The 144,179-nt window shown below is 33.9% G+C and overlaps 1 protein-coding gene and 2 pseudogenes across 1 annotated transcript; all 3 read left to right on the forward strand.

Annotated features, from left to right (window-relative positions):
• Nucleotides 1-44,567: 44,567 nt before the first annotated feature.
• Nucleotides 44,568-73,018, forward strand: LOC120165565 (annotated as a pseudogene).
• Nucleotides 73,019-75,012: 1,994 nt separating this feature from the next.
• On the forward strand, nt 75,013-99,115 carry LOC120165567 (annotated as a pseudogene).
• A 34,359-nt stretch (nt 99,116-133,474) lies between these two features.
• On the forward strand, nt 133,475-137,756 carry LOC120165615 (exocyst complex component EXO70A1-like). The gene is made up of 11 exons (XM_039175093.1): nt 133,475-133,633; nt 133,711-133,806; nt 134,124-134,329; nt 134,429-134,662; nt 135,279-135,417; nt 135,503-135,715; nt 136,154-136,359; nt 136,743-136,940; nt 137,024-137,123; nt 137,200-137,453; nt 137,537-137,756. The coding sequence occupies exons 1-11, from the start codon at nt 133,475-133,477 to the stop codon at nt 137,652-137,654; spliced, it is 1,923 nt and encodes a 640-aa protein (XP_039031024.1). The 3' UTR covers nt 137,655-137,756.
• The last annotated feature ends 6,423 nt before the right edge of the window (nt 137,757-144,179 follow it).

Consider the following 144,179-nt stretch of genomic DNA (forward strand, 5'->3'; position numbering starts at 1 on the left):
GAAAAAAAATTGATGAAAGGGAAAAAATGAGGACTGAAATAAAAGATATGAAGAGTTATGTGGAGAAAAAATATGATGAATTTAAAAAAGATGAAGAAGAAAAGTTGGATGCAGTGAGGAGGAAAGATGTTAATGTTATGCGGACACCGGATAATGTAATCGATACTGACCTGGATTCAGAATGCCATGCACCTAAGAAGAAGAAGCATAAGATAAGATGAATAAAAGAAAATTGAATTTGATTTTTATTATTGTGTTGTGACTAATAATTGTAATCAAAATTGTAGGTTAAAAGAGAGAAAATACCAAAAGAAATTGATACATTTGAAAGTGGAATGTGTGAATATGTATGAAATAGTGGGTTACCATTGAGGCCACTAATATATATAGCTTTGTGAGTGATATTTAAATATTTCATGACAAAACATTAATCCAAATTTATTATACAGTGAAATTATAATCAAATTGCGAAACCAATTCGCCACAGTATCCGACATTGCAACGTTAAAACATATAGCATGGGTTAGCGTTAGCGGTTTGGTAAGTAGAAAAGATAAATTATTAAAACCTAGTGAATATATTGTAATTGTGTAATTAATTTTGTTAGGTTATTGATTTGGTCGGCTGGGAGTTGGTTAACGATTCGAAGAACATACCAGGGAAGCGGAGGATTGCCTACCTTCCATACAATTTTGTGCTGAATTAAATTAATAAATGTTGAAAAGTAGTGTTATGGATGGTCAATTAATAATGATTGTCGAGGAAATGCAGACAATGGTGTTAGAACACAAGCCAAGTATTGATGATGTTGCTGGCTTTTGGGAGTGTATATTGAAAGACTATTCGAAATTAATCAATTGTGAAACGGTAAGATACCATATGATTTGCAAATGGTTTTTTGTATTTAAATATTTATAAAGAAATATTGTATTTTGTTAAATTGGGTGTGACATTTATTATATATCTTTATTACAATAAACAACAATTTATAATTGTATGCATGAAAGGAAACAATAATTTACAATGCATAATTTGTTTGTAATATAACTGATATTTTTTCACGTAGATGACCGTATTAGATAAATATAATAAGGAAGCAATATTTGTAAATTTATATGGGCACCTGAAGGTCCCATTAAAAGGCTTCAACTTTGTGGAGCATAAAATGAATGCACAATTGAATGGATATGAAATTTGAGCATATATTGAATGCGTAATTTATAAGGGTTTCATATTTGACATTTGTGGTATTCAATGTTTTTAACAAGCATTATTGCGGCATTTATGTGATGATGCGGATCGAAGGGATCCTTGCTAGAGGGTCAACGGATGATTTGGTAAGTGGAATAACAAATTACTTTGTAGTTAAACTGTTAAAAGTATTAGATTGAATGATGTGGTTAACATACTGACAATTTAAATATATGTTGTTGGAGATTGGGATCGTATGAGAATATTAAACGATCTCATAAGCCACGATCAAAATAAAAGGAGAGATATATTGGCAATTGCTTGCATGAGACACATGGAAAAACATATGTAATGATGTAAGCCAAATTTTGTATATGAATGAAATTATGTATATGATGATCAAAGTTAGCAATAGGTTGTTGTACATGTTTGTTATACATCCCAGGTGTTATGATATTTACGATATATGTAAATTGGTACTTGTAGTTTTCCTAATGTCATCGTTGTCCTGAGAAGTAATAGACATGTTGAAATTATAAATAAGCATTGAAAATTTAAGACATCATAGTAAAATAGACATAGTAACTCACATTATTGTCATCATTTTTGGGACCGTATGACCATTCCATTCCGTCTTCAAAAAACTATGTTGATGTAGGATGTGTGCTTGTTTCCAAACTGAGCTTTACTTGAGGACATGCTAGTTTGTTATGTCCCTCACCATTGCAGAACCCACATCGTCTAATTTTCTTGTCGACCTTATTCTTTTGTACTTCTTTTCGCTTTCCTTATTTTCGTTTAGGTTCGCGAACATTATTTACGACATTGCTTCGGTTAACTGAATCTTTCAATCCAAATGAGTGTTCAAATTCAGTCGTTAGTCTTTTCATCTTATCTCTTGTGGTTATGAAAGATGCATCTATCTTTGATGCAATGTAGCATAAACGACTTGAAGTTGCACGTAGACAAGCGAATTGTGCCATTTGTATAACTTTTGGGGTACATTGAAGTCAACACAACTTGGTGCACAAGCCTTCACATCCTTAGTCCACCTACTTAGAATCAAAGACTTAGGCATATATGTGTAATCCAAGTGCTTCAAAACATGAAGTTGATGGCGACATGGAATTCCTACGGTCTCGAATTTTCTACACGAGTATGTTAGGATTTTTGTACCGACATCAAAACTAATTTCAAATCTCTTGTTTTTTCTTTGTATTTTGGCAAAATAAAATTTTGACATTCATCTGATAAGGACTGAATTTGTTTCAGAAGCCGGTACAAGGTCTCCCGTTGAAGTTTTTCTTGGAACAAGCGAAATGATTCGCGCGTATAAATTTCAGCAGCATGGCTTTCTATGTCAATCAATTTTTTGATCTGGAAGGGCTTTGTCTGGGAACTTAAGTAATCCATTTTTAACTCGTTGATACACATTTTACTAATTCCTTCTTCAATTACACGAACAACATCTAAATATGTCTTCATGTTTTTCAAGGCAATCACGAGTGAAACATTTATAGACTCGCACCTTTGTGTAGAAAGAATATTGACAAAGAAATGGTCGGTTAGATATGTTTGTGCCCATAACTGCAGTATTTCCCTTCTCAATCACCCATGGATGCTTTTCGACATTGAATTATAAAACAATTGAATATCAAATTCTTCTGTTGTCCACCAGGAAGCTATGTATGTAGAAAATGTTGCCAATGTTAGCTTGTGCATTGCAAGAAAGATGCCAAGAACATAATTTGTGCATAGAAAAATGGATAATAGATTTGATAGCCCTCTGCATTGCCCTATCCCCATCGGTGACAAATGAAAGAGGTGATTTATTCATCATGGCTTGTAAAATATTTTGCATTACCCACTTGAATGATTGGGAAGTTTCGTCAGCGATGATGGCAGTAGCAAATACTATTGTGTTATGGTGATGATTGACACCGACAATAGGCATAATTGGCGACCATACAAATTGTCTTTGTACGTTGTGTCGAATGTAATTACATCACCGAAGCATGTGTAATCCGATCTTGATGTTGAATCAGGACAAATAAGATTATACAATGCCCTTGATTCATCTACTAAGTATGTCATAAAAACTCGGGATCATCTTGTTTCTTAAAATCAAAGTAAGCAATTAGTGCATTGAAATCCTCATTGATGTTTTCCTTTGCTTTACCTCTTTGAAGTGCATTGTAGAGGTCTTTATGTGTAAATCTAACATTATGATAACCCCCAACTGATGCGTGAAATAATTTATTACTTTGAGTCCCAACACAACCATTTTTCAATGTTTTTGCCTCATCCACATCATCCTCACTCACAGCTCTATTTTAACGTATAAATGGTGTTATAACAGTTGTGTACAATGCATGATTATGTTCTTGAAAGGACTTAGGGGATGTTTATTTGCCTCTTAATGGAACCATTCAGCGCTGAATGTTGAACCATTCAGCATTCAACGCGTTTGTTTCGCACCTCTGAGTGATTCAATGTTGACTGATTCAGCAAAACAGTGCTAAATGATTCAGCACAGAAGTACATTCTAAATGATTCAGAGCCATTATTAAACAACATTTCACATTCAGAGCTAAATCATATAGATCTTCTGAATCATTCAAAATTAGAATCATTCAACGCTTAATCATTCTGAAGTAAACAAACAACCCCTTACTTAGAACACATTGATCGTTTGTATTTGTTGATGTCACCAAGACTTTTGACTTACATCTGGTTCTTGTGACTGGCGTATGAGCACGTTGAGGATCAATATATTGACTTTGTATGACTGGAACCCTTCTTTTGAACAACAAAATTATTGCGTCTTCACATTCTTTTCCCTATCAAGGCTTGTTGTTCCCCGACGTGCACTAAAACCATGTTTTGTGTGTATTCCTTGTAAAAATCTCAGCTTCCTCACATAAGGAAAAGTGTTGACCAACCAATCTTTCAGATTCATCAACAGCAAGTACTTCATGGCATTCCTCGCTCGGCTTAGCATCGTCTGATGCAGTATGGTCCATAAATAATGGTTCATTAGTACGAAAAAAATATGTTTGTTTTAGGAAAGTTCAGTGGTCCCAACAAGAGTAGATGTTGAATTTTGATGTTAGAAGTTGAAGTAGAGGTTCATAAAACAACATGCTTCAGTGGTGCTTTCAATTATATTAGGAGGTGGTAGTTGAAGGGTAGGTACAAACATTTATTTCTTAGGACATATTTAGGTGTGTACAATTAATAAGTACCAAATTTAATAAATTAAATTGGACATATCAATAACACTAATGTAAATATCAATACTTTGATTATAAGTTTATACATGTTTTCTGTAAGTATGGATACTTGTTGTGCCGATGTCGATACTTTTATTCCAGTATGCTTGTAAAACAATTTGCACGCCAAATGTATCGATACAAATTATTAAAGTATCGATTTTTATAGTTTCGAAACAATGTATGTAAAGTATGAAAATGTCCAAGTTTCGATACTTTTTATATCCGTATTGATACTTTTATTCTAGTATGGTTCTCAAACAACTTTCCCGCTACAAAGTATCGATACCCATATATAAAGTATCGATACTTGGAATTTCAAAACCTATTACTTTAAAGTAACATGTAAATTTACAATGAGAACAATAAAATCTATGGTTTAATGATAATAGGCGTAAACATAAAGTATCGATACTTATTATATAAGTATCGATACTTATTATATAAGTATCGATACTTTTATTCCAGTATGCATCTCAAACAATTTGCATGCAAAAAAATATCGATACATATATAACAAGTATCGATACTTAGAATTTCGAAACCTTTTACTTTAAAGTAATAGGTAAATTTACAATGTAAATGGTAAAAATCTATCAATTTAATGATAATAGGCGTAAACATAAAGTATCGATACGTTTAATATAGGTATCAATACTATTATTCCAGTATGCTTCTTAAACAATTTGCTCGTCAAAAGCATCGATACACATGTACAAAGTATTGATACTTGGACTTTCGAAACCTATTACTTTAAAGTAATAGGTAAATTTACAATGTAAACGGTAAAAAATCTACCGTTTAATGATAATGAGCGTAAATATAAAGTATCGATACTTATTATATAGGCATCGCTACTGTTATTCCAGTATGTATCTCAAATAATTTGTTCGCAAAAAGTATCGATACATGGACTTTCGAAACCTATTACTTTAAAGTAATAGGTAAATTTACAATGTAAATGGTAAAAATCTATCGGGTTAATGATAATAGGCGTAAATATAAAGTATCGATACTTATTATATATGTATCGATATTGTTATTCCAGTATAAATCTCAAACAATTTGCAGAAAAAGTATCGATACACATATAACAAGTATCGATACTTGGACTTTCGAAACCTATTACTTTAAAGTAATAGGTAAATTTACACTATAAATAATAAAAATCTACCTTTTTAATGATAATGGGCGTAAACATAAAGTATTGATACTTATTATATACGTATCGATAATGTTATTCTAGTATGCATCTCAAACAATTTGCTCGCAAAAAGTATCACTACACATATAACAAGTATCAATACTTGGAATTTCAAAACCTATTACTTTAAAGTAATAGGTAAATTTACAATGTAAACAGTAAAAATCTACCGGTGTAATGATAATATGCATAAACATAAAATATGGATACTTATTATATAGGTATCGATATTGTTATAATCGGTATGCATCTCAAACAATTTGCACGCAAAAAGTCTCGATACACATATAACAAGTATCAATACTTGGACTTTTGAAACCTATTACTTTAAAGTAATAGGTAAATTAACAATGTAAACGCTAAAAATTACCGATTTAATGATAATAGGCATAAACATAAAGTATCAATACATTTAATATAGGTATCGATACTTTTATTCCAGTATGCTTCTCAAACAATTTGCACGTCAAAAGCATTGTTACATATGTACAAAGTATCGATGCTTGGAATTTTGAAAACTATTACTATAAAGTAATAGGTAAATTAACAATGTAAAGGGTAAAAGTTTTACCGGTATAATGATAATAGGTGTATATACCTAGTATCGATACTTTATATATAGGTATCGATATTGTTAGTCCAGTATGCTTCTCAACAATTTGCGCGCTAAAGGTATCGATACCGTAATTTCGAAACTGATTACTTTAAAGTAATAGGTAAATTTACAATGTAAACGGTAAAAGTCTACCAGTATATTGATAATAGGCGTAAATACCAAGTATCGATACTGTCTATATAGGTATCGATACTTTCATTACAGTATGCTTCTCAAGCAATTTACACGCAAAAGGTATCGATACACATATATAAAGTATCGATACTTATAATTTCGAAACCTATTACTTTAAAGTAATAAGTTAATTTACAATGAAAATGGTAAAAGTATAAAGTTATAATGATAATAGGCGTAAACATCAAGTATCGATTCGTGGAATTTTGAAACATATTATTTTAAAGTAATAGGTAAATTAACAATGTACACGGTAAACGTTTCTACTGGTATAATGAAAATAGACGTAAATGTACAAGTATCAATACTATCACATAAGTATTGATTCCTATAATTTTGATACATATTACTTTAAAGTAATAGATAAATTAACAATGTACACGGTAATATATTGATAATATTGAAAACAAATTAAGTAATTAATCTATTTTGTTATCGTCGAATTTCTAAGGCCCCACCAGCTTTAAACAAGTGCTACCTATTACATTAAATAAGTGCTGTAGACACTCCTTTTTGTCTGGGTCTACAAAAATATTATTAATATATTATTATTAATACATTATTTAAAATTACATATTATGCATGCACGATTGAAGCCCAATTCACAAGATTACAAAGCCCCAAGGCAGCATCAAATTCAACTTGGTTCGGGCCTAACAAATTCCGATCCGACCCAGTTGGCCACCAACTACCCTGCCATGCCCACGTGAAGCACCAGCAGCCCCATGCCCCTACACTTGCATCACTCATTTCCCTATTCCTAGATTTCATTATGCCATCAACCAAAACAAAAAATAATCCATTAAATCATATAGAAGGGGATTCGGTGAAAAAAAGATGAGGGGACAGGATATTAGGGAGGCTGTCGAGGTTTCTTTATAAAAGGGGAGGAATGTAAGAAAAAAAGGGTCTTGGACCCTTCTATTATTTTCAAAGAGAAAAAGTAATAAAAAACAAGTTTTTGTTCGTATATTTTTTCTTTAATTCGAAATATCATACATATATATCAAGGTTTTCTTCTATTTTTTCTCTCTAATTCGAAATATCATACTTTACAAATATATATTTTTCCTTTTCTTTCGAAGAGAACCAAAGGAATTTGAAAATAAACAGAGAAAAAAGAGAGAATGGTTCTTACCTATTCGGTCGGTGACACCCACAGTGTTGGAGGCCTCTGTTCACAAACCAGAACATTGAATTGGAAGAGAAGGTGACGTAGAACAACATACTCAAATTTGGGGTCGATATGACGATGGACGACGGCGATTGGAGCTTTGGAAGGCCGAGTGATTTTTGGCCTTTTTGCAATAAACGACGATGAATATCATGAAACGAAGGTCATATCATCGGCCACTGGCGGCAGACAACGGCGGCCGGCGGGTGGTAAGCTACCGACGATCGCTAGTTTTCTAGAGCTAAAATCAAATTTAAATGAACAAAATAAAAATAAAAAGAAAAATGTTGATATTTATAGAAAATCTTAGGGGAAATTACAATTTAGTCCCCCTAAGTTAAGCGTGTTTTGCAAAATGGTCACCTTCAATGATTGTTTTTGTAGTTTACCCATTTTTAATGCAAGTTAGATATTTTTGGTTTAATTTCTGTTTATTCCCTTATATCATGTCGTGTTTTACATTTTATTCCCTGAGTCCCTACGTTTTTATTTATTTTAGTTTTAGCACTTTAGTTTTATTAATTTCAATATAGCCACTGATATTTCATATTTCCTGTTTTATTTATTTTCTGTTATGTTATTTTAGTCACTATTTATTTCTAAGTTGGTATTGTTTTTCTTATTTGTTACATTTTGGTCCTTGTATTTTAACATATGTGTATGTTTCATATTCTTATGTATTTTATGTGTATGCACCATATGTATGTATTTATTTAAAGATCTTTATACTTAATAGTAATTTACAATATCTACTCGTATATTTTCAAGTTTCTTATTTTGAGCTTGGTATTTTATATCTTTTGATTTTGGCCCTAGTTAGCACATTATTGAATTTGTTAATATTTATGATTCATGCTTCAATTTTTGGTTGACTTATATTTTGGTCCTTTGTTAGTTGTAGATATTTATTTATCTTCTTCAAATTGAACATGTTTTTTCCTATCAATTTAGTCCTAAGATAAATCTTTATTTGATGTTCGATTACGCATTTATATTTGTATTCGATTTAATCCATGTTTGATAATTTTATTTCTTTTAATTTTGAATTGATATTTTTGCATTTGTTTATTTAATATATTTTGTCCCTTATTCATTTGCACATTAGTATTATTGCTTCGACCTTATTTTTTATATATATTTAATTTTTGTTTTCTAAATATGTAAATGAGAAATTTTATTGTGAGGGAAATCTACGAAGACATCTCCCAACCCTCGAACTCTTAAAAACAAATCTTTGGTAAAACACATACCATTTTTTATGTTTAAGGTTTCCAACCTACCTAACTTAATGGTTGGTGGAGCCTCAAAAATTAAATTGTTTTCCAAATCCTATTTCATCACTTTCCCCGAAAACTAATTTTTTAAGTCTAACGGATCCCCGAGGGAGACGTTATGACAGCTTGGTGACTCTGCTGGGGACTTCGAGAGTCAGCCCGTGAACGTTTATACATTGTTTTGTATTTGGGAATTAAAAGTTTAAATTGTATTTAATTTTATGATCCTTTTATTTATTTTAAGTTTCAACATATTATTTTTTTAAACCAATTGATTTTTTTATTTTAGTGGTTTTCAATTTGAACAGTTTTGGAAATTATGAGAGTGTTATTTTTGTCGTGTTTTTAAAGGTTTGTGAGTTTCTCCTATCACACAACACGTACATTTACATATCATAAGTTCACTTACAAGCTTTGTCCTTTTTAAGTTGAGGTGAAAGCTTAGCCTACGTGAGATAAATTGTTTCTCCGCATGGGTTTTAGCAAGTAACCTTTGGGGTTCACATACCATCTGTTTACGTGAGAAAAACTATTTCTCCACGTGGACATAAGGAATGTATCCTCTCGAATTGAACTCGGTCAGCACGAGCCTGTAATAGGCCAAGATTGAGGGTTTGGCATCCTATAGAGGAACAAACAAGGACAATTTGGATACTTTTTTCCTGTTAGAGTCGAAACCATGCATATAGTGAACCATAGAATGGTCACCCTAGGCATAGTCATACCGAACCTCTGTCCGTCAGTAGGTGCTCAAATTAAGTGTACACAAAGGAGGAGCGTCTATGAACCTTTCTTTTGCTTTAAATTTTTTTGAACAAGCATGCGAACTAGATACCATGCGATTAGGATCAGTTCATTGAAAATAATTATTTTCGGCAGAAAGCATGTTTGGGTAGTATTGTTATCTAATAAAGCATGCTCGGGTAGATATCATGATTGGGTAGGTGTTATATTTATTTTTAGATAGCATATTTTAACTCTATTGATTATCTTTCTGGTACTAACTCGTTTTTCTCTTTTGTTTGTGTTACTAACTTATTTCTTTTCTTTTGTTTGTGTCATTTTTCATCATTCTTTGCATTGCATTTCAAAGGATCACCACTTTTGCATCTGCATTTGCATCTTCGTATTCTGCATGATCATCATAAATAAAAGAAATATGTTTGTTAACCAAGTAATCATCAGAATAGAAGAGCGACCATTAAAATGTAAAAGAGTTTTCATAACAAGGAAGAACACAATCTGGCAGTCCGAGCTTGATTTGAAGAAACATAAAGGGCAAAAATGAGATAATTTTCCTGGGGATTACATATCACAAATCGTATTCGTAGATTGATCTCTCTTGTAAAGATGAAAACTCTTTTGGATGAATGGAAATCTTTCTAAGAATGGTTACTTTTGGAAATCAATACCTTTTGCATTTGCATTCTACATGGAATTCATTTAAGCATTTTCACATGCATAATTCATGAAAGTACGATATTAATCTGTGGAGGATTTGATGAAGTAGTCCTAATCACGTGACATCACATTGAGAATATAAGTAAGATTCAAACAATTAAAAGAAGAAGCTGAAATCTGTACGGTGGGAGCTTGTTCAGCTTGTTGTAGGGTTGAGCTTTCCAGGATGATCTGAGAAAAGAGTCACTGAATCCTGAGGGATACGATGTTGATCTCGTGTACAGTTACCACATAGGAAGCTCCATACATTCCACTGAGAACTATAAGGCACTGAAGAGCAAAATTTAGAACCTGATGGATTCAGGGCATGGACAATCGAAAAAGGATGGGGGCATTGCATCTACCATTTGCATCCATAGATATTATTTTGTTTGAACTCGTTTTTGTTATCTCTTTAATATGTGCTTAAATATTTTTAATCTTAATTATTGAACTTATGTTGGCTTCTAAAGTGAATAATTGAACAAGTTTTAATCTTGTAGTTCTTTGAATATCGAATAAATTACAAATTCTTTTAATTCTTCAAGAATTATAGTTTTTTGACATATTTCAAGATTAGATCTTTCTTATCCCATCCAAAAACAAAATAAATTCTCTCGATTCTTTACCCGAAATAATTCATGGTCACTACAAAAGACCAAATTTGGACATTACTTTTCTTTGAGACTTTGAAACATTGTCTTTATATTTTCGATAACAAAAGTTATATATATATCTTTCCTTGAGCCAATAAAATCACACCATTGTCTTCTTAGATGCAAAACTGATATTTTCTTCTACCAATAAAACCTGAATACATTGAGTACAAGATGTTCACTTGAACATGAACTTTTTTCCAAGAGGACACAATGTGGGGCATCTCGAAGCAATTTTCTGAGGATGAGCATGAGCAAGAAGAAGAAAAAGGAAATTAATTCAAAATAAGTCTATCATACATTAATTACATTGTTTTCAAGTAAATAAAAATTAATCTTGAAAATCTATCCCCCTGGGGATACCTCTTCTGTAAGGACTTCCATGTATGAAATGATGAATGAAATTCTTTCATTAACCCTTCACAACAGAAGAAAATATATCTCTTGTGTCCCCATTTGAGCCTGAGTGATATTTTCTTCTGATTCAACCCTAACCAAGGATTACCCTCCACACTGGGTGGCAAGGTGAAGGAAATATGCTCGCATGAGTAAAGACATTGATCCAGATAAGAAACCGAAAGTTGAACCAAATGCAAAGTGCAATGATCAAATCAAAACAAAGAGAAAAAAAGAAAAAACAAAGAAAAAGAAAAAGAAACAAATAAAAAAGCAAAGAGAAAAAACAAAAGAAAAAAGAAGACAAGAAGCACATGGAAAAAGTCCCTCGACTCATATGACGTATTGATCTTTAAACCATGAGATCGATCAAGCACAATCATTCCAGAATTAGTTCACCAGAGGATCAGATCACTCAAAAATCATAGAACATCAAGAGAAAGACACATGCAAGCAGATTCAAGTCGAGAAAGATAAGATTAAGGCATCAAAATAAATCAATCCTTGGTTCAATTACCCTTAAAACACTTGTTTGGTCCTTTTATGTTTTTCTTTCATAGCCATGAACCATGACCTACATTACTTGCCTTAAAAGTCTCTTCTAATCATACATTAATTTCTAAACAAAAAAGACTATATTCAGATTTCATCCCGCTCAACAGGATTAATCTTTTATTTACAAAAGATTTTATAAAATATTTAATGCATGATAGAGAAAAAATAACAAAGGGGGGTTTAAGACGTAGATTCTGAATAACGTCTTGAAACCAAAGGAGGATTCGAGTTGAAAACCTGAAAAGGCGGCTCGAATATGAAGACTGTATAACTATTACATAAGAGAGGACCACACAAATCCCTTGATAAGGCATCGCTCAACCCGAGTGTGACCATGAGAGCTGGGAGGCGGAGAACACTTCCAATAAATGAGTACAGAAGCCACTTCATCAGATCAGTGAACAACAAATAAATGAGAACACCATACCTTTGACCAAACACAATAACTTGAGACTTTTTTATCCTTTCCTTACTTAACCATTTCTTAAAGATAACATTGATCTTGACACTTGTCAAATAACTATAATTTATTGAAGGATTAACAATGTAATTAATTCTTTTATATCCAATGAACTCTTGTTTTATGATTGTCAATTGTGAAACCTCGAAAGGGGTAATATTTTCAAACTTTTGATTAGACATTTTTCAAAACTATTTTAATTGATATTTTCAGACTTTTTGATAACAAAAGAAGAAGAAAAACGTTTTTCAAACAAGACAATCTTTCTGGAGTGGATCTTGGTAGCTGACATGTGGCTCTCACACACAAAGCTCATATTTAGAATCGGTGTTGAAGCAAGAAACATCGAATGTTGGGGCATCTTTGGAGATTCAACATCGAATATTGGAGCATCTTTGGGGATTCAACATCCTGATGCGAACGATAAGATCTTCTAAATGCCTTTCCTCCACCAGTAGGAACAAACAGATTATCAGTATTCTTTGAGTTGTTTCTCTAGAAAAAAAATTTGTCTCTTGAGACAATTTCTTTTAAAAAAAATATGAGTCTGTTTCTCTGGAAACAAATTTTGTCTCTTCAGACAATTTCTTTTGAGAAAAAATATTTGAGATTGTTTCCTTTGAAACAAAATTTTGTCTCTCGAGACAGCTTTTCTTGAAGCATCATCATTGAGTCTGTTTCTCTTGAAACCATAATCCCTAAAGATGGCCAGTCGTCCTCATCGCGTAGGAACTATGTCATCCCCGACCAGACCTCCTCATAATGTAGGAGCCGTGTCATCCCTAGATAATTAGCCGTCCTCATCACGTAGGAATCGTGCTATCATCCCTAAAGATGGTCTGTCATCCTCATCACATAAGAACCGTCTTATTCCCCGACCATACCTCCTCATCACGTAGGAGCCGTGTCACCCTTAGATAACCAGCCGTCCTCATCGGGTAGGAATCGTGTTATCACATTCCCTAAAGATGGCCAAAACTCTTCATCACGTATGAGATGTGTCATCCACTGACCAGATCTCCTCATCACGTAGGAGCCATGCCACCCTTAGACAAGCAGAACTCTTCATCACGTAGGAGTCGTGTCGTCTCCACCAAAAAACACATCAAATTTTAAACCAAAATAATGAGAACCGGACAAAAACTTGTTGTCATTCTTGTATTTGCCCTATTCTTGTTAACACAAGAATGTACAAAGAGGGGATGATGTTGACACCCATTTTTTTTTGGGTCTACAAAAATATTATTAATATATTATTATTATTATTATTATTAATACATTATTTAAAATTACATATTATGCAGGCCCGATTGAAGCCCAATTCACAAGATTACAAAGCCCCATGGCAACATCAAATTCCACTGGGTTCAGGCCTAACAAATTTTGATCCGACCCGGTTGGCCACCAACTGCCCTTCCATGCCCACGTGAAGCACCAGCAGCTCCATGCCCCTACACCTGTAGCACTCATTCCCCTATTCCTATATTTCATCATGCCATCAACCAAAGCAAAAAACGATCCATTAAATCACATAGAAGGGAATTCGATGAAAAAAATATGAGGGACAGGAAATTAGGGAGGCTCTCAGGTTTTCTTTGTAAAAGGGGAGGAATATAAGAAAAAATGGGTCATGGACCCTTCTGTTTTTTTCAAAGAGAAAAAGTAATAAAAAGCAAGTGTTTTTCCTATATTTTTTTCTTTAATTCGAAATATCGTACATATATATCAAGGTTGTTTTCTATTTTTTTCTCTCTAATTCGAAATATCATACTTTACAAATATATTTTTCCTTTTCTTTCAAAGAGAACCAAAGGAATCTGAAAAATAAACCAAAAAAAAAAGAAAAGAGATCATGGTTCTTAGCCATTCGACCGGCAACACCCACAGTGTTGGAGACCTCCGTTCACAAATCTGAATGTTGAAAAGGAAGAGAATGCGACTTAGAAAAACATACTCAAATTTGAGGTCAATCAGACGGCGGACGGCGGCGATCGGAGCTCGGGAAGGTCGAGCTATTTTTGACCTTTTTGTGACAAACTTCGATGAGTCTCGCGAAACGGATGTCAGATAAGCGACAAGGAGGCCAAGAAGGGCCTCCTAGTAAAATTTGGTGGTCATCGGCCACCGACGACGACGACGTGATGGCGGACGCCGGCGACCGATGAGCTGTAAGCTACCGACGATCGTCGGTTTTCTCTCCCCTCTCTCTCTCTAAAATCAAATTTAAATGAAAAAAAGAAAAATGTTGATATTTATAGAAAATCTTAGGGGGAAATTGCAATTAAGTCCCCCTAAGTTAAGTGTGTTTTGCAAAATGGTCACCTTCAGGGATAGTTTTTATAGTTTACCCATTTTTGATGCAAGTTAGATATTTTTTGTTTAATTTCTATTTAGTCCATTATATCATGTCGCGTTTTAAATTTTAGTCTCTAAGTCCCTACATTTTTATTTATTTTATTTTCAGCACTTTAGTTTTATTAATTTCAATTTAGCCACTGATAGTTCATATTTCCTATTTTATTTATTTTTATTATGTTATTTTAGTCACTATTTATTTATGAGTTGGTATTTCTTTTCTTATTTGTTATATTTTGGTCCTTATATTTTAATATGTGTATGTTTCATATTCTTATGTATTTTATGTGTATGCACCATATGTATGTATTTATTTGAATGTCTTTATACTTAATAGTAATTTACAACATTTACTTGTATATTTTCAAGTTTCTTATTTTAAGATTAGTATTTTATATCTTTTGATTTTGGCCCTAGTTAGCACATTATTGTATTTGTTAATATCTATGATTCGTGCTTCAATTTTTGGTTGACTTATATTTTGTTCATTTGTTAGTTGTAGATATTTATTTATCTTCTTCAAATTGAACATGTTTTTCCCTATCAATTTAGTCCTCAGATAATTTTTATTTGATGTTCGATTACGCATTTATATTTGTGTTCGATTTAATCCATGTTTGACAATTTTATTTCTTTTAATTTTGAATTGCTATTTTTGCATATGTTTATTTAATATATTTTGTCCCTTATTCATTTGCACATGGGTATTATTGCTTCGACCTTATTTTTTTATATATATTTCATTTTTGTTTTCTAAATATGTAAATGGGAAATTTTAGTGTGAGGGAAATCTACGAAGACATCTCCCGATTATAAGGGAATGTGTCTTTTCGAGGATTTTTCGCATAAATGTGTGTTTTGTATTCGATAATTCTCTTTGTTCCATGTTTATTTATTTTGATAATTTTTCAACTCTTTTCACTTTTATTTTCTTTTATTTTATTTTATCTTATCTTTGTGAAATATTGTCTTTTGTGAGGGGAATCTATGGGAAAGTCTCCTAACTGCAAAGGAAGTGTTTTCCCGAAGATTGTTCACACAAAAGAACATTAGTTATCCGAAAATTGACATTTTTATAATAAATTCGAATGAATAATAGGATCGCTATTTAAATATATTTTTGAGTTCGTAATTCTCAATATTTAAGCAATATATAATCGTTTAGGTACCAAAATTTGAGTGTTGTGGGGGTGCTAACCCTTCCCCACACGTAACCGACTCCCGAACTCTTAAAAAGAATCTTTGGTAAAATGCAGACCATTTTTTGTTGTTTAAGGTTTCAACCTACCTAACTTAATGGTTGGTGGCGACTCAAAAATCAAATTGTTTTTCAAATCCTATTTCATCACTTTCCCCGAAAACTAATTTTTTTTAAGTCTAACAGATCCCTGAGGGAGACGTTATGACAAACTCTACTTGTTTTGTTATTATGGTTGATAATGTTTCCAATAATTAACCTATTTTGTTATCGTCAGATTTCTAAGGCTTCATCAGCTTAAACTTTGGTAACATTTTAGGCGCTACCTAATATGTTTATAATATTGGTAACAAATCAAGTAATTAACCTATTTTATTATCGTCGGATTTCTAAGGCTACATAAACTTTAAACAGTCACTACCTATTACATTAAATAAGCGCTACTTGTTATATTATTATGGTTGATAATGTTTCCAGTAATTAACTTATTTTGTTATCGTGGGATTTCTGAGGCTCTATCAGTTCAAACTTTGTTAACATTTAGGCGCTACCTAATATGTTGATAATATTGATAACAAATCAAGTAGTTAACTATTTTGTTATCGTCAGATTTCTAAGGTTCAATCAACTTTAAAAAGGCACTACCTATTATGTTACATAAGCACTACTTGTTGTGTTATTATGGTTGATAATATTTCCAGTAATTAACCGGTTATGTTAAAGTCAATATTCTTTTGCGCATTTTATATACGACGATAATATTCCCGGTTATTACCATTATTATTACCAACACAAATAACATTTCCGGTGAAAACATATAACATTTCCGGTAGTGTTTTTAACCGGTCACTTATCTAATCAATCACGCCGTTTTTTAGCTGTATATTAGTCCACCTCACAACACTTCCAGATAAAGGGAGGTGGGAAAATGATGCAGACAAGGATAATGGCTTCCAACTTTCCTGTCAATTCGAACTCTCTCTGTCCGATCTGCGGATATCATGAAGAGACCATTATCCATGCTCTCCGAGGCTGCTCGGACTCCAGAAATGTTTGGACTCAAGTCATGTCAAGACAAAGAACAAGAAGTTTTTTTTAATCTTCCCCTATTTAACTGGCTAAATGATAATTTAAATGATAATGCGGTCACTGACGGAATGTTTTATAGGTGGAGGCATATGTTCGATATCTTGCTGTGGAGAATCTGGAAGCAGAGATGCAACTTCATTTTTAATGGCGAGAGCTGGTCCTTGGAAGCGATTATTCGAAATGCTTGTGCTTGCCCATTCTATCTTGACCAGATCGAAGGTGCTTCCAGCGCACCACTCGGACAAACAGAAATCAAGCATGAAGACCTCCCAACGTTGGAGCCTTTAAACTAAATACTCATGGTACAGTGAACCAGAGGACCAGGGAAGCCGCCGGTGGTGGCATCATGCGAAATCACGAGGGAAGATGGATCGTTGGTTAAAGTCGTCATGTTGCTTACTGCTCTGTGCTCCACACCGAGCTTTGGGGGTCTGTTGGACGGTCTCTATGTGGCCTGGAATAATGGAGCTAGACGGCTCATGGTGGAGATGGACAATGCGGAAGCCGTTAGTTTGATTACCACTCCTAGTCATGATCATAAGCCTACTTTAGTCAGAAGGATTCGTGAGATGTTGCAGAAAAGATGGACGGTTGTTGTCGATTTCATTCCACAAGAAGCGAATAGGGTTGCCGACGCTCTTGCTCGTTATGGTTTCTCGGGGCACATAGGCCTCACTCTCACTGAATGGTAAAATCCGCATGCGACCATTAATTGTTTGCTTAACGACGATATGCAAACCAGGGGAGATACCTCCAACAATAGCTAAGCCTTTTATCTTCTTGTAACCAAAAAAAAAATGATAAATAATAGGGTAAATTATATGTTTAATACCTAAACCATTATTTTTGTTTCGTTTTGGCACCTAAATTTTATTTTGTTTCAAAATTATGCTTAAAGTTTATTTTATGTTTCATTTTGGTACTCCACCATTAAAAAATTAACAAAACTTTTGACGTTTTCATTTTTTCAATGTTAACGTAGCATTATCTTATAGTGACACATCAACATCACCTTTAAGTTTTTAACGGTGAGATACCAAAATGAAACCTACACTAAATGTTATGTATGATTTTGAAATAAAATAAAGTTTAGATACTAAAATGGAACAAAAATAATAAATTAGGTACTTTATCTAATTTCTAAAATATATACTATTTTGACATTTTGAGGAGCGACTGCCCCCACCTTACTACCTTTCGATCCATCCATGGATACCAGAATATCCTGCATGCCATTATGAAGTCAAACTGGAGAGCTATTCAATTGGTTAAACTTCAATATTTTTTTCCCATCAGAAGCTTCGACCTAGAGAGAAGGGATCTGGAAACAAACACCTTTGGAATCAACATATTCAATTAGCACAGATAAGGCATACGGATGCATCTAACTCTCATGTGGTATAGAACATTTTAAACAGAGGGTTGAAGACGTTGACCAAAAGTGAGATGGTCATGGAAGGAAAGGGCAACTATATAAATCAACTTCCAGTTGAGCAGGAAACTGCATGATGCTTCCAGTTACAAATTATTGGAAATCCTAATAACTTAATCATTTTTGTTCAAGAAGCCTGGTTCTGAGCCTCCTTTGCTACTGTAGTAAAGGACGAGATATTGAATCTCCTAGCTTGGTTCAAGTATAAATGTAAGTTTTGATGCAATGTAATTTATATGCTAGGTTACAGGGACATTTTACTATAGGTTTATATTAATATCAATCTACCTTTGTATGCGTGATTCCTGTTGAAGCATATACTTGGGGAGGGACAGTGTAGGGCAAACGATTTTAAAGCGGACTTTCTATTTCATTAGATCGAAAAGATCATCACAATCTCATGATCCTAAGAATTTATTCCAATTCAATGAGCATTCTTAATATTATGCCTCGAAGAAGACTCGAGTTTTCACACTCACTAGCACGATGTTTTGAGTCTTGCATGTCTATCATTTCACCACTAAGGTATCTTCAGAGCCGTCTATTAGGGGTGCATTCGGAGCGACCGTTCAGGGTTTTCATTTTTTATTGGGTCCCTAATTTTGACATTATATTTTCTATTATTATAATTGAGTCTTTTAATTTTCTTCAATTTTATTTTTATAGTTGAGAATCCTAATTTTTGTAATCTCATTTTATCTTTAAATTGAGGTCTTTAATATTTTTCAATCCCACTTTTTTATATTTATAATTGATAATCCTAATTTTTTTCCAATCTCACTTTTTATCATTATAATTGAGGCCCCTAATTTTTTTCAATCCCACATTTTACTTATATAATTTAAGCCCCTAATTTTTTTTCAATCTCACTTTTTACCTTTAAAATTGAGGCCTCTAATTTTTTTATTCTAACCTTTTACATTTATAATTGAGATCCCTAATTTTTTTCAGGCATATTTTTTATTTTTATAATTTAAATTCTTAATTTAATTATTTTTTATGATTTATTAATGTAATATTAAATTAATTGTTCAAAATAATAAAATATATTTTTGTTTTATAAGGGCTTTTTTAGTTTTGCTCATGGTTTTAAAAATGTCCGAGACGACTCCAGGTGTTGTGTATTATATTCATGTCGCAGTCACCGGGCTTCATTGATCAAAACAATCCTTACCACGTGTGTAGGCTTCGGAAGGCTATTTATAGGCTTACACAGGCTCCAAGTGCTTGGTATCATGAATTACCATTTTTTTTTTTTGCTTTCCTCTAGATTCAACAAATCTGTTGCTAATGCATCTATATTCACTTTCAACTGTCAAGGTATCATTATTTATCTCTTTGTTTACGTCGATGATATCATTGTTACTGGAAACTTTATTTTCGTTACAACTAGGTTTATTCAGCAACTGTATACTCGTTTTTCATTAAAAGATCGTGGTTCATTACATTAATTCCTCTGTGTTGAAGTTGTTCCCCATGCCGATGGCTTGTTCTTAAGCCAACACAAGTATATTATTGACCTTCGCCATAAAACGCGGATGACTACAGCAAAATCGGTCTCTACATTTATGTCTACATCAACTATTCTTTACATTATGGAATGCCCTTACCCGGAGCAACTGCTTATCGCAATGTCATTGGAAGACTCCAATATCTTTCCTTAACTCACCTGCTATCAGTTATGATGTTAACAAGCTCTCCCAATTCATGCATCAACCCAAAAATAAGCAATGGATTGTTGTCAAAAGGGTGTTACATTATCTTTGTGAAACCTTAGATCATGGTTTCACTATTTGTCGCAATTCTTCTCTTAATTTGCATGTATTTTCTAATGCTTACTAGGCTTGTGACAAAGATGATTTTCCTTCTACAACTACCTATATTGTCTATGTTGACTACAATCCCGTGTATTGGAGCTCTAAGAAATAGAAAATTGTTGCTTAGTCTTCAACTGAAGCTGAGTATAGCTCAGTGTCGGCTACAACTGCTGAATTGCGTTGGTTGTACTCCCTCGTGTATGAACTTGGCGTCATCATATCAACACAACTGGTGATTTATTGTGATAATTTTGGAGCAACGAACCTATGTGCCAACCTAGTTGTAACACCCCAACCCGTATCCGACCCAGATACGAATCCGATGTGTCACATTGACTTTTCAAAACGTTTACTTTTAAAAGATTGTTGAAAATTTAAACATTTATTTATATATATAAAATGGTGGAACCTTTAGGTAAAAGTAATTAAAAAGATTCAAACTTAAACTGAAAATAATAACTTAACAATTTACATAAACATCATAGAGTTTGTTTACAAAACCGATCAGAGCATATGCAATTTAAAATCTTTAATTACATGTCAACATTTAATACAACAAAGGAACATACTATTTAGATTTGATGTGATCCAATTCAGCATCATGTTTACATCGGCTAATCCAACCTTTCAAGGGAAGAAACTTTCTAACTTTATATATAAAGATGCTTATTTCATATGTTATAATATAATTATTTTCATATATATATATATATATATTATATCTATAGTTATTATGATAATAACTTATTCTTTAATATGTGAGATATAAGTTATTATTATATACTATAGTATACATTTCTATCTTATACACATTATATAAGTTCATATCTTAACTTATTTTCTTATGATATGTATGTAGGCATATTCGTCCAACACTTGGGAGCTATATTGGAGGTAAATGGAGAAGGTAACAACAAGGAAACTTACATGGGGACGATTAGGAGAGCATAAGGAACATATGGTGAAAAGTTGACCGGAGGCCGTGAGCTCATAGCTGAATTAAGATGAAGATTTGAGCTACAAGATGACCTCATTTCAACTGGGGACATGCACCATCATCACCACCACTTAGGACACTTCAAATATGTCCTAAGTCAAAATTTGTGAAATCTTACTTTTCGCGAATAGTTGTCACCTCAAGATGTACCTTTTCACAAGGAGCTACCATAACATTCACTATGATACAAGTCACCTATGGCCAGCTCATTCACCTTCAAACTAGCTCAAACATGAAAGGTTACCTTTCCAAACATTGTGACCTTTCATGAATGATGTTGTCCATGAAGATGCCCTTTCATTTATGAGCACGTAGGTGAAGAGAGCACAACCATTGGAGGCCTAAATCATCAAGGGACATGAGATAGAGCTCTATACCTATTCGGCCACAACACATGCCTTGCACATGAGAGCATTTGGCGCCAAACATGAGGAGGCACATCACCATTCGGCCAAGGAGAGGAAATAGACGCCAATATGAACCAACATGCACATTCAGCCATGGGAGATGACTTCCCATCCTTAGCCAAAACATTAAGTCTCTTCATGAAAGGTTAGCCGAACCATCACCAAGCCAAGGGATTTCTCCTTTCATCTTGAATCATCATGTATTTCCATAGAGACATGTACCTAGCCGAATCCATATGGGGCCAAGCCCTCTCATTCCCTATAAATAGAGAGGCTTGCCTTCATTTGTACTCATCTCATATATAAAACATACTCTTGTAAGTTAATTTCTCTTCAAAGTTCTTTGTGAACTTTATCGATTAAGCAAGTATAATTCATATACTTGTGGCGTCATTCCTTCCATTTTGATTCCTAAATTCCTAGATTGATAACTAGTGGTTTGAAAACACTTCTACTACCCCTCAAGCAAGTTTGTGAAGATCGGGATTGTGCTTCCTAGCATTGTTTCCTCTTTGGTGTGTTTGAGATACAACAACACCACCATCTCCATTTCATCATCAACACCATCAACTTCATCCATCAAAACCATCAATTCTATAGCCATCTCTATCCCTATTATTTTATTTCATCATTTATCTTATTATTCCATTTATTATTCCAATATTAATTGTATTTCTTTCTTATCTTTATTGCAGCCCAAGCTTATAATTCAAGGACATTAGTACTTTTCAGCCCTAGATCGGGACACAATAAGGCTATCTACTCTCTTCCACCAAAGCGTGTAGATCAACCTACATCAAGTGGTATCAAAGAATAGATGGATTGACAACAAAAGTGTCATTGGCGTGCAAAGTAAAAAAAAAACTCCTACATCAAAATTGGAGTACAAAAAAAGAAAAAAAGAAGAAAAATTCAGAAAAGAATAAAAAAAAAAGAAGAAATTCCAAAAGAAATAAAAGCCAAGGAATGTGCTCTACCAATGCAAGTACATCAAAGAGGCCTATCTACACTAAGAGAATATAATCTTATTGTTTCTTGGGAAATGTTGCAGTAAGTGTTGTTTCTTGAATTTAAGTCACCTCTTCCTTTTCCATCCTTTCATTTTCCTTGTCTTCAACCATTTCCTTCTTTTTAATACCTTAAATATTTTATTCTACCTTTCCATTTATTCTATTCCTTTCTACGCTAACCTTATTTGCAGCCGACGCACACAAGGAAAGAATTAACTTGTTCTAATCTTGAGTAAGTTCATCAAAGGACTTAGCAAGAGAAATTGAGTGGAAAAAGGCTATTTGAGAGAGTGAGCTAAGAAGAGGAATTGTTAAAAGCCAAGATATATTCCCGAGAGTAAACACGAGGGTCAAGTGGAGTGATCTTATCATTTCTTTGGAGTGAACTTGAGAGGCTTTGTGAGTGTGCTGGTAAGGTTTAATTTTATTTTTTTTTTTGTTTACTAACCATGTCTCAAAGTCCTAGAGATAGTGCAGGTAAACCAAACTTGCAAATGAAAGCTTTTATTGGAGAAATTATGAGAATATTTCGTGCAAAGTTTGATGCTCTTCATGATAAACTAGACCAACGATAAGATCCACCACAAGCTTGGAACAATAATACTCCTCGGAGGTAACAACCTCTTCCAAAAGATGATGTCCTAGATAATTATGATGAAGAAGAACCAACAATGTTACAAGGACCTAGGCGTGCCAATGTTGATGATAATATGAGCAACATAAAAATCACGATTCCTCGAATCTAAGGGAAAATTGATCCTAAAGCATATCTTGAATGGAAAAGAATGGTGCAATATGTTTTTAGTTGCCACAACTATTCCAAACTCAAGAAAGTGAGATTGGCAGCCATGGAGTTTGTCGATTATGCTTTGATCTGGTGGGATCAATTTACTATTACCAAGAAGAGGAATGGAGAAAGACCAATCTCAACATGGCTTGAAATGAAAGGTACCATGCGTAAACGTTTCATTCCTACTCATTATTATCGGGACTTGTTTCATAAATTGCAGAACCTTAAATAAGGCCAACGAAGTGTGGAGGATTATTATAAGGAGATGGAAGTGGCAATGATCCGAGTCAATATTGAGGAGGATCGTGAGTCAATATTTAGGAGGATTGTGAAGCAACCATGGCTAGATTTCTTGCAGGACTCAATCCAGAAATTGCCAATACCTTGGATTTGTACCATTACATAGAGATCGATGAAATGGTGCAAATGGCTATGAAGATAGAAATACAATTACGGAGAAGATCTATCTCTCGCACTACCATGCCTACACCTTCAAGATGGAGTCCAAACAATTTAAAGAAGTCTACTCCTACTCCTACCAAAGAGAAGGCCGAATCATCTAGTGCTCCACAACTCAACAAGGAAAGCCGAGGAAAAGAGACCCCTGAACGATCCAAAGATATTCAGTGCTTTAAATGTCTTGGGAGAGGTCATGTTTCTACCCAATTTCCTAACCGAAACACCATGTTACTACTTGGAAATGGTGACATTGAGTCTGAACATGAAGAGGACGAAGCAACACTAACCGAAGTCGAGGAAGAGGCAGAAATTGGTGCTCCCGTGAAAGGAGAAGCCCTCGTGGTTAAAAGAAGTCTGAATGCTCAAGTGGTAGAAGACAATGCACAACGTGAAAACATCTTTCATACTCGATGCCATGTAAATGAAAAGGTGTGTTTCATGATCATAGACGGTGGAAGTTGTCCAATGTGGCAAGTACCATCATGGTGGAGAAATTGGGATTGAAAACATTGAAGCATCCAAATCCCTATAAATTACAATGGTTCAATGAACGAGGAGAACATAACGTCAACAAACAGGTGATGGTTCCTTTTTCAATTGGGAAGTACAAGGACAAGGTTATGTGTGATGTTGTTCCTATGCATGTTATCTATTTACTCCTTGGAAGACCATGGCAATATGATAGAAGGACCATCCATGATTGTTTTACCAATCAATATTCGTTCAACCATGGAGGGAAGAAGATTATTCTCACACCTTTGACGCCTAAACAAGTCCAAATTGATCAAATCAAGATGAAACAAAGTGTTGAGGCCATAAGGAAAGGAAAATCGAAGCCAAGCAAGGAGGAAACTAGTACCAAAACAAGTGCTTATACATCTAAGTGCTTGTTACATAAATGCTTACTGTCAAGACGCAAGATTGATGACAATTTTTCTAACCTTTACAATGTAGAAATTTCCTTTGACTTGCAAGATTATCCAAGCGACACAATTCATCAATTTGGGGAACTAAAGGACGTGACCTTTCAAGGTCCAAGAGATGAGAATAATGACAAGAAAAGGGAGGCGATTCTTTATCCAAGTGACGTGACTTATGAAGACTATAAGGACATCACCATTCCAAGAGTCATTATCTTTCATGAATCCATGCATACATCTATTGAAGAACAAAGGGACATGATTTTTCGAATGCAAAAGGGCACAAACTCTCAAAGCAAAATGTCTTCAATAGACATGAGCTTTGAACATACATTTAAAATGAAATATTTCTTAACTTTAACTAAGTTTGATCACAATTTTTATGAAAGATTTCTTTCTTTTCAGGTCAAGAACTTTCAAAGCATTCTTTAAAAGGATATGAACATTTTCATAAAGGTACTTATTGAATGGAAAGACATTAGGAACAGAAGATATTTCGATTTGAGGACAAATCGATTAAAAGAAGGGGACGATGATGTGATCCAAATCAGCATCATGTATACATTGGCTAATCCAACCTTTCAAGGGAATAAACTTTCTAACTTTATATATATATGCTTATTTCATATGTTATAATATAGTTATTTTCATATATATATTTATAGTACACATTTTTATCTTATACATATTATACAAGTTCATACACTTAACTTATTTTCTTATGATATGTATGTAGGCATATTCGGCCAACACTTGGGAGCTATATTGGAGCTAAACGGAGCATGTAACAGCAAGGAAAATTACATGGGGACGATTAGGAGAGCATAAGGAACATATGGTGAAAAGTTGACCAGAGGCCGTGAGCTCATAACTGGATTGAGCTGAAGATTTGAGCTACAAGATGACCTCATTTCAGCTGGGGAGCTACACCATCATCATCACCACTTAGGACACTTCAAATATGTCCTAAGTCAAAATTTGTGAAATCGTACCTTTTCACGAATAGTTGTCACCTCAAGATGTACCTTTTCACAAGGAGCTACCATAACATTCACTATGCTACAAGTCACCTATGGCCAGCTCACCTCCAACTCATTCACCTTCAAATTAGCTCAAACATGAAAGGTTACCTTTCCAAACATTGTGACCTTTTATGATTGATGTTGTCCATGAAGATGCCCTTTCATTTATGAGCACGTAGGTGAAGAGAACACAACCATTGGAGGCCAAAATCATCAAGGGATATGAGATAGAGCTCTATACCTATTCGGTCACAACACATGCCTTGCACATGAGAGCATTTGGTGCCAAACATGAGGAGGCACATCACCATTCGGCCAAAGAGAGGAAATAGGCGCCAATATGAACCAATATGCACATTCGGCCATGGGAGATGACTTCTCATCCTTAGCCAAAACATTAAGTCTCTTCATGAAGGGTTAGCTGAACCAGCACCAAGCCAAGGGATTTCTCCTTTCATCTTGAATCATCATGTATTTCTATAGAGACATATACCTAGCCGAATCCATATGTAACCATTCGGCCAAGCCCTCTCAGTCCCTATAAATAGAGATGCTTGCCTTCATTTGTACTCATCTCATATATAAAACATACTCTTGTAAGTTAATTTCTCTTCAAAGTTCTTTGTGAACTTTATCGATTAAGCAAGTATAATTCATATACTTGGGGCGTCATTCCTTCCATTTTGATTCATAAATTCCTAGATTGATATCTAGTGGGTTGAAGACACTTCTACCACCCCTCAAGCAAGTTTGCGAAGATCGGGATTGTGCTTCCTAGCATTGTTTCCTCTTTGGTGTGCTTGAGATACAACAACACCACCATCTCCATTTCATCATCAACACCATCAACTTCATCCATCAAGACCATCAATTCTATAGCCATCTCTATCCCTATTATTTCATTTCATCATTTATCTTATTATTCCATTTATTATTCCAATATTAATTGTATTTCTTTCATATCTTTATTGCAGCCCAAGCTTATAATTCAAGGACATCAGTACTTGTCAGCCCTAGATCGGGACACAATAAGGCTATCTACTCTCTTCCACCAAAGCGTGTAGATCAGCCTAAATCAAGTGGTATCAGAGCATAGATGGATTGAATACAAAAGTGTCATTGGCGTGCAAAACAAAAAAAACTCCTACATCAAAATTGGAGTACAAAAAAAAGACAAAAATAAGAAAAATTCAGAAAAGAATAAAAGAAAAAGAAGAAATTCCAAAAGATAGAAAAGCCAAGGAATGTGCTCTACCAATGCAAGTACATCAAAGAGGCCTATCTACACTAAGAGAAGATAATCTTATTGTTTCTTGAGAAATATTGCAGTAAGTGTTGTTTCTTGAATTGTAAGTCACCTCTTCCTTTTCCATCCTATCATTTTCCTTGTCTTCAACCATTTCCTTATTTTTAATACCTTAAATACTTTATTCTACCTTTCCATTTATTCTATTCCTTTCTACGCTAACCTTATTTGCAGCCGACGCACACAAGGAGAGAATTAACTTGTTCTAATCTTGAGTAAGTTCATCAAAGGACTTAGCAAGAGAAATTGAGTGGAAAAAGGCTATTTGAGATAGTGAGATAAGAAGGGGAATTGTTAAAAGCCAAGATATTTTCTCGAGAGTAAACACGAGGGTCAACTGGAGTGATCTTATCATTTCTTTGGAGTGAACTTGAGAGGCTTTGTGAGTGTGCTGGTAAGGTTTAATTTTATTTTGTTTTGTTTACTAACCATGTCTCAAAGTCCTAGAGAAAGTGCAGGTCAACCAAACTTGCAAATGCAAGCTTTTATTGGAGAAATTATGAGAATGTTTCGTGCAAAGTTTGATGCTCTTCATGATAAACTAGACCAACGATAAGATCCACTACAAGCTCGGAACAATAATACTCCTCGGAGGTAACAACCTCTTCCAGAAGATGATGTCCTAGATAATTATGATGAAGAAGGACCAACAATGTTACAAGGACCTAGGCGTGCCAATGTTGATGATAATATGAGCAACATAAAAATCAAGATTCCTCAATTCCAAGGGAAAACTGATCCTAAAGCATATCTTGAATGGAAAAGCAAGGTGGAACATGTTTTTAGTTGCCACAACTATTCCGAACTCAAGAAAGTGAGATTGGCAGCCATGGAGTTTGTCGATTATGCTTTGATCTGGTGGGATCAATTTACTATTACCAAGAGAAGGAATGGAGAAAGACCAATATCAACATGGCTTGAAATAAAAGGTATCATGCGTAAACGTTTCATTCATACTCATTATTATCGGGACTTGTTTCAGAAATTGCAGAACCTTAAATAAGGCCAACGAAGTGTGGAGGATTATTATAAGGAGATGGAAGTGGCAATGATCCGAGTCAATATTGAGGAGGATCGTGAGTCAATATTTAGGAGGATTGTGAAGCAACCATGGCTAGATTTCTTTCCGGACTCAATCCAAAAATTTCCAATACCTTGGATTTGTACCATTACATAGAGATCGATGAAATGGTGCAAATGGCTATGAAGATAGAGGGACAATTACGGAGAAGATCTATCTCTCGTACTACCATGCCTACACCTTCAAGATGGAGTCCAAACAATTTAAAGAAGTCTACTCCTACTCCTACCAAAGAGAAGGTCGAATCATCTAGTGCTCCACAACTCAACAAGGAAAGCGAAGGAAAAGAGACCCCTGAACGATCCAGAGATATTTGGTGCTTTAAATGTCTTGGGAGAGGTCATGTTTCTACCCAATGTCCTAACCGAAACACCATGTTACTACTTGGAAATGGTGACATTGAGTCTGACCATGAAGAGGACGAAGCAACACTAACCGAAGTTGAGGAAGAGGTAGAAATTGGTTTTCTCGTGAAAGGCGAAGCCCTCGTGGTTAAAAGAAGTCTGAGTGCTCAAGTGGTAGAAGACAATGCACAACATTAAAACAACTTTCATACTCGATGCAATATAAATGGAAAGGCGTGTTTCATGATCATAGATGGTGGAAGTTGTCCAATGTGGCAAGTACCATCATGGTGGAGAAATTGGGATTGAAAACATTGAAGCATCCAAATCCCTATAAATTACAATGGTTCAATGAACGAGGAGAATATAACGTCAACAAACAGGTGATGGTTCCTTTTTCAATTGGGAAGTACAAGGACAAGGTTATGTGTGATGTTGTTCCTATGCATGTTATCTATTTACTCCTTGGAAGACCATGGTAATATGATAGAAGGACCATCCATGATTGTTTTACCAATCAATATTCGTTCAACCATGGAGGGAAGAAGATTATTCTCACACCTTTGACGCCTAAACAAGTCCAAATTGATCAAATCAAGATGAAACAAAGTGTTGAGGCCATGAGGAAAGGAAAATCGAAGCCAAGCAAGGAGGAAACTAGTACCAAAACAAGTGCTTATACATCTAAGTGCTTGTTACATAAATGCTTATTGTCAAGACGCAAGATTGATGACAATTTTTCTAACCTTTACAATGCAGAAATTTCCTTTGACTTGCAAGATGATCCAAGCGACACAATTCATCAATTTGAGGAACTAAAGGACGTGACCTTTCAAGGGCCAAGAGGTGAGAATAATGACAAGAAAAGGGAGGCGATTCTTTATCCAAGAGACGTGACTTATGAAGACTATAAGGACATCACCATTCCAAGAGTCATTATCTTTCATGAATCCATGCATACATCTATTGAAGAACAAAGGGACATGATTTTTCGAATGCAAAAGGGCACAAACTCTCAAAGCAAAAATGTCTTCAATAGACATGAGCTTTGAACATACATTTAAAATGAAATATTTCTTAACTTTAACTAAGTTTGATCACAATTTTTATGAAAGTTTTCTTTCTTTTCAGGTCAAGAACTTCCAAAGCATTCTTTAAAAGGATATGAACATTTTAATAAAGGTACTTATTGAATGGAAGGACACTAGGAAAATAATATATTTCGATTTGAGGACAAATCGATTAAAACAAGGGGAGGATGATGTGATCCAATTCAGCATCATGTTTAGATTGGCTAATCCAACCTTTAAAGGGAATAAACTTTCTAACTTTATACATATAGATGCTTATTTCATATGTTATAATATAGTTATTTTCATATATATATTTATAGTACACATTTCTATCTTATACACATTATATAAGTTCATACGCTTAACTTATTTTCTTATGATATGTATGTAGGCATATTCGGCCAACACTTGGGAGCTATATTGGAGCTAAATGGAGCATGTAACAGCAAGGAAAATTACATGGGGACGATTAGGAGAGCATAAGGAACATATGGTGAAAAGTTGACCAGAGGCCGTGAGCTCATAACTGGATTGAGCTGAAGATTTGAGCTACAAGATGACCTCATTTCAGCTGGGGAGCTACACCATCATCATCACCACTTAGGACACTTCAAATATGTCCTAAGTCAAAATTTGGGAAATCGTACCTTTTCGCGAATAGTTGTCACCTTAAGATGTACCTTTTCACAAGGAGCTACCATAACATTCACTATGCTACAAGTCACATATGGCCAGCTCACCTCCAGCTCATTCACCTTCAAACTAGCTCAAACATGAAAGGTTCCCTTTCCAAACATTGTGACCTTTCATGAATGATGTTGTCCATGAAGATTCCCTTTCATTTATGAGCACGTAGGTGAAGAGAACACAACCATTGGAGGCCTAAATCATCAAGGGACATGAGATAGAGCTCCATACCTATTCGGCCACAACACATGCCTTGCACATGAGAGTATTTGGCGCCAAACATGAGGAGGCATATCACCATTTGGCCAAGAAGAGGAAATAGGCGCCAATATGAACAACATGCACATTCAGCCATGGGAGATGACTTCCCATCCTTAGACGAAACATTAAGTCCCTTTATGATGGGTTAGTCGATCCATCGCCAAGCCAAGGGATTTCTCCTTTCATCTTGAATCATCATGTATTTCCATATAGACATGTACTTAGCCGAATCGATATGTAACCATTCGACCAAGTCATCTCATTCCCTATAAATAGAGAGGCTTGCCTTCATTTGTACTCATCTCATCTCATTAAACATACTATTGTGAGTTAATTTCTCTTTAAAGTTCTTTGTGAACTTTATTGATTAAGAAAGTACAATTCATATACTTGTGGCGTCATTCCTTCTATTTTGATTCCTGAATTCTTATATTGATATCTAGTGGGTTGAAGACACTTCTACCACCCCTCAAGCAAGTTTGTGAAGATCGAGATTATGCTTCCTAGCATTGTTTCCTCTTTGGCGTGCTTAAGATACAACAACACCACCATTTCCATTTCATCATCAACACCATCAACTTCATCCATCAAGACCATCAATTTCGCAGCCATCTCTATCACTATTATTTCATTTCATCATTTATCTTATTATTCCATTTATTATTCCAATATTAATTGTATTTCTTTCTTATCTTTATTGCAACCCAAGCTTATAATTCAAGGACATCACTACTTGTCAATCCTAGACCGGGACACAATAAGGTTATCTACTCTCTTCCACCAAAGCGTGTAGATCAGCTTACATCAAGATTGCTTCTGATCTGAGCCTTAATAGAAATATGTTGTCTTGACTTCTTATCCTTGCTCTTATGTCTTCTTCAATCCTACGTGTGAAACACTCACACGCTAAGTCATTGACTTAGTGAGGCATATAATGTAAAAATGAACATTAATACATGCAATCATATAATTAACTTTTATAAACATCATAAGTACAGAAACTATCATACACTTAAGCAAGCAAAACATGTAAAATCATGCACTATTCTTTCAAGATATTTCTTTTAATAACCCATGGTACATTCTTGAGAACTTAAGGTATGTGAGTGCATTGAGGTTATGGACAAATACTGTCATCACAGCTCGTATAAATTGCACCAAGTGCCGCGTAGAAATTGCATCGAAGTGCCACATAGAAATGTCCCGAAGGACCACATAGTATTGTCTTGAAGGACCGCAAAGAAATACCCCGAAGGCCACGTAGAATTATCCCGAAGGACTCCATAGAACCCTCGATTCTTGGCATGCCAATTATACCTTTAGCTCTCATATCACATACTTATGGGCTTTATCATTTATACCAGTTCACATAGGTTATCACATAGACATGTATTCACATAGATCATTGTCACATAGCTTATATCTTATTCTCATATATCCACATAGATCATGTAACACATAGGATGACATATAACACATAGCTCATGTACAACAGTGCATGTAACATATAGGCATATGCTTGTACTCATTTACACATAGAAATCATATCAATAATATACTCATATTCATGAAGTTATGCAATCAAACATTGGAAATGGAATCACCACAAGTCTCATTTCCATAAAACACTATATACATATTAGTATACACTCACCGTAACCTCACTTAGCCAAACAAATCACTTAACACTCTTGATTCATCTTATGTCTTTGAATCGTCCTGAACTTGCTTTCGATCGATATCTACACAATAATATGATTGGTATAAATATCATAATTCATATCACTATAATAAATCCTTAATAACTTATGCTAAACGAATCACTTAATTCACCATTTCACTTTGAATGGTATCAGTACCCAAGGTACAGTACCGATAATTCCTTATTGTGGTATTGATACTATACTTCAGTATTGATACCCTTTCTACATTTTGGAATTCATTTATAAAAATGGTATTGATACTTAAACATTGGTATCGATACCCCTGGTACTAATACTACTATTTCGGTATCGATACTCTTTGAAGAATTCATCAACTTTTAACTTATGGTATCGATATTGTTCATCCAATATCGATACACAGACCCAAATATCACATATTTTCACTTTGACCCCTTGCCCAAAACTTACTCATTTAACCCGAAAATTTTCCAAAACTCTGCTAACTTCCTCACTTTACTATTTTTTTAAGCCTTTAAACTCAACTACACTTATTCAAATCAACTTATATCAATGTAATACATTTTAACATCCAATATCTAACTAGAACACTTGAAACTAAAAATCTTACCAAATATTTAACTTTGTTATTAATCCTCTCTAACCTCTTAAATCTCTTATTCTGACTGATGACAAGTCAAATATGACTTCAAAATCCATTTACAGACTCTTTCTCAATAATTCACTTAAAACCCCCTTATATTCAATCTCCCATAACTTGTAAATCTTTTAGTTTTTACTTCTCTTAAAACTTCCTTAATCTTTCCTAACACTTCAAGAATCAAAATCAACTTAAAAAATGAAAGGAAACATTAACTTAAGACCAACTCACCTTACCAAAGGAGTCACGGGAAGATAAGTAGAAGATAGTTGTACCAAAGTATCCAGATTTTTCTTTACCCTTTATTTTCTTTTTCCACGTGGATATATATAACACCAAACAATGAATTTTTAATTATTTCCTTATCTAATGACCATTATGCCCTTTCATCTTTTAATCTTTGTTATTCAACCTACACCAATAATTTCAAATTAACTCCTTGTACTTTTCAATTTTTTAAAATTGACCATAAAGTTTCAAAAACTTACATTTTAACCACTAGCCCGGTTTTTGGGATGTTACAAATATCCCCTTAAGAAAACTCGTCCTTGAATTTTCACTGTACAAAGAGATGGGGAAATTGTCTACGCATATCTTACTCATGTTCCCATGTTCCTTCCTCTACTTTGTGATTCCTCCAGAAAACTTTGACCAACAGAATCATTTTATTCCTTAGCTACTTAACTTCATATGCCAAAATCTACACCGGTTCTTCCTTATAAGTTAATTCAAGTTAAACTTCTATCTCTTCTGGTGCAATGACATGAGAATGATCAGATCGATATTTTCGAAGATTGAAACATGGAAAACATTATGAATCTTTCCATTTTCGCTGGCAAAGATAACTGATATGCCACTGGTCCAATTTTTTTAACAATCTCATATGGCCCAATAAATTTGGGGCTAAGTTTTCCTTTTCGACCAAAACACAAGACTTTCTTCCACATAGATACTTTCAGGAATACCCTATCTCCAACTTCGAACTTAGGCTATTTTCTTTTTAAATTTGCATACGACTTCTGTCTATCGGATGCTACTTTGAGATTGTGTTGAATCTCCTGAACTTTCTCTTCTACATCCTTAATCAAATCAGGACCAAGAATATTCCAATCCTTGAGCTCATACCAGTTCAATGGTGTACAACATTTTCTCCTATATAAAGCCTCATAGGGAGCCATCTTAATGCTTGACTGGTAGCTATTGTTGTAAGCAAATTCAGCAAGTGGTAAATACTTTTCCCAAGATCCCTTTAAATCGATAACGCATGCCCTTAACATATCTTCCAGAATTTGAATGGTTCTCTCAGACTGTCCATTTGTCTAAGGATGAAAGGATGTACTGAAGTTCAATCGAGTTCCTAAGGCTACATGCAAAACTTTCAAAAATTTGAATATGAATCGAGGATCTCGGTCAGAAACTATCGAAACAGGTACAACAAGCAATCGAAAAATCTCTCTAATGTACAACTCAGCATACTTATCCAAGGAGAAATCAGTTCGAATGGGAATGAAATGTGTTGACTTAGTCAAACGATCTACTATCACCCAAATTGAATCATTCTTATTCGGAGTCAAAGGTAATCCCGTTACAAAATCCATCATCACATTCTCCCATTTCCACTGAGGAATGGAGATTGGTTGCAACAATCCTGAAGAAACTTGATGCTCCGCTTTAACTTGTTGACATGTCAAACATTTGGACACAAATTATGTGATCTTTTTTTCATTACTGACCACCAATAGCGACTCTTAAGATCCATATACATCTTATTTCCACCAGGGTGCATAGTCAAAGGACTATAATGGGCTTCTGATAGCAAGTAATTCATCAATTCCTCATTATCCAGAATAACAAGACTCCCTCGATAATATAGATTTCCATCTAACTTAACCTCAAAATCCTTATTTCCTTCATTCTTCACTTGTTCCATTCCTTTTAAACACTTTTTATCTTTACTTTTCAAATATTTAATTCGATCCAGTAACGTTGGCTTAAGCTTTAATTCTGCACATAATGCCCCATCTCCATTTAATGGCAATCTTGCATCTAAAGCCCGTAAAGCGGAGAACGTTTTCCGACTCAAAGCATCATCTCTACATTTACTTTCCCGGGATGAAAGTCAATTACTACATCATAATATTTGAGGAACTCAACCCATCTTCCCTGCCTCAAATTTAACTCTTTATAAGTCATCAAATACTTCAAACTCTTGTGATCCGTATATAGGTAGCAACGTTCACCATATAAGTAGTGACGCCATATCTTGAGAGCGAACACTACTGCAGCCAACTCCAAATCATGTGTCAGATAATTCTTCTCATGCAGCTTTGATTGCCTCGATGCATATGCCACTACTTTACCTTCTTGCATCAGTACACATCCCAAACCATTATGGGACGCGTCACTGTAAACCACATAATTCTTGCTAGATTCGGGTTGGACCAATATTGGAGCTTCTGTCAAAATTCTCTTTAATGTTTCCAAACTCTCTTGACATTCAGAGGTCCAAACAAATGATACATTTTTCCTCAGTAACTTAGTCAAAGGCAAAGCTATCATCGAAAAGTTCTTAACAAACCTTCGATAATAACCTACAAGACCTAGGAAACTCTGAACTTCTAACACATTCTTAGGAATTTCCCAGTCTAATATGGCTTTTATCTCGTAGATATTGTAGCACTACTCTAAGATGTGCATCATGTTCTTCGTTAGACTTTGAATACACCAGAATATCATCAATAAAGATAACCACGAACTTATTAAGATAGGGTTAAAATACTCTATTCATTAGATCCATAAACGCAGCAAGTGCATTAGCCAACCCAAACGGCATAACAATAAATTCGTAATAACCATATCTCATCTTAAAAGTTATATTTGGAATATCTCTTTCCTGAATCTTCAATTAATGATATCCAGATTGCAAATCAATCTTAAAGAATATTGATACTTCTTTTAACTGATCAAACAAATCATCGATTCTGGGGAGAGGATACTTGTACTTAATTGTCACCTTGTTGAGCTATCTATAATCAATGCAGAGACGCATTGAACCATCTTTGTTCTTTACAAACAACACTGGAGATCCCCAAAGTGCATACTAGGTCTGATGAATCCCTTATCCAAAAATTCTTACAACTGAATTTTTAACTCGCCCAATTCTTTAGGAGCCATTCAGTAAGGATCCATGGCAATCGGTACTATTCTAGGCATTACCTCAATTTGAAACTCAACTTCCCTATCTAGAGGTAATCTTGACAACTCACCAGGAAAAACGTCGGGAAATTCTCTGACCGTCGGAATATTCTCTAGTCTTTTTTCCTTAACTCTAGTATCAATCACATTAGAAATGAAACCTTGACATCCTTGTAACAATAACTTATTTGTCGACATCACTAATAAAATATTTGCTAACAGATTAAATCTTTCACTGATCACAATCACTTTTGATCCATCTGTACTTATCAACGTTACTTTCTTCAGTATATAGTCAACATTGGCATGATAGTGATATAATCAATCCATGCCCAGAATTACTTCATATTCATCAAAGGGTAATTCCATTAGATTAGCAAGGAATTCAATTCCTTGAATCCTTATGGGACACCCTTGACAAACTCAATTTACCTGAGCACTATGCCTTAATGGGATAGTCACTATCACATCATTACTTGTTGCTTCTAGTTGTATTCTTAACTCACTCACCAACTTACTACTAATATATGAATAAGTGGAACCCGGATCAATCAATACTAGAACAAATTTATTAAGTAATTGGAAAGTACCTACAATAATCTCTGGATCATCACGATCTTCATTTGTCTTAATGTTGTAAACTCAGGAAGTTGAACGCATCTCCTGTGGAGTGGATGACTCATAATGATTCCTTTCTCTACCTCTTCCTCTACCTCTCTATACAGAAGTAGATCATTCAGACTAGGCAGTCTTTTCTGTCATCATGGGATAATACCGGATAAAATATCCAGTGTCCCCACATTGGAAGTAGGCTCCGAAGACCACTCGACATACTCCGATATAGTTCTTTCCACATTGCTGACACAGTCTCAATTGACCTTGATTAGATCTCCCACAACCAGACCCTACTGATTGCATCTGTCTGGCTCCCATCAGTTTTGATCCTCTAGCAGAGGATGCAGCTGACTAAGACCTCATGTGAAATCGAAAACCAGAGTCTCTTCCCCTCTTTGATGGTGCTGAACTCGACGAAGCACCAGCTCTCTTGGACATTTGAGCTTTTTGTTATCCAAACCTCTCATTATGGGCTCTCTCTAGAGCTTTAGCATGATTAACCACTTCTTGGAATGAGGACATATTCAATACGACTAACATCTCTTTCAATCTAGGATGCAACCCTTCAACAAACAAATCGTAAGCATCATTCTCAGTCGGGACTAGCTCAGCAGTAAATCGACTCAACTTATTGAACTAGCACTCGTATTCATACATGGTGCGATTCCCCTACTTCAGACTCATAAACTCTTGCTTCATTTGCCTTATAAATTGATCTACAATGTACTTGTGTTTGAACTCTTCTAAGAATAAAGACCGTGTCACTTAGTCACTTGTCATTCTCATGGTGACATTTGTCCACCATACTCTAGATTTCCCTCGAAATAATGAAACCACTCCATCTAATTCTTCACTTCAGAGCAGTGGAGACATTCTAACATAATCTTGACATCGTTTAACCAAAGGTCCGTAGCAATAGGACATTCCCCAGCTTCAACCTTGAACTCAAGAGCTCCTAATCCTTTCAACTCTTTCGTGATATTAATTCTAGGAGTTGATGGAGCAAGAGGTTGGAAACGAGTTAGGATAATGTCCAACGTCCTGAAATCGCTCCCTGATCTTGTACAGGAACTCCCTAAGGTGTATGTTCTTCACCTTGCCTAGCTAGGGCAGCTCAATTGTTACTACCTTCATGTCTATCATCTCTCGCTTCACTTCTGGAGCTCTCGTGGTCAGACATCTAATAAAACAATAACATTTATCTCTATTAGCTAAGACAACATATTCATTACACTATCATATCATAAATTTTCACTATTTTGTTGGCATGTATAGTTTTTAAAACACATTTGACTTTAGTTTATGCCTAGAATTGACTAAACCATGGCTATGATACCATTAAATATAACACCCCAACCCGTATCCGACCCAGATACGAATTTGAGGTGTCACATTGACTTTTCAAAACGTTTAATTTTAAAAGATTGTTAAAAATTTAAACATTTATTATATATATATAAAATGGTGGAACCTTTAGGTAAAGTAATTAAAAAAATCAAACTTAAACTGAAAATAATAACTTAACAATTTACCTAAACATAATAGAGTTTGTTTACAAAACTGATCAGAACATATGCAATTTAAAATCTTTAATTACATGCCAACATTTAATACAACAAAGGAACCTACTATTTAGATTGCTTCTGATCTGAGCCTTGATAGAAATATGTTGTCTTGACTTCATATCTTTGCTCTTCTGTCTTCTTTGATCTTACGTGTGAAACATTCACACGCTAAGTTATTGACTTAGTGAGGCATATAATGTAAAAATGAACATTAATACATGCAATCACATAATTAACTTTTATAAACATCATAAGTACAGAAACTATCATACACTTAAGCAAGCAAAACATGTAAAATCATGCACTATTCTTTCAAATTATTTCTTTTAATAGCCCATGGTACATTCTTGAGAACTTAAGGTATGAGAGTGCATTGAGGTTGTGCACAAATTTTTTCATCACAACTCGTATGAATTGCACTAAAGTGCCGCATAAAAATTGCACTGAAGTGCCACATAGAAATGTCCCGAAGGACCATATAGTATTGTCCCGAAGTACCGCGTAGAACCCTCGACTCTTGGCATGCCAATTATATCTTTAGCTCTCATAACACATACTTATGGGCTTTATCATTTATACCAGTTCACATAGGTTATCACATAGATATGTATTCACATAGATCATTATCACATAGCTTATATCTTATTCTCATATATCCACATAGATCATGTAACACATAGGATGACATATAACACATAGCTCATGTACAACAGTGCATGTAACATATAGACATATACTTGTACTCATTTACACATAGAAATCATATCAATTATATACTTATATTCATGAAGTTATGCAATCAAACATTGGAAATAGACTCATCGCAAGTCTAATTTCCATAAAACACTATATACATATTAGTATGCACTTACCTTATCCTCACATAGTCAAACAAAACAATTGAGACTCTTGATTGATCGTATGTCTTTGAATCGTCCTGAACTTGCTTTCGATCAATATCTACACGATAATACGATTGATAGAAATATCATAATTCATATATCTATAATAAATCTTTAATAACATATGCTAAACGAATCACTTATTTCACCATTTCTTTTTTAATAGTGTATGTACCCAAGGTACAGTACCGATACTTCCTTATTTTGGTATCAATACTATACTACAGTACCAATACACTTTCTACATTCTGGAATTCGTTTCTAAAAATGGTACCGATACTTAAACATTGGTATCGATGCCCCTGGTACTAATACTACTACTTTGGTATCGATACTCTTTGAAGAATTGATGAGTGTTCTAAATCAATAATATTTGCTTGTTAATTATTTGATCTTATGGATTTATTGTTGCTAATTTTGTTGTGTTAGGCTTATTTTCATGTAGGATCTTATTTTCCAGAATTAGCAGTAAAACAGGCGTATTATGTAATTTTTTTATTATTTTGTCACAGCTAGAGACATGGGCACGACTCTACGCATGAAATGGTCTGATGTGGAAGTTTCTAGAAAGTCCAGTCAGCAGTAGTCTTCTAGAAGATCTAGTCAGCGCCTTCTAGAAGGTGGACGGGCAGAGATATCTTAGGAGATTTATTTTTAAATTTGAAAGTTTGAATTTAGAAAGCATTTGGAATTATCTTTAGGATTATTTTTATTTTTATTTCTATGTTTATCTCTAGGGTTTTAGAGGCTATAAATACCCTCATGTGGTAAGCCTAAACTCACAACTCAGATTTCAATCTTCTTCTTACTTCTAGTTTTATAAATTTCTTTCTTTTCTTCTATTTTCAAGTTTTCATTTTTATTTTATTTTAAGTTTTATTTTTCAAAATGCTAAGTATGATTTCTATCATACTTAGCTAAGTTTTCCATAGACAAAGGCTAAAGCGATGACTCGATTATAAATTGTGAGAATCGAAAAACACCTCATACTCTATCGGGTTAAATTCTCAATTTTTTGAAAACTAGATTGGTGGATAGTCTTTCTTAAAATAAAAATGCTTTCACTTCATAAATAGATTTTGGCTTGGATGATGTTATGGTTTACCGTTGGGATTATAGAATCAATTGATTTGAATTCCCTTGAACACAGTTAACGAATGCTATGTAAAGGGATATAGGGATCGAGTTCGACTTTCATAGAGAAAGCATAATTCGAGTAGGGTTTTTTCCAAGCGCTTTTAAACTGTTTTGAGTTAACAACGATAGCCGAACTTAATCCGAACAAGGATTACGATTCCTAAAATAGATTTGAGAAAGTCAATCACCAAAGAGGAAAATGAGCTACAAGGATTGAACCTTGCAGACTCAAACCGGCATTCAACTAGAGGAAAAATCTTATTCAATGATCGATTAGAATTTGAGGCACGCAAAAACCTGAGGCTAATTTCATCGTATTGGTTTTTAATTTTACTTTCTTTGATTCTTTATCTTCCTTTAAATCATTTTGCTTATTCAATTTCTAAACAAACCCACTTTTTACTTTACTTGCATTTTTTCTCCTAGATCAAAGATCAAGAACAATCGTTTCAGCATCTTCCTTAGTCCATGTGGATCGACCCTTACTCTCTCTATACTATTATATTTATTTTTAATAAGATTAAGGATAAATTTATTTGACAGTGAAAACAACGCGTTGTCAAATTGGCGTTGTTGTCGGGACTTCAGTGAAAGTTACTGATTTAGTTTGTTTTTGATTTATGACCAGACAAAATCCCAAAGAGCTAGTAGATTTTAAACCTCATATCAAAGCTCTAGCCTAAAGACTACGTGGACTAGCAATTCGGGAAAAGAGGAAACACCACGAAGTACAACGCCAAGAATAATCAGATCCAGATCCTGAAACATTATCTAACACCAATACCTGCAAAGAAGCAACACCCGACGTAACTACAAACTTTGAATCACATTTCACGCTAACATCACCTGAACCGATTGACAATCACACGATCCGAGAATTAGTCGTATCTCCCGTGGTCCAACAACCCCTTTGCATCACCTTTCCTCAAGGAGAAACTCTGTTTCAACTTAAGACGGGGCTCATTCATCTTCTTCCTACCTTCAACGGTCTTCCAAGTGAAATTTCGCATAAACATTTTGCATAATCCCACTTAGTATGTTCAAGCATGAAACCACAGGGAGTTTCCGACTACCAAATTAAATTGAGAACTTTTTCATTTTCTTTATCTAGTTTAGCTAAAGAATGATTATTCTACTTACCTCAAATTCAATAAATACATGGGCTGAAATAAATCGAATATTTATTGACAGGTTTTTCCCAATAGTGAAGGCAAACGAGTTGAGGAGAAGCATTATGGGAATTAAACAAAAAGACGGAGAGTTATTTTATGACTATTGGGAAAGATATAAGAAACTTTGTGCAAGTTGTCCGCAACACGAATTAACTGAGCAAACACTCCTTCAATATTTCTGTGAATGGCTTTCTCCCTTAGAGATGAAAATGGTTGATGTTGTCAATGGAGGAGCTATGGTCAACATGACTCTAAACTCAGCAAGAGAGTTAATTTTGACGATGGCGGTGAATTCACAATAATTTTCAAGTGAACTCAGACGACGAGTTCACGAGATAAGTTCTAATTCGCTTGAAACTGAAATTGACAAATTAACTAACGTAGTAAATTCTCTTATTGTAGGAAAAATTGGAGCAACGAGACTATGCGAAATATGCACGATGCCAGATCATTGGATGGACTGTTGCCCCATGCTACAAGGTGATGCTGACACACAAGTACATACAATGGACAATTTTCTGAGACCTCTCCAAAGACCTTACAACCCATACGACAATTTTTCAATCCAGGATGGAGAGATCATCTATACTTGAGCTATGGACCAAATCCTGAGCCAAATCAAGCTTATTAATCGAGGCCACCCCTATAACAACCTTATCAGTCGCAAAAATCTTTGTTTGAATCAATCGTCGAGCGCCTGGCCCTTTCTCAGGAAAAATTTCAAAATAGAACTGAAGCTCGCTTTCAAGTGCTCGAGAAGCAAATAAGCCAACTTACTCAAACCATGGGGAGATTAGAGTCACAAGGGAGGCTATCATCATAAACTGAGTCAAATCCAAGAGATAATATTAGTGCCATCATGCTCCGAAGAGGTACAATTGATGAACAACCACTCCCAAAGGAAGTAAGCGCAAGATCCCCGAAGAAAAAAGAAAAACCCGAACTCCTAGAGGGAAGAAGAATTAGTTGACGTAGAATCCCAAGAAAAGAATAAAGATGAATCGCAAACTAATTATGCGCTATCTCCCTATGCCGTTTCGCCTCCCTTTCCTGAAAGATTCATAAAAAGATACAAACAATCTGAGGAAAAAGAAATCTTGGATGTATTACAGAAAGTAGAAATAAATATTCCTCTTCTTGAGGTGATCCGGAAAGTACCAAGGTATGCCAGATACATTAAAGATCTTTGTACTAATAAAAGATGACTTACCGAAAACGAGAAGGTGAATTTAGATAAGAAGGTCTTAGCAGTTTTCCAACGACCTCTTCCACCGAAGTATAAGGACCAATGTATAGTTGCAATACCTTGTAAATTTGGTGAGGTTAAAATCAAGAGAGCTATGTGTGATCTAGGTGCCTTTATCAATGTAATGCCGCTCTCCGTCTATAATTTAATTTTCGCTGAGCCTTTGAAGGAGACGAGAGTTACACTTCAGCTCACCGACAAATCAATTATTTATCCTAAAGGACTCATAGAAAATGTTCTAGTAGAGGTAAACAACTTAATTTTCCCTGTTGATTTTTATGTGATTGATATGGAAAATGATCGTAGCAACATTGGTTCTGAAATCATCCTCGGTCATCCTTTTCCGAGCACGACAAATGCAAAAATTAACGTTCGAAGTGGTATTCTTACTATGGAGTTTGACGGTGAGATTGTAAAATTTGATGTTTATAAAGCAATGAGATACTCGGATAACGTGCATAGTATTAATTTTGTTGGCGTTATTGAAATTGTTGATGATGAATCTAACTTTGTTGATGATTTATATAGGAAATCGGATGATAAAAAAGATGACATAAAGGGGTTGAAAAATATTTCAGTTGTTGATTCAGATTTTATCTTAACTCCTTTAAAAACAAAAGATTTAGGCACCAAAAATTAAGTCGAAACCATCAAGGAATCGTTTGAAGAAATCAATATTTGGTAAAAAAAGATGTTTTGACGACCATTCTTTTCGACAAGATTTTTAAATTGGGAAATATCCGAAGAAATCTTTATGAGAATTTTGAATTTTCGAATCTCATAAGGATTTCTTAGTTGGAAAAAGCGAATGAAGTGGAAGTGTTTCTCATGGAACCTATAGTCTGAATTAGTTCATCGAGCTAACGACGTTAAACAAAGCGCTTTATGGGAGGCAATCCATTTTTAATTCCATTGCATTTTTATTCTTATTTTATTTTAATTCGTCTAAGCAAACTTCATTTAATTTTTATTTTTATTTTTCAGGAACCAAATGTTTTTAATCAAGCTTAAACGATGACAATTAGCAAAATTATATTCGAACAGTGCAAAATTCGGTCCCTAAGTGGTAGCACCTATCGTGCATAATGATGGAACAATTTTCCCAACACTATGCGCACCATTTCATTAAACGCGCAAGTTAGAATCTCCTCTTAAAGGTGCTCACGTTAGCTAACCCTTAAAAAATTGTCACCCATTTTGTAACATGTCTGCCGTCGCTCATCACACATCTCCCATTCTTTCTCTCCTTTCACGTCGGGCTCTCATCTCTTCCTTATCTTCACTTCTTGAATTTAAAACCATTTTTCTTCTCTACACCACTTATCCCTTATTTTACTTACCCAACCAATTTCGCTCATGTTAAAAACCCCACCCCTCACATGCCCTTCAATTTAAACTCAATTCCTTCATATTCCGAAATCAGTTATCTTTCCCCCAGAAAACCCATACATAGTTCTTTACTCTCCGTCGTGCTCACTGTCACCGACCTTACTACGACGTTTGTTCCTGCTACTGCCCTTCTACCGCTCATAATGGTTCACACAAGAAACCAACAACACCATGATGACATGCTACCAACCGTTCCTGGTGGGCGTTGCCAGCTCAATGCGCTGACTTTCGATTAAGTGCCTAGCAATTCCAAGCTACAACAGCTATAACTTACTCCACGCCTGGCGCGAGGCCGAGATCACACACCAAATATGCCACTCGTTTCTTACCATTCGGCGTTCGTACCCACTAGATGAAGCACTGTTCGTTGTCCATCTCTGCCGCACTCACTGTCTTCTAGTCCATGTCAAACGTGGCCTCCTTTTTCTCTTGCCATGCCCATCGGATTCCCCGTTGTATTCAATGCATTCAGCGGCATCAGACAATACTCCGGAGGTAAATTCTAATCCTATTTCCATTTAACCATTAATAATATACCATCCAATTTATGGTTTTATAGAAGATTTCGATGTTAGTTTTCCACCTACCGCACCGCCTGATGATGTTTCCAGTTCACGGCATCAACCCGAGCAATCTACTTCATCGTCCCTATCCACCTCAATCATGGCCATGACTGTGGTCGATAATAAATTCAGGGAGTTATATATTCCTTCTCTCGTACTTTAATTTTACGTTTCAAGAAAAAACACTTTAAGTGAGGGGAGTAGAGTCTAGGTTGAATTTCCATTTGCTTATCTTTATATTTTGATGCTAGTATGTGTCGATTAGATTTACTAAATATTTATTGAATTCATTTGTCTTGTTGAATATTTTTTGTATGCCATGCTTATTTGGGAACATATAATTTTTTATGTTAAGATATTCTTGATAGCGGATAACATGAATTGTGATCAAGTTAGATTTCTTGTGATATTCCATGATTTTTTTGGTTAAAATATACTTAGCTCAACGCATGAAAACAATTTGGTGAGATTTGAGCCTTTACGAGTATATCATTTTGCTCTCATTTTGTAGGATTGAGTGTGTCGAATTTGATATTGGTATTCTAGAACCTGCATTTTAAATACTATCAAGATTACACATGAACATGATGCTTAGAAATAATTTGGGCACCTTAGGATTAACCACTTCGTTTTCCCCACTAAAATTGCCTACCCATGCATTTTCCCCTAGTTAACCACTCTTGAGCCTATTTCCATTATTTGTTTTCACCATATTTATAAACCCAAGTCTTTTTATTTTATCCCTCTTTTCAACCATTTTCAAGACAAGTGAACACTTTATCAGTGATTTGTAACACCTCAATCTTTAGTTAATTAACATTCACATGGTTTGTTCATAATTAGGTAGAATATGGACAAATAGTGGGGTGAGATGGGAATAAAATAAGGATTTTTCATCCACTTGCATTGAACATTTTCCTCAAGTGTTTGCCCCAACACTCCATCCTTATCCATATCTCTCTGATGTAGGATTCGACTTGTTGAATAAACTTCTTACTTATGATCCTGAAGAGCGTATAACAGCTAAAGCTGCTTTTAACCATGAGTGGTTTCGTGAAGTTCCTTTTCCCATGAAAAAAGCTTTCATGTCCACTTTCCCTATCCAGCATGCTCAAGATAGGTGTATGAGAAGAATGCTGGAGAGTCCAGATCCTTTGGAAGAGCAACATAGAAAGGAGTTGCAGCAAGGGGAAGTGGGGACTGGGTGTGGCGAATAGGGTTTTTTTTATAGAAATCAGTTTCAGCTGAAATCCATAGACGTTGGAGAGAAGAGGACAGGGCATTATTTGTTTTCCATTGATGAAGAAAGTAACAGTAACCTTATACATCAAAGCTTATTGCAAGTGAAGAAAGAATGTGGTGATCCGAGACAATTTTTGGGTCACGAGGAAGTGCTGAGGTTTCTCGAGGATTTTGCATGGGACTTTGGGTTGATGGAGCTGATTCGAATTGAACATGAAGTGGTTCGGGTGGAGCGAATTGATGAGACTAGTCACGATTGGTTTGTTGAGTTTAAGACTCGAGGGGGTGAGTCAAGCTGGGAATCTAAAGAGGATATGTGTAATGAGGCTCCCATTTTGGTAATGTATCCTCACCTTTATAGATTTGGCTAAGAAAATGTGAAGTAATAACCTCAATTGGCATTCCATGAGAGGACCGAGAGGAAGCAATCCTTGAAGAGTTGAAGCTTCTAATAGAGAAAGAAAAGATTTGTACATTCACGTGATCTTTGACGCATTTGCCGCTGAGGTTTCTTTGTCCGAAGCCGATAGAGCAGTCGGCTAAGCGTTTGATAGACCATCGTGATCTTTCATGGATGTAGTAGCAAGCTATTGAACGGCTGAAGAAAGAGCAGAGGTGAGAGATGTTTGAATTTTTGTAGCATAATTCGTAGATCAAAATCAATGGAGATTTTGAAACCAAATAAATTAATAAATGTAAATTGGTTCAGAGTGCACATGACTTTGGAAAGTAAAAAGGGATTAGTGAAAGAATTCACGTGGTTGTGGGGAATTGTAGATAACATGCAAAAAGGGGTAAACCACAAGGTATGTCATCCAAATTTGGTGAGATCTTTACCTTGTCTCTTAGTTTCCAAGTGGTTATAGTTATGCCATAATAGTTTTTACAAGATCAATTTAGTCCATGATGTTAGTAATTAAATATTACCAGCTCTTCAAGTTTTTAGTTATGAAAATTGGGTTTCCAAATTATTAATTAGATTCTAATAAGTCATTTTTTTTATATGGCGAGGAAAATTATTAGAAGTCGTATTTGTACGATAAATTATTCGTGTTCGTTAGAAAAAAATATTGGAAGCTGGAAATCAAGTGCTGAGCTGGAATTTAAGACTAATATTTTGGGTTTTGTTGATGTTCTGATTTTGAGGTATGTTTCGCCAAACTCGAACCTGGTAAGTTGTTTTGAAGATTAATCACCCAATTCGATCCGTTTTTCAGAATTAAACTCCGTTTCTGATGTAATTTCTGTTGATATGCATCTAAGGAATTATTGGAAGTTGAATTAAAGATTGAGGGCGTTCAAATGGAATTTAAATGGTCGATCGATATGAATAGAAATCGAGGTAATACATTACTACCTCTTTATGCTTTATAGAACAAGTTGGTATTGGTAAATGCATGAATGGAAATGTTTGGTCTCATATGTGTAATTAATGAAGTTATACACTCGATATGAATGCGGTAGAAAGTAGGTAACTGAATATGGCTCAGATGACTATTATAAGAATTGGAGGACAGCTGGAATTAAATTTCAAGTTCTGGAATTAAGTGACAAAGGAATCAACCATGGATATGTAAATTATAATTTATCTCATTAAAGGTAATTGTATGATAAATTATGAGAATATTTCGATTAGGTAAAATTACAAAAATACCCTTATATTGTAAAATGATAAGAATTATCCCTGGAAGTTGATTAATAACTCTTAAAAGACTTATTGATCTCATAAAACTACAGATGTGTATAAGAAATGCTACTTTGTTTAGAAAATTTGGATAATCAATTTTTAACCCCAATAGGGTTTGTGCAAGTACTAGAAGTCTGTTAAGGGAATCAATTCAAGATCAGTGAATGTTCAAGAAAGCAATTAATCATAGGATCTCTAAATTATATTATATTTTTTTAAGAGTTAATACCGAAATTATCTAGTTAAGAAATTACGAAAATGCCCTTAAGAGGTAAAATAGTCCGAATTGACCCTGAATGAGAAAGTACTTTGAGGATTCGTACTTAACTCAATAAATTACGGATTTAATTGTTAAGATCCTGTACTTATACAAAAAATTCCTGATAACCTGTTGGTAACTTTTGAGAAGACAATTGACCTGAAAATCTCTGAGTTAAGAATAAATTATCGAGGGTGTTCTTCTGTCAAAATTGTTCGAAAGGTCTGGAAAAGATGATACGTTTGAATTAAATAATAAGATCATATGGAAGGAAAGGATTGGAATACACCATATCTATAAAATGACCAAAATACCCCTAAAATGGAAATAACCCAAGAATATCACCAAGCTCAGGAATGATTGAATACCTTTGAGCTCCGAAATGAATGGAATAAAACGAATTACCAAAATACCATTATGGCCTAGACTAAGTAGATGTTTTGAATTAATTAAGGAATCCAAGTAAATATGGGTGTAGTACTACCTTTAAAAGTTATGGAACACAACTTAAGTGAGCCGATCAACCTTAATGATATGTTAGTACCTGAATGAAAATAGATATTATTTGAACGCGTGTTCATCTTCTCAAGTTTGGTTCGATGATAATTTTGGAAATATTCAGCTCAGCAACTCTAGATCGCATTCAATACTAAGAATTTTATATTTGTTCGACAAATCAACCACGAAGACCGAACTGATCTGAAAGGAAGTACAATATGTATCTCGAAATTCAAAAACGTCCGGAATTAATCTGGAAAATTCTGAAGTAGTTGGAATAGACTTGACTGCTAAATGAACTGGGTAACCTCAAGGATTGAGGATTAAGTAAGAGATTGAAATAAGCCTGAAAACTCTGATGAACTTACGTGATGTATCATCCCTATAGATTATGAACCATAAATCAAGTACGCCGGTATTTCCTGATATAGTTGAAACATGGAAATGAAATAAAGACCATTAGAATATCAGTTCGTCTCCTTAAGTTATGTTCAGTGATGACTTAAAAGTGATCTATGGATAAGAATATTTGGTATTAAAGAGTAAATACCTATGAAGGTTAATGAATTTGATAAGTTGACAAGTATTAGTTCTGGGAGTTATTCATCTGGAGTTGTTCGATAATCTGATCAATCGACATAGATTGTAAAGGTCCTGAATCTTCGTTATTCCTTATCAGCTCAAATCATTCTGGTCATATATGAAAACATAAGTAACTCATATGTATAGGATTTTGAATACACTTCTGATTACGTAGAGTTTCCGATAAATGTCCGAATAAGATGATCATGATAAGCATATTATTAATAACTGATGATTTTGTCAGTTAACAAACTCTTCTAATAGTGATTCTAATTTCCGACATTCTATCGGTAAACTGAAGATTTGTGTTTCTCTGCCCAATAAGATTATCTTGTATCTCTAAATAATATTTGGAAACTCTAGTGTGTTCCCTACTTATATGAATATTTTATCTGATTTCTGATTTGAATTCTGTTTTGACATCTGATCTGAAATCTGTTCTGATTCCTAACATGGTTTATGTTCTGATATCACCACGCTCAGGAATGATTGGATACCTTCGAGCTCTGAAATGAATGGAATAAAACAAAGCACCAGAATTACCAAAATACCCTTATGGCCTAGACTAAGTATATATTTTGAATTAATTAAGGAATCCAAGTAAATATAGGTGTAGTGCTACCCTTAAAAGTTATAGAACACAACTTAAGTGAGCTGATCAACCTTAATGATATGTCAGTACCTGAACGACATAGATATTATTTGAACGCGTGTTCGTCTTCTTCTCAAGTTTGGTTCGATGATAATTTTGGAAATATTCAGCTCAGCAACTCTAGATCGTATTCAGTACTATGAATTTTATATTTGTTCGACAAATCAACCACGAAGACCGAACTAAACTGAAAGGAAGTACAATATGTATCGAAATTCAGAAACGTCCGAAATTACTCTGGAAAATTTGGAAGTAATTGGAATAGACTTGACTGCTAAATGAATTGGGTAACCTCAAAGACTGAGGATTAAGTAAGAGATTGAAATAAGCCTGAAAACTCGGATGAACTTACGTGATGTATCATCCCTATGGATTATGAACCATAAATCAAGTACGTCGGTATTTCCTGATATAGTTAAAACATGAAGATGAAATAAAGACCATTAGAATATATGTTCGTCTCCTTAAGTTCTGTTCAGTGATGACTCAGAAGGTGATCTATGGATAATAATATTTGGTATTAAAGAGTAAATACCCTGGAAGGTTAATGAATTTGATAAGTTGACAAGTATTAGTTCTGGGAGATATTCATCTGGAGTTGTTCGATAATCTGATCAATCGACATAGATTGTAAAGGTCATGAATCTTCGTTATTCCTTATCAGCTCAAATCACTCTGGTCATATATGAAAACATAAGTAACTCATATGTAAAGGATTTTGAATACCCTTCTGATTACGTAGAGCTTCCGATAAATGTCTGAATAAGATGATCATGATAAGCATATTATGAAATAACTAATGATTTTATCAGTTAACAAACTCTTCTAATAGTGATTCTAATTTCTGGCATTCTATCGGTAAACTGAAGATTTGTGTTTCTATGCCCGATAAGATTATCTTGTATCTCTAAATAATATCTGGAAACTCTAGTGTGTTCCCTACTTATATGAATATTTTATCTAATTTCTGATTTGAATTCTGTTTTGACATCTTATCTGAAATCTGTTCTGATTCCTAACCTGGATTCTGTTCTAATATCTTATCTGAATTATGTTTTGATTTCTGATATCTCCATTTATCGGTAGAGAAATGTTTTATCTGGGGGTTTATTGTTGGAGGAAGATTATCTGTAGACTCCTCGGCTTTGTGCTCAGGGTCTAAATGGCATGTGCAGTTAGGTGTATGGTTCTGGGGAACCTACACATTTATGATGTGAACGGATGGGAGTATATATATATATATATATATATATATTTGGTTTAAAAGATCTGTATCTTTTTACTACTTTTACGGGAACACACTAGAAAACCTATTTTGATCTCTTGAACCTAGACATCCGAAATATTTCCATCTGAAATGAATATTATCTGTTACTACCTGCGATATCAATGGACCTCAGCTGAACCTAAAAATCTGTAGATATCTGAACCAATAAGGAAATATATGTTTATTTGTATCTGCAAGTTCTTCAGCATCATCTGGTAGTTCTGTATTACTGAGCTTTTGGAAGCTCACTCTAATACTCACCATTTCAGGTTAAAAAATTGCACCAGTACAACTATCAAAATCAGTAAGGGAGTTCTTCTGGCGTTGCTTGCAGAGAATGGTACATGTGATTAGGGGGCATGTAATTGTATTTTGTTTTATATACGAGTCTGAAAATCTATTTTATTTTTAAATAGTGACAAATGATGTTAAAGTTTACATGTTCTGATAAAAAAAGTTTTAAATTTTTTGCTATTTTTACAGTGGGTCGCTTCAGTGGCCCTAATGTGACACTCCAGATCAGATCGGGTTAACCACATCGGTCTGAGGGGGTTACATATATGATCATGCTCCATAAATAGGAGAATTTTTTATATGTTAGAAAGGAAGTCATGTGACAAAAAAAATCTTCTTTGTTTTGAAAAAATATAGCATCAGTTTGGAAAAAAAATTGAGAGAAGAGGAAAAAGCTTTTTGAAGACAAAAATAGAAAAAAAATGAGAAAACTGGAAAAACAAAACAACAACAAAAGTACGAAACAATCAAATTCAATTCGAAAGGAAAATGTGTTGTTTGATGGTTATTGTCTTCTTATCTTGTTGTACTTAGTCGATTGAGGAGTATTACTTATTATTTGTAGTTCCTTGTCTTGAATTTTAGCCATATTATTTACCTTTTCCCCCACCTTTACCTAAGCCACGTTACAACCAATAAAAGACCCTTTGATTTATGCATCTTGTTCTTATTAGTAGTGGATATTTGATTTACTTGCAGGCTTATGGTAATATCTCGTCGGTTCTGACATTAAGTGTTTCTATACCCCAAACACATGAGTGATTTGAGTGAATCCCGGTAAGGTGTTGAGTTATGAGCATTGAGATTGATGAATGAATGGATGTTGCAATAGTTGTAATTGGTGATGTTCAATTGATTGGTGTCTTCATTTGGATGATTATTGTGGTTTCTACCTTGCTTTCTCGAATGTGAGACTTGACAAAGAAATGTAAATGTAATTTTTGGCAGATTTGATTATATCATACTTGAGGACAAACATGAGATAAGTGAGGGGAATTTGATGAGTGTTATAAATCGATAATATTTTCTCATTAATTCTTTGATCTTATGGATTTGTTGTTGCTAATTTTGTTGTGTTATGCTTATTTTCGTGTAGAATCTTACTTCCCATAATCAGCAGTAAAACAGGCGCATTTTGTATTTTTTTATTATTTGGTCACGGCTGGAGACATGGGCACGACTCTACGCATGACACAGTCTGATATGTCAGTTTCTGGAAGGTCCAGTCAGCAGCAGTCTTCTAGAAGATCTAGTCAGCACCTTCTAGAAGATGGACAGGCAGAGATATCTTAGGAGATTTATTTTTAAATTTTAAAGTTTGAATTTAGAAAACATTTGGAATTATCTTTAGGATTATTTTTTATTTTTATTTATATGTTTATCTCTAGGGTTTTATTGGCTATTAATACCCTCTTGGAGTAAGCCTAAACTCACAACTCAGATTTCAATCTTCTTCTTACTTCTAGTTTTATAAATTTATTTCTTTTCTTCTCTTTTCAAGTTTTCATTTTTATTTTATTTTAAGTTTTATTTTTTAAAATGCTAAGTATGATTTCTATCATACTTAACTAAGTTTTCCATAGCCAAAGGCTAAAGCGATGACTCAATTCTGAATCATGAGAATCAAAAAACACCTCATACCCTATAGGGTTAAATTCTCAATTTTCTTAAAACTATATTGGTGGATAGTCTTTCTTAAAATCAAAACGCTTTCACTTCAAAAATTAATTTTGGCTTAAATGATGTTATGGTTTACCGTTAGGATTATATAATCAATTGATTTGAATTTCCTTGAACACACTTAGCAAATGGTACGCTAAGGGAAATTGGGATCGAGTTCGACTTTCCTAGAGAAAGCATAATTCGAGTAGGGTTTTTTCAAAGCGCTTTTAAACTGTTTTGAGTTAACAATTATAGTCGAAGTTAATCCGAACAAGGATTGCAATTCCTAAAATAGATTTGGGAAAGTCAATCACCAAAGAGGAAAATGAGCTACAAGGATTAAACCTTGCAGACTCAAACTGGCATTTAACTGGAGGAAAAATCATATTCAGTGATCGATTGGAATTTGAGGCACGTGAAAGCCTGCGGCTAATTTCATCGTATTGGTTTTTAATTTTACTTTCTTCGATTCTTTATCTTCCTTTGAATCATTTTTTTCTTATTCAATTTCTTAACAAACCCCATTTACACTTTACTTGCATTTTTTTACCTAGATCAAAGATCAAGAACAATCATTTCAGTATCTTCCTTAGTCCCTGTGGATCGACCCTTACTCTCTCTATACTATTATATTTATTTTTAATGAGATTAAGGATAAATTTATTTGATAGTGAAAACGACACGTTGTCAAGAATTCATCAACTTTTAACTTATGATATCGATATTGTTCATCCAGTATCGATACCCAGACCCAAATATCACCTATTTTCACTTTGAAGTATCTGTATTGTTCATTCAATACCGATACCCCTTGCCCAAAACTTGCTCATTTAACCCGAAAATTTTTAAAAACTTTTTAACTTCCTCACTTTACTCTCTTTTTAATCCTTTAAACTCAACTACACTTATTCAAATCAACTTATATCACTTTAATACATCATAACATCCAATATCTAACTAGAACACTTGAAACTAAAAATCTTACCAAATATTCAACTTTGTTGTTAATCCTCTCTAACCTCTTAAATCTCTTATTCTGGCCGATGATAAGTCAAATATGACTTCAAAATCCATTTGCAAACTCTTTCTCAACAACTCACTTAAAAACCCCTTATATCAATCTCCCATAACTTGTAATCTTTTAGTTTACTTCTCTTAAAACTTCCTTAAGCTTTCCTAACACTTCAAGAATCAAAACCAACTTAAAAAATGAAAGGAAACATTAACTTGAGACCAACTCATGTTACCAATTGAGCCACGGGAAGAGAAGAAGAATATAAATTAACCAAAGTCTCCATATTTTTCTTTACCCTTTCTTTTCTTTTTCCACGTGGATATATATAACACCAAACAATGAATTTTTAATTATTTCCTTATCTAATGACCATTATGCCCTTTCAGCTTTCAATCTTTGTTATTCAACTTACACCTATAATTTCAAACTAACTCCTTGTACTTTTCAATTTTTTGAAATTGACCATAAAATTTCAAAAACTTACATTTTAACCACTAGCCCGATTTTTGGGATGTTACACTAGTCTTTCATTCTTGCATGAAACATGTTGTGTTAGATTGCAACTTCATCCTTGAGCAAGTACAAAGTGGATGTCTTTGAGTCTCTCATATCTCTAATCGTGACCAACTTGCCGATGTTCTTAATAAATTGTTATCGCGCTAACAATTTTTCATTGTCCTCAATAAAATTGGATTCACTTCACCGTTGTCCATCTTATGGGGGTATGATAGGATACTGCCGCAACAAACTTAATTTCGATTTTTGTTGTTGTGATTCTCTTCAATTTTAGCAAAACCTTTCTTTATCTTATCGTTGTATTTAAATTTGATTACTCCAATGTTAGTTATAATCATTGCTTAATAAATATTACTCATGGTTGAGATGAAATAATGAAAAACTATAATTCTCTTGTAGCGTATTAGAGTTCCCTTCTCTACACAGATTTTTAACCCTTTGTAGTGACGGTTCATACCCTTGCATATACGGTGCTCGAATTCAGGACCTCAATAAATAATAAAAAGTCCCTTAATCATTTAGATCACTTGGTTTATACCTATTTTATATTAGTTAATAGGTTATATAAGCCCACATATCTCAATTGAGTTTATAGTTAGTTTTATAATTTCATATCCATTTAATAAAATAAATTTTATGTCCTTTGTAAGTCGATTAAATACTTGAATATTTAATTTATTTTTATATTTTTAATACATCCGCTTTAATAACAATTGGTTTTTAATCGAGTATTAGGATTTACTTGTCGATCAAGCAAATTTATGTATATATATGCCTTTATTTCATAAGAGTGATTTACTTTTCAATTAAATAAACTTAAGGTTCGTAATTTTTGTAATTAAACAAGTCAGAAGCTCTGATACCAATTGTTGGGAGAAAACACAATAAAAAATAATAATGGAGATAACACACTAAATTACGAGGTTCAATAAAATATCGTCTACTCCTCAGGCACCACCAACGGATGATAACTTTACTATCAATAAAATATTACAACAAATGAAATTCCTTAAAATTCTCAAAATACTATAAAGTAAGAGAATGAAGAAAAAAATGAGAGAGAATTTTTGGGATGATTTCAAATGAAAATGCTTAGACTATTTATAATTCATTTCTAAGGATCAATTTACAAATAACATAATAGTTTATGGATCAAATATGAATTTTCCCATGTACAAAAGTTGGCTACTTGCTAATTCGCCAACTTTTTAACTCGAATCAACTTATCAATACTTGGCATCCATTAAAGCCACTTGTCAACTTGAATTTATTTTTATGGTAGAAAATTTGAACTTAATTTTTTTACTTGTAACAAAATCAAACTTGAATTCTTACCAATTTTGACCAATGACTTACCAAATTATAGGCTTATAAAATTACAAGCCACACACATAACAGACTGCAAGAGCTAGAAGGAATGCCATTAGCATCATTTTGAAAATACATAAAGCTTTTCCAACCATATATATAGGAAATTATTTTTGACCAATTGATATTCTTTTTAGTTAACTTGAAATAATTATTAGATTAAACAAATTCAATAACACATTTGTATTAAAATGCAAGGATTTATATGTTGTCCAATTTAAAATACAATTCATAAGGCATTGCCAAAACCTCAAGATTGGACATTGTTATGCTTATTTAGGATCTTTTCTATAAAAAGACATTTTCTATAAGTCATATTAGGTTGTACATCTGCTTTTATTTCTCCGAAATTCTTGGAAGTTTTCGGAGTTTCATATCTTTAGATTAGTTATATCTTTTAACATGATTTCTGACATGGACAGATGAATGTGACTTTCTAGGGGAACAATTGCACACCTATTATTTTAGGAAAAATGTTAAATTTAGTTTAATTTGTTATGGAAATGAAAAAAAATAAGTCCTAGAATAAAGTATTAAAATATTAGACCTCATTTTTTAATTTCTAAACCCATCACTTACTACTGATAAGCTCATGTGCTCTGTCAGAGTCAAATATACTATATGATAGTCATATATATTTACCCTGCTAGCCCATAGATAGGTAGCCATTATAACTCTAGAACTAACATCAACACCAAGTGTAATGCCCCGAATTTTGGGTTAATAGTTTCAGTCAACTTGAGACTCGTCAGTAGAGCCCATTAGATTTTCCAAGCCAATTTTCGAATAATTCTTTAGAGTATTGGGCTTAGGTTGGCCTAATAGTTATAGGAAAGTTGTGTTTTTTAAAGTAAGTAAATAATAGAGTGACCTAAAGTGTAATTTACCCTTTTTGTTAAAGCTGAAAACTTTCCCCCTCTTTTTATATCATTTCACGTAACCAAACTCCCATAATATCTCACCCACTCTTCTTCTTCTTCATTCCTTCCATTAGTTTTCATTTCTTATTCCTTTCAAGAGCCAAGTTTCAAGTATTCTAAGCTTTGTTGTATCCAAGGTAAGAATGTTTTCCTCCGTCCTTCAAGCTTTGTTTTGAGCTTCATTTTATAAGTTTTAGAATTTGTTTTCAAAAAATAGGTTTTATAGAAGATAAGGGGATCCATTAATCCAAGCTTGGTTATAGTGTATTCAAGTTACCTAGAGTATCTTAAGCTTTAATCTAAGAGCTTAGTTAGTTTAGTAAACCCTTTTTGTCTTTGTTTAGTAAGAGAGGTGGGAGAAAACTCTAAACAAATAGGGAAATAGAAGTTTCCCTTTGGTTAACTTGAAAGAGTTTCTAGCAAGCAAGAAGCAAGGTAACACATTATCAACTCTTCCATATTCCTATTGATCATTAAAAAAGAGTTCTAGCTTGAGAGTAAGTTATGAAGCTTAGAGTTAAATGTTAATGGTAGATTACATTATTTGTGTTATAAACATGATATAAAGCCTTATTTATGCTCCTTGTAATCACATAAGACTTTAAAGAATGTTTGGAGACCTCACTATGGTCTTTGGGATTGAAATATAGTATTTTCGTATTTGTTTTATGACTTCTACAGGTAGAGTATCGATGCTATAGGGATAGTATCGATGCTTTTTCTTTGTTTTGGGCAAATTCGTGAGTTTCTGGGAAAGAGTATTGAAACTTTGGGTCATAGTTTCGAAACTCCCATAAAGTTTTGAAACTGGGTAGAACAGAATGTTTAAAAGTATTGGTATTTATATAAAATATCAAAACTTTTGCAGGAGTATCAATACTCTTGGGCTAGTATCGATACTTTCAGTCTGTTTTAGGTAAAAAGTTCAGTTTCTAAGGGAATTAGACTCAAGGTACCCAAACACTTTAGTATTTCCTCACATAAGACTTCAAGTGAGAACATTAATGATGTTTAATTCAAATGTAGAAATGAGAATAACGTAGGGTGAAATAAGACTTGCCTTGTTTGGATGCTCGAGAAAATGACCAGAACACCCGAGTTCCTTTAAGAAAGATAGTAGAGTTGAAAGTATAGATTCGGTCCGGATATCCTTAGGAGTGCGCAAGGCACTTTAAGCTGACTAGTTTGGGCGCAAGGTCCGACATCAAGGAGTGGGATAGTCGAGAGTGGTGTCCAATGCAGAGATTGCGGGGGCCACATTCTTGATAGACTAGAGGGGTGTGTGAGCTCCGAGATGCAGAACCCTCAGTTGCACCATGATGTCTACCATAGAATAGAGAGTGAGTATACGAGTATACTCACTAAAGCATAACAGAACATACCAGTAGACCAGATAACAGTAAAGTTGATAGCTTGAGCATTTCAATGATAAACTTTTAGTATGTTTTAGTTGTTAGTGTGGCACTGATCTAGTTAGCTCAGCCTTCAGATTGTTTTTCGTGGGCATGTCAGTAGATCGAGAGTTTGAGGAGCAGTAGATAGATCAAGGTCCAGACCCAATGCAGATTTCAGAGTACGTCTCAGTAGTTTTTTAAGGACGAGTATATTTTATAAACCCTGTTGTATCAGTTGAGTCGTAAATTTTATTAAGAGTCGGTTTGTAATATTTTGATTGTAAATATTTATTTTGGGAGCTCCTTAGTATAAAGTTTTAAATTATATTATTTCATGGATGTTTTATTTGTGGAAATGGTCATTTTATAGTACAAAAAAAGTAAGGTGTTGGTCAGCTACTCTGGTGGTTCCATGTGATATCATACATCGGTCGACTTTTTGTCGTACTGGTCTAGGTTGTTACACCAAGAATTGGTATATAATTTACCATGCAAGGCTAAAGATGGAAACTCTCTAGGTCCTTCTACATTGTTCATCATCTTCTTCAGTACAGTAGAACAATCAGTCATGACTTTATCATCAACAAACATGCTACCAATCTCCTTAGCAAATGTTTCATTGAACAGATTTTGGACCGTAATTAATATACTCAACAACAATTGTCTTCCGATACTAGGTGGAATATTACAGGAAAAGTTGTTGGCAGTGACATCCAAGTAAACTACAATCGACAACCAATCCATTTCATTAGGGATCAGACTGAAAAATAGTTCAGAGAAAGGTCTAGAATTTACAGCTTTGAACAATTTTAAATGTTGGGAACTCTCCAGGAATAAAATTATAGTAAATGACAAGGTAGAGGAGGTTTTTAAGGTCCAAGTCTTTACATGCATGTAAAAGTATTTATGCCCGATCCTATCATTAATCATTAATGGAGTTTGAAAATGATATTTAACCACTTTTTAAAATCAAATCTTTAAAAAGATTTATCAAGTGATCTCAATAATCAAATAGAGTGTCGTTCTCTCTAAAAATTTTGGATTTAAATTATTACGTCTACAAAAGTATATGTATTATCAATTAAATATAACGAAATGGGATGAATGTTAAAAAATTAAATATTAAATCAATTGGAATAACAATCGAAACCCGATAATTTACTAAAATTTGGGTGAGTTTCATATTAGTTAATAGGCTATATAATCCCGCATATTATAATTGGACTAATACTTAGTTTTGTAATTTCATATTAATCTAGTAATTTGTTTTCCGATCAAACAAACTTAGGCATATGATCCGTCATGTATATATATTTGTGTTTTCAGAAGAGTGGTTTGCTTTTCAATCAAGCAAACTTAGGGTTCATAAATATTTTTGTTTTCAATCAAGCAAGCAAGTGTTGATAATGGCAAGCAGTCAACCTTGGTTTCAAATGACGGTAGATTACTCTCTAACTCCAGTCAAGGCTCCTCGTATTTCCCATATCGAATTTCTAATTCATATTCGTACGTTTCTTAAGCAACAATGTCGGTCGTTGTTTACACAAAATCAGATGATTCGAACAACGAGTCTTAAAAGGATATTGGATCAAGCTTTCTCCAAATCAAACTCAATTATAGAGAAAGAGAAGAAAAAGAACCGCAATAGTAAGGGATTTGACAATGTGAAAAGGATAATATTTCGAGTTAAAAAGTTTGTGAGGAGGGAACACAATGATGAGTTAGCGGCAGCAATGGCTATGGAGTTGCCGATGTGAAATGCTCTGAGGTTAGTTCCAGCGACGAAAGAATCGATCAAATCTTTGAAGAAAGTGAAGCTTGTTGAAGGTTATGGAGATGGTATTGAGTGCATAATTTGCATGGAGAAGTTACTCCAGTCTAAATCGGAGGTTGTCACTTCCATGCCATGTTCTCATCTCTTTCATGGAGATTGTATCGTGGCTGAGTACTGACCATCTCTGCCCATTGAGTGCATGATGTCCGAAAACATTAGGATATCTATTTTCGATTAGATTAATTTGGTGAAGTTTACAATAAACTTTGAGATTTGAGTCTATAAGATGAATGCTATCATTTTTTTATAATTGTTATTGTTTTCTTGTTTGATTCGAATTAAACTTGATTTTTCTAAATGATTTTATATGATGTTTATAAATTTTTTAACGAACACGAGCAACAAAAACTTTTAATGAGCACAAATAAAATATTATTCAACTCGTGATCGACTCGCTCAATAAACATCTGATAATAACATGTGTTATCTTATCCAAATAAAAGTGAAGAACATAGATATTTTATATTAGAAGATAATAAACTTAGAAGCTGATTAGAAAAGTCGTTGGTTGATAATATATATATATATATATATCTTCATGATACGGTTCAGAAAAGAAAAGAAAAACTTGACGTCTTTACTTTTGTTAATGAAAGCGCTTATGATCATATCCTATGTTTTTTATTTTTTTGATTCAATCCGAAAAAATTATATGTTCGTGTATGTTATAACAAGACTTTGGCTCTTGAACCTGGGAAAAAAATTAAAGATTGAATGTTATTTTACGTCAATTTCTTTTTTCAAAAATTGGGATAGTGGAAGTAAAGTTTTGAGAATATGGTTTGTCGTATGAGGTAATTTCAGGCTGATAATTATTGAACTCTGAATATTTGGAGGAATGGAATTTTGAACGATGTGTGCAAACAATATGACGTGTTAAGATTTAGGTTCATTTGTGAGGTTGTTTTGCTTACGAGGGTGTTCAGAATTTTGTATTGTGTTTTGGTATGATCAGATATTGTCAAAGTTGGCTATTAGGGAGTGCATACCAAGTGACCGCTCAGGGGCCCATATCTTATTGGATCCTTAATTTTTATTATATTTTTTATTGTTATAATTGAAGTCGTTATCTTTATAATCGACGCATTTAATTCTTTTAATCTTATTTTTTTACATTTATAATTGATAACTCTATTTTTTGATCTTATTTTTAACCTTTATAATTGAGCTCTTAATTTTTTTCAATTTTACTTTTTACCTTTATAATTAAAGCCTCTAATTCTTTCAATCCCATTTTTACTTATATAATTTAGGCACCTAATTTTTTTTTCAATCACACTTTTTACCTTTAAAATTGAGGCGTCTAATTTTTGTAATCTCACATTTTATCTTTGTAATTGAGGTCTCTAATTTTTTTTCAATCATACTTTTATTTTTATAATTTAAGCCATTAATTTAATCATTTCCATCATTTATTAGTGTAATATTAAATTAATTATTTAAAATAATAGAATAACTTTTGTTTTATAAGGCTTATTTTTTTAGTTTCGCTTAGGACCCGAAAACGTCGGAAACACATTTTGAAAGTGAATCGATAGACTTTCGACGTAGCTCAATGATTTACGAAGACATTTGATTCATATTTCTTCTAAATTTTCACTTCTTTTCTTTAATAAGGAGGCTATATGTCACATCTTATTGGTCTAAATAAATAAAAAATAATAATATTGATAAGGAGAGAGAAAATGATGTGTCATATCTTATTCGTTAAATTTTAGTGATGCTTTTGTTAAAGACATAATATAAAAATATCTCGAACGTTTGAGTAAATAGTCATTTTGATTTTAATTTTTTGGATTGTTTTGAATTTAATATTTTATTTTAGAGTAAAAAATTATTAATACTTGTTTAAATATTCACTTTAATCCCATATTTTTTTAGTATTTTGACTTCAAATGTTTCGTTTTAGAATAAAAAGATTCTTATTTTAGAGTGTTTATCGTTTGTTGACTAACTATTTCCATCAACGTTTTTGTCCAAAATAAAATATTAAGGTCAAAATGCTAAAAAAAAAGTCAAGCTGAGTATTTAGTCAAATGTCCATAGATTTGTTTTTATAATTATGTCTTTGCTTAAAACAAAATTTTGGTGAGTAAAATAGAAAAGTGATAATGATTTGGTGACTAAAAGGAAAAATGATAATAATTGGGTGACTAATTATATAGTTTATCGAAATAGTTTTCATAAAGTAAATATGAAAAATATTTTCCCTAAATCAAACACAGCCTTGTTGTTCACATGCCCCGCGCCGCGCAGCCTACGTCTTTCTCCAAAACCCTCGCTTGCCTTCAAGTTTAGGGAGACCATGAAATTCAAAAAGATAACTTGAATATTGATTTTTACTCGACTCAGAGAGACTTTGAGTTACATCCCCTCTGCTTCTGCATCTCTCTTCTATATTCCATTTTCTGTATCGGTTCAGCAAAAATAAATATCAAGAGAAGCTGCAAAATGGCGCGTTCCAAGGTCCCTTCAAAGAAGCAGCAAAAGAAAGGCATAGATTTCAAAGTACTTCCATTGCTAACTCTCCTTTGTCTGTTTTCTTTTATTATTTCGTTACTTTTCAACAATATATATTTATTTGAGTTTATGTACAGAAAATTAAGAGAAAGCTTGGCCGTAAATTGCCTCCACCGAAGAATGCCACTAATACTGAAATCAAATCCAAAGGTGTGAATCGAGAATTTAATATGTATATCGAATTTTACTTTTGAACCAGGGAGACTATTTGTTTGATCGGAAAAATAAAGAAATAGATGAATTCGAAACATTTCTTTTGCTTGCAAATAGAAAACATTCTTGTTAGCTTTCTTAGTGACCTGATTGATTGATATCCGCTTTTTATGTGCATTGTGGAGCAGCAATTGTGCTTCCTGAGCAGAGTGTGGCAACAAACAAGGAAGGCTTAGCTGTGAGCAAGAAAGGATTGACTTTGAAAGAACTTCTTCAGCAAACATCTCATCATAATGTCAAAGTTCGAAGAGGTTACTTTTTTATGTTTTTAAATAAGTATAGGCTTTTATTTTTCAATTGCTTTATTTTAATATTGAATAAGCTTCTTCATTTTTTATTCTTTGATCTGTTTGTTGAGTATACTTTTATGAGTCAATGTTTGTACTCGAGTTCCATAAATCAATCTTGATGTAAGTTTTGTTCTCTTTGAAGATGCATTAATTGGCATCAAGGATTTAGTCATTAATCATCCAACAGAGCTGAGGCTGCACAGATATGCAGTTATAGAGAAACTGCGGGAGCGCATAAGTGATTATGATAAAGTAGTTAGAGAAGCATTATATCAACTGTTTAAGTCTGAAATTTTCCCTGGCTGTGCTGAGGTGATTTTTCCTTCCTTCTTGATTGTTTTACTCTTATTTTCAAGCCAGTGTCTGTTTCTAGGGATTTAGTATAATAAATGTATAGCTGCATGATTATATTATTGGATAGAGACTAGTGATGCAAATATCTTAATGCGTTAGCCTTTAGTGTTAGGTATTAGATATTCAAAGGGTGTGTTTGTACTAGTTTATTTTGTTTTATTGCGTATCTGCAAACAAGCCGGAGAAATGCTAAGTGGGTTTGTTGTTTTTGTTTAGCTATGAGTTTGGTATTGTTGTTGTATGTTGATGTTTCTCATAAGATGTTAAATTGCTCTTGTGCTTCATATGAAATCTGGATGGATTATGGAAGCATGCTTAAGCTCGAAGGAATCGGTGTCATTTTTAGGTGTATGTGAACAACATATTAATGTTCTTATGAACAATAATTGAAATTGCATGTGTGGATGTGTTTTAGAATTTTAACCTTGCCTTAGAATTTAGTTTGGTTACCATCTTTTCTAACTGTGCTTTATTTGTTATCCTATGAGTTCAGATATGGCTGTATCTATTTTCTTTCATTTATTATTTTTATTGTGATTGATCTTTGGCCATTTAACTGACAATAGGTTCTGGCTTTTTCTGTCCAGGATAATGAAGGACTTTTCATCTCCCTGTTGATGACTTATATTTTCAATGCAATGACAAATTTAGCTATTGACATCCGCTTGATGGCTTTCAAATTTTTTAATCTTGTTTTGCAATATTATCCTCCTTGCTTTTCCTTATACGCTGATAAGGTACATGAATTTAGTCATTTTATCGATAATTGCAATTATTATGTTTTTAGCAGCATTGTGAAAATAAGAAGCTTGTTAAGGAATTAATATATATAGTGCAGAAAAAGAAAAGTTGCATTAATACTTAATAATATTAGATGTTTAAGCTTTTGAGGTTTCATCGGAAGAGGGCATTATGATCTTTTTAAACTGTGAGCCTTTTGTTAGGATGGTGATACTCCCATTTTGAATTAATTTAAGTAATTGTTTCTCTTTTTTTCCCCTTTTTCTCATACGTGTGTTTCTTCATTTATTTTTTTCATAAGTAGATTCTTCAGAGCTATGAAGATATCTTAAGGAAAAACCAGTTTTATTTGGAAGACAAGGGAAAGCTCAAAACTACTCTTTCGGGGTTAGTCTGTTGCTTGTCACTGCTGCCAAGCAAAAAGCCAGAATCTGATAAGGTATGTTCTTGTTGTCAATCATGTGTATACAACCATTCTTGGCTCTATTAATTTGGAAAAAAAGTTGTTCTTTTGTAATAATATAATAAATTAAGTTGAAAGTTTTAGTCACCATTCATGATACCAGATTCTTAATGTCTGTATTTATTTCCATTAAATTTATTAGAGTATTTCAGGAGACAGGATAATACATGCTTTTGAGCCTGATGCGCCCACAGCAAATGCCAGTATGTAAAGCTTAATGCACCTTTTCTTTATTGCATTTTGTTTCTCCTTTTTGTTGGCATTCTATTCCACTACATGAATGATGGTAACACTTAAATGGAAAGTGCATTGTCTTGTTCTATATTTTTATGCCCTGCGTAAACTTTTCTCAAAAAATCTTTAATTATTAGGTTTTCTGCAACATTTTCTGTTTGTTGTTCTTTAAAAGTATTAAATGGTCTTTAAACTGACTGATTCAGTTGAAGACTTTCTTTCTTGGTCTGCAAGCGGGATGGACTGTTTTCAGTGAAATCTTGTAGAAAGGAACTCGGCAAGGTGTCTGGGGAGTCCGATTTATGGGTAAAAGGGGTTGTAGGGTTTATCTCCTCCTCGTGTTGAAGTCTTCCTGTGGCAGCTAGCTCATCAGAAAGTGGCAGTGAGAGGAGTTGGTGAAAAGAGGTTTGCAGCTAGGGGATGAAATTCTATGTCCGTTTTGTAAAAACAGGTGGAATCAGTTCAGCATTTATTTATTTCATGTAATGTTGTTTGGGAACTTTGGAACAAGATAGCAAGCTATTGGGATATAGCCTTAGTCCTTCCAAAGGATCCACCTTCTTTGCTATGTTCTTGGGGTGAGCTGAGGGGAAATCGTTGATTTGGAAATTTATCCCGGAGTAGTATTTTGGTCATATGGAAAGCTAGGAATGCAATGGTGTTCGAAGGTTCCCCTTGGATAGGATGTCTCTGTTTTTTATTGCTAGATTCAGGTTATCTAAATGGTTTCTAGCCAAGTATCCTAAGTGTCCTATTCAGGAGGATGTGCTGATTGGTCCATCTCTTGTAGATGTATTAAAGCTCTCAACATTTACATTTTTCAGGTTTCTCGCTGGATTCCACCCCCTATGGATTTTTTGAAGATGAATGTTGATGGAGCTGTTAGACTTGATGGCTCAAATGGAGGTATAGGAGGTATTTGAGAGATTGGAATAGCAACTCCCTTCTGACTTTTTCAGAAAATGTAGGTCAGGGTCCCCCGCCGTTGCTGAGTTAAAGGCTATTAAGAGAGGCATTGAAATCTATATGTCTTCTTGTTGGGTTAAGTTGGAAGGTTGATTGGAAAGTGACTGTAAGTCGGCTGTGGAATGGGTCCATACCCCAGCTTTGGCCCCTGTTTTTATCCTCCCATTAGTTAAAGAGATTTCATCTTTTATCTCGGACAGGGTGCACTCATTAGACTGATTCCAAGGTGTGTAATGGGGAGGCTGATAGTTTAGCAAAGATGGGAATTGGTTGATGTTTAGTCGTTTCCAGTGCGTTTTATCGTTTGAGTTTAGGTTTTTGGTTCTGTTGAGTAGCTTAGTCTGTTGTGTTTTTTCAGTATGGTGTTTATGTTAAATCTTATGTAATTTCGGAGGAGTAATAAAGTTTCTAAGGCACTCTTTTCCTCCTCCTTTGATCAAGAAGGAGGTTTTTAAGAGGCCTGTCATTCTTATCAAAAAAAAAAAGTATTAAATGGTATATTTGCTTCCATCCCTTCTCAACGAGTTAGGATTTCCATATCTAACAATCAGCATTGAGTAGGCTGTTTTCTTCATTATTGTAAATAGGCAATCTAAATTGCAAGTTTCTTACCATTACCCCATCTCCCTCTTTTATCCTTGCTAATTACTTTGCACCAGAGATTCTCAACTTTGCTCTTTCTTTCTTTCTTTTAAGTTATTATTATTTTGCCAGGTAAAAAAACTGTACTGGCCTGCTCTGGTTGTATTAACCACTGTATTTTTGTTCCTGTAGGTTCTCTACCATTATCAAGAAACTGAAGGAGCTTGTGCTAGTTCTAATAAACTGTTTGCAAGATTTTATTCCTTTGCTAAATTCTATGCCACAACTGGATGTGCTATCATTTGATTGTATATTATCTATGCTTCAAAGCATAGATATTGCTGTAAGATTTTCATTTATGGAACTCATGAAGAAACACCTGAATCAATATGTGATCAACTCTCTCATCAGCCTTGTCAAAGAAGTTATTGGGGGTGTTTCCCTCTATCCAAAACATCATCTTTCTTTAAAGGTATTCCTTTCCAGAATTTCAATAGCTTTGTTTTGCCTTCCAATTAACTTTCTTATCTTTTGCGTCTTACGAATTGTCTTAGTTCTTTCCATTCACTTGCGTAAAGAAAACATTGACTCAACCCATTTCATAGTCTAGCAGTAACAAAATGAGTTTTGAGTGCCGTTGGATGCTGAGCTATGTTGCAATCTATTGAATAATGCTTCGATTGGTACCTTAGATTATTTTGTGAGCTCACTTATCCTTCATACAAAATGTTTGATGGCTTGATTAAGTGTTTAGAAATTGGACCATTTCCTGTTGTTTGTCTTTTACTCTGTACATCAGATACTGTAAGTGCTATGTTGAATGCTATTTAGCAGCATTTTGAAAAGGAAAAAACAATTTCCTTTGTGGAAAATATATATTTGTTGAATATATGGCTTTTGATCGACCCCAATTGTTGACCAGTAGAATCAATAACTAATAGTCTTTCCCCTTCCCTCCCCCAACCTTTGATATGTGTTTGTGTGTCAGCAACCCAACCTTTGATATGTGTTTGTGTGTCAGCAACCCTATTTAGATGATGTCTTTATTAACTGTTCTTGTATTTTCCTTAATTTTGTCGCAACTGATCCTTTTATACTTTGATTTTAGGAGCATGATAGATATTTTATCCTGAACGTTGTCATAACAGAGATATTTTTGCGCCTCCGGGAATGGGTTTGCCCTTCTGCAAATATGTTTGAGAAATTTCTGGAGTTCATTGAGAATGCACTGCTTGGCACGGTTGGCTTCTTGAAATCATCTTGCACTTCTTTCTCTGTTTTCTTTCTGAACTTGGTCATTGAAGTAAAGACCTAACACTTTGGATTAAAGATCATGTAATGGTTTTTCTAAAAAAATGGTTTGGTCAAGCTTATGAATTGTTAGGATTCAAAGGTTAGGTTCAATACCCACTGTAGTTTTCTACTGGAAAGTTGAGAAAAATTAGGTTGGCGAGAGGGGTGTCTGCTTTTTTAAGGCCATATCATATGATGACGGTTACCTTGAAACTTGGCTGATAGTCATTGCAATTTCTTGAAGAAGATGTGTGTCTGCATGTTCATGATCTTTCAAAATTTAGAAGTTGATTGTAGATTGTAGCAGGAATAGTTCCAAATAGATCTTGGAAAGGTTGAGAATCACGGAAAACTCAAATAGGATTTATCTTTTTCCCGGAAAAAAGGGGAAAATTAGTGCATTTCTCTATAACTTATTCTCTTTCCTTTTCCAGGTTTGGTTGAGAAACCAATGGTCCATATGAGAGCAGTTTTCCTCTGATATTTTTGCATTTTAAATAACACAAGATTTCAATTTTTTTGTAATTATACTTCTTTCAGTTAGTTTACAGGTTCTTAAAGTATTTTTCTGGTAAAGCAACATGGGAAAAGCATATACCTTCGTTGCTACCTTTCATTCCCAAACTTGCATCAGAAGTGGAAACTGGTTGGCAGTCACGAATTCTTGAGGTTGGTTTGATTTTGATAGCATTATTCAAGTTGATTATATTGCTTAGTTTTTCTCGTTTTAACAGATGTCACTGCTTGACTTGGAAACTGGTTGGCAGTCACGAATTCTTGAGGTTGGTTTGATTTTGATAGCATTATTCAAGTTGATTATATTGCTTAGTTTTTCTCGTTTTAACAGATGTCACTGCTTGACTTTTCTTTCTTCTTGTTGGCCATGTGGTACTAGATTTTTGTTTCATAGGCCTTAAGAAATTCTGTATAACCATTAAAAACTAAATTGCAGTCATTTACACGGACGTTCAAGGATTGCAATCCAGAGTCTTCACTTAAACTGGCTTGCCTGTCCATGGTTGAAGAAATGCTAATTCCTGTAAGCTCAATTCAATACATTTTAAATGTCCCTAAAACGTGATCATATGCATGTGGACATGCTTATATAAACCTCTTTTCTGTCTCTCTTTTGCACCACCTGGAAATTAAATCTAGTATTTTTTTTCAAATTTCAGAGAGGAGATATGCTCTATACTGAAGCAAGTGAAACTGTGTTATTAGACTATCAGACTCTCTGGATAAGAGAGCCCCTGTTGCTAAACCTTCTTGGTGATAAACAACCATCCTCTTCCCAGGTAATAGCCTGTTTTACCTTATAGACTTCACTAACGTGTTTTGAAATTGAACTTTGTTTAAGTTGAAAAGGCTAGAGCATCATGTATAATCATCTTACCAATGGTCCAATTTGTTGTAAATCTTCAAAACAAAGTAACTATTTCCCTTGCACCTTAGGTCGTCTTGTGCCTCCTCCTTCGTCTGGGGCAATTTTCTGGTTCAAACTTTTTCTGGGAATATGAAAATACACAATTTGCACTCATTGAGTTTTACAGCACATGCCAAGAAGGTATAAGTTAATTCATACTGAAATTCTAGCCCGTGAAACAAACATATGCTTTTGAATTGATTTGTTATTCCATTCCCTTTGTTGCAGGAAACGTATACTATGGTCCTTTCATGAGACTTCCAAGGGATTGCCAGGAGTTGTCTATCTGTTGCCTTTATTATTTCTCCAACGTGAATGTACTTTGCTGAAATCAATAGCTTTTTGTTGCCTGTGTAAGTTCTACTTGCCATTTGTTGGTTTAGGTCCTTCATGTTGAGTTTGTATATTTTTATAATGCCAAAACATTTAAATAAGCTAAAACTTTATTTCGGAATCCAAAATGAAAAAGGGATTTTCTCTGTAAGTGCTCAAAAAAGAAAGAACTGAGTTTTGTACATCTCAAAATAGCAAGTTTGACATGTAATTAAGGAGACGGTACTATTTTTATTTAGTGAAAGACATATGGACTTATATTTCCCAATTTCTTTCCCCATAAAAGAAGTAAATTGTATATTTGGACATTTGTGGTTCTGGATGATACTAGCATCTTCCGTTTTCTTTGATGGGTCATCATAACTTAGGACAGTATTTTGTTTGGTGAAAGACATATGTACTTATATTTCCAAATTTCTTTCCCCATAATAGAAGTAATTGTGCATTTGGACATTTGTGGTTCCAGATGTTACTAGCATCTTCTGTTTCTCTTTGATGGGGTCATCGTAACTTAAATTTGGTGAGAAGATGCTTAAAATAGAAAAGTTACATTTACTCTGATCTAACATAGAATATTTCTTATATAATCATCACTCTACTCTGTAGTTTCAGGTTCTGAATTAGAGCCCTTTTTAACTTTCCGCATTATAGAGGTTCTGCATGCTGCCTACAAAGCTGGACACATCCAAATTGCTGACTACATCAGCTTCTTCATGACTTTACTATCTCGTTTCAAAATTTTCCCTGGTATTTCAGAAATATATTTACTTTCCAGTTTTTAGTATAGCACTTGCCACTTCCTTTTTGTCTTTTAACATTTTTATATATTTTGGGTATATTTAACTAAACTATTTATGGTGCATTTGCTTGTAGATCCATAACTCACAAGCACATAATAGCATGCTCTACTATAATCTGATGGTTTTGTAAAAGTTGACTTCCTAATTACAGAGAATTGTCCTTGTAGATTATATTAGTTTGGTAGCTCCTAAAAGTCCTTTTATAAGTGGGAAATAAGGGGCTTGTACAAGCGTTTATGCTAGAATAGATGACTGCGTCCCTCTGTTCTGTTTTACTTCTATATGTCTACTTGTGTTTTAATGATCATTTGATATATATCGCAATGGGGATTTTCTTTTTGCAGAAAACATATATCCTGTTAGAGAAAGTGATGGGAAGGTTTCAAATCATGGACCTTTTAAGTCTCTCACCAGCATGCTTTGCTCGTACTTGTCACAGATGGGTGATAGTTCTATTGTTTTCCAAATAGTAGAGAAAGCAATCCTTGACTTGATAGTAAGTCGACTGAACTGCTTGCGTCTTCATTTCAGTTTTTTCCTTGCATCCATAGCCTAGTTTTTATGCAAGATTTGGATTTGTTGGATTAGTTATTTCTCATTCATTTTGGTCTCTTGAAAATTTATTTGCATGTTGTAACTTTTGCAGTTGTTACAACCTCTTGAAAATGCTTGTGCAATGTTAAGGGTGCTCGTCGTCCTCGACTCTAAACCTACTCGACTTTCTGAACAAAGTATAAATGCTCTAAGCAATTTCCTTCCAGGATATCTTATGGATGTTGTGCATGTAAGTTGTCAGCATTTTCCCTCAACTTAAATGCTTCACCTTTTTCTTATCATTTATCCTGTCATCTTTCTCATTTTTTTTGTTTCTAGTGGTTATCTCTTGGCTCCCTCGACGTTGATTCTAATAAACTATAATATAAATTGCTCTTACTTCATAGTTCTTACTTCTTACTATTAGTGCATATATTTTGGATGTGATAGCTTTTCCAGGAGTGAAAGAGAAACTAGCAAATAGAACTTTCTGTGTCATCGTGTTGGCTCTATAAGACTGCTTTGTGTTTCTTGATTCTAGTTGTCAAATGTCTTTGGTTTATGCAGTGTATTCCAGAAGATGATGTTCAAGCATGGCGATTACGTTCTACCATGCTTTTTCATGTTTGATAGGAGTAACAAACTTCTGAAACTTGTCTTGGATGGGATTGGTTCAATTTTAGTTGACAGTAATTGGTCGCTTCCATCTGATACTTCTATGAGACATGCCACTGACGGTTGCAGTCAGATAAATGCAACTATTTCTTTACTTCTATTAATGTACAAGGACATTAAAGTTCAGAAAATTATTTCTTCATTCAGAACAGAGATCGGCTCAATTTTGCAAAGCATAGCTTCTTTACAGGTATGATTTTGCAGTATGCATTATTCTTCTAAAAAGATTTATCTTTATAAGCAGAGAGGCAGCAGTATGGATAAATCTTATTGTGTGCTAGTCATGATTGAAATTTAACAAGGATCCTAGGCCCCAGGATGCTTTAAGCATTAATACCTACTTGCATTCGAGGATCATGTATCCTTGTGCTCCGTAACATTGATTGTTGATATGTCAATCCCATTGATAAGTTTGACTGTATATGCACATATCATTCCTACCAAAAGTAATTTTTATTTTAGAAGGTTTTGGTTCGCATTTTTCGGTCCTGCAGGCTCATTTAATCCTGTGGACTTCCAAATTTCATTAAATGGCAAAAGAATAGCACCTTAACATTGGACATGGTCCTCTTCACCCGCTTTTGGCAATTTAAGACATTACAAATTCTTTTCCCTGCTGGATCTGATTCCTATTGGATCCATCTGGCTGGTGCTTGCTATGTATGCGTTGAGTAGCTTTTGACAGCATATGGTTTTGAAATTTATGAATGTTTCTGAATTAATTCTTTGCACAAGGCAACGGCAAATTAGCTTACATTATAAAACTCCATGGTCTTGGGGTGGTGTGATTAATTCATAGTTCTTAGCCTCTTTCATATTGTTCCTGCAGTCTTCGGAAGATAAGATGACCCTCGAAGAAAGGCACAAATTTCAATGTTTATTTGAACAATTAAAGGTGGTCACAAGTGCATCACCAGCTGGCTGATGATCCAATGGTCTTTGCGCACTGTGAGTTTATTTTCTTTATTTATTATTATTTTGATACAACTCAAATTTTATCCAAGTTTTTCCAAATATTTCAAAGATCATAGCTTAAACCCTTACTTCAAAAATGTGGTAAGACATGGGTGTCGGATGCTGGACTTCAGACGAAAAATGAAGTCGGATAACATAAAGAAAAAGTAGTTGGATGATCCATTTCAAATTGAATGTGTTTGGTGTTCATCCATGTTTGACATGGAGGAATTTACATTGCATATGATGGGAAGCATAGAGAAGACAGAGTATTAAGAAAGCTAACATTACTGCTAAAAATTGTTGTCTGAACTGTAGTTATTTGAAGTTCATATTAAAGGCGGTTTCTTTGGCTTCACGGAATTGTTGTTTTTATACTGTCAACGTACTTTTCTGAGAGTACCTATGCACCTATTGTGACGTTGAAATGCTATGGGATCTTTGACTTTCCTTTTTTTTTTTTTTTGCAGCGAATAAACATTGTCCCCTGGAGGATGGATGGCAAATGAATCAGGTCAATTTTTGGAGGGGATATTGAGAAAAGAATGCTGGTTTAGCTAATCCCACTTTCTCTAATTTTGCTTATCGTTGGGTTGTTTGTAAATTGTATTGGTGTTTAAGAAGGAAGAGGGGATGGGAGAATTTGTTCATTACATCACATGATTGGAATATCAGGTCAAGTTAACTTTTTTTATAATGCATGTCCAGGTGCATTAAACCGTGTGCATAATTTATATTGATTATTTTAAAAAAAACATAACATCGTCAACAACTTCCTAAAGCGGAACATGGCCGACAACAATTAAACTGTGTGCATCCTGAGCGGCCACACGTATAGCGACTACATCCGAAGAGGCTGGACAGGCTCCATCGACGTGTCCCCAACAATCGGTGATGTAGGACAACATAAAATCAGCCATGGAGAAAGCTTGACGAATATGGGACGCATTCCACAAGTTGGGGTCCGGGCACATGAATTCACTGCATCGTACAGGACTGTTAACATATCGGTATAGGGCCTCCCCAACGGTCTACATGCATGCGGACGACACTGTTAGTAACAACCTGCCAATGATATCCGTCACTGACAGCGAGTGCACCATGTACACTTCCCTAAGCATAAGAATGACTCAAACCGAGTCAGGCATCCAAAACACTTAAGCTTGAAAATATTTGGCGCGCGACACATGATAAACCAAACTGTGAAGGGAATGAATAATGCACCAAACTTGCTTAACGAGAAGGGCAATGTTAAAAGCATAGAGATCTCAGAAACCAAGGTTGTTAACACGCTTCGGTTGGCAAAGGGTCGACCATGCAAGGGTGTCTATCCTCTTATCAATTGGTCAACCGATCCAACAATGATCTCGAAGGGCGCGAGTAATATCGAAAATTATTCGATACGACAAAAGAAACATCATAAGATAAATAGGCGCAACTTGACCAATCATTTAATAAAGGCTTTGACCACGAAAGCAATTTTTTATCCACCTTAGACATAATCAACTCAATCCCAAATTTAAAGGGTGTTTAAATTTATTTATTTAAATTTTAAAATGGAGATTTGAATTTTGGATAAACTATATCAAATACCATCAAACTCTAAGCATTGATTCGTTTATACTACCAAACTTTTAATTACGTTAATTTAGCTAATGTTTACTTTTAAGTGCAATTATACACTCAACCGTTAATAACTTAATAAGACGATGACATGACAACACGTTGTGACGTTGCTAAAGTGGTTGTCACCCAAACAACATCGTTTTTGCGTGATTGTTTGATGTTCAAAAAGCTCAAAATGATATTTTTAATTTATGAAAGAAAATAATTTTCATGATTCGAATTAAAAACCATTAAGAACCAAAATTAAACACCAACCACTAAACTAAATAATTATTTAATTTTAACAAAATCAATATATCTGTTCAATGGCACCAATTAAGTTATATAACAAGAATATAACCAGCCCTCTGTCATCAAAGATTCAACACCCGACCCGACCCCAACTACTGTCCGGCACGATTCAGCTGATATTCCCTCCTAGTGTCCTCCCAAACCCTCTTCAACGTTTGGCTCTCTTCATTCAACAGCGCAAACATGCACTCAATACCCTCGCCATAACCTTCAACAAGCTTTACTTTCTTCAAAGCTTTGATCAATTCTTTCTCCGGAACTAGTTTCGGAGCTTCTCGCATTGACAACTCCATAGCCATTGCCGCTGACTAATCATATTGTTCCCGCCTCACAATCTTTTTAACTCGAAATATTATCTTTATCATGTCTAATCCGTTACTATTGCATTCTTCTTATTTTTTAAGAATCGAGTTCGCATCGATGAAAGCTTGATCCAATATCGCAACTTTCAAGGTCGCGTTGTTCGAGCCATCCGGCTTCGAGTAAACGACGAGCGTCGTTGTTGTGGAGTCGATGGGACCCGAATACAAATTCTGGCCAAAAGATAAATCCTCCTGCAAATCATCTTCTTGAAAACGGCCATTATAACCCTCGAAACGTATGAATATGAAGTAGAAATTTGATCTGGGAAATGTGAGGAGCCTTGGCTGGAGTCAGAGAGTAATCTACAGTCATTTGAAATCGAGGCCTGCTTGCCATTATCAAACTGGCAACTCTCTTGAGAAAAAACCATTATCAACACTGTCCGGTAAGATTTCACTTTGATGACGGTGGTGCTGGATATATTCTTGTTATATGACTTAATTACTGCTATATATGTAATTTCGCTAAAAATATAATAAATTCCTAAGAATTTGACGGTTGGGTGTTTAGTATTAGTTTAGAAAGTTCTTTAGTTTGAATCTAACATAAATAAAACTAAGTTGATTTTGACATTTTGAGCAAAATGATTCTACAAAAACAACGTCGTTTTGATGAAGTAATACGTCGGCAATGTCACAATGCGTAACGTGGCATAATTTGATAGCATAAACGATAGAGTGACATAACTACATTAAAAATTAGTATTAATGTTAAAATTAAAAAATTAAAAGTTGATAATAAACGTCGTGTTTAAAATTCAATGGTAATTAGTCCTTGAATTTTTAATCACTTAAAAAGAATATTTTTTCAAAATTATAATAAAGCTAAACTAGGCCGCAACCGTGGGAAGGGAAATATAAAAATATGTAACTCCGGAAAGGCGAGGAAGTTTTGAAGTGGAAAAGCGAACTAAAATTTTAAAAATTTATAGCGCCAATTCCTAAGCAACAAAAACCCCCTTCAATCAATCATAAGCCTAAACGAACAAGATGCAATCCAAAATAGATTCCTTCTTCAAGCCTTCTTCTTCTTCTATGTCAAATGAGTGCTCGAATTCACCTCCACAGTTCTTCGATGACGAGAACCATGAATTAGCCTAGCCACCTGGGAGAAGAGTCGGCACATCTTCGTCAACACCTACACGCGCAGAGCTTAATTTTGAAGGGTATTTTCTTCTATCCAAAGAAGTAATGCCTTTTTAGGGTTTTGGATTTTTTTTAAAGATTTCTCTTTTGAAGGATTGACAAGAAAAAAGAATCAAGCGACGAGAAATCGAAAAATCCCATTTCAGAGAAAAGGTTTTCAAGGGAAGAATGCGGTTCAAGCGGGAGAATCTAAATAAGAAGAGGAATTATGCACAGTTCCATTTGGAGTTAGGTCAATCTAATTTTCTTCTCCATGGTTGTTCAACTTGTGGGCTCAAGTATTCTTCTGGGGATGAAGCTGATGAAAAGAACCATACCGTTTTTCATAAGAATTTTACTCTAGGAATCCAATTCAAGGTACATACATGTGTATTTTTCTTAAACCTATATACACTCTCTTTCGGTAATTAAGGAATATATCCAGCTGTTGCTCTGCAATTTAGTTCGACAGTGAAAGAAAAGGTTCGTTTTGATCCATAAGCTATATTTGTATAATTAAAATTTGAAATTTTATTGGGCTTCATTTTGGAGGGGTGGAGAAATGAGAGGGTTGTTCTTATGCCCATGGTGAACGTGGCCGAGTCATTTTGTTTTTTTTTTAGATTATCTCATGGTTTAGCATATATAATTATCTGGACTTGATGATTATGGGGTTTTTTTTTTGCAATACTGTTGCTATAGCAGGTGCAAGAGGTTGTGAAGATGATGGAGACTGAGCTTGTTGAGGGCTGGATATTTCACAAGCATTGCAAGGTGATGTGATTGGCACATTATGTACATTATCTAAGAAACTCTGTTTCATTTATCAGTAAATGATTCCTACATTTGATCTATTTCTCTGTCTCTGTATCACAGTCCAAACAGTTGCAAAGTTCAACAATTTCTATGTCTCTATTATACTTTTTACAGGTATACCTATTCGTTTCCTCCCAACGAATTGCTGGATGTCTAGTTGCAGAACAAATCAAGGAAGCTTTCGAAGTCCTCTCATGTTCAGTCGGCGAAAGACACGATTGTGCGACGGCAAGGAAAGCTAGGTTAAGCTCAGGCAAACTTCAGTTTGGGGACTTTTTTTGCAGAGGGAAATCATTAAAAGAACACCTAAGAGGTGTCAAACGAAAGCCAGACCGGAGCAACTCTGTGTAGGGTACGAGCTGTTTGCGGCATAAGAGCAATTTGGATCACTCCTTCCAACGGAAGAAAAGGCATTGCAAACTCAATTGTTGGAAGCTGTAAGGTAAACCCTTGAGCTTTGATATTATTGACTCAGTTTTGTTCTTTCAATAAAGGGATGAGTATAGAGTACAATCCGTTAATATAAGATTTGTAGCATCCGTTTTTGTCCGGGTCTAAAAAAAATTATTATTATATTAACATATATTTACAATTTGTGTAGGCCTAAAATACAAGCCCAACTGAGACTAACCCACTCAAGCTCGATTCAAACCCAATTACAAAGCATGGAGCCCATATCCGATCCAACCAGTACTCAGCAGCCCAACATCCGACTCGGATCCAGACCCGACCTAAGATCTGACCCGATCCCTAGGGTTTCTAAAACCTAACCCTAGGAATATGATGTCGCCGCGCCATTCTCTGATGTTCTCCTATCCGCCGCTTCACCTATAATGACACCTACAGTGATCGAAAGCTACTCCCATCAGTCTAAAATCCAATAACAATACAATGAAATCAAGAGCAAATCCAAAAAAAATCAGTAGTTATTAATCATCAGTCCATCAAGCATCGGAGGCATTAGGTGTTTACAAAAAGAATAAAAATAACCATTCGAAAAAGGGGAGGAAAAGAGAGAGAAAAAAGATAGAGAGAAACCGAACACAAACAAGAGGAAAATACAGAAGAAAAAAAGAGAACAAGGAGAGGAGAATCTTATTGGGGCTCGAAGCTAGTCGGGAACACCATAGGTCGTCGGTTGCTTGTTATTTGAAAGGTAAACTTGTAGATCTGGGGTCTAGAGGGGTTTTTTAGGCTGAAAAGAGTTGAGAATCAGGTCGAGGAGGTTGAAAGGAACCTTTAGGGGTGGTTGCCTCTCTCCGACCGCTGTGGGTTGTTGTGGGCGCAACGGCGACGGTGACATTCTCTCTTCCAATGAGAGAGTTGAGAGAGTTCACTCTCTTTCCTCTTCTCGTTTTGAAGGCAATCAAAGGGTTTGGCCATTTTTGGCCTTGGGTATTATATATTATATATATATATTATGAGCGAAACTACATTGTTCTTGGGGGTTCTCCTGCGTATTTTCAAGCGTGGGGTAATTATGGTCTAAGTTCTCCTATCTGTAATTTGTTATTTTGGGTCATTAATAAAATGTATATTACTTTGGGCATTTATTTTTGATATTTATGATTTAGTCACTAATTTCATGAATTATGATATTTTCTTTGATGTTCACATTTGGCCATGACATTTGTAAATCTTGTATTTTGGTCACTTGTTATTACTATATATATTTTGTAAATGTTAGACATGTTCTTGTTGTTTATGAAAATTCCATTTTGGTCACTCTTTTGTGTTTGGGTTAAATATTGAATTAGCATGTATGTTTTACTTTATTATATTTTAGTCCTAATGTTATTTATGGATTATTTTCACTTCTAGCATCTTATCTGTTTGATATATGCAATTATGACTTTAATTTGTTTGTAATTTTCATTTCGGTCCTTTATATTTGCTTTTGGTTCGATTAGGTTAATGTATAATTTGGGCTTAAATTTTATCTTAAGTTCATTTTAGTCCATGCTCTTTGCATAATGTTTGGTAGTATTATACTTTCAACCCCTGTAGTTTAGTTATTTTAATTTAATATTTTGTTATCTAGTTTCATATTAGTTTTATTATTCATTTTTCAAACCATATTTTTATTTTTATTATTGTCGTATGTATTAAATATTTGTTATTGTGATTTATATATGTAGCTAGTTAATATTAATATTGTACGATTATAAGATGTTCACCTTTATTTGTTTTATTTTATTACTTGTTTTAATTGGATTTATGGAATTTTTTTTACGATACATGTGTCTTGTAAACGATATTGATTTTATATTATTTAAATAATTTCAAGAACAGTATTTGTAGAACGGGCATTGAAGTATCACTTGATTAAAGTGGTACAATCCGATAAGACGTTCGAACGAAATGAAAACTTGAAATAAATTAGTTTGTTTTACTAATTAAATTTTATTATTCAAATGATCCAATACATTTTTTATGTGTAATTTATTTATGCAAATATAGATTTTCATTTCAAGTTCGATACCATATTATCGATGAGGGAATATTCTTTATGGATAAGAAATAGACGAGATAGGTTTCCCGATGGAGGATTGCTCATCTTGAGATTTCTTTTCAAGTTAAAGAATTTTCTCTAATTAATCAATTTGGAGAAATTAATTAAATTTTAATAAATTGATCATATTTTAATTTATATTTGGTTCATAATTTCAACCATTACGAACGTGTAAGCGATCAAGTACCAATTTTCAGGCGCTGTGGGGATGCTTATCCTTCCCACGTGTAACAAACTCCCGAACCCGTTAAAATGAATCTTTGATAACGCATAACAAATTTTGTCTTAAAAACGATTTTCTTAAAATTGTTTTTAAAAGACGTTTTTAGGTATTCGACCTACCTAACCCAAAGATCGATGGCTAATCATTTTCAATTTAATCCAAATTAATTCCAAATCACCAATTTTTCAAACTAAAAGTCATAAGTGTTTTTAAATAAATTTAATTTATAAAAATGGTTATGACAGCTTGGCGACTGTTTTTTTCTTGTTTCATTTTACTTTGAGTCAAAGGTTTGTACGTTTCTCCTCACACACATCACGTGCATTTGTATAACATAAGCTCTAGACCCGAGCTTCGATCCAAATAAGTCGAGGTGAATGCTTTACTCTTGTAAAAATTTATTCTTGTATGAGTTTTAGCAAATAACCCCGGATACATACCTTATACCTTCGTAGGGATTTATTCATCGTATGAGTATAAGGCAGTGAACCCCCTTGAATTGAACTCGTTCCGTTCTTAACCTATAATGGGTGAGGATCGAGGGTTTGGCAGCCCAATAGGGCTCCGACATCAAGGAAAATTTGATTACCCTTTTTCTGTTAGAGCCGAAACCATGCATATAGTGAACCGTAGAACGGTTACCCTATGTATAACTATATCGAACCTTCATCCGTCAGTAGGTACCCAAAATAGGTGTACCAAAAGGAGAGCGTTTCTGAACCTTTCCTTTTTTTTTTTAAATTTTGTTGAATAACATACACACTAGATACCATGTAATACCCAAAAATTGAGATAATTACCAAAATGCAAATTTTGAAAGTTTGATGGTCAAAGTAGAAAATTGGGAAAAGTTTAAGGAATTAAGTGGTAATTTCCAAAAAGAATTTTATTCCATAAATGGATTTTGTGAGTGACCAAATTATAAATTTTAAAGTTTAGTGATCAAAGTATAAATTTTGGAAAAGTTTAGGGACCAATTGTAATTTTAAAAAATTACAAATTGGTCTCAAAAATAATATATAATATTTATATATTATTTTTACATTTTTAAATGTTGGAAATATATAAATCTTTGGATTTTAGGATTTAATTTCATGTTTAATTTGGACAGTTGAATTAAAGTGGCAAGATTGTGATTTTTGGAAAAATGCAAGTGAAATAGGTAAACTAAGATCTTATTTGTTCATCTTTGACTAATGAGATGATAAGGTTGAGGTGTCTTATTTTGGAAGATGATAGGTTAGGTGTCTTTGTTTAATGGTGATTATGAAGTTTCATTAAGGGTAAATTGGTATTTTCCCAATTTAATAAATTTAAAATTCATTAAAGTTAAATTAAAGGTAGATAAGCATGATATTAATAAAAAATATCATGCTAAGTTGTTCAAGCTCCTCCATTTTCCGTGAGTTAGCTTGGAGGTGAGGAAAAATATTTGTTTTCCATTTTTGAGCATTTTTCTTTGGATTTCGGGTTACCGTGAAATAGAAAATTGTTTTACGCGAAAACGCTATCATTTGGTACCAATATTGCTTGCTAATCTTGTTGGAATTCAAATATCCCAAATCTAAGGGTTTATGTTCATGATAGGTTCATAAAATTGATGATGAATCTTGATGTTTTTGAGGTTGTATATTCATTTTCAAGCTTGATTTATGGTTAAAACATGTTCAATCTTCCTAGAAATTTTCTTTAAATTGGCCAAATTATAAGTTGGAGAAACTTTGTATTCTGATGAGAGTTGATTAGGGATTTGATTGTAGAGATGTTATAAGGTTGATTGAAAGTTGATTTCATGCTTGAATCGAATCAAAATCATGAAAAAAAGTTTTAAAGGATAAAGAATTCGACTATGATGTATTTGAGTGAAAAAATTATGGAAAAATTAGATAAGGTCTGGAAATGATGTAGGAAGTATTATACAAGCCTTAGAAAAATTTAGGGACCATTTTGTAATTTTGAAAAGTTGGGGGACCAATTTGATAATTTTGGAAAAGTTGGATGGTTGTATAATTGCCTAATAGTTGATGTACTATGTTGGAAATTATTGTTTTGGAATTGAAATGAATGTTTACATATGAAATATGACTATTTTAGAAGTCTGAAAAGATTGGGAAATTAAGTGCAACATTCGCATAGTTAGGGTGCTTAAATGTAATTGTACCTTTGTAAAAGCATTTGAATGGTAATACTTTCAATGCTGGAATTTTGGTATTAAGAATCTAAGTGATAAAATGGTGAAGGACCATTTTGAGTAAATTGAAAAAGTTGGTGCCAATATTAAAAGTAATTATTAAGTGTTAAGTATTTTGGTAGAAAATGATTTCAAGTATATTGAATTTTTTTGAGGATGTGTTTTTATTAGTACAATACTAACATATGTATCGTTATGAATTTGTGATTTATACAGATCTTGATTGATTTGTGATCGAAGCAAGTTAAGTATAAAAGGGTTTATGTGGATCATATGAGGCATATATTTTGGAATATATAAGTGTCAAGGTGAGTGCAATACATGCATGACATTGTACATAGATGTTTTATACATCATCAGGAAGACTTGCGATAAGTCGACCTTGTTTATATCAACATGATATTATGTCATTTTTATAACTTCGATATGACATTGATATGTCACATTGTGAAATTATAATGCATTGATCATGAATAATGTGATATTTTACCATGAATATTATTTCGGGTATAAACTGGCCAATGTTAAATATTGATAATATACTTTGCCATGGATGAATCAAATAAAACAGACTATATGCCCAAGTAATCATTGAGGGACAGGGTATAGTTGGGATGCCATAAAATAGCAACTGTAGGTTTATTATAGCACTATAGTGTGTAAGGGCACTAAGTGCGGGAAGGTGGATACGACCTTATGTATTATGTCCGGATTAGCACTTGAGTGTAAACCTAGTGTAGGTGGTGGGCATGACCTTATGTGTCATATCCGATTAGCACTATGGCGTAAGCTTAATGTATGTTTAGCACTACGGTGAGGTATTTTACTCGAATACCAGGATCCTCATGGTTTAAATTGGCTAGTATTATTGGTTAATAAATGGTAAACATGCAAATAAGCTTACGAGTTTATGGAATAAATGACAAGTATAGTGGTAAAAAAATTTATATTCGGGTATATCATGTTGATTATGGTAGTATATTGGACATGCAGGTAACATGATCTTATGGCATTTGAATATGACCTTAAATTTCATGAATGAGTTGTATTGCACTGTTTATTGTTTTAAATTGTCTCACTAAGTATACTTAGCGTGTGATGATTTTCACGCGTAGGCAAAAAGGCAAGAGTAGAGTAAAGAGTACAGAACACTCCAGACATCAAGGAATATACTACAGTATCATTAAGACATCCTATGATATGATTTTGACTTAGTTAATGGCATGTACTTATCAATGTCCTAGTTGCTCTATTAAATTATTTTGCAACTGGTTTATAATGACTAAACTAAATTGTTTTACTCTGTTTCAATATGGATAGCATAAATCCATATTAATATATGTTTTAAATAGTATGTGATAGTTTGATGTGATGATATTTTTATATTATCAGTACCATTTAAGAAAATAAATTTGCAATCACTTTTGAATTGGAAAATGGTTTTAGAAATTCAGGCGACATCTATAATCTGTATAGGTATAATTATACGGGTTATGGGTGTTACATTTATTGGCATCAGAGCTACAGTTTAGCCGTTCTGGATATGAAATGAGTCTTAATTTAAGTCAAGAATGTGTACATATCACTAGGATGTCAAAAGTTTATTGATAGTTGTATATATAATGTGATGATGCTTATTGGGAGTAAAGTTACTCTTTACTAATGTAAGATGATGCTGATTGTGTTCACATGTCATAAACTAAAGGAAAAGGTAAGAAATTTAAATATGTTGAAAAAAGGTCAAGATTGAAATTTACCCAAAAGGACCTAACATGACTTCTGCAAAACGGCTTAGAAGGGTGGAAGATGTTAGGGATTTTCCTTCATTATGTGGAAGAAATGCCCCCAACATTAACGAAGTTTCTAAATTGGAAGAATCCATTAAAAGTTTGAACGGCTTACAAGAGAAGTCGAATCGGATGAGGACCCAGAGGATTTCTGAATCTAGTGATGATTCTGAGGTTCCTCCATGTAAGCTTAAATAATTGAGAAATATTATGTTAAGCATTAAATTGTTTAAAGCATTGTTGATTGAGTAAGATAAATATGATTTCTGCCAAAAGTTTACAAAAAGCTGAGTTTAGTGAATCAAATGATTATGAGTTGGATTGAGAATATATATCGTCCATAAAACTTGATAGAGTTACCTTGCGAAGGTAAATTTGTGAAATGGATTGTTTAACCATTCCATGCTGCAATGAATTATTATTTAGATTGAGATTGATTCTCAAGAACTTGAAAAGTTTCAAGTTCTAGTGAGAGGAAAATAGTAAATTTTCTTGATATTGTGATTTTAGCATTAACTGCTATGAAGTTATTGCTACAAATTTATCAAGTTTTCTTATTGAACATGTGGACATTTATAGTTTCAATTGATATGGAAAATGTTTCAACTGCTCGAGAATAAATTTTGTGGATATGGAAAATATTTACATTTTCTTAAGATGAATTAAGGAATTCTAAAGTAGAGATATTCAATTCAACTTGATAAAAATGTGTTATTATGGCGGAAGACATATGGGTATGATACTAGTGTTAGACGGACAAATAATAAACGTCCGATAAAGATTCAAGAGCTTATGTTACCGGTGAATCTTATGGGATTATCATTAACAAGTTTTAAATCATTTGATCATAAGTTGGTTCTCTGCATTAAGGTTAGGTTAATGGTCGCAAGAAGCAATTAATTTAGAAAAATGCGGAGAAATTAAAATTTTAATGATTGATGAAAAGTGAAACATCACTAACGTGATATCAACAATGGTTATGATTAAGATGATGTAAAAAGGATGCATAGCTTTTCTAGCTAAGGTGATAGATACTCATATCTGAAGTAAGATCATATGATATTTTCATAACTCTGGAATTTCCATATGTCTTTTAGATTTATTATTTGGGTTACCTCCAGATTGAGAGGTGGAATTCAATACTTGTGGTTATCAAGGCATTGATCGTGTATCTATGGGTTCATATCGAATGGTTGCGATTTAGTTAAGAGAATAAAGAACCAATTGCAAGAGCTGCTAGATCGAGGATTCTTTAGATCGAGTATTTTACCTTGGGGTGCACCGGTGTTGTTTGTGAAAAAGAAAAGATGGATCTATACGATTATGCATAGATTATCGACAGTTAAACAAAGTAACTATCAAGAACAAATATCCTATTTTGAGGATGATGACTTGTTAGATCAGCTTAAGGGAGCAACAATTTTCTCTAAAAATTGATATTCGAAGGGATTACCAGTTACAGATTAAAGAATAATATGTTCCAAAGATAGTTTTCAGAACACGGTATGGACACTATGATTTCATAGTTATGTTTGGTTGAAAAATGCTCCGGCAGCATTCATGTTTGACGAATCGAGTATTTTAATTTTACAGGATTAATTTGAGTCTCTATGATGACATTCTGGTATACTCGAAGACAAAGATAGAGCACGATGCTTATCTTTGTACTGTGCTCGATATACTTAAGGATAAAAAATTATGCCAAATTGTCAAAGTGAGTTTGGCTGTCAAGTTCTTTCTTGTTGTTGTCTCGGCAAAAGGCATAAGAGCTAAAAAAGTTAAATAAGAAAAAATAAGAAAAATAAAAAAAAAGAAAAGAATAAGAATAAGAAAAAAAACAGAAAAAAAAGAAAAAAAAACAAGAGAAAAAAGATGAGAGATGCTTAGAAAATATTTCACTTGTGAAAAAAGTGAGATTACAGACTTTGAAGTTAAGTCTGGGGGTGTGTATTTTATCGAGGAAGAATTTGTATTCATCATGATAATGAGTTGAAGAAAGATATTCTTTCTGAGGCACATTATAGTCCACTAACTATGATCCAGGTGGAAACATTATTGAGTTTGTTGCTACATGTTTAACATGTCAACAAGTAAAGATGAGCATCAAGTGCTTTCGGAATTGTTGCAACTTATTTCTATTCCAGAGTGGAAGTGGTAAAGAGTCACTATGGATTTTGTTACTGGACTACCTTTAACATCAAATAAAAAGGATTTCATTTGGGTGATAGGGTGGAAACATTATTGAGTTTGTTGCTACATGTTTAACATATCAACAAGTAAAAGATGAGCATCAAGTGCTTTCGGAATTGTTGCAACTTATTTCTATTCCAGAGTGGAAGTGGTAAAGAGTCACTATGGATTTTGTTACTGGACTACCTTTAACATCAAATAAAAAGGATTTCATTTGGGTGATAGTGACCAGTTAACTAAATTGACACATTTCATTTCGGTGTGAATGGACTACGCCTTGGATAATTATGCAGAGTTGTATATCAAGGAGATAGTTCGACTACATGGAGTGCCAGTATCCATTATATCCGACAAGGATCCAAGGTTCACTCTAAGATTTCGGAATTCTCTGGATAAAGCTTTGGGTACTCGATTGAATTTCAGTACGACCTTTCTTCCAGACGGATGGAAGTCAGAAAATACTATTCAGTATTAGAAGATGCTGCTGAGAGCATGTGTGATTCAGTTCAAGGAATCATAGACAAAGAAAATTATTTGTCTCTATAAGAATTTATCTACAAGTAGGATCTTGGCTCGAGAAATCAAAAGTTAATAGATCGGAATCTTGTTGGCTCAGATTTATTGAAAGATGTTGAGGATAAAGTAAAGATAAATTTAAGAAAATCTCAAGGTGGCATCTGATCGGTAGAAGTCTTATGCAGACTTAAAGTGAAAAGAGATTGAATTTCATGAAGGCGATAAAGTTTTTCTTAAAGTATCGCCTTGGAAAAAAAGATTTTGTGTTTTGGGCGTAAAGGAAAACTAAGTCCAAGATTCATTGGACCTTATGAGATCTTAAAGCGTGTCGGATCAATGGTTTATCAATTAGCATTACTTCTGGAGTTAGTCAAAGTTCACAATGTTTTTCATGTGTCGATACATAAAAAGTATCGATTGGATCTTTCACATATCATTTCATTAGAGGAAATTGAGATCCGACCAGATTTGACTTATGAAGAAGAACAAGTACGGATCTTGGCTTGAGAAATCAAAATATTTCATAGCAAGACGACTCCTCTAGTTAAAGTGCTTTGGCAAAAACATAAAATCTTAAAATTCGAGGACGAATTTTATTTACGAGGGGGAGAGTTGTAATACTCAAAAAATTTAGATAATGACCAAAATGTAAATTTTGAAAGTTTGATGGTCAAAGTAGAAAATTGGGAAAAGTTTAAGGAATTAAATGGTAATTTTCCCAAAAAGAGTTTTATTACATAAATGGATTTTGTGAGTGACCAAATTATAAATTTTTAAAGTTCGGTGAACAAAGTATAAATTTTGGAAAAGTTCAAGAACCAAATTTTAATTTTAAAAAAATTACAATTGGTCTCAAAAATAAAAAATATATATTATTTTCACATTTTTAAATGTTGGAAAATAATATAAATATTTGGATTTTAGGATTTAATTTCATGTTTAATTTGGACCGTTGAATTAAAGTGGCAATATTGTAATTTTTGGAAAAAGGCAAGTGCAAATCGGTAAACTAAGATCTTATTTGTTCATCTTTGACTAATGGGAGATGATAAGGTTGAGGTTTGTTATTTTGGAAGATGATAAGGTTAGGTGTCTTGGTTTAATGGTGATTATGAAGTTTTATTAAGGGTAAATTGGTATTTTCCCAATTTAATGAATTTAAAATTCATTAAAGTTAAATTAAAGGTAGATAAAAATGATATTAATAAAAAATATCATGCTAAGTTGTTCATCAGCTCCTCCCTTTGCCGTGAGTTAGCTTGGAGGTAAGGAAAAATATTTGTTTTCTATTTTTGAGCAATTTTCTTTGGATTTCGGGTTATGCCGTGAAATAGAAATTGTTCTACGCAAAAAATGCTATCATTTGGTACCAATATTGCTTGCTAATCTTTCTAGAATTCAAATATCCCAAATCTAAGGGTTTATGTTCATGATAGGGTTCATGAAATTGATGATTAATCTTGATGTTTTTGAGGTTGTAGATTCATTTTCAAGCTTGATTTGTGGTTAAAACATGTTCTATCTTTCTAGAAAATTTTCTTTAAAATTCAGCCAAATTATAAGTTGGAGAAACTTTGTGTTATGATGAGAGTTCATTAGGGGTTTGATTGTAGAGATGTTATAAGGTTGATTGAAAGTTGATTTCATGCTTGAATTGAATCAAAATCGAGCAAAATCATGAACATAATTTTAAAGGATAAAGAATTCGACCATGATGTATTTGAGTGAGAAAAATTATGGAAAATTATAATGTCTGGAAATGATGTAGGAAGTATTATACAAGCCTTAGAAAAATTTAAGGACCATTTTGTAATTGTGAAAAGTTGGGGGACCAATTCTACAATTTGAAAAAGTTGTGAATGGTTGTATAATTGCCTAATAGTTGATGTACTATGCTGGAAATTACTTTTTTAGAATTGAAAATGAATGTTTAGATGTGAAATATGACTATTTTGGAAGTTTTAAGATTGGGAATTAAGTGCAACTTTCACATAGTTGGGGTGCTTAAATGTAATTGTACCTTTGTAAAAGCATTTGAATGACAATAATTTCAATGCTGGAATTTTGGTATTAAGAATCTAAGTGATAAAATGGTGAAGGACCATTTTGTAAATTGGAAAAGTTGGTGCCAATATTAAAAGGAATTATTAAGTGTAAAGTATTTTGGTAAAAATGAGTTTCAAGTATATTATGGTTTTTTTGGGGATGTGTTTATTTTAGTACAATACTAACATGTATCGTTATGAATTTGTGATTTATACAAATCTTGATTGATTGTGATCGAAGCAAGTCAAGTATAAAAGGATTTATTGTGGATCATATTGAGGCATATATTTTGGAATATATAAAGTCAAGGTGAGTGCAATACATGCATGACATTGTACATAGATGTTATACATCATCAGGAAGACTTGTGAGAAGTCGACCTTGTTTATATCAACATGATATTATGTCATTTATAACTTCGATATGACATTGATATGTCACATTGTGAAATTATAATGCATAGATCATGAATAATGTGATCTTTTACCATGAATGTTATTTCGGGTATAAACTACCCAATGTTAAATATTGATAATATACTTTGCCATGGATGGATCAAATAAAATAGACTATATGCCCAAGTAAGTCATTGAGGGACAGGGTATAGTTGGGATGCCATAGAGTATAGCAGCTGTAGGTTTATAATAACACTATAGTGTGTAAGGGCACAAGTGCGGGAAGGTGGATACGACCTTATGTATCATGTCCGGATTAGCACTTGACTGTAAACCTAGTGTAGGTGGTGGGCATGACCTTATGTCATATCTGGATTAGCACTATGGGTAAGCATAGTGCATGTTTAGCACAATGGTGCAGGTATTTTACTCGAATACCCAAGGTCCTGAGGGTTTAAATTTGGCTATGGTTTATTGGTTAATAAATGGTAAACATGCAAATAAGATTATGAGTTTATGGAATAAATGGCAAGTATAGTGGTAAGAAATTTTATATTCGGGTATATCATGTTGATTATGGTAGTATATTGGACATGCAGGTAACATGATCTTAGGGCATTTAAATATGACCTTAAATTTCATGCATGATTTGTATTGCACTGTTTATTGTTTTAAATTGTCTCACTAAGTATATACTTAGCATGTGATGATTTTCACGCGTAGGTAAAAAGCCAAGAGTAGAGTAAAGAGTACAGAGCACTCCAGACATCAAGGAATATACTACAGTATCATTAAGACATCATATGATGTGATTTTGACTTAGTTAGTGGCATGTACTTATCAATGTCCTAGTTGCTCTTTTAAATTATTTTGCAACTGGTTTATAATGACTAAACTGTTTTACTTTGTTTCAATATGGATAGCATAAATCCATATTAATATATGTTTTAAATAGTATGTGATAGTTTGATGTGATATGATATTTTTATATTTTCGTGAAAATTAATCATTTTGCTTAGAAAACATGTCCGGGTAGGAATGTTATTTAATAAAAGCATGTTCGGGTAGATATCATGATTGGGTAGGTGTTATATTTATCTGTAGATAGAATCTTTTAACTCTATTGATTATCTTGTTTGTACTAACTTATTTGTTTGTACTAACTCATTTCTTTTATTTTATTTGTGTCATTTTTCATCCTTTTTTGAATTGCATTTAATCAACATAACATAATGCGAAAATGTTGATACGCAAGGGGATATCCTAGAGAAAATTTTCACAAGAAGAGATAAAAAATTTCAATCAAGTAGTCGTATATACAGACATACACCAATGGCTAAAAGAAATTTAGAGTACAAGAATGAGACTTACACGAAGATCGTGTAACATTCGAGACTGAAATGATGATCCATTGATCCGAGAAATAACCAGTGGTGGAGTCTTATTTACGATCATTTTGTTGTTAGTCGTCAAGGAGCGACGCACTGACTTCAGCACCGCCATGGCATTAATAGAGTTAGGTTACAGAACACCTAAGGGGCATCTTTTTAAAGGACGAAGATCTGAGACGAAGCAGTGATCCACTTCAGACTCAAAATCGAAGCGAAAGTATGTATGTAAAATGGACTATCTTGCAATGTGAAGGCTTTTATCTCTGGTGAAAATTGTTTTACAATATTCATCGTTGGGATCAACATTTTTGCATCTACATTTGCATCATTGCATTCTGCATGACATTCATTGAAGCATTTTTTACATGCGTTAATCATATCTCGTGGGGAACTTTGAATAAGTGCTTCTAACGAATCAACTTCATTCACACAATACTGAGAATGGAAGCAAAATTTGAGAAACTGAAGAAAGAGCTAGAAGAGAATTTACGAAGAATGCAAGTAGAGTGGGAGGTTAAAATGGAACATGAACAAAAGGCCATTGTGGATCGTATCTTGCAAAACCAAAAAGACCTAGTCGACCAAATGGTAGAAAAATTGGTTGGGCTCAAGCAAGAAAGAGGCAAAGAGAAGATTTCCTTGACTAGAGGAACCTCTTAATGTGTGATAGCCCATACCAATCAACCGATACTCATTTCGCCCCACAAGCTTCCAAGCCACCAAGTTGGCTTCTCCACCATTAAAAATTGTACAATTATGATAAATCTTCGGGATAATTCTACTGATCACAACATGCCAAATTCTGATGAGATGAAAAGAGCCAACAATGAGATCCCAAAGAATTTGAAAAAGTGGTGCAGAGAGACATTCAAGGGGATGAGAGGACAAAGCTCTCACAATAAAATGGATGTAAGAGAACCAGTCATAGTTCCCAACTTGGTGCTTCTGCCCAAATTCTAGATGCCCAACTTTGAAAAGTACAATGGAACCAGTTGTCCTAATGCCCATCTCACGATGTTTGTTCGAAGGATGACTGGATACACCAACAATGATCAGATGTTGGTCCACTGCTTCCAAGATAGTTTGACTGGACCCGCTTCTAGGTAGTATAATTAATTGATTCGTACTCAAATATGCTCCTAGAAGGATTTGGCTAGTGACTTTCTAGATCAATACAAACATATGATTGATATGGCCCCTGATCGAACCACGCTGGAAAATATGGAGATGAAGAGTGATGAGAGCTTTCGACAATGCTCAACGATAGAGAGAGTTATATCTCAAGTGCATACACTAATGACTGAAAGAGAGTTCATCACTCTATTCATAAATACATTGAAATTTCCATATATTAACTACATGATAGGAGATGCCACCAAGAGTTTCTCTGACATCATCATGTGTGGAGAAATGATCGAAAGAGCTATCAAGAATGGCCAGATAAGAAATACTAGCAATACTGACATTGAGGAAAGAGCTGAGATTAACATAGCAGGATCTTACCTAGCTAATCTGGGGACCAAACCTCATAATGTGTTTCACGAAAAGACTCACATCCAATTCCAATGACGTATAAGGAATTGCTCCCAACGCTAGTTGAGAAGAACCTTGTGACTCCAGTTCATTCCAAACCAAGATATGCCCCATATCCTGAAGGCCATGATATTAACGCCATATGCAACTATCATATTGGGAGCTCGGGGCACGCCATTGAGAATTGTAGGGCATTGAAGTGCAAGGTCCAAGATCTAATTGATTCAGGGGCATTAACATTCAATGTGTAATGGGGCATTCTGATAAGGAGTAGGCTATGTCATCCATCAGGAATTTTGTTGCATTCCCATCATGCATGTCATCTTGTTTGAACTTGTTTTTATTTTTGTACCTTTTATGTTTAAATGTTTGTAAGTTACTTGATGTTCGAACATTTAAATAAAATGCTTCCTTCTAAGGAAATGAGCAATGAGAAAATTTTAATCTTAAAATTCTTTTAATATCATCTCAATTAAAAGTTCTTTAATAGTTGAGGTTGTAAATCTTTGACAAATGACAATATTGAACCCTTGCAAAATAAGGACCACTTGATCCTAATCGTACTCCAGAATATACACCAGAATACATACACTTCTCTTGCAGAGACCTAGCTAGTTTTCCCTCAATCAAGGACTTGACATTAGGGTATGTGTTAGGAGCAGACAAAATGGGGCAACTGGCACATGAGTTTGCAAAACTAATTGGTTCTTATTTCCGTTGATGATGTTTAATGATGATCATGATCTTTTCAGATGGAATGGTCAAGTAGGTGAATCTAGTTTAGGTCAGCTGCTTGGGAATTAAACTCTAATGATGAGATTTTATGACCTTCAACAAACATATGGACTATAACAGGTTCTCCTTGGAGAGCTTAAGAAATAGAATTCGTATACCCATAATATTATTATTATATGTGTATATAATAAAACTAAACTATTCTGCTAAAGTAATTGGTTATAGAGGAAACTCAAAAGGTCTGGCTTTATGAATAGATTACATTCAAACCATGACATTGATCAGGTACTTAGCAATTTGATGTTTCCTCCACTGTGATTATCAAGTCGAAGACTTTGTGACGATATGAATCCTCCAGCTAGCCAAATAAAGGCAATTATAAGATATATATGTACAATAAAGCTGAATTCAGCTAGCCAGACCATGGAAAATTAAATTGAATTTACTAAACAATGAGTTTCAGTGAATATGGACTAAGAGAGTTAAGGAACACCTATAGTCAACTTCACACGAGTACTTAGAAATCTCATTTTAGACTGATATTTCTGCACTACTTTGGCTAGAGGAGTCTATAAAGCTTGAACAAACGGAAGATTTCAGAGAACTGAAACAAAAGTTTTCTAAAGAGTCTAGCAATTGACTATGCTAGTTGCGTCATTTTGTCCGCCTCCGATCAAAATGTCAAACCAAGAAAAAGGGGCATGTCCTAATTTTCGCGATGACCGAGAAAAAGGAAAAAAGATGAATCAATGAAACAAACCTCAAAATATAGGTAGCCAACCTCAAAACCAACCTGTCGATCTTGATATTTGTCAAAGATTTGCAGCTATCAAAGATTAAAAGAGCAGTTTATTCTTTGATATTCGATGAACTCTTGTTTTACGATTGTTTCAATTGTGAAACTTAGAAGAATACGATATTTTTGTCAAAATTCTTTTTGATATTTTTCAAAATGTTGAAAATAAAAAGAAGAAAAACATTTTTAAACAAGATAATCTCTCTAGAAGTATATCTTGGAATTCAACAATTATCTATCCGAAGCTCATGATCGAAGCTAGGGCAAAAGGAAGCCAATTTTTGGGGCAAAATTTGATGGGGGCAAGGAAAACAAATTGTCTCATGTCGAGGTTTGCAAGAGTACACCCTGGTGGAAATGAATACAAGCTGAATTATGGATAGAATGAATACGACTCATGCATCCATTCCCCTCACTGATCAACATATACATACATCAATACATACATACATGACACATGAAATTTGCATCTTTGCATTCATTATCATATGCATTAAAGACATTTTTCCCTCTCTTGAGGACAAATTCAATAATTCATCAAAAAAATACAAACTTCATCATGACACCTGTAAACATACAAGATAGGCAGTCATAAATACATCATTTCAATCTTTCAGGAAATAAAAGCTCGAAAATGACCAGATGTCTTCAACCTGAAAGAACAATGCTATCCACAGATTTGACTCCCTGAAGTCAACAATCAAATATTCTGAATACGTTTCCTCAACATGCAGGAACCGATAGACATACTATGAGCTATTGAGATCATCTTCTTAAAATAACAAAGTGTCGTCTCGTTAGAGATAGTTTCTTTAAAACAAATTTGTCTCTCTTGAGACAGTTTCTCTTGAAACACCCATCTTGAGACGTTTCCCTTGAAACGAATTTTGTCTCTCTTGAGACAGTTTCTAAAACAAATATTTGAGAACGTTTCCCTTGAAACGAATTTTGTCTCTCTTGAGACAGTTTCTCTTGAAACATCATATTTGAGTTTGTTTCCCTTAAAACATTATCCCTAAAGATGGCCAACCGTCCTCATCGCGTAGGAACCGTGTCATCCCCCGACTAGACCTCCTCATCACGTAAGAGCTGTGTCACCCCTATATAACCAGTCGTCCTCATCGCATAGGAACCGTGTTATCACCCTTTCTAAAGATGGCCAGTCGTCCTCATCGCGTAGGAACTGTGTCATCCACCGATCAAATCTCCTCATCATGTATGAGCCGTGTCACCCTTAGGTGACCATAACTCTTCATCAAGTATGAGCAGTTTCATCCCCAACAACAAACATATCAAATTTCAAAACCAAAAAAGAGAACCGAACAAAAACTTGTTGTCTTTTTCATCTTTGCCTATTCTTGTTAACACAAGAATGTGCAAAGAGGGGCAGCTGTAGACACTCATTTTTTCCGGGTCTAAAAAAAATATTTATTATATTATATTATTATTATTATATTATTATATTAAATATATTTACATTTGTGTAGGCCTAAAATACAAGCCCAACTGAGACTAACCCACTCAAGCTCGGTTCAAACCCAATTACAAAGCATGGAGCCCAAGTCTGATCCAACTCAGTACTCAGCAGCCCAACATCCAACCTGAATCCAGACCCAACCCAGGATCCGACCTGGCCCCTAAGGTTTTTGAAACCTAACCCTATGGATATAATGTCGCCGCTGCCAGTCTCTGATGTTGTTCTTCACTGTCACTACCGCTTCACATACAGTGACACCTAAAGTGATCGAAAGCTACTCTCATTAGTCTAAAATCCCAATAAACAATAAAATGAAATCAATAGCAAATCCAAAAAAAAATCAGCAGTTATTAATCATCACATCCATCAAGCATCGAAGGCACTAGGTGTTTACAAAAAGAAAAAAATCAACCATTCGAAAAAGTGGAGGAAAAAAAAGAAAAAAATATAGAGAGAAATTGAACACAAACAAGAAGAAAATACAGAAGAAAAAAAGAGACAACAAGGAGAAGAGAATCTTATCGGGGGCTCGAAGCTAGTTGGGAACACCAAAGGTCGCTGGTTGCTCGTTATTTCGAAAGGTAAACTTATAGATCTGGGGTCCTAGAGGAGCTTTTAGGCTGAAAAGAGTTGAGAATCGGGTCGAGGAGGTTGAAAGGAACCTTTTGGGGGTGGTTGCCTCTCTTCGATTGTCGTGAGCGCCACCGGCGGCGGTGACCTTTTCTCTTATGATAAGAGACTTGAGAGAGTTATGATAATCTCTCGTTTTGAAGGCAATGAAATAAAGGGGTTTAGCCATTTTTGACCTTGGGTATTATATATTTATATTATGAGCGAAACTATGTCGTTCTTGGTGGGTCTCCTATGTATTTTCAGCATGTGGGGTAATTATGGTCTAGGTCCCTCCACGTCTGTAATCTATTATTTTGGGTCATTAATAAAAATGTATGATATTTTACTTTGGGTATTTATTTTTCGATATTTATGATTTAGTCACTGATTTCATGAATTATGATATTTTATTTGATGTTCGTATTTGGCCATGACATTTTTAAATCTTGTATTTTGGTCACTTGGCTATTACTATATATTTTATGTAAATGTTAGACATTGTTCTCGTTGTTTATGAAAATTCCATTTCGGTCACTGTTTTGTATTTTGGGTTAAATCCTGAATTAGCTTGTATGTTTCACTTTCATTATATTTTAGCCCCAATGATGTTTATGGATTATTTTCACTCCCATCATCTTATCTGTTTGATATGCAATTATGACTTTAGTTTGTTTGTAATTTTCATTTTGGTCCTTTATATTTGCTTTTGGTTCGATTGGGTTAATGTATGATTTGGGCATAAATTTTATCCTAAGTTCATTTTAGTCCCTATTTTTGCATAATGTTTGGTAGTAGTATTTTTCATCCCATGTAGTCTTTAGTTATTTTAATTTAATATTTTGTTATCTAGTTCATATTAGTTTATTATTCCGGTTCAAACCATATTTTATTTATTATTGTTGTATGTTATTAAATATTTTGTTATTGTGGTGTATATATGTAGCTATAGTTACTTATATTAATATTGTACGATATAAGATGTTCACCTTTATTTGTTTTATTTATATTACTCGTTTTAATTGGATTTATGGAATTTTTTTTGAACGATGCATGTGTCTTGTAAATGATATTGATATTTTAGTATTATTTAAATAATTTCAAGAACACATATTTGTAGAATGAGCGTGGAAAGTATCACTTGATCGAAGTGATACAATCTGATACGACGTTCGAACGAAATGGAAACTTGAAATAAATTTAGTTTGTTTTACTAATTAAATTTTATTCAAATGATCCAATACGTTTTTTATGTGTAATTATTTTATGAAAATATCGATTTTCATTTCAAGTTCAATACGCATATTTATCGATGAGGGAATATTCTTTAAGGATAAGAAATAGACGAAATAGCTTTCCTGATGGAGGATTGTTCATCTCGAGATTTCTTGTCAAGATAAAGAATTTTCTCTAATTAATCAATTTGGAACAAATTAATTAAATTTTAATAAATGGATCATATTTTAATTTTATATTTGGTTCATAATTTCCACCATTACGACAACGTGTAAGCGATTAAGTACTGATTTTCAGGCGCTATAGGGATGCTTATCATTCTCCACGCGTAATTGACACCCGAACCCGTTAAAATGAATCTTTGATAACGCATACCAAATTTTGTCTTAAAAAATAATTTTCTTAAATTAATCTTTGTTAACTTCCTAAAAAGGCTACTTTTAAAGCCTTTTCACTTAAGTTATGTTTGTTTAAAATCATTTTAGTCATTTAGGATCATGTAGTTGCATATAGTTGCATTTGTGGTGGTTGTACTATTTTATTTCTCAATGGTGCTGTTTGAGGGAAAGGTGCAGTTTGTCTATGGTGTGCAGGGAATAGCAAGAAAAAATATTCTTTGGGAAGTAATGCCGCGGCATCACACGTTGCTAGAGCAGATTGAAATGCCTTGGCATTTCTGGCGTAGAAAAGGACAAAAAGATATTTCTGCATCAGGACAGCTGGCACTGGGCTGTCCCTGCACGGAGGATTGCTGTAACCGCCTGCCAGAGCTACCAATGGACCACTGCCACTTGGGAGGATAAGATTCATGCACAAAATGTGATTCTAGGGGTATGAGGGGTATTTTGCACCCAACAAACATCATACCCCTAGATATTTATTTATTATATGACACCTCATGGGAGAGAGAAGAAGGAGAGGGGTGAGCACACGCATAGAGCAGAAAAATCAGATTTTTATTTTCTCTTTTTCCTTCTTCCTTGGAATATTCCATTTGATAAAGCTCCAAGGAGTGGCAAGCTAGGCGCTGAAAGGAGCTAGCGAGCTAGGTGGTTGGTGGCCGAGAAGAGACCTCCGGTGGCGCGTCGAAGGCTTCTTCTCACTTCCCTTTTGCTGCTATTTCTTTATATTATTGTGGGTTGTTGGAACGAATTTTCATGACTTTGTGTTTGGATATTTCGAACCCACCATGAATAACTATTGGTGGTGGTTGGTTGATGGTGTTTAAACTTTATTTTAATGGTATATTTAAGTTTATTTTGGTTCTTTATTTGCTTTGCTTATGAATGCTTCACCATCTAGGCTTGTAAGAGGCATGGAAATGTCCATCTCTTAGATGAAGGTTAGGTATTCGGAAGAATCCTAAACTAAAATACTTGTAAGTATTCGGAAGAAACGCAAGATAGATCCTCATAAGCAATGGGTTATGGTATTTTCAAGGGGCTTTGAACCGGCTAGGAATATTATAATTAATCCCTTAGATCTCGGAAGAGATAGGATATGATTTCAACGACTAAAAGGGTGTCTTCATCAATAGGGTAGGCTGTCCAACATCGTTGAGTGAGAGCAGATGCCTTGGCATCCTATTCTGTTAGGTCTTTTGAACACCTTAGGAAAGTCCTGTCGAGTAAGTAAAGACAAGATAGCTAAATACTTGAGAAATAAGTTTAGCAACCTTAGACCAATCCTTTACCATTCATTCATTGGAAGCTTGTCACATGAGGATTATTTTTCTTATTTTATTTATCTTTTTATTTACTGTTTTACCAATTCTCATTGCCTCAACATTTCACCATACTCATATTAAACATCCATCATTGCCACTGCATTTCCATTTGCTACACCATCACACCATCAATCCGCATCCACCAGCATACACATACCATTGCCGTGACATCTGTATATATCAGACTAACTATACTTAGATAGAATATGCATTGCTTTGGTTAGACTTTTGTGATTTCACCCAATCCTTGGAGACGATACTCACTCATCATATATTACTTGAGCGATGGTATACTTGCACATTATTTGCGTATATTTATAGTACTCACAACACGCAAACATTTTTAATAGACGTTTTTAGGTATTCGACCTACCTACCCAAAGGTCGATGGCAACTCCTTTTTAATTTAATCCAAATTAATTCCAAATCACCAATTTTTCAAAAAAAAGTCATAACTATTTTAAATAATATTTAATTGTTTTTATAAAAAAATGGTTATGACAAGATTAGAAAAAGATAGAATTTAGTTGTATCGAAATTACCAAGAGCGAACTTTTTTGAGTAAACTAGGTAACTGTTTAGGTTGAAATTGAAAATATCACGCTCCATAACATATAATGTAAATTGTATGGTTGTAACTTAATGAATTACCGTCAAAAAACATATAATATTCTTGTTTGTAATCGAATTATTACTAATTGTCCAACATTTTAGAATAGACATGACATTTTAGGTCAAAACCTGTCATAATATAATACTATTCATCGTAACCAAAATTATTATCAGTCGTTAAAACGTCCTAAATTAATCTAAAATTAGCTGGCGGCCAGCTAATTACCCCCAATAAAGGCTTCAAGTTGTGGTGATGTGTGATGTGTTGCACAGGGTATACATTTCCTTTTCAATTCTTGACATCTGGTTGGTTCCAATTAAACTTCTGGCGGCACAGCATAATTACCCCCAATAAAGGCTTCAAGTTTTGGTGATGTGTGATTGTGTTGCACAGGGTATATTTCTCTTTTCAATTCTTGACATCTGGTTGGTTCCAATTAAACTTTGTAACGAAGGAAAAGCTTCTGTAGGGGACATGTAATTGAAAATCTGAGATGGCATTTTCTGAACCAAGTTCAGATGGACAGTTTTGGCGTCCAAGTATACAGGCACCACCTCTTTCTTGGTGTATAAACTGGAAATTATGTGAAATCATCTTCACTGAAATTCCTACACCTCTAAATTAAATTCTTCAAGGCTCCATGTCCAGTTACCACCAATGCCTTCTTGTTTTTCTGCACTAAAATGGAAGGATTTCGGATTTACTAGGGGTCATCTATGCACACTTTTTGCTTAACCAATTACCAGGACTATTTTAGTTCTAACTTTACAAAATTTATCAGATTTAGCAACTAATGCACATCCCAAACTCACACATTAACAAAGTTGGAAACATAATCCCACAAATTCTGGATATTGCCTTGCACCATCTGCATCTCCCCGGTGTTTCATGTTTGGAAATATGTGTCCTCCACGCACTATATATCCAAATAAATATATGTAATCAAAATTAACAAACCAGAGCCTATAAAAAGGTAAATTATGTATTTAGTCATTCAACTATTACTTTGATTTGTTTTGGTCATCTAATTATTTTTTTCAAAATCATTATCAATGTTATGTTTTGGTTTCATTTTGATCACATGTTATTAAAAAACTAATGATGATGTTGATGTGTCACCATAAAATAATGTCATGTAACTATCGAAAAAAAGTAAAAATGCAATGTTAGTAGTTTTGTTAATCTTTTTGATGGCAAGTGATTAAAAATAAAACAAAATGTAATTTTAATGATGATTTTGAAAAAAATAGGTCAATGACTAAAACATAACCAAATAATAGTTGAGTGATTAAATATATAGTTTATCTAAAATAGAGAAGGATATTTTTACAATAACCTTCGGTCATATGCTTATATCTCAATTAATATTTTAAATAAAAATTTTAAAATTATTAATTAGTTCAAATAATTTAATTTAATAACTATATTTTATTTCTTAATAATTGTAAAAGGTTAAAACTAATAGCAATTTAAAGTACTAAAATATTTGTATCAATTAATATCTAAAAAAACTGAAACACATTAAAGCGATCATAACTCAATACAATATTAATCAAAATATTTGTATAATTATTTAAAATTAGTTTAAGATTAAAACAATATGCAACTGGAATTGTTGTTATTGCTTAAAGTCTCGAGTTAGGAATGTCAAATGTGTAAGCGTTCAATGTCAAATAGTTAGAGTTATCTTTAAACAAATATTGTGTTGTATCTATCTCAAATTAATAAAAAAATATTCACCGTACATTCGATCTCATATATTTATAATAGCAGCGTCCAAAATATTTTACTACACCAATTGATAAGGGCAATTTTAAATATTTTTGTTTCAATTACATTATTGGATCGTTAAATCGTAAACAATCAGATCAAAACGATGTTTTAATAAGATGTTAATGTTAACAACTGCCAGTTACGTCGACAGTCATTGATTAGGTCAAAAGTTGTCAGCATCATCATCATGCATCTAAGTTATTAAATTAATGGATGAAAGTTTGAATAGCGTTGAAATATCTAAATTAAACATTTTGATGTTCACGGATAGAGAGGTTAATTTATTCAAATTGTTACATTAATGAATGAAAATTTGAATAACGTTAAAATGTGTTAACTAAACACTTTGATGTTTACCTACTAAAGAAGTTATCTTATCCAAGTTGTTTCAATATATAAAAGTTTAAATAGTGTTGGAATTTCTTAACTAAACACTTTAATATTTACGACAAAGGAATTTAACTTATTGAAGTTGTTACATTAATAGATGAAAGTTTGAATAGCGTTGAAATGTCTAAACTAAACACACTTTTATGTTTACAAATTAAAAGGATAGTTGTTAGTTATGTCATCATGTCGCTAACGATTTAATGGTTTAGCGATATAATTTAAACGAAAATCAAAGTTTAATATTATTTTAACAAAATTAAACATTTAGTCGTATAAACCATCATACTTAAAGTTTAATAATATCTAATATTTTTTATTAAGCTAAAGTGATTACAAAGTAATAAATATTTTAAATACTTTCAATCATTTGACAATGAATATTTAATCATACTACTATAGTTGTTGATACTCGAATCTATAACTTCTAAAAAAAATAATTTCTTTAAGTATTAAATAAGTAGATGGTACAATATCTCATATAATTTGCCCTTAAAAAATATTCACCATGCATTCAATCTCATTTTGTAACGGCGGCACCCTGAAAATCTGTACTACACCAACTGACGGGGCAATCTCGTCTCTAGAACCCATAAAAATAGAGTTCCGTTTTAAAGAGTGATATCTTCTCCAAAAACCCAACCCTGTTTCTTACTTGAGCCACAAGCCTTTCTCATCTCACCTCACTCTTCTCCACTTTTCCCTTTTCCAAAACTATCCCCACCGCCTATTTAATTTACGCTTTTGCATTTAAACCCTCTCGTCCCTACAAAAGCTTATATTATTTATGTATATTCATAATAAACCCCTTATCTCTTCCTCTCCTCACTGTTTCGGTTTCGGTTCCCTTTACTTCGCTCATATTTGCATCTTCTTCGGGGCCGCCGGTATCATCATGGGTGGTGCAGGAGGAGCAGTTCCGTTTCCCGTCGTGTTTTTCGACGGCCAGTGTGAAATCGCCATAGGGGACGTCCTTGTTCATCCTACCATGGATTTCAAGGTTTTCCAATCGGTTCTCAGCAGTAAGATCGGGATCACACCTAAGCAGTTCACCGTCTACGTCGCAGATAGCAACAACTCGCGCAACCGTATCCCTATAACAAGCAAAGTCGATTTCGTGGCGGTTTCTCGCGAGAAGGACTGTTTTATCCTCGTCGTATTGAAAAGATCGCGCTGGTCACGGACAAGAAAAGGAAAGAACGCGGAATCGTCTTCCCCGGTGGTGGCGATGAAGAAGGAACCGCCGGCGAACGCAATGTTGTTGAGGAGGGCCAATGGCGGAGGCAATAATTTGATGGAGGCGAGGGTATTCACGGACTGGATGAATTCGAGAGGGGTAAGGGATTTGCAGATGGAGAGGAGAGATATTTGGTGATCTGGGAAGTGCGAATTTGAGGATTGCAAGGGAATCGAAAAGCTTGGTTTGTGAGGAGTGCGAGAACGCCGAGGTCGTCGATTCCATTGGTGCGTTTACGACGTCGTTACGTTCGGTTTCCGGTCTCACGCGGGGCCAATTTCCCGACCGAAGAAAAGCTCCGGTGACTGTAATTTGGCTTGGTGGAAAATGAGTATGATTCTAGCGGAAAGGGTTTTTTTTTCCCCTTTCATTTAGTCCCCGAGGAAGAGGGATTGAATTGAATGATGAAAAACTAATTGAGTGGACTGTTTTGGCATAACAAGAAAACGATGGCGTTTTCTAGTTAATAATTAAGGAGGTGGAATTGACAATACTATGAAAGAAAACGTTTGTACTGTTACGATCTCTTGGTTTTTAATATTTCATTTCTTTTAGTTTGTTTATTTGGATTATATAATGGTTATCTTATTTTTTATATTAAAAATATGTTCGAATTTATATAATTACATTTTTGGATAAATTACGTGTTTAGTAATTAAATTATTAGATTTTTTTTGTCAATTTTAGTATCTAAATTTTTAATTTTTTAAAACATACTTAAAATTTAATTTTTGTTTCATTTTAGTACATCGCCGTTAAAGTCTTTAGTTTTCGATTCATTCAATATCCTATTCAAAATTTAACACTAAGTTTTTAAAAATTTAAAAGTTTAGGTATTAAAACGAACTAAAATTGATAGTTTAGATACTAAACGCGTTAAAGTTTTAACAGTGAGTACTAAAATGAAATAAAAACTAAAAATTAGACATGATTTTTAAAAATTGAAAGTTTAAGTATTAAAATAGATCAAACTGTTAGTTTAGATATTAAATATGTAATTTAATTTAACCTTATATTTTTTAGGCATCTTCTCGAAATTCCTAGATTACCTTTAAAATTTTACTGATTTATCCTATTACATTGGTAGGTTATTGTACACTTATTTTCAAATTTATTTTGACTTTTTTTAATACTCACGAGGCTAACATGCCTTATTCCTTAATTAACCCTATAGAATCGTTCTCAAAGTTCTCCCGAATTGTCTCAGGCAGGTTAACATGCAGCCGTTCCCAAAACTGGTCACCCCAAGCCATACACGCTACACGTCGGCCACCTGGTTACACTCTCGAGGGCTGAAACCCCGTCACTACCTTGCTTCCGTTGAAGAATGGCCGCACCCGAAAGTCCCATATAAACACCCCAAAGCTTCACATCAATGACCGAGCAATAGCCAATTTGTTTAGAAAACTCCACAATCCACTCACCGTGTTGATTCCTAAGTACTCCCCCACATGTTTGCCAGCCTGTCGAGGCTTGTCTCGCACCATCAGTATTGAGCTTCACCCAATTATCCGGTGAAGGCGTCCAAGATGCGTTCCGATTCACCCTCTCCGACTGTGTTAGCCTGTTTGATCTACGTTTGGAAAGCACATCAGTCATCTCCCTCATGTTTCGATAGCTCTGCTGCAACACAGTTTCCCTGCAACGTAATCCCTATCAAAAAGTAATTTATTCCTACGGTTCTAGAGATTCCATAGCATCGAACCAAACAATATATCTTAGTTGACTCCCATGATTGGGAAGTAGTCCGAATTCTATAAGTTCTGAACAATCCATTCCACATGTCGTTGTTCATAAAACATTTCGATCTCGTCGCAACCGGCCCTTCGCGGAGGAAACCCGACTAGTTACGACAATAGAGTTTTTTTTTTTCAAAAGATTTTTGAAATGGTGAGAATCGCCACCAATCATTTTTAAGGTGCGATTGAAACACCTAAAATCATGTAATTTTATCAAAACATTTTATTTTATAAAAAATATCAAGTTTTGGTCTATGAGATTAGAAATCAGGTTCGGATTCAGTTATGTGGAAAGATTAGCATCCCCATAGTGCAAGAAAATTGGTACCTAGTCGATTACCCTATATTTTAAAATTGGAAATTTCATGTTCAAAATTTATTTAATTTAAAATCCATTACGTTTGTAAATTTTGAAGAGGATGTTGATTTATCAAATCAATAATGACCACCCCAGCCTAGCGAAAACTTCGATATTATTCCCAATAAATGAACATTGCCTTAATGATTGTAATCATGAAGCAGAGTTTTGAAAAGGATGTTTATTATTTCAGGGCTAATTGTGGTCACCCTCGGCAAAGTGGGAGATACAATATCAATCCCCTAACAAATGAATATTGCCTTGTTTTGAATTGAGATATGCAAACAATATTTTAATTTGTTAAACCTAATTATACTAGGTAATTAATTAAGGCTTCCTCTAACTTAAAGTGTCAAATTATGAAATTTAAAGGATCTAAAGGACTAAACTAAAAATGTAGCTCTAATTTAATCGTAATCATTTTTATCAAATTATTGAATCGAATAATTGAAATGAAACCTCATACATTAAGGCGAGGATCACTCCAAAATCCCCTAATTTAAGGGACTAAAGTGAAATTAATCTAAGTGAAGACTCTAATTATTAATCCTAATTGATTTAATCATTATTGAATCGAATAATCAAATGAAACCTCAAGCATTAAGGCAAGAACAATCAAATATCCACCTAAGTTACGGCACTTAAAGTGAAATTAATCTAAAGTGGAAGATCTAATTATTAATCATACTTGATTTTAATCAATTATTGAATCAATTATTGAATCAAATAATTGAATGAAACCCCAAACATTAAGGCGATGACCAAATCAATATCTAACTAAGTCAAAAGTTCAAAGACTATCTTAAGAATCCTAAATTTATGACTAAAGTTTAAGTATTAACTAGGAACTAATTAAAAGAAATCTAACCTAATGTCATTAAAAATAGCATAGACTAAAATGCAATAAATTAATCAACAATAACATATTCAAATTGAAATAACATAACATAATAGCGATTAAATTAAAATAAATTAAAACAGTAGGCCAAAATTAAAACAAATCAAATCGTAAGGACACAATGGCTAAATGTGAAACGTGGCAAACTTCCAGTGACTAAAGCTAAATTTTCCATTTTACCTTAGCATATTTAAGATAATAAATGTGAAATAACTTATTTAGTACCTCAATTCGAAGTAAATAATATAAAAGAACATGAGATTATGCTAAAACAAACTAAATAAAATAGACATGAAAATTTTGAAATAATTAAAACAATTAGCACCAAGTGACCTAAATAAAAAACTCAGGTAAATTTAAGGAATCCAGAGGTAGTTTTCCTTTTGATTTAACCTAAGATAATAAAAATAAAAAAGGAAACTAGCAATATCGGTACATATGAATCGAAGTAAAACAAAAAACAATGGTGACCAAAATTGAAATTCGCGCGCAAGTTGTGGGGATCGAATGGTAATGTTACCCTAAACGATAGGTATATAAATCACTTTTTTTTGGTTCATTTTAACCCTAATCTGGGGAAAATAACTATCCTATTCTCTTCTCTCAACTCCCACAGCGACCGCCTTCTTCACCAAAAGACCTACAATGCCTCATCGGTCACAACCTTGGTGGCCACTCCACTTCGGCCACCATATTCGGTGGTCGGAAAGCATCAAACCAATCTACACTAACCAAACCTTCACTTCTCTCCATAAACCTTTTATTCTCCTCGCGGAACCCGGACAACCTAACACGCCGTATATCGACTCTACTCCTCTCCGATCACCATCTAAGACGCCGAGAAAACCAAAGTCTATCCAAATAACATAAACTCACCGATCTACCCCTGGCACTTAGATTTGAACCTAAAAGACCTAGATCGACCTTAAATCTCTCTACACCGAGATTCTCTACGTCCCTCTCTCTCCGGCGAGACTAAGTCCGATGAGGGACTGAAGAACTCTCTAAGCTAAGCCACTAACCCTTTTTTTAACTTTGTTTTCCTTTTACTCTCCATGACCCTCCCACACACAAAATGGGAATCGAAATCAGGCGAAAATACCTCGAAAATCTGTTATGGGATTTTTAAACCCGATCCTTACAAGTTACAATAGTAAAATGTAAAAGGAAATTGCATTTTGCTTATTTGTTTTGATTTCTTTTGCATGGTGGTCACGGGGCCGAGATTTGGCTGATTTGGTACTGCTAGAGGCCGTTAGAGAGTGTTGGAATACTATCGTGACGATGTTTGGGCATTCGGGACCACTGCATGCACGAGAGGGTCTGCTGTGAGCTTCTCATGTGGACTGGGACCATTATTGACGGCTGAAACATGAGAGGCACGGCTGATATGAACCCTAACTAGGGTTTTTCACAAGCATAAGATAGTTATATATGAGTTAAGTTTGCCTTGTGAACGGGTTTTGGGTTGTGGGTTTGTGGGTTATAGGTAATGTAATTTGTGCATGACAAGCATCGAATTTGTCAAATAAATAAATATTCTAATCTAAAAGAATAATGAAAGTAATATAGAGAAATAGAGTTGATCACAGGATTAAGGAAGTCTAAATCATTTTCTTGTTCGATCATTGGGTTTTAATTGTAAAAGTAAAATAGAAGGTTTAAAAATAATGAAAGTATAAATAATAAATAATAATAATGAGAAAATAATAAAGTAAACAAAATAGAAGAATCAATATAGATGATATAACCTTAGGTTTTGCTTAGTCTAAATTTTGATTAATCATCAAAATATAATTTCCCTTTTTGATGTATGTCGTTACAGTCATAGAGCCCAACTCCTACACAGCTAACTCTTCTCTTCGATAATTGTTGGTCTAGTCACTTCTATCGTTGTTAAATCCAAAATAGTTTTTTTTTCTGTAAAAAGTCTGACTCGTTATAGCGTCTCACCAAAATCGATCTCGATCTTGATTTCCCTTAAACGGATCGTTGCTAAGTTTGTTCATAGGAAGTCAAATTATGACCAACTGTCCGACTTTCAAACTTCAAGCAAAATATCTACAAATCATTGTGTACCTTTTTAGTTGAAGATGTAATAACTTTCAGGGAATGGTTGATTACCACTCCTAGTTTCCGGAGAATTGAAGAATACAATCTAAAGGTATGAAGATCAAGACTCAATTCTCATGATTAGAATTGAGCTTCGTAAAACCCTTGACTAGGTGGAAGTTTAACTAAACATGGATTGGATCATGCTTAGCATTATGCAAAGAAAATAATACAAAAGTGGAGATGAAAGAAAAACATAACTTTAATAATTAATCAAGGAAAAATATTCCAAAATGTTTTTCAACTATTGAACCTAAGGGATATTTATAACCGAGAGTTAAAATAACTAATTCCTAAATAAAACGATAAAACTAAAATCTACTAGAAGTTCTAAATAAATAACATAACTAATTCCTAAATAAATATGAAAATAATCAAACTAAAAATCCTAAGTCTACTAGTGTTAGGTTAATTAATATAACGAAGTTATGTCCAAAATAAACTCAAAATAAAAATAAATAAGTAATATCCAAGAAAAAAATATGAGTAAAAAACAAATATATGCAATGTTAAACACTTATCAATACTGGGTAATATGTAATTATCTTTTTCAGAAGAGAATAATCATTAGGTTTAAATTAATTCAACCCAATATGCTTAAAAGGAATTGATTTAGAGAAATGGTCGTCTTTATTCATAAGGGAAAAAGAACAAACTATACATGACAAATTCTGAAAAGTGAATACATAACGAAGTATGAGATGCCTTAGATCTCAATAATGTGGGAGCTTCGAAACTGATAAGCCGTTTAGAAATTTCTACCTCAATGGGCAGTACTGCTTACATCCCATATGCTAATGAAAACGGGTTGCCCTAGTCGAAGTTCGTACCGATGTTCGATAAGGAATAAAGTGAAAGGCAATTTCCTGTGCCAATCTTTGTATGTTTCAGTTGTTTTCTCCACTATCTTCTTGATGTTTTTTTGTTTGCTGGCTCTCTGCTCCCTTCTTCGGTCTATAAGTAGTAGTTGTGATGCTCTATGTTAATTGTTCACAGACATCATCCATTATCTTATTGTTCAAGTTTATAACATTACCGGTAATGATCCTTTCAAGTAAACCATACCGACATATGATTTCTTTCTTCAAGAACATACAAATAGTGGACTGAGTGACACTGGCAGATGATGCAACCTCTACCCATTTTTTTGAAATAGTCGATTGCCACAAGAATGAACGGGTGACCATTTGAAGCCTTCGGATGGATTTTGAAAAAAATAGGTCAATGACTAAAACATAACCAAAATGATAGTTGAGTGATTTGGCTGATTTGGTACTGCTAGAGGCCGTTAGAGAGTGTTGGGAATACTATCGTGATGATGTTTGGGCATTCGGGACCACTGCATGCACGAGAGGGTCTGCTGTGATCTTCTCATGTGGACTGGGACCATTATTGATGACTGAAACATTAAGAGGCACGGCTGGATGTGAACCCTAACTAGGGTTTTTCACAAGCATAAGGGTCTGTTTGTTTCACTAAAAACATTTTACGGAAAATGAAATCTGGAAAATGTTTTACAGAAATGTAAAACATTTTCCAGAAAACATTTTCTAGTGTTTGGATGGTTCATTGTAAAATGTTTTACATTGTTTGGGTAATTTTCCTGAAAACTGTTTTCAGAATATGTTTTTAATGAAGAAACTATACATATTGAATATGTTTTATTATTTATTATTTTTTAAAGGTTAATTTTTTTTTATATATAATTATATTTTATAAAAATATGTATTTTAAAAAAATATTAATAATTGATTAAAATATATTATAAAAGTTTATAAATCCTAAGAATGTTTAATTAATAGTACACCAAATTAAAACAACAATACAAGATTGTACTAATAATAATATTGTCAAATTAAAACACACAATATACAACCGTAATAATCCATAGTCTAATTCATAATTAGTGCTACAACACATCAATCCAACAATATAAATATTGAAGTCTATACTACAACACATTAGAGTTAAAATGTCCAAGTCATAAATTATTATACACCACATTTAAAGTTTACATCTTAACCTTGGGTAAACTTCTGAAGCCAAATTTTATGCTTGTTTTTTTAGCCAAGAAAGCTTTGGCCTCAAGCTCATTCTTGGCTAGAAATCGAATACCTCACAAAGAAAGTAGTCACCAAATCCTTCTTTCTCCATTGACATAACTTCTTCGTAAAGATATGGTGTCCTATCCTCGGTAAATTTTTTGAGTGCTTCAGCAATCTCACCAAGTTTCTCACCTACAAACTGAATATGATCATGCTCGACGTTTTCTTGGACATTCTTCCTTTTACGTTTTGATGTACCAAATGAAGATACGTTTGCTCTTTCCTCATCGACCTAACCGACCAACCGACCAACAGCAAAAAAAACACTAGAAATTAAAGTTTCATAGCTTCTGATAAGCAGATTGAGAACCAAAAGTAAAGGTAATGATGATTCTCAGTTGAGATTAACAAACCCAGATTGAAATTTCAGAACTATAAACGAAATCAGAAATCGCATAAGTGAAATAAGGAAAAAGAAAAGGGAGATGAAGAAATGATACATACTTGAGAAATGAAATCTGCGCGCCTCGCTGGTGTGAAGGATTTCAAACGGTTGACGGTGTGGAGCAAGTGACGGGAGAAATCAATATTGGTCTTCTCTGTGTGGAGCAAGAGAAGCTTGGAAAACAACTTACCCTTTTAGAAACGGTAAGTTGAAATACTGTGGATTTGCATGAGTTTTCCCTTGACCGTAAAATATTTTACGTTGATTGGGAGTTTTACGCGAACCAAACACCTGAAAACGGGGAAAACATTTTCCGTAAAATGTTTTCCCCGTTCTAACAGACCGTAAGATATTAGACCGATTAGACCTGTTGGATTGCTGATCATTTGGGCTTTGGGCATTTGTAAAATGGATTAAGATAGTTATATGAGTTAAGTTTGCCTTGTGAATGGGTTTGTGGGTTATGTGTATAGGTATGTAATTTGTACATGACAAGAGTCGAATTTGTTAAATAAATAAATTTTAATCTCAAAGAAATAATAAAAGTAGTATAGAGAAATAGAGGTCGATCTACATAGACTAAGGAAGTCTAAATCATTTTCTTGTTTTGATCATTTTCTTGTTTCGATCATTGGGTTTTAATGTAAAAGTAAAAATAAAGGGTCTAAAAATAATGAAAGTATAAAAATAAAATAAATAATAATGAGAAAAAAAAATAAAGTAAACAAAATAGAAGAATTCATATAAATGATATAGCCTTAGGTTTTATTTAGTCTCACTTTCGATTAATCATCAAAATATAATTTTCCCTTTCTGATGTATGACAGTTACAATCAATATAGCCCAACCTATAGCTAACTCTTCTCTTCGGTTAACTAAAATTTTCAAGTCTATCTTTAAAATTCGATCCTTGTTGGTCTAGTCACTTCTATCGCTGTTAAATCCAAAAATAGTTTTTTTTTTCTAGAAAAGCATGACTCGAGTTTAGCCTCTCACAAAAAATCAACTCGATCTTGATTCCCCTTAACAGATATTCGATAAGTTTGTTAATAGGAAGTCAAATTATGACCAACTGATCGACTTTTAATCTACAAATCAATGTGCACCTTTTTGAGTTTAAGATGTAATAACTTTTAAGGGAATGGCTGATTGCCACTCTATTTTCCAGAGAATTGAAGAATACAATATGAAGGTATGAAGATCAAGACTCAATTCTCATGATTAGAATTGAGCTTCGTAAAAACCCTTGACTAAGTGGAAGTTTAACTAAGCATGGATTGGATCATGCTTAGCATTATGCAAAGAAATAATGAAAGAAAAGTGGAGATGAAAGAAAAACATAACTTCAATAATTAATCAAGGAAAAATAAATTCCATTATGTTTTTCAACTATTGAACCTAAGGGATATTTATAACCGAGAGTTAAAATAACTAATTCCTAAATAAAACGATCAAACTAAAAGTTCTACTAGAAGTTCTAAATAAATAACATAACTAATTCCTAAATAAAACAATGATAAAATAATCAAACTAAAAATCCTAAGTCTACAAGGTTTATCACAAAAGATAAAATAAATATTTAAGTATTGTAGTCATGATTGAATTCTGCATTATCTTCTAGATAATCTTGTCCTAGGTAAATTTCAAATTAAATATTCAAGATAATTTCATTCATCTTCTAGAAGATGCTGACTATATTGTCGAAATATGCTAGTTTTTGGGCTAATTAATATAACAAAGTTCATGTCCAAAATAAACTCAAAATAAAAATAAATAAGTAACATCCAAGAAAAAAATATGAAGTAAAAAACAACAAATATATGCAATATTAAACACTTATCAATACTTGGGTGATTGAGGTTAATATTTGGATATTGAAATGTTTTAATTAGGTCTGTTGGGGTTAAAGGTGGACTATAATGTGGACTTGGTTTTAATGAACTTTGAAATTTGGACACTTGATGTTTGGTAAATGGGCTTTATTTTAGAATTTGGATATTCGACAAGAACAAGTTTTAATTCCAAAATAAACACACGCTCTCAAACCTAATTAATCCAATTAAGCAAGGCTTAAATTTGCCATTCACGGCTAAATATTTCCAAATCTTTCACTGATAGAATGCAAACAATTTTATGAGTTTTCACTCACGTCGCCAACTCCCTTGAGTAAACTTGATATCAATGCATGAACATCTTCGAATTAGTTTTCGATCGCCTTCTCTCGAAACTAAATTGTTTGGACAAAAACTAAGGTATTACAGATCTAATATATAATATTATCTATACTAAAAAAAAGTAGTTTTAGGAGTTTGAAACACCGACACCCCTTGCAAATTTTAAACTATAAACACACATTAAGTTATCACTCTAATTTTTAATGTGAATAGACAACTTTCATGTTATATTTAATAGAATTAGAAAAAAAATCATTTTTAGTTTTATAATGTAATAAAAATATAACTTTTAAGATATCAGTACGAATCACCAACATAAATGGTTAAGGAATTGTTATTATTCTTTGAGGTCTTAGGTTTGAGCACCATGTATGCATGAGTATGAGCATTTAAAGTCAAATGATTGATAATTTTTGAACATATATTACATTGTATTTACTTCAGACTAATAAAATACTTTTAAGATATTATTAATATAATTACCAATATTTATTATTTTTATAAAAATAGTATTTAATATTATATTAGCAGTTATTATTTTTGTAAGTATTCAACAAATATGAATTGACCCAAGAAATTTACAGACCAATGTGATTAAGTAATTAGAATCATTGGATCAAGTTGGATATAATTAGTTGAAAGTTGAGCTTAAATAATGATAAAAATGGATTTTGAATTGAAGGTAAAGACGAAAGGATCAAATGTGTAATTTACGGGTGTCATTACTTGCTTCAAATTCCTCGGCTAAATGGTGAGAACGGAATAACAAGTCTTTCTTCTCAACAAAATGTTGATCAAACAACACATTACAACGCCACTTCCAGAGTTGCCAAACAATAGTTGGGAAGAGGATATTCCAAATTACAATTAACAGCGATAAAACCACGAAAGCGCAAATTGGTCATCAACCAAGTTTCAAAAGGAATTTGTAAAACACATCCCATTTAGAGTCCCAGATCAATTTTGACCAAATATTTTTCGCCACCAGACAGAAGCGCAAAACATGCTCAACTGATTCCTTACTTGACTTGCAAATTTGACATAAAGCGGAGCAAGTAAGGTGCCGACGAGAACGCTCTAAAATAGCAAGGAGCTTTTGGCTTCTTGCAAGCCAAAGGAAAACCCGTTTTCTCTGAGGGACCTTTTTGCGCCATATAAACTTCTAATCACTATTCAAATCAAAATCATCACGAACATGCAAATAGCGATATGCCGAACAGGTAGAGAACATGCGATTATCCTCCCAATGCCACCCTGACACATCATCGCTAACAGAAGGATTTGATGGTCTCATTAGTAGGAGGTGGTAAGTTTATACCGAGATAATGAGCAGCCAAAAGTCCCATCTGCAGCACCCAAATATTGTACCGAGATAATGAGCAGCCAAAATCCCATCTGCAGCACCCAAATATGTACCAAAAGTCGATATGAATCTTATTACACAGTTCAAGACACTATTGCAAACATCATCCCATACTTCGTCCATGCCTTTCCAAGCCTCAAACAATTATCCTTCTGAAGAAGCAGGAACATGAATACCCCATCTATATTTAGCTTTAAGAATGCGCACCCATATGCTATTATCATCCACTACTAGCTTGTACCTAAGTTTCATAAGGAAAGCTAATTCTGCTTGGATAAGTCATGGACCCCCAATCCACTGCATCAATAGGAGCTGTCAAACTATCCCAACACACAAGAGATAATGCAAAATTTCCATTACTATTACCCCAAATAAATTGTCTAGTTAATTTCTCAATATTGAGACAAATACCTTTTTGGAAGCCAAGTGGATTGTGTAGCATAAATCAGAATAGCTTGCAGCACAAACTTTGCAAGGGTAATCTTTTCTGCTAAAGATATGGTACGAGCTATCCACCCAGAGAGACGTCTCCTGACCTGTTCAATCAAGTAGGCGTAAGTTGCTTTTGTGACTCAACTCTGAAGCAGCAGAACACCTAGGTATTTACCTAAATTTGTTACAATTCTTAGAAAATAAACCTGTATTTTGGAGACACTAACTCGATGACCCGACCAGGTGAAGAATTTATCCAACACCCTTTAATCATTGACATTTCATTCTTGAGGCTTTAGAAAAGAGGATCAGATCGTCAGTGACGAAAAGATGTCAAAATAGGACCATTCAAGAAAGGTGAATGCCTTTCCAATCACCTATGTAGACAACCGTTTTTTTCCGGTCTCGAAAAAATAATAATAATAATAATTATTATTATTATTATTATTTTAATTTACATATTATTTTGCAGGTCGTGTTGAAGCCCAAACCAACCAATGGCCCAATGATACAACCCAAGGCCCAAAGCAAATGCCACCAGGCCTACCCAGTTCAGACCTAACCAGCCCAGTTACAAGCCAACCCAGCTACAACCTGGAGTGGATCCAACCCGGCCTAGTATCAATACCCTAGGGTTTTTGAAACCCTAGAGAGCCAACCGCCGCCTATTGGCCTTCCAGCTCCCAGCCGCGTGTGCACTGCACCGCCATACTCCCGAGCTGCGTGAGCCACCGTCGATTGCTTCTCGAGTCGCCGCCGCCATCCTCGAGCCATAGCTACAGTGACAACATATCAATCAATAGAGAAAAATGGCAGAAATATCAGAGCAAATCAAAAGAAATCCCAAAGAAATTGGGGCTATCAATCTAGGGTACTCAAACCCTATATCTTTGGAAACAGAAGCCATCACCATAAAAGAAAAGGCAATCAACATAGAAAGAGGGGACCATTAAGAAAAAGGGGATAATAAGAGAGTAGCATTTGGTGAGGGAGTTTATAGAGAGAAAAACACAGAGAGATAGGGGGATTCGGGAAGGAAGAGAGAGAAGAAGAACCAGTTCAAAGAAAAGAGAGAGATAAAGAAAAAAACAAAGAAAACTAGAGGAGAGAGAACTATTCGGAGAAAACATGAGAAAAGAAAACATTAAAAAGAAAGCAAGTTAAAAAGAAAGGGGAAGGTTACATTTTCTTCAACATCCACCGTCACGCGGTTGTCGCAACCAAGAAACCGAAGGGTTCTTCGTAGATCTACAATGTTTGAGCCCTTTTTAGGCGAGACGAGCCCTGGATTTGTGACCAAGACGAATAGGCACATCGAACGATGCCTTTTTCATTCTTTCCCACCGCCAGCGGCCGACGGTCGACGTCAATTAGTGACGGCCGGCACGACGGATGCTCACCGATTTTGGAAAGTTTTCTGCCCTGTTTGAAGCTCCTGGAGCTTTATCTCATCTCTCTCTCTTGTTGTGAAATGAAGAAGTGGGAAATGAGGGGTGTGGGTTAATAACTCATAAAAAGGGTATTTATACGGTCACAAAACGATGCCGTTTGGAGCCAATCTCAACCTGAGTGTTCTGGGCTTTCGAGTTTAATACCACATTTGATCTCTGTAGTTTGTAAGATTTCTATTTTCACCAGTGAATGAAACTTTTAGTTTTTAATTCAAGTTCTTTGTTTGTTTTATATTTCATATTAGTCCCTTATGTCTGTTATTATATTATTAAATATTTAGAGATTTGACTGATGATTTTGTGAAGTATGCGTTTGGTCAGTCTTATTGTTCAATATTTAAAATTGAGTAATTCATGCTTTAAGTCCTATGTTTAGCCTTGTATTCATTTTGGTCAGTATCTATGAATTAGTGTTTAAAGTTTGGGGTATATTACTTGTTTAATACTTACTGATTTGTCTCATTTACGATTTAATCCGTATTGATTGTTAATTTGTGTTTGTCACTTTCATTTCACAGTGTATATATTTATATGTTTATGTATATGTATATATTAGTATTAATCTATTCACGCATATTTTATATATAAATTTTTATGTCTCAAACGATTTTAGTATTATTTATTATACCTTAGAAGTAAAGATTGCATTATATTACCATATGAATGTTTCTGGTTGATGTTTATAACTCTTATGTATTTATGTATGTATTTTATTCTTTTAGAATCAATGTTATGAAGGATGGTGAAATACTTATTTTACTTGTTAATCTTTTATATATTGCTTGAATGTTTTTCAAGAACATCGATTTGTAAAATAAGCGTGGAAAACATCACTTGGTTGAAGTGATGCGATCCGATACGACATTTTAATGAAATGGAAACTTGAAATAAATATAGTTTATTTTATTAATTAATTTTTATTTAAACGATTTTAGTATTATTTTATTATACCTTAGAAGTAAAGATTACATTATATTACCATATGAATGTTTTTGGTTGATGTTTTATGACTCTTACGTATTTATGTATGTATTTTATTCTTTTAGAATCAATGTTATGAAGGATGGTGAAATACTTATTTTACTTGTTAATCTTTATATATTGCTTGAATGTTTTCAAGAACATCGATTTGTAAAATAAGCGTGGAAACATCACTTGGTTGAAGTGATGCGATCCGATACGACATTTTAATGAAATGAGAACTTGAAATAAATATAGTTTATTTTATTAATTAATTTTTTATTTAAATGATTCAATGTTTTTTATATGGTAATTTATTTTATGCAAAGGTTAATCTTCATTTTATATTCGATTCGCGTTTTTATATCGATGAGAGAATATTCTTTGTGAATGATAAATAGTTGAAATAGCTTTCCCGACGGAGGATAACAAATTTCAAGATTTCTTATCAAGTTAAAGGATTTTCATTAAATTAATAATTCGAAATAAATTAATCAATGTTCAGTAAACGGATCATATTTTAACTTTATTTTCGATTTATGATTTTCACCACATTACGACAAAGTGTAAGGGACACAATACTAATTTTGGGCGCTGTGGGGGTGCTTATCCTTCCCCACGCGTAACCGACTCCCGGACCCATTAAAATGAATCTTTGATAACACATACCAAATTTTGTCTTTAAAAATAATTTTTCTTAAAATTATTTTAAAAAGACTTTTTTAAGTATTCGATCTACCTAACCCAAAAGTCGATGGCGACTCCTATCTAATTCCATCCAAATCAATTCATAAATCCCCAATTTTTCAAAAAAATGTCATGATTATTTTTTAATATTTAAAAGTTTTTTTAAAAAATGGTTATGACAACCTATATTCACATATTGATCAATTTCTTGAGCCAATTTTTCCATGCATGGGATAAAAAGATATGACGACAAAGGATCACCCTGTCAAATACCCTGTAGGCTTAAAAACACCTGATATGCGTCTTACCAGAAATATGTCGATTCGGGAGTCGTTATAGTCAATGAAAGATAACACTCTTGAACTGCCCTTTCGGTACTAATAATTTCCAATTGTCTTAATTAAGAAAATTGTAATTTAAATTGAAAGATAAAAGTTCGATCCGAATTACTCACCTTTAATGGCTTTAAAAGCACACCCTTAAAAAGTAAAAAAAAAAATGTTAGATAAAGTAAAATGAATAATCAAAAAGACAATAAATATAAAAATGTTCCAAAGTAAAAAAAAGGAAATAAATAAAAATTATATAAAAAGGTAAAAACCAAAGAAGTTAACTAAATTAAAGAAACAAATCAAATAAAATAAAAATAAAAATAAAAGAAATAAACAAAAAACATAAACAAAAAAAAGAAAAAAAAAGAAACAAAAAAGGGGAAAATAATAAAAATATATAAAATGTTAGGTAAAAATCAATAAAAAAAAAAAAAGAGCACAATAATAAAAAATATATAAATAAAAACGTTAGGTAAAGAAAAAATAATAAAAAACAAAAAAATAATAAAAAAGAATATATATATATTATATTAGATTAAATAAATAAATTAAATAGAGAAGAAAAGAGAAATTATTTACAACGTGAAAAAAGAGAAATATATATATTAATCATAATAAAGGACTATATTAAAAGAAAAACAAAATAGAGGGTAAATTGTCAGAGGAAATTGGATTTAAAATTGATTTTGGGGTTCAAAATGAATGTTTTAAAAAAATGGGGGACCGAAACTATAATTACCCCTTTTTCTCGGTAAAACACGCGATCCCCTAGGGGATCCTATCGGGTCGTCAGGTTGGGTATAAAACCCAAAAATCACAAACATATTTTATAATTCCTCCCCTCTCAAATAGATCAAACCAAAAACCCTAAAATCCTCTGCACCATTCTTCATGTTCTTCAACAAATGAGGAACATGACCGTCAAACCCAGAATCCGGCTGACCACTGCCTCGTTGGTCGCCGTTCATTGACTGTGGCCAATTTTTTTTTACAATTTTTGAAAGCTCGAAACATCCTCTTTCCAAATCTCACCACCATCTTCGTTAAAAGGACTCGAGGAGAGCTAGATCTAATAAAGATCTCTCGCACTCAACTTCCTCTGATCATCGGCCTTTATTCAACTGTGGGTTTTACAAATCGAAAAAAAGAAAGAGCCAAACACGTGAACATGCAACCATGCCAGAACCGAATCGAAATAGGTAAACAAAGTACCTCTTTTATTTACTTTCTTTTCGAAAATACAAGTCTCGTATACTCGAATTTCTCACTATTTTTCTTACGTATTTTTTATGTTCTTTCTCAATATTTACATGCGTATTTATAGTCTTAGAAATCTATTTTTAGTTAGACTCCTATTAAAACTAAACTTGCATTGGATGGTTTGTTTTTGTGTCCTACGAAATCATGTCGCCAAGAAACTTGGAGATGGTAGCCTTGTTGCCGTTGGCATGGGGACTCTCAAAGAGTCCTCGGTTTGACCGGTTCCTTGCGTGTTTGGCTGATGAGGGAGATGCAATGCTGAGGAAGGAAGGGGTGAGAGTTAGGGTTTATAAACCCTAACTACCTCATATAAAAGCTTAGGTCAGTTCGGGTCAGGCTTCAGTGGACCCGAGTGTCGGGTCGGGCTCCAGATCCGGGCTGCTACTGGATCACTGTTGTACTGTGTTTGTAGTTATTGGTGTTGGGTCACAATTTGTAATGGGCTTTGGGATTATGTGTGGTCCTGAAAAAAATGATAAATATGTATATGTAATAATATTAATATAAATACAATGTATACAATGTATGCCCACCATATACATCATAAATATGCAATGCGTATACCATATAATATATAAGATAAATAAGTCACATAATGAATATATTATATAGTGTAATATCACAAGCAAGGTTGTACGAAATCGTGTCTACATCTTCCCCTCTTTTCCCATTATTGTGTAACCAAAATAGGGCAAAGATTAAAAGACACAAATTTTGTCTGCCATTAATGCATCATTTAACGCCATCTATTATGGGAATCGATTACCATCTCATCGAATATCCTCTATCGTGGAGTTGAAATATGAAGTTATGATTGATTTGTTAAAGAATCATGAAATGTCTCCCTCACCATGAGGTTGAGTTGAAATGGAAAATTTTGAGCATGATACCCTTCGTCGTGAAGTTGAAACCGAGCTAAAGCAATGGAAAGTACTCCTAGATCATCTTCTAGCCCAATACACTTTGTCGTAAAGCTGAAACTTGACCTGAAGACTTCTGTATAAAACATGTTTTTCATTGTTGTGTTACAGATGACTCCGCCGTCATGAAGTTGGATCAATCTTTTGGGTGCGATATCATTCATTGTGAAGGAAAGTGGCTCTTCATTGCCAATATGGGTCAACCTTGGTCTTTTTCTTGATTTAAAGACCTTGGTGTGAAAATTTGACCGGAAAGTAGTTTGTTGCTACTACCTTGTGGTAAATATGCTCTGGAGCTGAACGAAATCGATCTCGAAAGTCCTTGTTGACATATAACTCTTCTCTCCTTGAGTTATGTCGTACTTGGCTGGGATATAAACCTTTGTTGTTACAGATGACACATTTGTTGTAAACTAAGTCAATTTATTGGACACGATATCCTTCTTTGTGAAGTTGAAATCGTGGAGGGCTCCTTCGTTGTGAAGTTGAGCTTTGAATTAGATATCCTTCGTTGTGAAGTTGAAATCCCATCTTGTAAATTGATCACTTCGAGTTTAACATCCTTCGCTGTGAAGTTGAAATTGATTCTAATAAGAATCTCAATCTCAATCTCTTATGTGTGCCTAAAATGCATATGTGAAATATGTTATTTTAGGATTTGGAGAGAAATCTCAATCTCTGGTTGTCAATCTTGATAACTCTTGACTCTGGAATCTTGAATTTCTGATTCTTGATCTTGAATTCTTCAACAAGTTTAAATCCAATGTACATAATTTTATTTTTATCCTTGATTTGGGTAATGTTTTTCAACCATCTCAAGTATAGTTCACGAGCCTTGATCAAATTTCGAGTATTTGTACTTTTCAAAAAAAATCTTTGTAGAGTAATATGTAATTATCTTTTTTCAGAAGAGAATAAATCATTAGGTTTAAATTCAACCCAAGATGCTTAAAAGGAATTGATTTAGAGAAATGGTTGTCTTTATTCATAAGGGAAAATGAACAAACGGTACATCACAAACATTCTGAAAAGTGAATACATAAACGAAGTATGAATGGATGCCTTAGATCTCAATAATGTGGGCGCTTCGAAACTGATACGCTGTTTAGAAATTTCTACCTCAATGGGCAGTACTGCTTTCATTCTATATGCTAATGAAAACGGGGTTGCCCCAGTCGAAGTTCGTACCGAGGTTCGATAAGCGAATAAAGCGAAAGGCAATTTCTCGTGCCAATCTTTGTATGTTTCAGTTGTTTTCTTTACTATCTTCTTGATGTTTTTTGTTTGCTGCCTCTACTGCTATTTTCATCTTCGGTCTATAAGCAGTAGAGTTGTGATACTCTATGTTGAATTTTTCACAGACAACATCTATCATCTTATTGTTCAAGTTTGTAGCATTATCGGTAATGATCTTTTCAGGTAAACCATACCGACATATGATTTCTTTCTTCAAGAACTTACAAATAGTGGACTGAGTGACACTGGCATATGATGCAGCCTCTACCCATGTTGTGAAATGATTTCTTTCTTCAAGAACTTACAAATAGTGGACTGAGTGACACTGGCATATGATGCAGCCTCTACCCATGTTTTGAAATAGTCGATTGCCACAAGAATGAACCGGTGACCATTTGAAGCCTTCGGATGGATTTGCCTGATAACATCCATGCCCCACATAGAGAAAGGCCATGGTGATACCATCACATGAAGAGGTTGAGGCGGAACACTTATTTTGTCCCCATAGATTTGGTATTTATGACATCTTCTAGCATAGTTATGCAGTCACTTTCCAACGTGGACCAAAAATATCCGTATCTCATTATTTTCCTCGACATCATATGTCCATTTGCATGTGTTCCACAAACTCCGTCATGTATTTCTTCTGCTATCATCTTTGCCTCTTCTACATCTACACATCTCAAAAAGAGTTGATCATGGCTTTTCTTGTATAAGACCTCCCCATCAAGGATATATCTAGCTGGCATCCTTCTAATGGTTCTTTTATCAATTTCAGTGACTTCCTCTAGATAACTTTGATTCTTGATGTATTATAGAATATCTTGGTACCAGAGCTTAGTGTCTTTCACTTCATCGATTTGGTAACAATGAGGCAAGTACTCATACGACTGTATATCAATTGGCATCATATCAGACTCCCCGCCAACCTTGAACGCGGCTGCCAAGGTAGCTAATGCATCAACCATTTGATTTTCTTCTCTAGGCACATAATGAAAGGTGACTTCATCGAATTCTTCGAGTAGATCCAGTATTAGCTTCCGGTACTCCACCAGCTTTACATCCTTGGTTTCCCATTCTCCATGAGCTGATAGATCACTAAGGCCGAATCTCCATATACTCACAAGGTCTTTATATTTTGCCCCATTGTAGCTCGAATCCCCAAAACATAAGCCTCATATTCTGTTATGTTATTGGTGGAATCAAAATTTAGTCTACTAGTGAATGAGTAATGATTTCCTTATGGGATACTAGTATGGCTCCAATGCCATGTCCTAATGCATTTACTAGGAATCGTCTACGGAAGTACTTGCTTCTTCTAAGGATATGACCATCAAGTATTCGTCTGGGAAGTCAAAGTCCATTGACTAGTAATTTTTTGTAGTTATGCTTGCCAAGAAATCTGATATGACACTTTCCTTTATGGCTTTTTGGCTCATATACTCGATGTCAAATTTGGATAACAACATCTACCATCGGGCTAACCTTCCAAAGAGAGCAGACACATCCATCATATACTTTAATGGATCTAACTTGGAAATCAACCAAGTGGTGTGATACAACATGTATTGTCTGAGTATTCGCATAGCCCAGACTAAAGCACAGTAAACCTTTTGGATGGGAGGATATAGGGTTTTCCCGGGATGGGGGACATCAGGATAGGAGTCTGAACAAATATTCCTTTACTTTCTCAAATGCAGTCTAACAGTTCTCATCCCATGCTCTAGGGTTGTTCTTTCAGAGAAGACGAAAGATTGGTTTGCACTTATCGGTTAGCTGAGATATGATTCGTGCTATGTAATTCAATCTGCCCAGAAAACCTCAAACTTCTTTTTGTATTTATAGGGGATATAGATTCTGGATAGCTTTAACTTTATCGGATTAACTTCGATGCCTTTCCTATTGACCATGAAGCCTAACAGCTTCCTAGATGTTACTCCGAATATGCACTTGCTAGGGTTCAGTCTCAGCTGGAACTTTCTTAATCTCTGAAAAAGCTTTCTCAAATTCTCGACATGTTCATTCTCAGTTTGTGCCTTGAAAATCATGTCATCGACATAAACTTCGACTTATGGCTCTCTAATATATTGCCCCAACATTCTTCAATCTGAAGGACATCACTTTGTAGCAGAAGGTTTGCCACATTGTGACGAATGTGGTATTTTCCATGACCTCGGGATGCATCTTAATCTGATTATATCCTGAGAATCCGTCCATAAATGAGAACAAAACATTCCCGACTGTATTATCCACCAAAGTTTATATGTGCGGCAAGGGAAAATTGTCTCTGAGACTTGCCTTGTTAAGGTCCCGGTAACCAACACACATATGCACTTTCTCGTCTTTCTTTGGAACTGTCACTATGTTGGTAACCCATTACGGATACTTGGCCACTTGAAGGAAAACAACATCGAATTGCTTCTTGACCTCTTCTTTGATCTTAAGGAGCATTTCAGGTCGCATTCTCCTAAGCTTTTGCTGTAAGGGTTTGCATTCTGGTTTGATAGACATTTTTTGGACTACCATATCTGTGTCTAACCCCGGTATGTCTTGATACGACCATGCAAACACATCTATGTATTCTTGAAGTAAGACTACCAAGTTTTGTCTTGCTTCAGCCGAAAGAGTTGTGCCAATTTTGACCTCATTTCTCTCATATTATGTGCCCAAATTTAAGACTTCGATTTTCTCTTAATGGGGCAGTATTTGCTTGTATTCTCTTTCTATCATTCTCAACAATTTGGTAGGTAAGTTTCACTCCTCTTCATTGTCGAATTCATCAATTTCCCCAAGACAAATGGATGATTCAAAATCTACCTTCGGAGCAGGATCATTAGTGCCTACTTTATCGTTATCTTGGGACCTGAAGAAAAAAGGAAATGTGTGTGTGTGAGAGGAAAATATCCCACATGGAACAACCAAAAATTAAATTTGAAAGAGAATGAAACGAAGTATTGAAATGAAGAAGAAACATTTAAAAGAAATGAAATAAGAAAAGTGTTTGTCATGAAAAAATTGCATCTTGTATTAAATTTATAACAACATGTTTATTCACCCTTACAAAAGATCACCTATTACCCCGGGTATAGGTAAATAGGGATAGTTTGAATATTACTCAGAAAGAAATTTGAAAATCACAGGTAATTATTCTGCCGACCAGTTGCTAAGCATAGACCCAGGTGGCAGTAGGCAGATTCTAGACCTATCCGCATCTTCAACATTCTCTACGATTACAGTGTTGATACTCAAGTCTTTCAGATCCACTTCCAAATCTGGCGAGGTGGTTTCAAACACATAATCACCTGATTTAAATATATCGTAAAGAGATGGGAATACCATGGGTTCCCCTTAAAATTCATTTCCAGTCAATCTGGTCAATCTTCTTTCTTGGTTCTTCTGAATTTCTCTCCTCTTTTGTTGCTGACTGGGCTGAAAACCAAGCCCAAACTGATCTAACTTTGTCATAGAATGAACATGATTAATCATTTCTTACAGTAGATTCCCAAATCCTCTTCCTACCTTGGTACCTCTTCCCAAGGTCTGCTTTATCTCCATCTTAGAGCACTAAGAGATTTGAGGTTTGGAAATCTTTCTCCCTTCAGCCACAAATGTGGTGTTAAAAAATTCTTAGGAGCGGAATGAATATTCTATCACCTCCTCATCTACTTCAATGTAAGGAGCATTTGTGGTCACACTTGCCACAATGTCTTCTTCAACATTGATAATTACTAGAACTCCATCAATGACAAACTTGACTTTTTGTTACAGCGTGGATCGTACTGCACCAGCTTGATGAATCCAAGGCCTTTCCAAAAGGTAGTTGTAGGAAGGAATGATGTCCATCACTAAGAATTCAATGTTGTAGGTGGTTGGTCCGATGTTAAAGGCACCTCAATCTTGCCAATTACCTCCCTCTTAGTCCCATCAAATGCTCGGACCACGCTCTGGAAGGTTATCATGTGAGAGGTATCCATTGCCAGTCTTTTCAATGTAATTAAATGCATCACGTTAAGGGCTGAACCATTGTCAATTAACACACTCGGTAAGGCATGCCCCTTACAATGAGTGGTAATGTGTAATGCCTTAGCTCGACCTCTTCCTTTAGACGGAATCTCATCATCTGAAAATGAGATGAGATTATCAGCTTGAATGTTGTTAACCAGTCAATCCAACTTGCTGAGTGGTATGTCTTGTGACACAAATGTCTAATTTAGGACCTTCAAAAGTGCATCTCGGTGTGCCTCTTAGTTCAACAGCAGTGCCAACATTGAAGTGCGTGTCGACAAGCTATGTAGTTGTTCTATAATGTTGTATTCGCTGTGCTTTAAAAATATTAGAAACTCTCTAGCTTCTTCCTCCTTTATTGGTTCGTTGATTCCCAGCACATCCTTCTTGAAGGGTTTAAGTGGTCTCTGGGGGGACTCAGCCTCTTGGAAGGAGCCTTTCCCCATAGCTTACCCCACTTCGCCGTCATCTTCCTTCAGGGTGCTCACTTGACACTCATATTTCCATGACACTTGTCGGCTATCCTTGTAGGAAAAAGGTCGGGGTACTGTGATCACCACCTTTGCTCGTGTCTTTTATGTTATCTGCACCTTAGGGGTAATTATCAAATGACTACCCCTGCCGTATCTTATTTCAAATGACTCTCCGGTAGCGCAATCATCTGTTTATGGAGAATCTCAGACTTCTTCATAGAATTCTAGCTTCCTTCTATCCATCATGAGCTAAACCAAAGCTTTAAATTCTGGGCAATCTTGCACCTCATGCCCCTCTTCATTGTGGTAATAACAATGGTTACCATCTCCACTCCTTGATGTATCTGAATGTGGTGAAAGAAGCCATGCTTTCACCATCTGGCTCCATACCCAAGCCATAGGAGACTTTATTTCAGAAACACTAGTTTTAACTCTCCCGTCTTTCTCTATAGTGATTTTGTTAATCTAGTCTCCTGATGATTAGGCAAAGGATTTTGTGCAACATTTGGTGCTCCTGAGTTAAATTGGATCCAATTCTTGTTGCACATTCTTTGTAAAATCCTCTTGAATACGAGGCAATTTTCAATAGTGTGCCCCGACACACCACCATGGTATTCACAGTGAGCATTTTCATCATACCATATGGGGTATGGGGGCTTCATTGGTTCCACAGGGTACGGTGACACTATATGAGTGTAAAAAAACTATTGATATAAATCCTCGTATGACATGTGAATATGATCAAATTGCTCATTCTCTCTTTCTTTCCTAGGTTCCCTTAGACTTTTTCTAGAAGTACCTAATGGTACAACTGCAGTTGTTTTTGTGTTTGAGATTGTAATACCATTATTGGCATTGTAGGTGTTAACGTTGTTAATCTCTCTATCTTTATTCTTCATGGAAGGTTTCTTGCTTGATTCCTCTCCCTCGATTTTGCCTTGTTTTATGTCCATCTCATTCATCTCTCCGACCATAACTAAATCGAAAAAGTTTCCTGATGTAATTGTAACTAGGTGCCCGAAGTAAGGAGCCTTCAGAGTCTACAAAAAGAGCTTCATGGTTTCCTTATCATCCAATGGTGGATGAACTTGCACAACTAAATCCCTCTATTTCTGTGCATATTGTCTGAAACTTTCGTTATGCTTCTTCTCCATGCTTTGTAGTATAACTTGGCCTGGTCTCATATCATTTATATGCTTGTACTGTTCCAAGAAAGACTTGGCTAGATCTTTCCAGGTCTTGATATGAGACCAGTTTAGCTTATTGTACCACCGGATGGCTGAACCAGACATGCTCTCCTGGAAGCAATGAATCAGGAGCTGATCATTGCCCACATATCTTGTCATCTTCCGACAGAACATGGTGATGTGAACTGAGGGGAAATTATTTCCATCAAATTTATCGAACTCAAGGACTTTAAATTTAGGGGGAAGCACCAAATCTGGGACCATACTTAGTTATAATGCATCCACTCCATAATAATCATGGTCCCCTTTGACCACCTTCATTTGGTCTTCCAGCAGCTTAATTTTCTCCTGCATCATTTTCGCCTTGTCTTCCTCATCAAAATCTGGTATATGGTAATCATCTGGATTATTTTTAGGGTTGGATACAAAGGTCTGTATCTTTACAGCAGATGAGGTTTTCACATTTGCAGCAGATAATTCCCCTTGCAGTCCGAATAAGATTCCAGATGAGATAACCACCTGCGGGGTAGGTGGCATAGCTACCCTATTAGACGAACCTACCCCAGGTGCACTTGCTTGATGTAAGCCATATAACTTGGCCACAATCTGATCGACCAATGACTCTTGTCTTTTCGTGATTGTATCCAGAGTACTCTGATTGTTCTAGTTTATCTTCTCTTCTAACTCCCTCTGTAACTTCAACATGTTCTCCTCGAGTTGAGCGATTTGGCTTCCATTTGTCTTTTCTTTGTGGGAGTATTGTGAGGATGATGCGTGTCTAGAGCTTGTAGAGGTAAACTTGGTGTTTGTTCTTTCTTCTGATGAGACATTTTTTGTTAGTTAATATGAATGTAAAAACATGGAAAATAGAAAATAAACATGGAAAAAAATGCAAAGTATGAAATGCATGATGTATGAGAATTAGAGGCATTGATCCAGAAATGTGTTTGTTATTATAAATAATCCTTATTGAGACAAAAGTGTTTTATCTTTTAAGAGTCAAAAATATTTTAAAGGTATATCCGGACTAAATCCTCTAGACCCCAAACAGCTTCTAACAAGTTGACAAGTCTTCTTCCTTCATCTTTTACTGTTGAATCCCTTGTTGAACCACACCGGCTTCTATTGCTAAACCATGCAAATGATGAGTTGCCTTTTATACTTGCTCTAGGATATCTTGGATGACTGCATCTCTAGCTTTCACCCTTTGTGAGCCTGTTCCCAACGAAAATACCACTGCAGCCCTCCATCAAAGGGCACTATCTAAAGCTCGCTTGCTTGTTTCTTGAATCCGTCCATAATGTCCTCCAACTCAGCTATAGTTTTCCCATCTCGTTCTTGCTGTTTCTGAAATGACTTCTCTAAATCAGCTACCTGGATTCTCAAATGATGGTTCTGGTGATGGCTGTCTATCAAACGCCTCTGAGAAGTTTTTAGCTGTTCTTTCAAGGTCTCTCTTTCATCATACCCTTCAAACTTCCGTTTCAGGTTGCTAGCTTCATCTTTCCAGTACTCAAAAGACCTTTTCAGATTGGAATTGCTCTGGACTTGTTCTCGATATCCTTTTCTCAAGTCTTCGAGCTCAAAACAAGTTTTATTCTGTTCTTTTTATAACTTGTCTGTCTGATCCTTTTGAGTATCGACATCTAATTTCCACTAGAACCTTTCAACTTTAAGTTCCTTTACCCTATGTTTCAGCTCTTTCTTTACAACTTCAAATTCTTTCCTTACTATCTTTAGCTCAGAAAGAACATGCCTAAGATGTTCTTCCATTGTCTGGGTGTCCTCATGATCTGGAACGGGATGTTGTCATTTTTCCTTAACCTCCGCCATTCCAAATAGTCTGAAGTAAGCATGTCTTTAGCAACCATGACATCCATTCAGAATACTTTCTTCTATGACTCAGCTACTTCCTTGACCATTTTCTCGTAGTTATCCCCATGGTATGCAAATTCTGATCCAGATATTCTGTATGTTGCTGGGATAAACTGGCGTGCCCCATACTACTAAAGTACCAAAAGTGGAGAATATCCGACTCATCCCCATAGTCTAAGTAGTGTCATAGTATCTGAATCCCCACATCGAAAGAGAATGTCATTGTGGGTTAACCAAGGAGCTCTCTAGGTAATATCCCTATCTTGAAGGTATGTGAATACTTTCACCCACTTTTCTTTTGATGCACCTTCTTGCCTTTTCAGAGTAAGGAATTCCCCCAAAGATGAATAAGTTATGCTGAATCGGCGATAAGCAATCCCATTAGTCTTCTAGAAATGACTATGGATCCAATTTGGAGAAGCTGGGCACACCCTATGAACCTTCCTCCGCCCATCTTTCTGCAGTGGTTGAGAGAGCGAAAGGTCTTAACCAAAATTATCGGTGCTGGATTTACTCGACTCGGGAGTTGTTCAAACAGTTTCTCCACAACTGCATCAATGTACCCCAAAGTCCTTGGGAATATAACAAAACCATAAAGACCCAACACAAAAAGATCTATTGCATTCCATTCATTGGGATGGTTATTTATTAGTTGCTTGATATAGATCCAAGCAATTCCTTCCCCGCTACCTTTGTGTCAAGCCCGGTCAGTTACCCATTTTTCATCTACCCCCACAACCTTTGCCAATCCGTTCTTGAAAGGATGACTTTTGATGTGCTTGATGTAAACCCGCTCCATTCTGATTCCCTTGCAATGCAACAATATAGTGTACTCTTCGATTGTGGGCACCATGTCCTCCTGGTTAAAGATAAAACAACTATACCCCAGATTCCAAAATTATACCAAGGCTTTAATTAAGGGCTCATCCATCCTGACATAGAGAAGGAGAGCGATATCACCATACCGCTGGCTGAATTTCTTCTTCTGGTCACTCTTCCAGCTGTCCTAAATACTCCGTAGCTCTTGAACATCATTCTGTTTTAGGCTGACAGAAGCATAGCTAACCAGTTCTGACACATAGCTTCCTTGCAGACTGTCTCCCTTTTCTTTCTAAGTCTTTTCAGACCATAGTCGTACCTCGACGTTTTTTACCTCTTGCATTAAAACCCCTTTGTCCATTAATGCAGATTATTTGTATGTAATGAACACCTTTTTAAGGATCAATGACCTCCTTTTATGATGCAAATGATAAAAAGATAAACATGAAAGATAAATTAGTTGGTAAGATAAAAAATATAAATGATGAAAGTAAAAAATAAAAATGACAAACTGCATGAGTAAGGCAAAAACATCGTAGGCTTTGAAATGGAGTTTTAGGGTAGGATCTAATTCCCTATAGTCTCTCGATTTAAGTTCTAAAGAAGGTACCCGAGTTCTTCTTGTCGGTGCCCCCTTGGGCTTACCAGACCCTTAGTCCTAAGCCCATTACAAGCTTATGTGGACTAAGTTAAACTCGAGAGGATACATTCCCTTATGTCTATGCGGAGAATAAATTCACACAAAGACATAAGGTTTATGAATCCTGAAGGCTACTTGCTAGGCCTATGCGGAGAATAAATTCTCACGAAGGCGTCGCTTTCACCCCCACTTAAAAGGGTTCAGAGCTCAGGTATAAAGCCTTAGGTGGTAAAAAATTTGATAAGCTGAAACCATTGAAAGAAATCGTCAATACAACTATTAATTTAAAAAGATAATCAAAGGTAAGTAATAAGGATCGAAAAATTAACTTAAAATTTAAACTTACACTTTTCACTTAAGAAGACAACTGGAAATTAACCTTAGCTTGACTCACTTACCTGAGGTCTCCAGCAGAGTAGCCAAGCTATCACATCCGTCTTTCGGGTGGGCCTGGGACTGGGCTTTGACTTTAAAAAATGTTAGAGCCGCCACTGATCATTTAAAATACATTATTTAGGTTGGTCAGACACCATCTTACCCGATCTGCGTCTTACCAGAAATATGTCGATTCGGGAGTCAGTTACAATCAAGGAAGGATTAGCACCCTTGAACCGCCCTTTCGGTACTAATTAATTTCCAGTTGTCTTAATTAAGAAAATTGTAATTTAAATTAAAAGATAAAAGTTCGATTCACGCTTTAAAAACACATCCTTAAAAAGTCAAAAACATGTTAGATAAAGTAAAATGTAGAATCAAAAAGACAATAAATATAAAAAAAGTTCCAAATTAAAAAAAGAAAATAAATACAAAATATATAAAACATGTAAAAACCAAAGAAGTTAACTAAATTAAAGAAACAAATCAAATAATATAAAAAGAAAATAAAAAAAATTAAAATAACAGAAACAAAAAAAGAAAAAAATAATAAAAAGAACAAAACATAAAAAAAGGAAAAATAATAAAATATATAAAATGTTTGGTAAAAAAAATAAAAAAAACAAAACAAAAAAAGAAAAAATATATATATATATATATATATATATATATATAAACGTTAGGTAAAGAAAAAAACATAAACAAAAAGAAAATAATATATATATATATAAATATAGATTAAATAAATTAATTAAATATAGAAGAAAAAAAGAAATTAATTACAACGTGAAAAAAGAATATATATATGATAATAATAAAGGACTAAATTAAAAGAAAATAAAATAAAGGGTAAATTTTAATAGAAAATTGAGATTAAAATTGATTTTGGGTTAAAAATGAATGTTTTAAAAAATGGGGGACCGAAACTATAATTACCCTTTTTTTTCGACAAAACACGCGGATCCCCTTGGGGATCCGATCAGGTCATTGGGTCTGGGTATAAAACCCAAAAATCACAAACAAATTTCATAATTCCTCTCCTTTCAAATAGATCAAACTGAAAACCCCAAAATCCTCTGCACCGTTCTTCGTGTTCTTCAACAAATGAAGAACATGGCTGTCAAACCTAGAATCCGACTGACTACCACCTCGCCGATCGCTGTAGATCGGTGCTGGCCTCCGTTTATCGGCGGTGGCCAAAAGTTTTTTTTACATTTTTCAAAAGCTTGAAACATCCTCTTTCAAAATCTCACCACCATCTTCGTTGAAAGGCCTCAAGGAGAGCTAGATCTAATGAAGATCTCTTGCACTCAACCTCCGCCGATCATCGGCCTTTCTCCAACAGTGGATTTTACAAATCGAGAAAAAGAAAAAAAGAAAGAGCCAAACACGTGAACATGCAACCATGCCAGAACCGAATCGAAATAGGTAAAAAAGTACCTATTTTATTTACTTTCTTTTTGAAAAATACAAGTATCATATAATCAGATTTCTCACTGTTTTTTCTTGCATATTTCTTGTGCTCTTTCTCATTGTTTACATGTGTATTTATAGTCTTAGAAATCTATTTTTAGTTAAACTCTTATTAAAACTAAACTTGCTTTGGATTGTTTGTTTTTGTGTCCTACGAAATCATGTCGCCGGGAAACTCGGAGATGGTGGCCTTGTTACCGTTGGCATGGGGACTCTCCAAGAGTCCTTGATTTGACAAGCTCCTTGCGTGTTTGGTTGTTGAGGGAGATGCGACGCTGAGGAAGGAAGGGGTAAGAGTTAGGGTTTATAAACCTAACTGCCTCGGGTGGAAGCTTAGGCCGGTTCAGGTCGGGATTTAGTGGATCTGGGTCTCGGGTTGGGCTCCAGATCCGGGCTGCTACTGGATCATTGTTGTACTGGGTTTGTAGTCGTTGGTGTTGGGTCACCATTTGTAATGGGCTTTAGGATTATGTTTGGGCCTGAAAAAAAACAATAAAATAAAATGATAAATATGTATAATGTAATAATATTAATATAAATACAACGTACACAATGTATGCCCACTATATAGCATCATAAATATGCAATGCATATACCATATAATATATAAGATAAATAGGTCACATAGTGAATATATTATATAGTGTAATATCACAAATAAGATCAGACGAAATTGTGTGTCGACAGAAACAAACCGATACTAAATATATAACAAGACTATTCACAGTGAGAAGGGACTTTCTCTCGAGTCCATCATTCTCTCTCACTAGGGATCATTAATGACTTTTTCTAAATCATAAAAGATGAGCCACTGGTCATTAACGTATCCTCATTTCTCATTGTTTAAACCAATAAATATAACATATCACAATGGAAAATGAAATTCAAAATTCTACTTTCTTCTACATATATTATCATCAGTGTTTTATACATTATCGATAGAATTAAAAGATTCATGTTTACTATTTTAAAGCTACCACATTTTCTAATTTTTTTTCATTAAAAAGCTGTCATTATTGATAAATAAATATTAAGTGTCACATAAATGCAAAATTGCAATAAATAGAGCATATTGATCTCACCATATTCATCTCGCTCATGCACGGCCATTGGGGAATAGCTTGCTGACGTGAATCAACAACTTAAAAAAAGGTTAATTACGCGTTTAGTATTTAAACTATCAGTTTTGATCTGTTTTAATATTTAAAGTTTCTATTTTTTTCAATTTAACTACTCAACTTTCAAATTACTTCTATTTTAATCACTCTATTTTATTTTATTAATAATTTTCCTGACATGAAATTTATTATTATTATTATTTTATTATATAATTAAAAATTAAAATTAAATTTGAAAGTTAGAGTGACTGAATTAAGAGTAATTTGAAAGTTAGAGTGACTGAATTAAGAGTAATTTGAAAGTTAAGCAATTAAATTAAAAAAAAATAAACTTTAGGGACTAAAATAAGAGTTAGAAGATAGTTGAGTGATGAATGATGAATTTACTCATAAAAAAGGTGCCAAGTGCAAATCACCCATTAAGTTTTTAACAACAAGATATTAAAACGAAACAAACACTAAACATTAGGTATGACATTGGAAAAATTAAAAATTTAAATACTAATGTGGATCAAACTTGATAATGTATTTCTGGTATACACAAACCCCATCTATCCTGGTCTAGCTTTCTGATTTGGGCGACTGCTACTTGGAAAGGAAAATCCCTCGTTACCAGCATTCTCAAGCTCTCTTGGTGCGCATTCAACTACACAATTTGGGAGGAAAGGAAGCATAGGCTTTTCAAAGGTGCTTATAGAACTGAGGATGAAATTCTTCTTGCAATCAAGCACATTGTTAGTACTCACTTAAGTAATAAGAACGTTAATAGATTAGACAACACTAATTTAGATATATGTAACAATTGGGGTATTGTTTGATTTTGTTTGTACATAGGTTACCCTTGAACTTGTTCCATTGATTGGATTGATTTTTTTGTAACAGTTTATGCTTCATTTGGATAATAAAATCTTATTTATCCAAAAAAAAAACCCTGATAATGTAAAACTAAATGAGTAGTTTACCCAAAAATAAATAAATAATGGGCCCTTAATAAGGACTTCATATTTTGTCGTGGAACTCAACGAGAGACTGAAAAACCGAACAAAAGCGGCACGGCAATTCCCACTAAATTTTCAAAATCAAGAAAAAAGAAGAGAGATATGAATAATTTTCAAAATTAAAAGCTAACGTCTGAAATCAAATTACGCCCCACCATAACCAAAATAGAGGAAAATGGGGGTGCCGCTGGCAATGGATGCATTGCGGGGGAAAGCAGCGCTGGTTAGAGAGTCTTTGCAGAAGAGCCAAACCATCACCGAAAGCATGGTCTCCATTCTCGGTTCTTTCGATCACCGTCTTTCCTCCCTTGAGACCGCCATGCGCCCTACTCAGGTTAACAGATCTTCCTTTCTCATCTTAAATTTTGATAATTTTTTATGGTTTTGATTTTCTTTCTTGGCTTTACGCAGATACGAACGCATTCGATCAGGAGAGCGCATGAGAATATCGATAAGACATTGAAAGCAGCTGAAGCTATTTTGACGCGATTTGATCTCACCCGCAAGGTTTTCTCTGTTTATAGTTGATTTGTTTATATTAATGATAAACTAAGCTTAATTATTTTTTGTTTATTGGATTCAATTTGTGTTAACGATATAGATAATATTTCATTCCGCTAATAAAAACTATTAGATCGCTTTGAGCTGGAAGACAAATTCTAAATTTAAGACGTGCTTTATAATTTAAAATTTTTCTGAGGCCAAACAGAGGTCGATGTTAAATTTAGTTTTATTTCTCTCGATTACGCCATGTAATTTGGAATTATGATGGCGTTTGGATTGTCAATGCTGATGTTTGTACCAACTTATATCTTATACTATAGGCGGAGGCAAAGATTCTGAGAGGTCCACACGAGGATCTTCAGGGTTATCTTGAAGCAATTGATCAGCTGAGAAGCAACATTCAGTATTTCAATAACCACAAAAGTTTTAAAAGTACATCCGGTATCATTACCCATGCCAATAATTTGCTGACAAAGGCTATCTCTAAATTAGAAGATGAGTTCAGAAACCTATTAACAAATTACAGGTTGGTTTTAAAATTGTACTACAACATGCTAAATATGGCTGCATGATTCTTTTAGAATGAGAAATGTTAAAAGTGTTCTACACGTTATTTGAACTTCAGCAAGGTAGTGGAACCTGAGCGCCTTTTCGATGGCCTACCGGATTCATTGCGACCATCAGCGTCACCTGCGAAGCGAAGTGATAACAAGAAAGATTTTGACAACCAAAAGAACTTAGAAAACACTGTTTACACACCCCCGATTCTTATACCTCCCAGGGTTCTACCTTTGCTGCGTAATTTATCCCAACAAATGGTTCAAGCTGGCCACCAACAACAGCTGTTCAGGATTTACAGGTGACACCTTTTCTTCACGATCTGATTGTATGATGTTTGTGTTTCTCCTCTTAGTGATTATAACTTTCTAAACTTCATGACTAATTGGTTTTGGAATTCGTACATTTAGTGAGGAATATCTGAAGAATTATATAATTAGGTCTTCTTCTGGTTCAATTTATGCTTGATCCAAGAAGGGAAAGCAGAGTCTAGAGTATAAAATCTTAGATTTTTTTTAATGTAATATGTTCTTGACTAAATACACAACAACTAAATAATTCTTCTGAAAAATGGCTTTTTGTTGCCAAGAATGACTCATAGTTTTGTAGTCATCTGTGCAGATCTCAAAGGAAGTGAAGTTTTAGGGATCTATTTCAATTATTAATGCTGGTATTTTTCAAGACATCTTAGTAACAGATATATCTGCTCGTTTAACTTTGCATTAATTTATGCCAAATTCACTGTAGAAACTCTAGAACTTGGCCTCATAAATTACCTCATGAACATTCTTATTAGAGTTTTGCATATATGGAGGATCTTTTTTTATCAGAACATTTTTATCTTTTTTGGGGTTTCATCTTATGTCTGTAGAATCTTGAATAATTGGTGCCAATGATATGATATATCTAAATGCTAGGGATACTCGTGCTTCGGTCTTAGAACAGAGCCTGAGAAAATTGGGTGTAGAGAGACTTAGTAAAGATGATGTCCAGAAAATGCAGTGGGAGGTTTTGGAGGCTAAGATTGGGAATTGGATACATTACATGCGTATTGCTGTAAGGGTTCTATTGAAATTCTGCTTCAATGGTAGTGTTCTACTTCTTTTCTCCAACCCTTACAAAATTAATATGCTTGACACAGGTCAAACTGCTCTTTGCTGGTGAAAAGAAACTCTGTGATCAAATACTTGAGGGCATTGATTCTTTCAGGGATCAATGTTTTGCTGAAATCACTGCCAACAGTGTATCTGTACTCCTTAGTTTTGGAGAGGCTATTGCAAAAAGCAAGAGATCACCTGAAAAGTTATTTGTTCTTCTGGATATGTATGAGATAATGAGAGAACTACAGTCGGAGGTATCACTAATTTTTATTGTAGCTCAACCTGTACAATATGATGAAAAAAATCTTTGAAACAATGTTAGTTGATTCCTTCTATATGAGATAATCATCGCCTTTGTTTCTCATTATATTCATGAGAACCACACCATGATTACTTTTTTTTCTCTTTTGCTTTTAATCCATTCAATTCATGCATAAATTGGAATTCCTGAGTTTGAAAAAGGTTTAGATTAGTTAACTGCCAAGATTTTTTATGCATTAAAATGACAAAATCATTCAGTGAAAAATAATCTCTCCATAGTGATTAACTATCATTGCTTAATTGGTTAATTATGCACTTGTATCAAACTACAACATGCGTTATAGAGACAAATGCATATCAATTCACACGACTTTCTAATATTATACTATTTATTTCTTCCCTTCTCTCTCTTTCTGGGGACATGTGGACAGATTGATAATCTCTTTAGAACCAAAAATTGCACTGAAATGCGGGAATCTGCTCAAAGTTTGACAAAGAGGCTAGCTCAAACAGCGCAAGAGACCTTTGGTGATTTTGAGGAGGCGGTATCGAAAGATGCAACAAAAACCGCAGTTCTTGATGGAACTGTCCATCCTTTGACTAGCTATGTGATAAATTACGTGAAGTTTCTATTTGAGTAAGTTGTGTTTCTTCCACTTTTATTTTCTGCCAGATTTAATTTGTTATTGCTGTACCACTTCTTATACAAGTAATATTTGCATGGTCAATCACTTTGATTTAATGACTGCAACGCATGATTTAATGTTAGAGATCGAACTTATAAAATTTTAAGGCGGGGTGGGTGGGGGGAAAACATATTATCAATAGATCCCTCGGTCCATCCCTGACTGCAATGCTTGTTACGTTTAATGTGGCATATTCTAATACCAGATATTTGTAGTCCTATTCATTTTTTTGCGGCATATGTTGGAAATGACCCCTCTCCATCACGCACCAGAAAGAAAATGGGAAATGCTATCGGAACATTAAAGATCTGATTGTGGTTGTTGAGTGATGCAGCTACAAAACTACACTGGAGCAACTTTTTCAAGAGTTTGATGGGGGTGATCCTAACAATCAGTTGAAGATTTTAACTAAAAGGTTTATCGAAGCTCTACAGGCTAACCTTGATGGGAAATCCAAGCAGTACAAGGACCCTGCATTGACACAACTATTTATGATGAACAATATGCACTACATAGTGAGATCGGTGCGGAGGTGTGTTTCATGTTCTCACCTTGTTTTGTTGGAAATGATTCAAGAATACTCATCTGTATGCATCCTTAATCTTTCATCTACAGGTCAGAAGCCAAGGATTTGTTGGGAGATGATTGGGTTCAAATTCACCGTCGGATCGTTCAGCAGCATGCAAATCAGTATAAAAGGATCTCTTGGGCAAAGGTTCCGTTTTAACAGACTTACTATGCATTCATATGGGTAAAATAACCAAGCTAAGTGGCTCTCTTTACTTCTGCAGGTCCTTCAGTGTGTCACCATTCAGGGGGTTGCTCCACCAGGCGGTGGTGGTGGAATATTGGGAGGTGACTCCGGCAGCGGAATTTCAAAAGCAATGGTCAAAGACAGGTTTAAGAATTTCAATGTCCAGTTCGAGGATCTTCATATGAGACAGTGTCAATGGAATGTCCCGGACAGTGAATTACGTGAATCCTTGAGGCTTGCTGTTGCCGAAGTACTCTTGCCTGCCTATAGATCTTTCCATAAACGTTTCGGGTACGTTCTGTTTATACTTTTGCATCAAACACAATTGTGTTGTTTTGATTTCTTGTGCTTTGCCCCTTCAACGAACAATGCAGGCCAATGGTCGAGAACGGGAAGGCACCTAATAAGTTCATTAAATACAAACCCGAGGACCTTGAACGAATGCTCGGTGAGTTCTTCGAAGGTAATACGAACGTCGAACAAAAGCGATAAATAAAAAAAAGAAACCAATATTGGTGAGAATCTGTTGAGAAATTTAGATACTGATGAAATGGAGCTTTCAACTAATCATTGTACAATGATGAGGTAAAAAATAACAGGGCAGGTAACGTGTACCTTTTCTGCAAGCCTTGCTTTGTTCTTCGTGCGTCTTTTTTCATCCGAATGAAATTTGTACAGTTTCAGTGATAATTTCAAATTTCAATATTAATTTAAGGGCAAAGCATAGTAATGGTCACTAAATTTTTCTGAAACTTTCATTTAATTTCCCCAACTTTTAAAACTTGCAATACAATCTCCCAACATTTAGTCCGTTTGTAATATGGTCCCCGATATTATACTGCCGTTAGAAGATGCTGATGTGGTAGTGAGATCATTGTTTGCAGCTATGAAAATTAGGGTAAATTATATAAATGGTCATTGAAATTTTTAGGCACTTGCATTTAGGTCTCCCAACTTTTAAAACTTGTAAAATAGTCCTCAATTTCTAAACCCTAAATTTCAAAATAATTTAATTTCATTCTAAACCCAAAATTCCAAAATAATCAAAATAATATTGAGTTAACAAAGATTTCATGTTAACTAAGATTTATATAATTTTTTTTTTTATTTTTTTGATGTTTTGATTGAGTTGTATTCGGTGAAAATTGATTGTTAGTGTTCAATTGAGTTCATGTGCAATTGAATGGTGTGGTATGCATGTGTAAATGATGCCAAGTTCATGTGAAAATTGATTGTTACTATTCTAAAAATTTATAGATTTAAGTTCATGAAAAAATGTTTCACATTTAAGTCCCACCTACCAATATTTAAATAGCATCAATGTTTACAATATTTTATTCAAACTCAATATTCAATACACATGCAACACAATCTGAAAAAACAATAAGAAATTAGAACTCAATATCAAATACCATCAAATGCCTTTTACACATGCATACCCCACCATTCAATTGCACATGAACTCAATCGAACAATAACAATCAATTTTCACTGAATACAACTCAATCAAAACATAAAAAACAATAAATTTTTTTTTATATAAATCTTGGTTAACTCAATATTATTTTGAAGTATTTTAGAATTTGAAGTTTAGAATGTAATTGAATTGTTTTGGAATTTGGGGTTTAGAATATAATTGAGGATTATTTTGCAAATTTTAAAAGTTGAGGGACCTAAATGCAAGCACCTAAAAAGTTTAGTGACCATTTATATAATTTATCCTAATTTTCATAGCTGCAAACGGTGATCTCACTGCCTTGCCAGCGTCTTCTAACGGCAGTGTAACGTCGGGGACCATATTGCAAATAGACTAAATATTTGGAGACTATATTGCAAGTTTTAAAAGTTGGGGACCTAAATGAAAGATTCAGAAAAGTTCATTGACCATTACTATACTTTACCCTTAATTTAATATACGTCCAAATAAGTTAACAAGGTTGTACTTCTTAGTCTGCTGATATGATAAAAAACATGTAGGATCTTTATTTTTTAGTTTATTTTGTTTTCTAAAATGATATTTAATTTAAATTAGCTCTTATTTATTTTTATATTTTATAATTTAGTTCGACATTAATATTTATTTAGTTCAAAATTGACTTATATATTTCTATATTTTATAACTTAATACAATATTAACATTATTATATTTAAGTTAATGGACGAACAAAAATTCTCTTCACTCGTCTTGTATTTCAACGTTAGCATTGTCTCTTTATTTTACAGACAAGCATTGATTTTTAGCCACACTTTGCTAGTTTATTAGTCATGTAAATTTACAAAGATGAATGATTTTCCTTTTAAGGATTACAAAAATTAATCCGAACCAAAAGTAACCCAAACCGAAAATAAACTGACTTTAATTTACCCAATTTGATTTGAACATAACAGTGCCCTATTTTTTACTTGATAAATGAGTGAAAATGGACGAGTGATTTATTGTTATTATATATACTTTAACAATGTGATGGATAGAAAAATAATATATGTTTTATTCTCTTTTTTAATTATACTCCTAGGCAGCCACTAACTTTGGTAATAGTTTAATGAATATCGATATCACCTTTGATAATAGTTTAATGATTTAATATTAATTTTTAGTTTAAAAAATTATATTAATATTTGATTTGATATTTTTAAAAACTATTAAAAACTTATTTGAATGAAGAATTATAAAATAAAGTTACTACCTAGTATTTTGTTTTATATGATTAACATTAATTGTCATCATTTAGATAGTATACTCAATAATGTATAATTTAGTTAACTTTAAAAGAAAAAAATCACTTTTTTATAAACACAAATTAATATGAAATACAAATATCAAATAAAAAATTCTCATTCAAAGAATCAAAAGTGATATGTAGCTACTACTCTTGCACATCAAACTCAATTACATTGAGTTTCTCAATAAAACTTTCTTAATAAAACTTAAAAGATCAATAAAATAGTTTGAAAGAATCAAATTCAACCCTCTTCAATATTAAAATATCAGTAGACATAAATACTATATGCATTAATTGTTGAATTAAATCCAATCCACATCAGAACCGATAAACTCATATTCCTCTGTAGCTACATAAATTAAAAGAAGAATTTATTAATTTGTTTACCAAAATAAAAAAATAAAATAGATTAATAATAAAAAAATGGTGTGGTAGACAAACTTTACTATAATAAATTGAAAGAAATCTAAAAGGAAATAAAAACTTACATTCATATCTGAATAACCAAGTACGTGACGTTATCAAAGCTTCCACATTTCCAGGGATATAAGAACTTCTCCACTTGTTCAAAATTCGACCTTCTATACTAAAAGTTGATTCTGAAGCAACAATTGTAAGAGGTACAATCAAAATATCCCTCACAAGATGAGAAAACTGCCCATATTGATGCTCATTTCTCCCCCAAAAAATTAAGGATGTCAAGCTCTATTTTCCTATCATGGGTCGTCTAAGTAAACATCTAATTGTGTCTTGGCACAATAAGAAAACATTGCCTCTTTCTTGTCATAATCTTATAAAAATATAAAAAACAATATAACTTGTATTATATAAATTATAAAAAAGATAGTAAAAATGAAATACATTAAATGAAAAATGGAGAATAAAAAATAAAAAAGTTAAAATATAAGAAACTTATTGCAAAAAGGTCGAATTTACGCTTGTGATGTGCAGATGACATGCTCAAAGTATCTGAGTTCGAGCTCAATTCTAAGGACGATTCATGTGAGATGTGTGTTTCTGAAACATATTCTTTAAAAAGCATCTCTAACTTAAATCTTACATCATGAATTTTTAAAATGACATCTGTTTTATCCTCAAATAATTTTTCATAACAATAATTGAGAAAATACAACTTACAACGAGGATCAAGAATTCACCGCAAAGGTAAACAATGTGCCATAGCCATCCTTGCTCGAGTTGAACCAATACTTATCAAACTTTTTCTTCATTTCTATTGCGATTGTTTTCAAAACTACATCATTACTTCTTGTCAGCTTTCTTAAAAGCATAAAAATTTTCCAAACATTCCTAAAGTATAAATTCGTAGTAGGATAACCATTTCCTGAAAATAACTCAGTTATATCAAAGAATGGTTATAAAATATCTCGACTTTTTTAAGTATTTCCAATTCTTCAGTGTTTGGACAGTGACGAAAAGAAGAATCAACAACAACCATTTTCTTAAAAGCTTCACGATATAAAATAACTCTATCAAGCATCATGTATGTAGAGTTTCATTTTGTAGGAACATCAAGCCACAATACTTCAGTTTCTTTTATCTTGGTTGATTCCACACTATGCCGAAAATCATTTTTTATTGTTTTTGACCATTTGATATACTTCACACATTCTCTTATCTTGACAACAATATGTTCAATGACCTTAAGACCATCCTTAACAATGGGATTCAACACATGTGCAACACATCGAACATAAAACTAAGCCCCTCCACATAATAAAGTTCCTCGAGCATTAAAAGTTTCCTTCAAGTGATATTGCATTTTATCATTAATAGAAGCATTATCCAATGTAATGAAAAAAATATTATAGTTAATACCCCAATCCTAAAGTAAGTCTAGCAAAATACTATACATAGTACTTCCAGTATGTGGTGAGTCAATATGACAAAAGTTTAAACTTTACTTTTTAATTTCTAATTAGCATCCACATATCACACGTGAAAGAAATACGACCAGAGATATTACAAAGAGTTTGCTTTAAATTATCTTTCAAACTTTTATGCAACTTCAAGAAATCCGCTTTTACAGTATTTCTACATATGCTTCTAACTTGATTTTTCAAATATGCATGAATTTTTATATTACCTTTATGTTCAAGCCAAGAAAAAGCATATCCATGCTTTATAATTTCTTTAACTATCAACTCTCTATAGATATTTTAGTCATAAACATTACCTTCTAGTCCCTCTGTTCTCAAACTATTATATTGTTTACATTTTTCAATGTATTTTTGCACATTGGAGGTTCCATAACGTGAGTTACAAATAAAGGAAGCAGTGTTGCAATGTTTGCAAAGTGCCCTCTCTTTTCCATCTTTAGTCTCTATGGAATTAATAACGAGAAAATGTTTCCAAACCTGACTTCGTCTCTCAGAAAACGATTGAGATTTTGCTACAATATTATTGGTATCACTTGAAACCTCACATGCATTAATATTAGATTCCACGACAGCAAAAACAAAGAAAAAATATTATTAATATTAAGTTGAACCTTACATGCACGTCAAAGACACATAATGAATCACACAAATATATTAATAAACATGTAATAAACACACACATAATTCTATTATAATGTAGAACCAAAAAGATCTGAATAGAAAATTTTTAAATAAATAATGTACTACGATATAGAAATATACCTAGAGTCGTGTAGAATAAGTCTTTTTTCAAAAAGATTTTTTTACCGACTGACAAATAAGATATTCGAATTAGCGTGAACGAGATATATACTAAGATAAAATATATTGACGTTACCACTTTGATTACTAAAAACTTTTGAACTTAAATTTTTTAATAATTAGAAAATAATATTAATTTTTAGAATAATAATAAGGGTAAAGTATAGTAATGGTCACTGAACTTTTTTGAATCTTTCATTTAGGTCTCCTAACTTGTAAAACTTGCAATACAATCCCCAAACATTTAGTCCGTTTGTAATATAGTCCCCGACGTTACACTGTCGTTAGAAGACGCTGACGTGGTAGTGAGATCACTGTTTGCAACTATAAAAATTAGGGTAAATTATAAAATGGTCACTAAAAGTTTTAGGCACTTGCATTTAGGTCCCCCAACTTTTAAAACTTGCAAAACAATCTCCAATTTCATTTTAAACCCTAAATTCCAAAATAATTCAATTACATTCTAAACCCCAAATTCTAAAATACTTCAAAATAATATTGCGTTAACCAAGATTTCATGTTAACCAAGATTTATATAAATTGTTTTTGATTTTTTTATGTTTTGATTGAGTTGTATTCATTGAAAATTGATTGTTACTGTTCGATTGAGTTCATGTGCAATTGAATGGTGAGGTATGCATGTGTAAATGACGTTTGATGGTATTGGATATTGAGTTCTAATTTCTTATTGTTTTTTCAGATTGTGTTACATGTGTATTGGGTACTGAGTTTGAATAAAATATTGTAAATATTGATGCTATTTAAATATTGGTTGTTGGGACTTAAATGTGAAACATTTTTTCATGAACTTAAATCTATAAATTTTCAGAATAGTAACAATCAATTTTCACATGAACTTGGCATTATTTACACATGCATACCCCACCATTCAATTGCACATGAACTCAATTGAACAATAATAATCAATTTTCACTGAATACAACTCAATCAAAACATAAAAAAATCAAAATCTTTTTATATAAATATTGGTTAACATGAAATCTTGGTTAACTCAATATTATTTTGATTATTTTGGAATTTAGGGTTTAGAATGTAATTGAATTATTTTGGAATTTGGGGTTTAGAATGAAATTAAGGATTGTTTTGCAAGTTTTAAAGGACCTAAATGCAAGTGCTTGAAAAATTTAGTGACCATTTATATAATTTAACCTAATTTTCATAGCTGTAAATGGTGATCTTACTCCCACGTCATTGTCTTCTAACGAAAGTGTAACTTCGGGGACCATATTACAAATGGACTAAATGTTGGGGGACCGTATAGTAAGTTTTAAAAGTTAGGGGACCTAAATGAAAGCTTCATAAAAGTTCAGTGACCATTACTATGCTTTACCCTAATAATAATGATCGTAACAGATTTTATTAATGAAATAATAATGATAACTGTAAATAATAATGGAAATAATAATGTGATATGATATTAAAATAACTAACTAAAGAAATTAAATTAAAGTGAATCTTGAAGAAAAGTGAAATATGATATATTTGGAAATTGGAAGTTATCTGTTACGACAACAAGCAATACTAGCGTAAGGTGCTCGTGCAACAAGGTAGGAGGAGTTGGGCACTGGGTGAAG

The sequence above is a fragment of the Hibiscus syriacus genome, unplaced genomic scaffold (assembly GCF_006381635.1).
Source record: "Hibiscus syriacus cultivar Baekdansim isolate YM2019G1 unplaced genomic scaffold, ASM638163v2 tig00111584_pilon, whole genome shotgun sequence".
In the NCBI taxonomy this organism is placed as follows: Eukaryota; Viridiplantae; Streptophyta; class Magnoliopsida; order Malvales; family Malvaceae; genus Hibiscus; species Hibiscus syriacus.

What these genes read in the sequence shown, in the direction of transcription:
- LOC120165615 (XM_039175093.1), top strand. Translation starts at nt 133,475, where the DNA reads ATGGGGGTGCCGCTGGCAATGGATGCATTGCGGGGGAAAGCAGCGCTG. An exon ending in CCGCCATGCGCCCTACTCAG is followed by an intron (nt 133,634 to 133,710) that starts GTTAACAGATCT and finishes GGCTTTACGCAG; the next exon opens with ATACGAACGCATTCGATCAG. An exon ending in GATTTGATCTCACCCGCAAG is followed by an intron (nt 133,807 to 134,123) that starts GTTTTCTCTGTT and finishes CTTATACTATAG; the next exon opens with GCGGAGGCAAAGATTCTGAG.